This window comes from Balaenoptera musculus, chromosome 19 (assembly GCF_009873245.2).
Source record: "Balaenoptera musculus isolate JJ_BM4_2016_0621 chromosome 19, mBalMus1.pri.v3, whole genome shotgun sequence".
Taxonomy (NCBI): Eukaryota; Metazoa; Chordata; class Mammalia; order Artiodactyla; family Balaenopteridae; genus Balaenoptera; species Balaenoptera musculus.
The window spans coordinates 47796280-47920963 of record NC_045803.1 but is presented as its reverse complement, the minus strand read 5'-3'; the positions used below and the strand labels follow the sequence as shown (position 1 = coordinate 47920963).

Here is a 124684-nt window from a genome sequence, read left to right as displayed (position 1 = left end):
GTGGGCTCAGTAGTTGTGGTTCACGGGCTCTAGAGCACAGGCTCAGTAGTTGTGGTGCACGGGATTAGTTGCTCCGCAGCATGTGGGATCTTCCTGGACCAGGGCCCGAACCTGCGTCCCCTGCATTGGCAGGCAGATTCTTAACTGCTGCGCCACTGGGGAAGTCTGCATCGCTGTGTTTTAAACTACAGGTCAGGACCCATTAATAGATTGTGAAATCAATGTAGTGGATAAAAACCAGAGTTTTAAAAAATGAAACAGAGTAGAAGAGACATATCAGAACTTACCAGACATAGGGTAAACATTGTTTTCTGTAACTTGTTTACCAGTGTATATGCACACACCTGCACATGTGTATAACAGATCACTATGTAAATTCCTTCCTTCCTGAGGGTTGTGGTCAAAACGTTTTCAAAGCACTGTTTTGGATGATGCTTATATGAACATCATCCCTGTGTTACTGGGCACAAAACACCATGACATAAGAAAGGCCTGGATCCTGTGCAGTGAGAGCAGAGGTTTAACCTTGGCCTATGATCCGAGGTAAGATGCCAGCGTCTTTGCAGAGTGGGCTGAATAACTAGGTGTAGTAGGTACGTGGGAGGTGGATAAAGGAGGCGGCCAAAGAAATCCGAATTTGTTCACTCTCTCTTGTTCACTTGTTTATATCGACACTGCTGTAATGGCACCACGGGATAAGTCGACAAGTTTTTACAGTAAGTCCCCTATGTACGAACAGGTTCCATTCTGAGAGCGCATTTGTAAGTCCAATTTGTAAGTCCGACAAAGTTAGCCTAGGTACCCAACTAACACAATCGGCTATATAGTACTGTACTGTAATAGGTTTATAATACTTTTCACACAAATAATACATAAAAAACAAACAAAAAATAAAGACAACATTTTACAGTTAATTTAGTTACAATTTACAGTTACAGTAACATTTACAGTTACAATTAATCTTACAGTACAGTACCTTGAAAAGTACAGTAGTGCAGTACAACAGCTGGCATACAGGGGCTGGCATCAAGGGAACAGGCAAGAAGAGTTACTGACTGGAGGAGGGAGAGGAGGTGGGAGATGGTAGAGCTGAAGGATCGTCAGCAATAGGAGACAGAGGGCAAGCTGCAATTTCACTCACACCTGACGTTGATGGCAAAGGTTCTGGTTCCTTGCTGGAATGAACTCTATCTACCCTCTTGAAAAAACGGGTAGTAGCTCTTTTTCCTCGTCACAGATGACACGGTAGCACTGGATTGCATTCTGAATGGCTGCTGCATCCTTCTTGTACCGTTCTATGTTCGGGTCCCGTGCCTCAAAAACTAACAGTGCCTCCTCAAATAAAGAAAATCCCGGGCTTCCCTGGTGGCGCAGTGGTTGAGAATCTGCCTGCTAATGCAGGGGACACGGGTTCGAGCCCTGGTCTGGGAAGATCCCACATGCCGCGGAGCAACTAGGCCCGTGAGCCACAACTACTGAGCCTGCGCGTCTGGAGCCTGTGCTCCGCAACAAGAGAGGCCGCGATAGTGAGAGGCCCGTGCACCGCGATGAAGAGTGGCCCCCGCTCGCCGCAACTAGAGGAAGCCCTCGCACAGAAACGAAGACCCAACACAGCCAAAAAATAAATAAATAAATAAATAATAATTAAAGGTGCTAATAATTAAAAAAAAAAAAAAAAAAATCCCCCTGCCATTTCCTCCGTTGTGAATCTCTTCGGATCTTCAGTTACTTCTTCCTCTTGTCTCTCTTCGTCCTTTCTCTGGGCTTCCAATTCCATCAGGTCTTCATTAGTAAGCTCCTCGTGTTGCCCAGCAACAGTACTGTACAATAAAGTACACAAAAGCACAATCACTTGTGGAGGATGCATGTACATGACAATGTATGCCAGACACGTGAACTAACTTACATGATTGGACAGGCACGTTCTCATCTTTGAAAGTTTGCACCTTGAAGGTTTGTATGTAGGGGACTTACTGTACTGAGGATCTGTCATGTTCCTCAATGAAGTCACACCATTTGCAGAGAACAATCTTTTCCTGTTCCCCCAGTGCTTGAGCTCATGTCAAAATCTAGTTTCTCGCTCCGATTTTAGTCCTTTGACTCTGTTCCCTTATGGCAGTTATCATTATTTTCCAGTAAGACTTGTGATTGAAAAGCAGTCAAAACTTTCAGGAATAGATAACGGATGTGAACTCGGCCATCACTTTGAAAATATACAACTAATCCTGGGAGACTGGTTATTACCTCCCGAACCAAGTAGCAGAAATCCCCAGCTTTGCCACCAAGGGGGATGCCTGTTAGGGTTTGGGAAGTCCTGTATGGGAAGGCCCATGGATAAATTCGTTTAGTTTGGACTAACAGAAAAAAAGGTAAGAAAAGCACAGACAGGAGTATCCGGCTTTTCCTTCTATCATAAAAATATTTCTCTTACAGTAACATAACTCTCATAACAATCTCTTAGTACTGTCTTTATTTGGCTACGTTCAGCCAAGATACAGTATAAAGGGTGCAAACGATTAGATAGAAATGACGTCCCTTTTCTCATTGAGCTCAGCTGTGCTGTCACGGCTCTGGATTGCCACGCAGGAAAGCACTCTCTCTCACTCTCTGTGCTTTCAGAAGATTGAAAGTTTGGCCTCCATAACCTGGCCCTCCATGCTAGATGCCTCTGTGTCCAAACTGGGAGTAACTCTGGTTTAAAGGCCTGGGGCCAGGCCAGACATTACTGTCTTCTGCCATAACTTGATTTAGAGAGAATCGATGAAGAGCACCTCCAAAACCGTCTGTGTTTTTTCTTCTTTTTCTAATGGAGATCAGAAATGGAAGGAAGGGAGAAAAGATCAACATTGGTATCCAAAATAGGTGGATTTTCTTTCCTATCAGGAAAATGTCCCACTTTTCCCAGCAAAACTTGCTGGCTTTAAGAGGCTTGGGCCAACCTGTTTCTTAATCAAACTTTTTTCCTTCGTAAACATTTTGGACACATCAGACGCAACAGAGGTAAAATAGTTGTGCAGTACAAATAGAAGATATACTGTTTCTTGTTTTACCCACAAAAACCTTTGATAGAGTTGGAAATCCTGAAATAGAAATGGTCGAAGGAACTCCAGGTGAAATTTTTTCAGAGCACAGAGCTTCCTGACTTTCTACCTTTTTAAACCTGAGAAACTGTTAACACTAGGTGGCAGCAGAGATCTAGACTTGGTGAATCTGATAGATTCCTAAGACTGAAGTGAGGTTGCCGATAAAGATTAAACCAGACTAGTCTATACCTGGTTCTCCAGTCGTGAAATGAAAGATCTGCTCAATTCATCTATATTCATCGATCCGGTGATTGAACAGATATATGCCATCGGAAAAGGAAAGCTAGTTGAAGTCCTGCCCATCACCTCCTCTAGTATGAAAACTTCTCACACATGGCTTTCCCTCTACCTACCTCATTGTGTCCTTTCATTCAAAGATCAACTTTGGGTCGGCAAACATTTAATACATCTCAATACATTAATACTTAAATAACGAATTTTTTTTTTAAAGGACAGATTCTACTTTTCCACCCATCCACTTAACAAGTATCCGTTCGGTTTCAGGCACTGTGCTACCCTTTGTAGAAACATGCTTGTTCATTAGACGTGATTCCTTCTGTTTCATGATCTTGCATTTTAGTGTGCACTATGCTTATAACGAGGGTCTTCTGGGTTAGAAGTTTGGAGTGGTGGGAATAGCGGCTGTGAATCTCAAGACCTGTGTTCCCACCCCAGCTTTGCTGTGTGACTGTAGTGCAGGCACAGAGCTTCTGTAAATCTCTAATTACTCACCTATGAGGAAAAGGGGCGGAACTATTTCAGGTGTTGCAAATTCCAAAGCTTATGGGGATCAGGCATGTACCAGAAATAAAGGAAGCAAGTGGATGTTATGATTTGTTTTATAAAGACACTTTAAGTGGAATTCTCTAGAAAGACATTTTGCATATGAAGCACATTGGACTGTTTTCTCTTACACAAAGAATTTGTCTTCTCTCCCATTTTTTTTCTTGAAACCCTCAGCCTTCTAGATCTTCCATTTGTCTTCCCATGTCGGTAGAGTCACAGTGTAAAGCGTTTTAGTTCAGCCACGGCCGACTCTACCACAGCTGGGAATAATCAGTGAAAGAGAAGTGGCTCACAGAATCTAGGAGGGCTGGAAATCAGGCTTGGGGGTCATGCAGCCAAGGGGAGTGTTAAAATACAGGATGCCCCGGTCAATTTGAATTTCACTTGGAACATATAAGTTGTTCATCTGAGGTTCAAATTAAGTGGAGATCTTGTATTTTTTGTTGTTGTTTGGCTGCGTTGGGTCTTCGTTGCTGCGCGTGGGCTTTCTCTAGTTGCAGCGAGCGGGGGCTACTCTTCGTTGCGGTGCGCGGGCTTCTCGTTGCAGTGGCTTCTCTTGTTGCGGAGCACAGGCTCTTGGGCACGCAGGCTTCAGTAGCTGTGGCTCACGGGCTCAGTGGTTGTGGCTCGCGGGCTCTAGAGCGCAGGCTCAGTATTGTGGCGCATGGGCTTAGTTGCTCCACGACATGTGGGATCTTCCCGGACCAGGGCTTGAACCCATGTTCCCTGCATTGGCAGGTGGATTCTTAACCACTGAGTCACCAGGGAAGTCCCAGATCTTGTATTTTTATTTGCTAAATCTGGCGATCCTCACCAAGGGTCGTGCTTAAATTATACCCTGAGATGATCCCAGCTGCTGGCTCCAGCAGGGCCCCCACTTTGGGCATGGGATGCCACCCCTCCAGGTCTCTGCCAGCTCTGACTCTGGGGTCTCACCCTGAATCTGTTCCTCATGGTTCCTTCTTTGTATCACCTGTCCAAAATGAGGTCTTGAAAAGAAGTCCAATAGACAATACACCAAAGGAAAGATGCCCCATCTCACTGGTAATCTGGGAAATGCAAGTTAAGACAAAAGATAGCATTGGTGAGGCAGTACACACAGTGGTAAGAGCCTGGACCCTGTGGCCAGAATGCATGGATTGCATCTCAGCTTGCCTGTATCCTTGGCACTGTGCCTCACTTTCCTCTTCTGTAAAGTATGAGTAACAGTACTTACCCCAGTGGGGTCATTTTGAACAATATATTTCTGAATTTCCAAGATTGCTTCCAAGTTCATTATGCTCTGGCATAGAGTTCTTTCTCCTCCCTTGGCAGGGTCTCCTAGAGAATGAGGGGTCTCCTAACTGCCTAATAATCAGCCTCGCCACCACAATTTACTTTGGAAACCCTCAGGACTCAACTCGTCATGTCCTGTAACCTTGCTTATGTCAACAGAGAAAGTTAATAAATGTATGTCACTCGACCAGATGATCAAGGTCAACAGTGACAGTGATTAGTCATGTTGACAGTGTGATACGATAATGTGACAAACAGGGCATTTTACCTCTATGGTCATCCTCTCCCAAATCCATAAGCCCAGTCTAATCATGAGAAAAACATCAGACAAATCCCAACTGAGGGACATTCTACAAAATACCTGGCCAGGACTCCTCAAAACTGTCAAGGTCATCAAACACAAGGAAACTGAAAAACTGAAAAACTGTCACAGCCCAGAGGAGCCAAAGGAGATGTGACAACTAAATGTAACGTGGCATTCTGGATGGGACCCTGGAACAGAAAAAGGATATTAGGGAAAAACTAAGGAGATCTGAGTAAAGTATGAACTTTAGTTAATAATAATGTACCAATCAGCATTGGTTTATTCATTGTGACAAATGTACCATATTAATATACGGAGTTAATAAATAGGGAAACTGGGTGTGGGGTGTCTGGGAACTGTCTGTAGTATCTTTGCAATTTTTCTGTAAGTCTAAATCTCTTCTAAAATAAAAAGGTACTTTAAATGAATTTCAGTAAGGAATTTTAAATTTCTCTTAGTGATAGTAATAACTTTCTTCCAAAGCTATTCATAAGAGGTAAGGCAAAGTTTGAAGATGTACTGTACTCCCTTTTCTCTTAGGCTATTCTTAGGACTGCCTGTTTCACATGCACATACAACATTCATTGTCCTCATTATCATGATTTCAAATGACATGTGCTGATATTTATAAATAACTGAATCAAAATTGTAATCATTCCTTATGTCATCTTGTTAGTTCCCTCAATTCTTAGCTTGACATTTTAAGATCAAAGAGTAATCAGAAGGGAATTCCCTGGCTGTCCAGTGGTTAGGACTCTGTGCTTTCACTGCTGAGGGCGTGAGTTCAGTCCCTGGTCGGGGAACTAAGGTCCTGCAAGCCATGTGGTGTGGCCAAAAAATAAAATAAAAAGTAGACAAATTTTGAAAAAAAGAGTAATCAGAAAGTGACTCCCAAGCACTGCTCAGTATATAATTAATCTTTCCAATTTAGGCTGCAAAGCCGATTAATCACTCTTAGACGTAAGGATAAACTTTTGAAAAACCAACCATCCCTGTTACTACCTTGATTTATTAAATTGAGTCACCATGTTCAGAAATGGCAGTAACCTTGCACTCATGGTGGACTGGCACACACACAAAAGCACACACAGGAAATGTCATTTTTCCACCTATCAGACTGGCGAAGATAAAAAAGTTGAAGAAGCACAAATGTTGGCTAGTGTGTGGGGAAGCATGCAGCATTATATACTGCAGGTGAGAGTGGTAATTGGTGCAGCCTTCTTAGAAAACAATTTGTCAATAGCTCTCAAACTGTTCACTACCCAACCCTTAGACTCAATTTCCTTTTTAGGAATTTATTCCACAGAGGCAGTTACACAAATGCAGGAAAACGCTTGTATGAGCATGTTTATTTTCACATTGTTTGTTATAGTGGAAAAAAATGAGACAACCTAAATGCTCGTCAATCGGGGACTGATTAAATAAATTGTGATGTGTTCATACAATGGAATATTATGCCACCATTGGAAAAACATGGATGCAGGGTGTTTGTGCTGCTGTATATATTGTTAAGTGAAAGAACATACAAACTGTATCCAGTATGGTCCTGTTTCTGTTTTTTTTTTTTTTTTCTGTTTTTTTTAAGTGATATATACATATACATTTATAAAGGCAGAGAAAATTTCTCAAAGGATACACTATTAAAAGGAATGTTCTCCGGAGAATAGGCCTGGAGGGGTTTGGGATGGAAAATAATTTTATTTTTTATTTTTAATATTTTTGTACTATTTGTTTTTTTAATATGTTACTTTGACTTTTTAATGTAACAAAAAACGAGTTAAGTATTGTAAGGTTTCCTTGTCAAAAACAAACGAGCAACTTTTTTAAATATAAAAAGAAGTTTTATAGGCAGCTCAGTGCTTGACTGAGAAGAATTTTGTGTATTCGAGACAGCTGGGAGCAAACCACTCCAGTTCCTCAATTCTGTTTTAAACAGGATAGCTGTATCTGGGGCAAAATGTTTACATGGGTCAGAAAGGCACACGCCCAAAGAATAGGTGCTTATATTGTGAGACTTCTGTTGAGCAGATTTATTACTAGGTAAATTTTATGGGTGTGTTTCACATTTCAGATGTGATACCAGTTTGGTCTGAGGTATTGGCCTGAAGTAATAAACTTGAAGGTTAATATTGATAGCTTAGTTAATTACCTAATGACAACTAAAATCAGATTTTAAAAGTCCTTCCCTGGGCTTCCCTGGTGGCGCAGTGGTTGAGAATCTGCCTGCCAATGCAGGGGACACGGGTTCGAGCCCTGGTCTGGGAAGATCCCACATGCCGCGGAGCAACTAGGCCCGTGAGCCACAATTACTGAGCCTGCGCATCTGGAGCCTGTGCTCCGCAACAGGAGAGGCCGCGATAGTGAGAGGCCCGCGCACCGCGATGAAGAGTGGCCCCCGCTCGCCGCAACGAAGACCCAACACAGCCAAAAATAAATAAATAAATTAATTAATTAATTAATTTAAAAAAAAAAAAAGTCCTTCCCTAAAGAGTTTTGGCATGATGTATATTACAATCCTTGGAATGATTATGCTGCCCAAGAAAACTTGGCTCTTCTTCCAAAATAGTCTCAAAAGACAATTATAAAGAGTAAAAGGAAAGAGGGATTCTATCTCAAACAGGCTAGCTGAAGTCTGTTCCAAGAAATTTGAATTCAGAAAGTTTAGAGTGGGGCTTCCCTGGTGACGCAGTGGTTAAGAATCTGCCTCCCAACACAGGGGACATGGGTTTGATCCCTGGTCCGGGAAGATCCCACATGCTGTGGAGCAACTAAGCCTGTGGGCCACAACTATTGAGCCGGCGAGGCACAACTACCGAAGCCTGCGCTCCTAGAGCCCGTGCTCCGCAACAAGAGAAGCCACCGCAATGAGAAGCCCGCACACCGAAACAAAGAGTAGCCCCCGCTCGCCACAACTAGAGAAAGCCTGCGTGCAGCAACAAAGATCCAACACAGCCAAAAAATAAATAAATAAAAATTTTTTAAAAATTAAAAAAAAAGTTTGGAGCAATGTGGAGCCAATAATGGTAATATATTAAGAGAAAAAGACATGATAAAGAACTTATATTTATGTTAGTATTCTAATTGTGTAAAACAAACCAAAAAATGCACGTATGCACATTTAAAATTGTGGAATAATAATCAAATTTCCATTTCCAGTCCTTCTGCCTCTGGGCTTCCCGGTGTAGTGAGGACTTGAGCGCCCCCAGCTGTGGGGAAAGTGCTTGGCAGCAAACTCGGAGCACCCTGCGGGTGGCCCTGGAGGCTCCCTGGACCCCGTGAGAGGAGGGAGGTCTACACTGGCCTCATAGAGAGGACCTGCGTCCCTGGGGCCCCCGGAAGCCAAGGAGTTGAACAGGTAAGCCGAGTGGGGGCAGTTACCTGAAAAAATGAGATTAGCAGTGGTTACCGAGAGCAATGGGAAATAGAGGTTGGAAAGGCGACCACTAAATCCACTCACTGTGGGAAGCAATCATTAAGGAGGGTTGACCTATGAGTACAAATTTGGGGGCAGGATCCATTGTTTTTAAAGGTTTTTTTTCTAGTTTTATTGAGATATGATTGACATATAGCACTGTATATGTTTAAGGTGTTCAGCATAAGGATTTGACTTACATACATCATGAAGTTATTATCACAGTAAGTTTAGTGAAGATCATCTCATTTGGATACAAAAATCAAAGATGGAAAAAATATTTTTTCTTGTGATGAGAACTCTTAGGATTTACTTTCTTAACTTTCATATATAACATACAGCAGTGTTAATTATATTTATCATTGTATATTACATTCCTGGTACTTATTTATCTTATAACTGGTTTTATTTTATTTTATTTTTTAATAATATTTTTTAAAATATTTATTTATTTAGGCTGTGCCAGGTCTTAGTTGTAGCACATGGGATCTTTAGTTATGGCATGTGGACTTCTTAGTTGTGGTATGCATGTGGATCTGGTTCCCTGACCAGGGATCGAGCCTGGGCCCCCTGCATTGGGAGCACGGAGTCGTACCCACTGGATCACCAGGGAAGTCCTTATAACTGGTTTAAAGTTTTAAAGCAAACCTCTGTCAACACCATCCAGCTGAAGATCATCAGAATCACACTTGTAGGTGAACAAGGTGAGATTTTGCCTGTTGCAGAGAGGGAGACCACTTGCCCTGGAACCTGGGGCATCTTGGTGAGAGGCTGCTCTAAGGACCTTCTTATAGGGTTTGCACTTGTGTTAGGTGATTTTGATGTGAGTTCATGGAAGTGGAGGTTTGCTCTGGGTTGGATGTTATGTTCCTGTCGGAAGCAAGGATAATTCTATGATTAGATACATTAATAAAACGTAATGAGAGAGAGGGGAGACCAGAGTGAGGCTACAGCTGTAGTTGGTAAAGAAGCAACCATCGGGCTTCCCTGCTGGCGCAGTGGTTGAGAATCTGCCTGCTAATGCAGGGGACACGGGTTCGAGCCCTGGTCTGGGAAGATCCCACATGCCGCGGAGCAGCTGGGCCCGTGAGCCACAACTACTGAGCCTGCGCGTCTGGAGCCTGTGCCCCGCAACGGGAGGGGCCGCGATAGTGAAAGGCCCGCGCACCGCGATGAAGAGCGGTCCCCGCACCGCGATGAAGAGTGGCCCCCACTTGCCGCAACTAGAGAAAGCCCTCGCACGAACCGAAGACCCAGCATAGCCAAAAATAAATAAATAAATAAAAATAAAAGTAGCTATAAAATTTAAAAAAAAAAAAAAAGAAGCAACCATCACTCATATTGGCTGGGAGAGGGGGATGGCTGGTATTTTAGGGCTTGGATAGTGTTCAGCTTTTATTTGTGTTTAGACACGATTCCCAGGTGGTCTTGTTCTCGTCTTGCTTCACATGGTCTCAGAGTGGCCCTGTCCAATGTTGATATGACATTGTTCACCAGGAGAACAGCAAGACCTCTCTCAGGGATTCAGACCAACCTTTGGCCGTAAGGAACAGCTTTCCTCTGGCGCACCCACAATTACAATAAATTTTGTCAGACTAATACCACTTTCAAAGTAACAAACCAAGTTTTATCTACTCAACCAAATCCTTAGCAACTTGGTAGCTTTTCTTATTCTCGAGTCTTTTTTTTTTTTTTTAACAAATGGTGTATAAAAGGGCCACAGGTCAAAGTGTTATCCATCAGTATCTTAATGATCCCTTAACCTTTAATCAAGGGTCTTTTATCAGTCAGATGACAGCAAGAAAGGAACTCAAGACAAACAAACAAAAACACACTATGAAGCTATGCATTTTCTATGGTACCTGTATATACCTATAAATGCATGGAGAACATTCTGGAAGAACACACATTAAACCAATAGCTATGGTTACCTGGGAGCAGCAGGGAGACCAAGATTGGCAGTGATGATCAAAGGGAACCTAACGTTTTTAAAAAAGAGACTGTTATTTTAGTTTTAGGTTCACAGCAAAGTTGAGTGGGAAGTACAGAAAGTTCCCATCTACCCCCTTCCCCACACATATGTAGTCTCCTATGTTACCAACATCCCCCCCCCCTGCAGAGTGACACATTTATTACAAATGATGAACCTACACTGACACATCATCATCACCCAAAGTCCATGGTTTACCTTAGGGTTCACTCTTGGTGCTGTACATTCTGTGGGTTTGGACAAATGTGTAATAACTGGTATCTGTCATTATGGTATCATACATAAGTTACGGTGTCATAACTTAAATATTGTGGGAAATGGTTTGTAAATATTTGCTAAATTGGTCTTTTTTTTTTAATGGTCTTTAACCAGGTACGATGTTGCACCAATAGTGCTCTTATTATTTTCAAGGTTTCTCACTAAGTTCTAATTTTATGTGGAGGCTTCTGACTTCAGTCGTATTTTCTAGCCATTGTGAAATGAAAGAATGTGGGACATACATTTTTCTGTTTCCATAATGCTTCTTCCACTTAGTTCCCCATCTTTATTTTTTTTCCAGTTCATATATTTTTTTGAATTTTATTTTATTTTTTTAAATAGCAGCTTCTTATTAGTTATCTATTTTATACATATTAGTGTATATATGTCAATCCCAATCTCCCAATTCATCCCACCACCCCCAACCCCATTTTTCCCCCTTGGTGTCCATACGTTTGTTCTCTACATCTGTGTCTCTATTTCTGCCTTGCAAGCCAGTTCATCTGTACCATTTTTCTAGATTCCGCATATATGCGTTAATATACGATATTTGTTTTTCTCTTTCTGACTTACTTCACTCTGTATGACAGTCTCTAGGTCCATCCACATCTCTACAAATGACCCAATTTCGTTCCTTTTTATGTAGTTCCCCATCTTTAAACTGGTCCTTTCTGTGTACATTTCAGTTCCATTCCTGGGAGCCCCCAAGGGGAAAAAAAATAGCATATTTATTTTTACTAAAACATAACTTAAATTTATCATTCCTTTCAATTATTATGAAGGCATGCAAATTTGTTTTGGGTCATAATTAATGTTCTATTTAAGTTACATGTTTACCCCTCAGTTTTTCTTAAACACCTCCCTTTAAAAAAAGTTTTTAGGGACTTCCCTGATGGTGCAGTGGTTGGGAGACCGCCTGCCAATGCAGGGGACACGGGTTCAAGCCCTGGTCCAGGAAGATCCCACATGCCGCAGAGCAACTAAGCCCATGTGCCACAACTACTGAGCCTGAGCTCTAGAGCCCACGAGGCATAACTACTGAAGCCCGCGTGCCTGGAGCCTGTGCTCCACAACAAAGAGAAGCCACCTCAGTGAGAAGCCCGTGCACCACAACTAGAGAAAGCCCATGCACAGCAATGAAGACACAATGCAGCCAAAAATAAATTAATTAATAAGTAAATTAATTTTTTAAAAAAACTTTAAAAAATTTTCAAATATTTACAAAGGTAAAATAGTATAATGAACTCTCACATACGTCTCACCAGCTTTCACAATTGTCAATACCTGCCTATCCCATTTTTATCTCTATTCCTGACACCCTACCCCTCCCAACTTGCCACGGGATTGTTTTGTAGCCAGTCTCAGACATCATATCATTTCATCAATAACACTTCAATATGTATCTTTAAAAGATAAAAATTCTCTTGTGAAATCCAACCATGCTACTTAAAACTTTTAACACTGATTCCTAAATATTCAGTTAGTTTTCATATTTCCTAAATTGTGTCACAAATGTTTATTCCAATCAGGATCCAAAGTCCACACTTTAAATTTATTGCCATGTCTATCAAGTCTCTTTTAATCCAAAGGATCTGTAGGTTTCCTCCCTTTTTCATCCTTGCAATTTTTCTGTCAAAGAATAAACTGTTTTTTTCTTCCAGTTAGCAAATAAACTATTGTTTCTTTGCAAATTATTTGTAGAAGGACATGTGTCCTGGAGAGTTTTCTACATTCTAGATTTTGTTGATTGTATTCATTCTATTTCCTGTGAACTGGTAGTTAGATTTAGAGTAGGGTTTCCAGATAAAATACAGGACACCCAATTAAATTTGAATTTTAACTAAACAATGAATATTTTTTAGTGTAAGAGTGCTCAGTAGTGCAATATTTGGTCATCTTGTATTTTTATTTGCTAAATTTGACAACCGTAATCTAGAGAGTTATCACATTCAGGCTTGGGTTTTGGGCAAGAATACATTCAATTTAGTGTCGTGTACTTCTATCAGGAGACACATATGGTCTGGTTGTTTCTCTTTTTGTGATGTGAAAAATGATGCAAGGGTTCACGTTTTGTCAGCTGGATGCATCCATTGTTAATACAACCCTTCAGCTTCTTACCTGATGACTTTGCCAGGTGATGATTATTGCCCAGAATCATTGCTTTATTAGGGCTTGCAGAATGATGCTATTCCAGGTCTATCATTCCTTCTGCGTTCATTAGCTAGTATTCTTCTATAAAGAACTTACTCTTCTGTACAGTTTATGTATTGATAGGAAAGTTAAGCTCTTTCCTTAAGTCAGAATTTTGCAAGCACCTAAGAGAGAGCCTTACAAATCTAACAGTGAAATCTTGCTAAGGATTTGGATAACTCTTACAAATCCAGCAAATCAAAATATACATTCAGTAAGGTTAAATTTCTAAAACATTTCTATATGTTAAAAATCAAACATATACATTTAGAAAATCAGAATTCTTCAGCATTGAAATGTTGACAGCACACTGAATTAGTTAAATCTTCCTAAGGATTACAATTAAAATTAGATGTTAAATTCTCTAGTATATCAGATTATCTGAAATGTTTCAAACCACTGAAAACTGAATAAAGCCTATAAAAAGAGGCACAATGATTATACAACTTTTCACACCTGGTTTTACACAGTATATATCAAAACTTTATTTCCTCACCATCTATATGTTTATTATTTATACCTTTTTAGGATTGCAAACTCATCCACTTAAGGGGAGCTGAGTAAGCATCGCTAGCGTCCTACCGCACCTGAGAGTGTTTCAAGGCAACACGCCAGAAAGGGCAGGCAGAACGTGGGAACTTGGATCCACCAAACCCCATATAGACAAGCCCAGGCCTTTCTGTATCTGGCTCTCGAGTCCACATCTTTGAACTGGAGTTAATTATACATTTCTCAATTCAGAGCATCATACATTCTGGTTGTCTTTCAAACTTCATCCTTACCTATCTTTACTTTCTGATGTAGGTAGATGAAATTCGGCACCTCTTCTCGTCCTCCCAGCATGAGTTGTAGCCAATCTTCCTGCTGCCTGTTAAGAGCTCACTGGATTCTGCACTCTCTCTGTTTTGCTTCTGTATCTACCCATCAGCCCCCATTGCACAGTTGTTTGTTGACAAATCAACCTTAGAACTCCAGATGAAATGTGGAACTGTCCCTGTCAAGTTTCTTATTCTTATTGATATTTTTCAGGTAAAGAAATAGCCACTGAGAAATTAAGCAGGTGTTCCTCATGACAAGTTTTCAGCTAAGAAGCCAGGACTATAATTCAGGACTACTTTCCCATCATTACTAGGTCAGAGGTAGGCACTATGTGACCTGGATGCTGTTGTTGGGTGTTCGTCTTAATTGTCTCAGGTAGATGTCCTATCTACCTCCCATCTGACCTTTTATTCTTCCATTTCTTCATATCTAAGGGTAAGAGATCAGTGAAAACAAATGAGCTCGTTTGCAAAGATACCATGGTGCAACAAATTGATTGTGACATCTGCATATCTTGAACACAAAAATCTCTTTTTAGTCATTATTCACTCAGTTATATAAAATGCTGATATCCACTGACTTGTTGGAGTGGGCTTTGAGGCTTTCAGGTAAAGATATTGTTTAAAGTAAACTGTATTATTCCTTTTACTATTAAGCAACAAATTTCCAATCTAAAGATGGAGATTACTACTGTCTCTCAGCTCACCTAGCCCATTTCTGTTGTTGATTTGTCCTTGTTTTACAGAGTCATTTGCAGTTTCTATTGCATTTGAAATAACAATCTACTCTGGAAACTCCTAAGTGTAAAAAAAATTTTTATGTACTTGCCTAATTCTATATTAGCTTAAAAAATTTGATATACTTCTTTAAAAGCAGAATGGAAGATAGAATCCACATTATGACATTCTAGCTTGGGGCATTTATTATTTTCATGGGGTGACTATAAAAAAGGGCTTTAAAATTTTTTTTTATTTATTTATTTTTGGCTACGTTGGGTCTTCATTGCTGAGCACGGGCTTTCTCTAGTTGCGGCAAGCAGGGGCTACTTTTCCCTGCGGTGTGTGGGCTTCTCTTGTTGCAGAGCATGGGCTCTAGGCGAACGGGCTTCAGTAGTTGTGGTATGCGGGCTCAGTAGTTGTGGCTCGCAGGCTCTAGAGCTCAGGCTCAGTAGTTGTGGTGCACGGGCTTAGTTCCTCCACGGCATGTGGGATCTTCCCGGACCAGGGCTTGTACCCATGTCCCCTGCATTGGCAGGTAGATTCTTAACCACTGAGCCACCAAGGAACTCCAGTGCTTTTGTTTATCTTGCTGATTGTAATAGCTTCCTTTTCCTCATGGACTCTGTTCTTTTTTTAAGACTTTGTCACTAGGAGCATTGTGTGATGTTGAGAGTATAGTTGGAAATATCCCAAAGGATTAAAGCAGCCATGTCTTGGCTAGCTCATAGAGTGGAGGGGTCATAAACACCCCATGTCTCTTAGCCTTATCAAGTGGTAGTTATGCATCTCAACACTGGAGGGATTTTGAAAACTCTCAGAGGTTCCCATGGCTGGTTAGCTCTGGCTACTTGAATGCCAAGTTGGGCAACAAGAGCAAACTAATAAAATCTAGACCAGAACTAAAATTCTGTTTTCTATTCGTTTGTAGAAGTATTATTGTAGGCAGCTTACAGTATAAAATCTCACTGTGTTAGGCTGAATTATGGCCCCCTCCCCAAAGATATACACATCCTAATCCCAGGAATTTGTGAATTTGTTATCTTACATGGTATCTTAGTCTGTTTGGGCCACTATAACAAAATTCCATAGACTTGAGTAGCCAATAAACAACAGACATTTATTTCTCACTGGCAGATTCAGTGTCTGGTGAGAACTCACTTCCTGATTCACAGGTAACAGTCTTCTTGCTGTGTCCTCACAGACGGGAAGGGGTTAGGGAGCTCTCTGGAGTCTCTTTTATAAGGGCACTAATCCCATTCATGGGGGCTCCACCTTTATCACCTAATCACCTTGCAAACTCCCACCTCCTAGTACCATCCCACTGGGGATTAGGTTTCAGCCTATGAATTTGGGGGGGACATGGACATTCAGTCTACAGTACATGGTAAAAGAAACTTTGCAGATGTTATTAAATCAAGGATCTTGAGATAGAGAGATTATCCTGGATTAACCAGTTGGGCCCAATGTAATCATAAGAGTCCTTAGGGAGGTCAGAACAGAGAAGAGATGTGAAGAGGGAATCAGATGCTGAAGTGATGTGCTTTGCAGATGGAGGAAGGGGCCACAAGCCGAGAAACGTGGGCAGAATCTAGAAGATGGAGAAGGCAAGGAAACAGATTCTCCCCTAGAGTCTGCAGAATAAATACGGCTCTGCCTCAACATTGATTTTTAGCCCCCAAGACCCATTCTTGGACTTCTGACCTCCAGAACTGTAAGATAATTAATTTGTATTACATTAAGGCAAATATATTTTTTAAAAAATAAGTAAAATTACAAGCATTGTTGCAAGTTTTTCCCCTGACCCAGAAAATACAGGGTGAGGTCACTGAAGCAGGGACAAAAGAGCAAAACAGCCCTGAACTCCACAGAAGGTGAATGACCTGTTTGACTGTAGCCTGACCAGCTCTTAGAAGGAGAAATTAATGACCGAGGACGTGTGAAACAAGGAAAAGCTTTCAAAAGCTAGAACTGTAGCCAAGATCGCTGGTTGTGCAGATAAGCAGTTGGTATTGATACGGTGAAAGTGACTCTTGCCACCTTCGGAAAATGATGACAGTTATTCAAGGTTTACTTTCTTGGGTAGAATAAGCCTTCATAATTCTTTCTCTAAGTCTTTATAACTCTTTTTAACTTTCCAGTACTTTTAAAGTCAATACTTTACCTAAATGCAAGAAGGTTTAAATAAATCTATTATGAGAAGCCATAAAATAAATGAAATGATAATCATTGAATGCAGTTAAGGACAAATCCTGAACTATTACTTCTCCACATGGAAGCAAAACACTCCTGTAAGGAGTAATATGGGTCAATCCTGTTAGATTCTGCTAGTTCTAGCTAGAAATCCTTCCAAAAAGAATAAATTTTTTTAAAAAAGAGTCTTTGCTGTGTAGGAAAATGCTTTCTTCTTTTAAACTACACAGCAGCTGTCCACTTGTGGGTGGTACCTACATATCTACAGAACTGTCTGTGAAGCCAGATCTGAGTCATTACTTCCTCTGTCAGTTGATGATAGGGAACTGCCCATGAAGCCATAAGCACAGCCTGGGAGAGACAAGACAGAGTAGCAGGGGTGGGGACCACAGGCATTTGGGCCACTGCATCATGTAACTTACCTGTGCCTTCAGGGCCTGCTTGGGCCAGATCATGTATATACCACTTCCATTTGATGATGCACACCCAACATTATGGCTTGGTGGGTCAGATGACACCCAGTTCATGATGGGCAGCTCAGGTCACGTGGTAGCTTGGTGGCCCACGGTCAAGTGTTCAGTCTCTACTAAGGCCCAGCAGCAGCTAAGAGCTGTTTTTCTAAAGGAGAGTAGTTATCTGTGGATGAAGGCAGAGTCTTGCTCTAAAGCCCTAAAGGCAGTGCTGTGATTCACCCTTTCTCTGCCTTTTTGTTCTCTTTGCTAGTCACACTGGTAAGGGTGATCTTTTGATTACCCTGATTAATCTTTTGATTGAGTAATGTGCTGTTTCAAATGCTAATCTCTTCCAGAAACACTCTTACAAGACACACCCAGAAATAATATTTTACCAGTTCTCTGGGCATCGCTTAGCCAAGTCAAGCTGACACATGGAATTAACCATCACACATGGTAACTATTAGCCACATGTGACTATTTCCATTTAAATTAATTAAAATTAAAAATTCAGTGTCTCAGTCACACTAGCCATAGTTCAAGTGATCACCAACTAGTGGCCACATATTGGACAGATATAGAACATTTCCGTCCTTACAGAAAGCTCTAGTGGACAGCACTGCTTTGGAGAATGAAACCAAGATGTGAAAAAATTCTCGGACTTGACAGAGATCAAAGATAAGTCTGTGGAACCATCAAGAGAAACAGTCTTCTCTTACACAATCCCAGAGTATTAGATAATGGCAGGATGATGGATGGAGGGTCAGGGAAGAGTGGTAATGTTTTTGAAACTTCAGCCAACCTCCTCGGACATCCATATTTGGGTATGTATATGCAATTCCAATTCCTCTGCCAACACAATGATTATTAAAATCTCCTTCTGCACAGCTTTCTTCTAGGGTGGAGGCCCCAACTTTGTTTCTGAAGTTGCTAAACCTTCTGAGAATCTGATGCAGATATTATTCCCTGTCTCCACCCAACCCAGCCCATTTTTCTGTATATTAAATGAGGGACTGGGGAAAAGATTGGAAGATATGTTTGTAATTTATGTTCCTGTTTTAGGCAGAGTCACTTATTTGCTTCCAAAGACAAAATGAAAACGAATCTATTTTCTGGGAAGATGTGAGTAGATAGAGTCCGTAGGTTGGAGTTTTGTATGAGTGAACGATGGGCTTTTTTCCAATTCTGGTAGAGCTCCTATGGCCCTTTATAGTAATAATCATTGCTAACATTTATTGAAGTGTTACTGTGTACCAGGCACTATGCTAATTGCTTTGCATACTTTATTTAATAGCAGACCTCTGAAGAGATTAGTAATATTAACTTTTCTTTGCAAGTGAGGAGGCAACAAGAGGTTAAACACCTTTTCAAGGTCATGCAGCTTACACCTAGCAGAACCAAGATTTAACCATCTGCCTGCAGAGTTTGTGCTCAGAGCCTGGCACTGTACTTTTTCTTGATCATGTCCCTGGTATTGTGTTTATTATTCTGTGTTGGGTTTCATCTATCTATTGTGTGTCTCTCCTTCAAGACTGAGAGCTTCTTTTTTTTTTTTTTAATTTATTAATTTATTTATTTTTGGCTGTGTTGGGTCTTCGTTGCTGCGCACGGGCTTTCTCTAGTTGCGGCGAGCGGGGTCTGCTCTTCATTGTGGTGCGCGGGCTTCTCATTGCGGTGGCTTCTCCTGTTGTGGAGCATGGGCTCTAGGCATGCGGGCTTCAGTAGTTGTGGCACACAGGTTCAGTAGTTGTGGCTCACGGGTTCAGTAGTTATGGCTCGCGGGCTCTAGAGCGCAGGCTCAGTAGTTGTGGCGCACGGGCTTTGTTGCTCCGCGGCATGTGGGATCTTCCCGGACCAGGGCTTGAACCCGTGTACCCTGCATTGGCAGGCGGATTCTTAACCACTGCGCCACCAGGGAAGCCCAAGACTGAGAGCTTCTTAAGGACAAAGTCAGTGCCTTACTTACTCAAGTGTGTAGTTGATTTTGGCGGCCACAGCCATTCCTATTTTTGAGCTCTCCCCACCCCCACCACTGGCTTTGTAGAGTTTACCTCCCCTGTGAAAGCATCAAAGGACAAGAAGTACTCTTTCCCTGTCGCAGGCCATTAGGGTATGGACACAGGACCTGGCTTGGCCGATCACTTCTCCCACCTGGGACACAGAATCTTGAACTAGCGACACAAAGAGGATGATACGGTTAGGCCTTGTTCACGGTGATGGTGGTAGCATCCCGACCAAATGGTTTCTGCTAAAAAATGGTGTCTGTCTTTCTGCTTGCTGACCCTCCACCGCTGCCTTGTGTCCTGTCCACTTTCCAAACCCAGTTCTCCTTCCTCCCATCTGTTTCTTCCGAATATTCTTTTGTGTGTGTAGAGTTGGCTTCTGCTGCTTGCAACCAAGAATCATGACTAACACGGTCAGCTTTGTATAACCAAAGGATGAGGGTAATGCTTTAGTAACTGTTTGTTGAGTGAATGAATGAAATCTCGTAAGCTGTCAACATGTCTTGTAGAAGGGTGGACTAAAAGGGGGAAGTAGGCTAAGAATGAGTATTATAAGAATATAAGTATGTTATAAGAAAGTGAGGTAGGGAGGAATAGTTTTCTGTTTAAATTCTTCTCCTTTTAACTTGCCAGATGTGCTTGCTGTAATGTGGAAGCTCTGACAAAGACAAGGCGTGGGACAGCTGTCATTCTTGAAAATTAAATTTTTTGAAAATTAAAAAAAAAATTGTCATTCCAAAAATTTTTTAAGAAAATTAAAATTTTTTAATTTAAAATTCTTTTAAAAATTCTTTAAAATACAGTTAGAAAAGAAAATCCCTCTGCTTAAATCTGAGGTGCGGGTCTTCAGCCTCCTCTGAAGCGTCCCATAAATTCCATTGTGAGTCTCTTCAACAACTGCTTTTCAAACACAGTAACCCTGAGCTCCTCCAGGTCTCCGGTTACTCAGCTCACATGGTGACATGCTTGCAGGGAATTGTCCTGTTCCTGTTTTCCTGCAACTTTGATGGAGAGCAAGGATTAGTGTGGCTTCACCTTTCACAAGTCGCACCAAGACATTAGGAAAGGACTTGAAAGGATTTGGTTCAGGCAGTCATCAAGAAGTACTTTATAAAATTAAGTCTCATTAATCAGCGCTATGATACTCCAGAAGGCATCCAAATAGACATTGACTTCACAGGAAATGCAACTGAATAAATGAGCTGCGTAAGCTAGAATGCAGGAAAATTGTTGAAACTTTGTATAGAAAAATGTTCACCTCTATAGGAGTACATCAAAACGGTTACTTATACATTACTCTTATGCATTCAGAGAAGTTGTTCTTTCCTTGAATAATTATCCGATGGCCTAAACCTAGCTGGACTTTCTTAGTTTGGTTTTACACACTGTTTACACTTGTGTCAGTCCAGGGTCCCCAAGAGACAGGAGGCACACTCAAGATTCTGCCTGCTATTCATTTTATCTATTAGAGAGAGACAGAGAGCGAGCCAAAGGGAGAGGCAGAGTCACCAAAGTCCACTGTACTTCTGCCCTTTGAACAGACTGCAAACTCCCTGCCATGGCTTCCAAGGCTTTGCATGACCATTAGGATCTCACCCACGTCTCCGATTTTACCTTTTCACACTACACAGCTCTCTTTCCCAAACTCCTGGTCTGCGAACTCTTCTTCAAACACACCTCTGTTACTGCCTTTTTTGTGTTAAATCCCCGGCGGTCCAGTGGTTAAGACTCTGCACTTCCACTGCAGACGGCGGAGGTTCCATCCCTGGTGGGGGAATTAAGATCCCGCGTGCCTCGCAGCATGGACAAAAAAAAAAACAGAACAACAGCTCATTAAAGTTTTCTATAGTGATGGCGTATTGTCTTGATAATATTTTGGGTATATTGGGTTAAATAAAATATATTATTGAAATTAATTTCACCTGGTTCTTCTTATCTTTTTAATGTGGCTACTAGGCAATTTCAGTTTCCATTGGTGGCTTCCACATAATTTCCCGTAAAACACACTTTATTAGGTTTACACTTAACCAACTTATTGAATATCTACCCTGAACCAGGCCATGCAGAGAGGAATGTGTCAAGTGCCACTGGAGTACGCAGGGAGGAGAGCTGTGCCCACGGCATTAGGGAGGCCTTCAAGGAGGAGGTGGCGTCTGCCCTGGTACTCACTCTCTTCAGAAATCAGCAAGAGTTTCAAGGGTGTGGTCTCGTTGTGGGCTTTGCCCCTTCGGCATTTTAAAAGCATGGAAGACAGCACCATACACCTCTACCCTATGAAAACCTGACAGCCACACGAGTCCTGGCTTTCCAGCAAAGGGTCGAATCAAGGTAAGGGATATTCTGATATCTGAACCTTAATCTCAGTATCTGGCCTCATGTGCTTAGTATTTATATCATGAAGTGAGCAGTAGACAAACATTGCTGGAAAAGTTGTTTGCCTTTCAAGGACATCTAAATAATGATTTCTAAAATATTGTGCCAAGTAAAGCATACTGGTTTTTTCTGTTTGTTTACAAATTTACTACTGATTTAATATTCAGTTGGGTTTGGAAAGTCATCCCCAGCTGCTACTGTGATAATCTTTGAGTTCTAGGGGACTTTGAAATGACTTTGCTAACCAGCCAATTTGCTCTTTGGATTAAGTGTAGCTTCAGCCTGATCCCAGGGGAGCTCTAGGATGTGACCTGTATCACTGAGGTTGTCCTTCCACACGCAGCCAGAGGCAAGGGAGCAGGGCTGTTGTACTCCCACGTAGATTAGTCATTGGCCGCAGGCTTCCCTCCAAGGATGGTGCAGAACCTTCCAGGCGTCTCCAGACAAAGCCGTGGTGGCCAGCCAAGGACAGGAGGAGGGTGTAGGGGTGAGCAGTTAGCAGCCAACACCCTGGAGCTGGAGGACAGGTGCATGCCCCAGTTAGGGCATCTGGACGGGACACCAACAGTTCTGTCACAGTCACACTTTGGGGAAAACCATGGCGAGCCTCAGCCCTGCCTATGGTGTCTCCTGCGGCTGCACGAGGATCAGGCTAGTCTTTGGAGCACCTGCTATTACTCGCCTGGCCATTCCTGTCCTGGACTGTCATCATCTCTAAGACAGAGATACCTTATCAGGTGAAGGGGAAGTTTCACCTTGCAGTTGCAAGACAGTCAGGACGAATGGCTCTCATCTGTGTGAGAATTTTTTAAAAAAGAAGAAAGAAACCAGTGTTCACTAGCGTAAGAAGCTGGCTAAAGTCATCAGGGTCAATGTTAGGACCTCCAGTAGATTCAGGACTTCTGACTCAAAAACCAGTGCTGGGCTTCCCTGGTGGTGCAGTGGTTGGGAGTCTGCCTGCCGGTGCTGGGGACACGGGTTCGAGCCCTGGTCCGGGAAGATCCCACATGCCGCGGAGCAAATGGGCCCATGAGCCACAATTACTGAGCCTGCGCGTCTGGAGCCTGTGCTCCGCAACAGGAGAGGCTGCAATAGTGAGAGGCCCACGCACTGCGATGAAGAGTGGCCCCCACTTGCCACAACTGGAGAAAGCCCTTGCACAGAAACGAAGATCCAACACAGCCATAAATAAATAAATAAATAAATAAATAAAATTAACAAAACAAAACAAAACAAAAAAACCAGTGCTTCACCACTGGTAACCACAAATATGATCTATTATCTATTTTCTTTGATTTTTGTTTTGTTTTGTTTTAGATTCCACATAAAAGTGAGATCATCAGACACCTCTTAAACTCACATAGAGCTGTATGTCAATTATATCTCAATAAAATGGAAAAAACAAACCCCCCAAACCCAATGCTTCAACAGACACTATGCAGTCTTTTAGCAAACCAACCAACCAGCTAACCAACCAGCCAATAAACAAAAAGCCCACCAAAAATAAATAAACAAAAACCCTAGGGTTTGTCCTGCAATGAATGAGGTACATAGTCAATAACATGTGGAAGAAAAAGATATTACCTTCAGATTTTCCTAGTATAAACAAAATGCTTAGTGTTCAAAAGAGTGCTTGAGGGACTTCCCTGGTGGCACAGTGATTTAAGAATCCGCCTGCCAATGCAGGGGACACGGGTTTGATCCCTGGTCCAGGAAGATCCCACATGCCGCAGAGCAACTAAGCCCGTGCACCACAACTACTGAGCCTGCGCTGTAGAGCCCACGAGCCACAACTACTGAAGCCCGCGCACCTAGAGCCTGTGCTCCGCAACAAGAGAAGCCACTGCAATGAGAAGCCCGCGCACCGCAACAAAGAGTAGCCCCCGCTCCACACAACTAGAGAAAGCCCGCATGCAGCAAGGAAGGCCCAGTGCAGCCAAAAATAAATAAAAATAAAATAAAAATTTTTTTTAAAGTACACCGTTCAGTGCCTGACAGTATATTCATAAAGTCATGCAACCATCACCACAATCAATTTTAGAACATTTTTATCATCCCCAAAATGGAACCCTGTACCCCATTGCCGGCACACCCCGAGTGGGTTGAATTGTGGCCCCCAAAGATATGTCCATTTGGAATCTCAAAATGTGACGTTATTTGGAACAAGGGTCTTTGCAGATGTAATCAAAGTAAGGATCATGAGATGAGATCATTCTGGATTAGGGTTTTTAAAACCAATGATGAGTGTCTTTATACGAGACAGAAAAAGGAGAACATGCAGAGACACAGAGGGAAGGCAGCATGAAGATGCAGGCAGAGGTTGGAGTTACCAAGCCCAAGCCGGGAGCCTCAGTGGGTCACCAGCAACCACCAGAAGCCAGGAGAGAGACACGGAAGGGATTCTCCCTCAGAGCCTCCAGAGGGAACCAACCCTTCCGACACCTTGGTTTTGGACTTCTGGCCTCCTGACCTGGGAGAGAATACATTTCTGTTGTTTTAAGCTGCCAGGTTTGTGGCAATAATTATGGCAGCCCTGGGAAACGAATAGACTTCAACCTCCCCCCCTTCCCCTGGCTTCTGGTAACCACCAGTTTATTTTCTGTCTTTAGAGATTAGCCTATTATGGACATTTCATGTACATGTCATGTAGTCTTTTGTGATTGGCTTCTTTCATTTAACATGGCGTTTTCAAGGTTTATCCATGTTGTAAGATGTATCGGAATCCCATTTCTTTTTATGGATGAATAATATTCCATGTTATGGATACACCACATTTTGTTCATCCATTCATCAGTTGATGGACATTTGGGTTGTTTCTGCTTTTTGTTTATTATGAATGCTGCTGCTGTGAACATTTATGTGGAAGTTTTTCTGTGGACCTATGTTTTCGTTTCTCCTGAGTATATGAGTCATATAGTGACTCTGTGTTTAACGTTGGGAGGACTGGACTGTCAGACTGTTTTCCAAAGCAAATACACAATTTTACTTTCCCACCAGCAATTCCAACTTCTCCACCTTCTCACCAACATTTGTTATTATCTGTATTTTTTTTTTAAAAGCAGGCATCTTTGTCTTTTTTTTTTTATAAATTTATTTTATTTATTTTATTTTTGGCTGCACTGGGTCTTCGTTGTTGCACACAGGCTTTCTTTAGTTGCAGCGAGGGGAGGCTACTCTTCATTGCGGTGCGCGGGCTTCTCATTGCGGTGGCTCCTCTTGTTGCGGAGCACGGGCTCTACGTGCGTGGGCTTCAGTAGTTGTGGCGCGCGGGCTTCAGTGGTTGTGGCTCGCGGGCTCTAGAGCGCAGGCTCAGTAGTTGTGGCACACAGGCTTCGTTGCTCCGTGGCAGGTGGGATCTTCCCGGACCAGGGATCGAACTCATGTCCCTTGCATTGGCAGGTGGATTCTTAACCACTGTGCCACCAGGGAAGCCCTATCTGTATTTTTTTCATTAGACCTGTATCCACACCACAAGTCCCCTTGGCCATACACAGCCTTCTATGTCGACACCACAAGCCCCCTCACGGCTTCGGCTTCCTCACCACGTGTCCCTTTGGGCACACATGGCCTTCCACGTCCATGTAAGTCCCCTGGGCTAACACAGTTTACTGTGTCCACAGCATGGAGACCACAGTCTCAGGTATCCAGAGCCTTCTACGTTGACCCCGCGGGTCACCGCAGGTACTAGCATCTCTACCTCCCTGCTACAACTCGCCTTCCGAACACAGAGCCTTCTTGTCCAACACAGAAGTTGCTTCAGGTACACACAGCTAGCTGTGTTGACGCAATTCTACTCAGGTACACAAGTCTTCTGTGTCTCCATCACACGTCCCCTGGGTTACACACAGCCTTCTTTGCCCAAACTGGAAGTCTCCTGGTTACAGACAGTTTTCTGTGACCACACCACAGGTCTCCTCAGGTACTCAGAGCCTCCTGTATCTACACCACAATTCCAACTGGGTACAACCACCTTCTGTGTCCCCCGGCGTACAAAGAGCCACCTATGTCCACATCACAAGTCCCCTCAGGTACACACAGTCTTTTTTCGTCTATACCACGATTTTCCTCAGGGACACACACCACAGGTCCCTGAGGTGCTCACAGCCTTCTATCCACACAGAAAGTCTCCTCGGGGACACACCGCCTTTTATGCCCACATCACACGGGGGCACGTGTCGACATGTCTACCTCCACGCCACCACATGTCATCTTGGGAACAAACAGCTTTCTTTTTTTTTTCTTTTGCTGTATCACACAGCATGTGGGATCTTAGTTCCCTAACCAGGGATCAAACGCGTGCCCCGTGCAGTGGAAGCACGGAGTCTTAACCACTGGACCGCCGGGGAAGTCCCCGAACAAACGCTTTCTGCTTCCACTCCGCATGTTGTCTTGAGCACACACACCCTCGTATGCACAGCATGCATCCTCTCGGGGATACACAGCCTTCTTTGTCCACATCACACGTTTCCTCTGACACCTACACAGACTCAGGGGTCCACAGCAGACGTCCCTTCGAGTTCACACAGCCTTTTTTTTTAACTACTGAGTCTCTGTGCCCTTGGGTTTACGCAGCCTTCTGTGTCCTCTATCCACACCACAAGTCCCCTCAGGGACACACCGTTTTCTGTGTCCACCCCACAAGTTGCATCACATATACACAGCCTTCCGCTCCCCCCCTCCACAGACTTCCCTCAGAGACACACAGACCTCCCTGTCCACACGCTAAGTCCTCTCAGAACACACACTGCTTTCTGTGCCCAGACCCAAGCCACATCTGGCGCACACAGCTATCTCTGTCTACAACACAGGGGCCCTGAGGTCCTTTCCCCATCAATGTCTACACCACTGTTCCCCTGGGTACACAAGCCTTCTGTGTCCACACTACCAGCTCTCTGGGTACACATCTATATCCACACCACACATCTCCTCGTGTCTATACAGCCTTCTGGAAACACACCACAGGTTTCCTCAGGAACACACAGCCTTCTGTGTCCATACTACTGATCCCCTTGGGCAGGTACACACGTCCATACCACAGGTCCCCTCAAGAACGCAAAGCCTTTCATGTCCATACAGTAAGCTCTCTCAAGTGTGTCCATCCACATCACAGCTCCCCTCCCCACCCACAGCCCTTTTCCCCCACACAGGCCTTCTCAGACACAGCCGTTTGCCTCCGCACCACAGGGCTGCTCACGCGCACCCAGCTTCCGCTCACACGCACATCTTGGATACACCAGTGTCCACACCATGAGTCCCCTTGGAAGCACACAGCCTTCCACGAACACGCCACAAATTTCCTCCCATGCTCCCAGCTTCTTGGTCTCAGGCTTTTGCAAGGACTGCCTTAGTCAATTAATCACATAATATCTACAAAACTCAGGATGAGTCAAGTTCATTGTGCTAGTACACCAGTCGCCACAGGCTGGTGTTCTGATCAAGTTTATTTTTATTTTATTTCTTTCTAGACCTACATCTAAACTACTGGCTTCTGTGGCTTTTTTTTTTTTTTTTATGTTATTTATTTATTTATTTATGGCTGTGTTGGGTCTTCGTTTCTGTGCGAGGGCTTTCTCTAGTTGCAGCGAGCGGGGGCCACTCTTCATCGCGGTGCGCGGGCCTCTCACTGTCGCGGCCTCTCTTGTTGCGGAGCACAGGCTCCAGACGCGCAGGCTCAGTAGCTGTGGCTCACGGGCCTAGTTGCTCCACGGCATGTGGGATCTTCCCAGACCAGGGCTCGAACCCGTGTCCCCTGCATTAGCCTGCAGATTCTCAACCACTGCGCCACCAGGGAAGCCCTTCTGTGGCTTTTTCATGTCTGGAGACAATTCAGCTATTGGTTAAGTTTAAACTGGCTTGTTCAAGCAGGTTTCATATGTGATATTATCATCTTAAGTGGAATTGTATAATCATATAACCGGGCATTTCAAACTCCTCTTTTCAGTGTGCCTTGGCTTTTTTTTTTTTTTTTTTAATTAATTAAATTTTTTTTTTTGGCCTCGCTGCCTGTGGGATCTTAGTTCCCTGATCAGGGACTGAACCCGCGCCTCCTGCATTGGGAACACGGAGTCCTAACCACTGGATCGCCAGGGAAGTCCCGAGTGTGCCTTGGCTTCTTATTTGCAGTTTGGAGGTTCAATGGTTAGAAGTTTTCAGGTGGCCTTAGAGGTTGGGTGGGAAAGCTAGCTGCCTCGCTCAGATGTTCTGGAAAGCCTTGAGCTCCCCAAAAGTAGGGCCTTGGGGTCACCACTCATCCAGTTGGACCCAACACTCTCCAGGCAGCACACTTCCTCCAGTCAGATGGAAGTGGCAGGAAAGGAGCGGACACCAAACCCCTAGAACGAGGATTATGAAGACTCTCACGGATCGGGCACTGGCTGCAGCACGTTTCAGCGTCGCCCTGAGGCAGGGATAGGGCAAGTCAACGAGAGGAGACTGGTTCCGTCTTGCCCCTGCCCTGCTCCTTTTCTCACACTCTCATCTTCCAGCTCTGCCAAGGTCATGTTGATATGTTTTCCCCATCACTGTGGACCTGCCAACCCACGTTGTTAATAGAGAATAATTTTCCTCACACCCTCTTGGAGAAAGAAAAGAGAAGATGGACTATGGCAAACTGATCTCCTAGACGGAATTTGACTTTGGAACATCTTCAGTTAGGAAAAAAGCCAGACGTTTTCTTTAGTCAAACAATATTCTTCCCAGTTGGCAGTGAAAGCGGGAAAGAGGTGGTCATCCCGCGTGGTCCTTGTTTAGAGCGAGCAACAGAGGAGCTGTGACTTGGGGTCAGCAGTCCAGCCAGAAGGGCAAGAGGGATGATGCTTCTGCACCCAGACCCTGGGGTTTGAGCTGGTTCTAGCCTTGTCATTTGTGTCCAAGCTTGGACTTGGGTGACTACTGGTCTGGGAACTTCCCCGCAGTTACACGGAGCAAATCCTCTCTGTAATCTCCAACCAAACTGAATCCATACCCCAAAGCCAGCCTCAGAATAGACTTAGTCTTAAAATATTCTCCATCAGTGATTCTTCCCGATATCCCTTTCCCACCCCCAACCTACTTATTCTGAACCTGACTGGCTTAGATGTGCTAAAGCAAGTACTAACAGGATTCAGCAGGTTTCTTTATGGGAAGATCTCTCAGAACCTTTAATATGCATTTTGGTCCTTTAGGAGGGGAACAGAATTTGCAGAGCTGCTCCCCCTTATTTGGCCATGAAACTTATTTCTTACAGATCTTTTTATAAGACTGGTGTGGGCAGGGCATTATTATTAGATGGGTTTTCCAGAAGCAGGATCTGAAAGGGTGGTTGTTGTGCAAGAGATTTACTGAGAGAAGGGGCTCCAAAGAAACGTGTAAGGTGGAGAGGGAAGCAGGATAGGGCAGGGGGTGAGCCAAGGAAAGACCTGGGTTTGGATTAAGTGTAGCTTCAGCCTGATCCCAGGGGAGCTCTAGGATGTGACCTGTATCACTGAGGTTGTCCTTCCACACGCAGCCAGAGGCAAGGGAGCAGGGCTGTTGTACTCCCACGTAGATTAGTCATTGGCCGCAGGCTTCCCTCCAAGGATGGTGCAGAACCTTCCAGGCGTCTCCAGACAAAGCCGTGGTGGCCAGCCAAGGACAGGAGGAGGGTGTAGGGGTGAGCAGTTAGCAGCCAACACCCTGGAGCTGGAGGACAGGTGCATGCCCCAGTTAGGGCATCTGGACGGGATACCAACAGATCTGTCACAGTCACACTTTGGGGAAAACCATGGCGAGCCTCAGCCCTGCCTATGGTGTCTCCTGCGGCTGCACGAGGATCAGGCTAGTCTTTGGAGCACCTGCTATTACTCGCCTGGCCATTCCTGTCCTGGACTGTCATCATCTCTAAGACAGAGATACCTTATCAGAGGAAGGGGAAGTTTCACCTTGCAGTTGCAAGACTATGCAGTCAGGACGAATGGCTCTCATCTGTGTGAGAATTTTTTAAAAAAGAAAAAAGAAACCAGTGTTCACTAGCATAAGAAGCTGGCTAAAGTCACCAGGGTCAATGTTAGGACCTCCAGTAGATTCAGGGCTTCAGACTCAAAAACCAGTGCTTCACCACTGGTAACCACAAATATGATCTATTATCTATTTTCTTTGATTTTTGTTTTGTTTTGTTTTAGATTCCACATAGAAGTGAGATCATCAGACGCCTCTTAAACTCACATAGAGCTGTATGTCAATTATATCTCAATAAAATGGAAAAAACAAACCCCCCAAACCCAATGCTTCAACAGACACTATGCTGCCTTTTAGCAAACCAACCAACCAGCTAGCCAACCAGCCAATAAACAAAAAGCCCACCAAAAATAAATAAACAAAAACCCTAGGGTTTGTCCTGCAATGAATGAGGTACGTAGTCAATAACATGTGGAAGAAAAAGATATTACCTTCAGATTTTCCTAGTATAAACAAAATGCTTAGTGTTCAAAAGAGTGCTTGAGGGACTTCCCTGGTGGCACAGTGATTTAAGAATCCGCCTGCCAATGCAGGGGACACGGGTTCGATCCCTGGTCTGGGACGATCCCACATGCCGCGGAGCAGCTAAGCCCGTGTGCCACAACGATTGAGCCTGCGCTCTAGAGCCCACAAACCACAACTACCGAGGCCAAGTGCCACAACTACTGAAGCCTGCGTGCCTAGAGCCCGTGCTCCACAACAAGAGAAGCCACCGCACTGAGAAGCCCACGCACTGCAACGAAGACCCAGCGCAGCCCAAAATAAAATAAATAATTAATTAATTTAAAACAAAAGAGTGCTTGAAATGTGTGCATGTTTGCCTGTAACAAATTTGTGTTTATACTTACTGGCATAATTATAAGTAAATATTTATTGGTTTTCTACTGTGTGCTAAGTGCTGGAGATTCAAACTAACATGGGAATCATTCCCTGCCCTTGAGCACTTCCAGTCTAATTAGGGAGTGAAGGTAACAGTACAGGACATTGTATGGCAAGGGCAATATGAGTGGGACAGACAGTAAAGGAATCAGAGAAGATCCTTTGGAGAGGTGGTGCTTGAATCTAGGGGTCAGGCCTGCCAGGCAGAGAGATAGAGGATCTTTCCATTTGAAGGAGGGTGAGGTGAGCCTGAGGAAGTGATTAGGGCTCGCATCCCAGCTTGAATTTGGATCGCATCATTTTTGCAAGAGGGAACGTCCGACAGTTTCTGAGCAGGGTAATGACATGTACTTAGTTAATTTGCACTTCTTCAGTGGTGTTGAAGATGAATCGGAAGAAGCAGAACTTGAAGGAAAAGAGACTGTTAGGCTATTGCACTAGTCTAAGCATCAGGGGAGCATCTGAATTAGAGTGTGGAGTTCAATTTCAACACATATTTATTAAGCACCTACTACGTGTCTGAAGCTCTGTGAGGAGCAAAACAGCAATGATGGAGGCAAAATGGCCCCTGCCCTTGAGTTGCTCCCGTCTAGTGGCAATAGAAAAATTAACATTAAATTTGAAGTTAAACTTGGCTCCCAGCTGTATTCCTCACTAGTTCTGTGGTCTCAGGTCTAATCTTCCTCATCTATCAAATGATGAAATTGAACCATATTCCTTCTCTTGGGTCACTTTTAATTCTATCCTTTCTACGATGAAAAGAAAATACAAGTTACAGAAGATTAATTTTAAAGGAGAAGCCTGCGGTATAGGTCTTGGGTGATTCTAAGATTTTGCATGTCAGGGCTAGGTGAGCTGTAGTATCGTGGACAGAAATAAGGCAATCTAGAAGGGGCTACTGACTTAAAAAGCTTTTAAGACCTGAAACCATAAAATTCCTAGAAGAAAACATAGGCAGTACACTTTTTTTTTTTAATTGAACCATCTTTTTCTCTTTATTTATTTATTTATTTATTATGGCTGTGTTGGGTCTTCGTTTCTGTGCGAGGGCTTTCTCTAGTTGCGGCAAGCGGGGGCCACTCTTCATCGCGGTGCACGGGCCTCTCGTTGCGGAGAACAGGCTCCAGACGCGCAGGCTCAGTAGTTGTGGCACACCGGCTTAGTTGCTTCGTGGCATGTGGGATCCTCCCAGACCAGGGCTCGAACCCGTGTTCCCTGCACTGGCAGGCAGACTCCCAACCACTGCGCCACCAGGGAAGCCCGGCAGTACACTCTTTGACATGGGTCTTAGCAATAGTTTTTTTTGGATCTGTCTCCTCAGGCAAGGGAAACAAAAGCAAAAATAAGCAAACGGGACCACATCAAACTAAAAAGCCTTTGCATAGCAAAGAAAACTATCAACACGATGAAAAGGCCACCTACTGAATGGGAAAAGACATCTGCAAACAATGTATCTGGTAAGGATTTAAATAGCGAAAATATACAAAGAACTCATACAACTCAATATCAACTAAATAAACAATCTGATTTTAAAATGAGCATTTTTCCAAAGAAGATATACAGATGGCCAACAGGCACAGGAAAAGATGCTTAACATCACAAACCATCAGGGAGATGCAAATCAAAACCACAACGAGATACCCCCCTCACACCTGTTTGAAAGGCTATTATTAAAAAAGACAACAAATAACAAGTGTTGGTAAGGATGTGGAGAAAAGGGAACCTTTGTGCACTGTTGGTGGGAATGTAAATTGGTGCAGCCACTATGGAGAACAGTATGGGGTTCCTCAAAAAATTAAAAATAGAACAACCATGTGATGCACCAATTCCACTTCTGGGGATTTTTCCAAAGAAAACAAGAACACTAATTCAAAAAGATATATGCATCCTTATGTTCATTGCAGCATTGTTTATGTTATTTACAATAGCCAAGGTTTAGAAACAAACTAAGTGCCCATCAATAGATGAACAGATAAAGAAGATGTCGTATATATATACAATGGACTATTACTCAGTCATAAAAAGAATGAAATCTTGCCATTTGTGACAACACGGATGGACCTAGAAGGTATTATGCTAAATGAAATGTCAAACAGAAAAAGACAAACATCATATGAATTCACTTATATGTGGACTCTAAAAAACAAAACAAATGAACAAACACACACACAAAAAACAGAAACAGGCTTATAGATACAGAGAACAAACAGTTGGTTGCCAGAGGGAGGGAAGGGGGATGAGTGGAATAGGTGAGGGAGATTAAGAGGTACATATTTTCAGCTACAAAATAAATGAGTCACAGGGATGAAGTATACAGCATGGGGAATATAGTCAAGAATATTGGAATAACTTTGGTGACAGATGGTAAGTAGACTTGTGATCATCCTGTAATATATAGAAATATTGCATCACTATGTTGTACACTTGGAACTAACATATTGTTGTAGGTCAATTATACTAAAAAAAAAAAAAAAAAAAGACATGTACAAGAGTGTTCATAGCAACTTTATTCTTAATTGCCCCAAGCTGGAAGCAACTCAAATAGGTATCAATGATAGAATGAATAAATTAGTGTGGCTTTTTCATATAGTGAAATACTATACAGCCACAAGAATGTACAAATGATTACTACACCTCAAAACATGGGTGAATTTCAGGAACATAATTTGAGTGAAAGAAGGTAGCTACAAAAGAGCACACCCTATATGATTCCATTAATATAAAGATCAAAAGCAGACAAAACTGATGTACAGTTTTTGAAACCAATATGGTGATTTTCTTTGGGGAGGAAAGGAAGTAGTAATGTGAAAGGGGCATGAGGGAGATTTCTGTGGAACTGCTAGTGTTCTATCTTCTGGTAAGTGTGTGTTCATTTTGTGAAAATTCATTGAACTGTACCCCTATGATTTTATGTACTTTTCTCTATGGATGTCATACTTCAACGAAAAAAGCTTTTTTAAAAAAGAAGCTGTTGACAATAGCAAAAACAAAACAAAACCCTATAAGGTATACTTATAAATTAATTTAACATATATATGCAAGTCCTGTATGCAGAAAATTTTAAACTTCATGGAACAATATTACATATGACTGGATAAGTAGAGATATAGCTCAAGTTCATAAATAGGAAGACTCAGTATTGCAAACGTATTAATCCTTACCAAATTAATCTATAGATTCAATGCAATTCCTTTCATAATCCAAATAGGCTTTTTCATGGACATTAACAAAATGATTCTAAAGTTTATATGAAAAAGGAAAAATCCAAATATAAGCCAAGACACGCTAAAGGAGAACAGGGAGTGAGCAGTAGACTTACCAGATATCAAGATTTAATATAAAGCTGTTATAATAACAAAGACAATGTAGTATTGACAAAAGGAGAGACAAACCCGATCTTTATAACAGTATAGAAGATGCCCAAAACTCATAGAACTGTACAGTTGTCTCTCCATATCTATGAGTTCCACATCTGCGGATTCGACCAACTGCAGATCGAAAATATTTGGGGAAAAAAATTCCAGAAAGTTCCAAAAAGCAAAACTTGAATTTGCTATGCATCAGCAGCTATTTACATAGCATTTACATTGTACTAGTTATTATAAGTACTGTAGAGCTGAGTTAAAGTATACAGGAGGATGTACATAGGTTGTATGCAAATACTACACCATTTTATATAAAAGACTTGAGCATCCTTGGACTTTGGTGTCTGTGGGGAGAGGGTGGTGGCCCTGGACCAAATGCCCTGTGGATACCAAGGGACAACTATACATTAAAAAGGTCAAATTTTGTATCTCAGTAAAATAACAAAATGGACTTATATGTTTGGATCTATTTCTGGACTCTGTTTTGTTCCATCGATCTATTTGTCGGTTCTTATGAGAGCAGTACACTCTTTCAAATATGAAGTTTTAAGTCTTGAAGTTAGGAAGTGTAAGTCTGCAACTTTGTTCTTTCTCAATATTGCTTTGGATATTCTAGGTCCTTTACATTTCCATGTAAATTTTGAAGCAGTTTGTCAATTTTTTTCTTTTCTTTCTTTTTTTTTCTTTCTCTTTTTTTGGTGAGAACATTTAAGTACTGCTCTCTTAGCAAATTTCAATTATATAATTGTTTATCAATTTCTTAATAAAAACCTAGTGGGAAAAAAACACACAAAAACCTAGTGGGATTATGATTGGGATTGGATTGAATCTTTAGATCAATTGGAGGATTTGAGATCTTAATATTGAGCCTTCCAATCCATGAACTTGGAACTTATTATATCCATGAACTCCATTTATTTAGATACTCTCTCATTTCTCTCAGCAGTGTTTTGTAGTTTTCAATTAGTTTCACATAATTCATGCTTTTTGACATTATTATAAATGGAATTTAACATTTTTATTTTTCAATTGTTTGCTGATAGTAGTTAACACATAATTGATTTTGTATTTTGACCTTGGATCCTGTGAACTTGCTAAATTCACTTATTAGTTCTGGTTGCTTTGCAACTTAGTTGATGTTTTCTATGTAAACAATCATGTTATCTGCAAATAGAGAGATTTTTAAGCCTTCATCTCTGCTCTTTATACCTTTCATTACTTTTTTAAAAAAATACAGTGGCACAGTGGTTAAGAATCCGCCTACCAATGCAGGGGACACGGGTTTGATCCCTGGTCCATAAGATCCCACATGCTGCGGAGCAACTAAGCCCGTGCACCACAACTACTGAGCCTGTGCTCTAGAGCCCGTGAGCCACAACTGCTGAGCCCAAGTGCCACAACTACTGAAGCCCACGCGCCTAGAGCCCGTGCTCTGCAATGAAGGGTAGCCCCCGCTCGCCACAACTAGAGAAAGCCCATGTGCAGCCACGAAGACCCAACGCAGCCATAATTAATTAATTAATTAATTTAAAAAAATACATTCTGAGTATTCTGAGTTTTATTATTTGAAATAGAACATTTTTATTGAAGTATAGTTGAAGTACCCATATGTACAAGAATGCTTGTAATAGAAAAAAAAAACCTCAAATTCATATCTGCAAGTAAAGGAAAATGGGTAAATAAATTTGTATTGTGGAATATGACACTGCAGTGAAAATTGATGACCTACGGTGACCCTCAAGAACATGGATGAATGCTAAGGCAATATTGAGTAAAACATGAAAGGCTACATAAATCAAAATACAGTGTCATGTGGTTTTCATAAAATTCAGAAACAAGGTAATCTAAACAATATATGGTATAAGCATACATATAGATGTGATAAAAATATAAAAAAATTTTTTCATGGACATTAACAAAAGTCAGGACAGTGATTACCTCTTGGGAGGAGGCAGAGAGATGGGAGTTTTGGAGTGTAGGAGTAGGTACAATTTTTGTAATGTCCTAGCTCTTGGGTTGGGAGGGAAATTCATTGAATTAATTATACTATTTTTGCTTTAGAACATATACATACTCTTTTGTTTGCATTTAAAATATTTTAAAAATTAAAGAACTTAAAATAGCAAAATAATTATTAGCATACCATACACACTGTTCTTATTTTCCACTTACAATATCATAGAGATTGTTCCCTATCGGTACACATAGACCTACCTCATTCTTTCTAACGGTTACATAGTATTCCACTGAATACACCATCATTTATTTAATCAGTCCTCCTTAATGATGAATATTTGGGTTGTTTATAGTCTATAAGCAATGTAGTAATTAATTAATTAATTAATTAATTATTTTTTTGGCCACACCACGTGGCACGTGGGATCTTAGTTCCCTAACCAGAGATCGAACCTGCGCCCCCTGCAGAAGGGCAGAGTCTTAACCACTGGACTGCCAGGGGTGTCCCCGCAATTAATATTATTATGCATACATCTGTTCGGGTTCAGGGCAGGCCAATCCAAAATATGCCACCTTGGCATATTGATTATTTTGAATTAAATTTACTTAAGAAACAGCTGGTACAAGAAGGACACTCTGACCCTCCTTTGTCCCCCTAAAAGCAGGAAATAAGTCTTCCATGTGAAAGTTACCCTCCATGTACCAGAAGGGTAGAGGGCATTCTTATCACTAGAGATAGGGAGTTCAGAGCTGAGATGTCTGTATAAAAAAAAATCTTGTTACTTCTTTACTGATATACTACTCCAAGCCCAAACTCCTTTGTCTTGTCAATTCTTCACAGATTTATCGTTTCTTTGTCCAAAAGGTGTAAAAGCTGCCTGCTCTGGTCACTTCTTTGGGTCTTATACCTTTGGGGTCCCCTTATGTATGAAATTAAGTTTGTTGTTCTATTAATCTTTTATTTCAGGGAGTGTCTCAGCCGAGAACCTAGAAGGGTAGAAGGAAAATTATTTTTCCTCCCTACACATCTTTATACAGTAATCTGAAAGGTCAAATTTCTAGAAGTGGAATTACTATGGTAAGAAATGTTACAATTCTGAATAGATGACTAAATTGCTTGTTTAACTTCAGACAATATGAGTTTAAGGCAACGGTGAAAAATCCAAATGCGGGTGGCCTACAGATATTGTCATCAGGAAGTACCTGAGGACGCCCAGGAGTGTTTGAATGCTTTTGCACATGCAATGTATTTGGAACAGAGTAGGTGTGGAAGTGGAGTGAGAGTGACTATGTATTCACTGCTTGAGAAAAGCAAAATTAGTGACCTAAGGCCTCCCTCCAGGCCTGTTGGACAGCAGTTCCACAGCCGACCCATATACTCAGCCAAATTCTTGCCTACTCCCTGAGGGTGAGCCAGGAAAGTCTTGGGAAGGAGAGAAGGAAGGAACAACTCTCCTGACCTTGGATGTGTCTATAGTTGGGGTGGCCCCTAGGGCATCTGAGCTAGGGTTTCCCCCACAGCACTGGCCCAGCATAGAGGCCCAACCCCAGAAGAGCATAAACAGGGGTGACCCTGAAAATACCTTTTGCTGAGAGAGACCAAGACCAGTTGAATGGGGCAACCTCAGTACCAGGATTCTTTTATTACAAATCATGAGTTCAAGTGAGATCCCCAATTGCTGGGCAGTTAAAGTTGTGTGCAGTTCACCCCTGTTATAAACAAAACTGGATTGAGCACACTTGCTCTTCCCTTCCATCCAGCATGACTACCAGGCTTTACTTCTTTAGGTCCCTATTTCCCCTCCTATAATGGCAGCAGGATTCTCTCTTCGTCCCTCAGGATCCTCCCCAGAAGGTGAGACTAGAGTGAGGCAACTGAGGCAGTCATTCTGCAGGCAAAAGTTAAGGGTGTGCCAAAAAACTCAGTAATCAAGATAAAGAATACTTTAGGGAATCCCCTGGTGGTCCAGTGGTTAGGACTCCGAGCTTCCACTGCAGGGGGCAGGGGTTCGATTCCTCCTCCGGGAACTCAGATTCTGCATGCCGCGTGGCGCAGCCAAAAACAAAAACAAACAAACAAAAAAGTGTATTTTAATAATTCAAAACTAATGCAAACAAAAAAATCCATGATGAACAAAATACCAGAACTTACAGTGTTAAAGACGAGATCCAACCCTTCACTTTCACCAACCTGCCTCACTCCTCTCACTAGTCCTGGTTCCACTAAAACTTTATATACAAAATCAGGTGGCCAGCCCACTGGCTGTGGTTTGCCAATATTCCTATTTTTAAAAATTCTTTGTTATATATATTTTTTATTGTGGTAAAATATACATAATATAAAATGTACCATTTTAACCATTTTAAACTTTACAGTTCAGTGGCATTAAGCACATTCACATTGTTCTGTACACATGATTTTTTTAAAATATTACATTAAAATATTGTATATCGTGATTACTGAGTTTGGGGGCGCCAGAGGCCAGTGTCTCCCTTGCCTTACTCTAGTTCTCACGCTGCCTCCCCCACTCTTCACCCACTCCTGCAGCCTGAGGAAGGAAAACTGCAAGTTTCTCCCATAAGGCAGCAGCAGAAGAGTTATTCCGGTGGCGATCAGGCTATCGAGGACGTCCGTCCACACAGCCGCCGGCAACAGGAAGACTTGTTCCACCTGCGTCCTCCCGCCGCCTTTGCTCTCTTGCAATGAGACACACTTGGCGGGCGCTCCCTCTACCTGCCCAGGACCACCTGACGGAGGGCGGGCATCCCCTGGCCCGCCCCGCTCGGGTCGGCTGGGCGTCCTGCCGGCCAATGGGGAAGGGGCCCCTCCGGACACGGGCAGCGTCCTTAGGAGCGGCCAATGGGAGCGCGGCATGCAAATGAGCAGGTGCGGCGACGGCTGACCAGTCAAGGCGGCAGCGGCTCAGGGGATGTTAGAGGCGCGCTGGGCGGCCGCGGAGCATACGCGCAGGCTTCGAGCTGCGAGCTCCGGTCTCCCGCCATGGCCCCCGCTCCGCCCCCCGCCGCCTCCTTCTCCCCCGCCGAGGTCCAGCGGCGCCTGGCGGCCGGCGCCTGCTGGGTCCGCTGCGGGGCCCGCCTCTACGACCTCACCGGCTTCGTGCGGCACCACCCAGGGGGCGAGCAGCTGCTGCGGGCACGGGCTGGTCAGGATGTTAGCGCCGACCTGGACGGGCCACCGCACCGGCACTCGGACAACGCGCGCCGCTGGCTCGAGCAGTACTACGTGGGGGACCTGCAAGGAGACCCTCAGGTACAGCCGGGCCCTGGGGTCACACACCCTCTATTCCCCCCCACCCTCCCCGCCCCAACTCGCCACTCCCCGGCAGGCCGCGTTCACCTGCCCTCTAGGAGGACCCAAGGTGACAGCCTCCGCCCTCACCTCTCTTCTCTCCAGGTAACAGGTCCCTGCCTACCACCACCACCCCCAACCAGGAGTTTGCCCTTCCTCTCCAGCATTTCCCCTGACCCTCCTCTATCTGCTACTTCTCCCACCTCCCAAGGTACCTCCTCCTTCCTACTTGTTCCTGCTGCAGCCTCTGCCATCTGACAACTTGGATCACCTTTTCCCTCCCAGCCCCTCACACACTCAATCTTTCCTTCCTGTCCCCTTATCGGCCTCTCCCTCTTCGCAACTGCGCTTCATTTGTTTGAATAATAGCTTCCAAGCGCACCTGTCCTCTCCTCCCCATCTCACCCTACCCCTGCATCCAAAAGGCACAGACCAGTCACCCTTCTCAGCTAGTTTGGATTTCCTGGTGCCACCCTAGTCTTGCGCAAGGGCTTCTCTGGTCGCGTGGAGAGGTTGGCGCAGTGTCTTGGGTGGCCTATGTCCTCCCACCCCTCAGACCTTCCTGTATTCCTTGTCTTGCATGCTGGCTTGGGTGTCCAGCAGAGTGACATGACAGGGTGAGCCAGTTTTGCTGGGGAGAAGGCAGTAGCACTCTGAGCTGCATGCTGCTGTGCACCACAGGCTCGTGATCGTATTTAAGCCTCTGACTGATCCTGGGGTGGGTTTTGTTATCCCCATTTTGGGATGTGGAAACTGAGGATCAAGGAGGCACTGTAATTTGAGGTCAATTTGGAATTTGAGGTCAATTTGGAATTTGAGGTAATTTGAGCTAGTTAGTGGAAAAATCAAGTGTGTCTGATTCCAAAATCAATTGTCTCTCCATCCCAAGGATCCTTGGGCCTGGGAGATGATCCTATCCATTGGATTCCAGGTAGGCTTGTGCCAGAGGCAAACCGACTCTTCAGGACTTCCCCAGGCCCAGCTGTAGGACTGGTGACAGTGAGGCCATCATGCTTGGACATAAACCAACAGTTGTTCCCTGCTTCTAGCTCTTGCATTCAAGATGGCCCCAGCAAGTGCTTTTAGATCTTTGGATGAAAGGACTTGCCTCTCACTGTTCCAGGTGGCTTTTCACTGGACCATCTTGCCTAATTCTTTAATCATTTATTCACTCACTCACTTGGTCCCTTAGTGATTGGCAGCACTGAGCTAGGCACTGAGGAGGTATCAATGGACAAAAGCAGTACGGTCTTCATGGACCTAACAGGCTAATGAGGTAACATACTAATCCCACAGTAATTCTTCAATTACCTGGTGCTATCAGAGTATGAATCAGGGAGAGCTTTCTGGAGAAAGTGGTACTTACCCTGGGAGCTAATCAGTGGATAGGGCTTAAGCCAGGTGAAGTGTGGTGAGAAGAACCTTCCAGACAGAGGGAAAAGAATGTGTGAAGGCTCTGAAGGGTAAGGGCTTGGCAGAGTCAAGGGACAGAAATAAAACCAATGTGACCAGAGGCTGTTGGGCAAGGAGAGGGAGTGGAAGGAGGCCGGAGATCAGCCAGGGCCGCTGTGGTCAGGATCTGGGACTTGATTCTAAGAACAATGGGAAGCCAGGTAGTGGATTCAAGCAGGGGTGTGGTGTGGTCAGATTTGCATCTTCGGAAGAGCATCCTGGCTGCGATGCCAAGAAGGGGTGGAAGGAACCCAAGTGGGTGTGAGGAGACCAGGCGGGAGGCTACCCCATAGCCCAAGTGAGAGGTAACGGTGACTATGACCAAGGGAAGGGGAAGGTTGAATTTGGGAGACTTCATACGTAAAATGGCAGGACTCAGCATTCTGCAGCAGGGGCCCAGTTTAATCTTGGAAGCTGATGTTAGGTGTCAGGTCATGCTGAAGGCGCAGAAGGTTTAGCCATAGATGTAACTGAAGCTGAGTGCAGGAAATGAGAGGTGGGGGCTGGAATACTAGAGACTTCCAGGCTTGTGATGGCTCATGGAAGCCATCCTACATTGTAACTGTGTCCTATAAACAGGAGCCTTAGGGTGTGGCCTCTCCTCCCAGCACCATCTAGAGCATCTCTCCTGGCTAGCTGCCCTAGATGGCTTTACCTCCCAGCTCTGCTAGCTACCCAGCACTATGGTTTGATTTGGCTTTGTTTTGCTTTGCTTTACCTGACCTTCAGAGAATACTGAGTCTAAATTTGTTTCTTACCCCTGCACTCACCTGTTACCCCAAGAGTCCCAGTGTGGCCATGTTTCAGGCATCCTTATATCTGGGCCCCCACCTGAGGATGTGGGAAAAAAACTAAAAATTAACACCACATTTACAAATCCATGGCCCAAACTTGACCAATGGCCGTAGTCACCCAATACTCCAGTTGCTCGTCAGCTTCTATCTGCTATTCTGGAAACTAGTGTAGGGTTGTCTTTATATTGGGGAAGAGAGGTATTCAGAGGAGAAATCTGGAGAAGATATCTTTTCAGAGAGAAGCCATCTTCGTAAGGGCTGAATGGAGAGAAGACATATCTGTTCTTCTCTCTGGTTAAGCCCTTCTGGCAACCCCCATGCTGCCTTCTCTACCTCTCCCGTCTCCTCCTGCTGGACCAGGGATGCTGACACCTGTTGAGGCTAGAACCCGGCTCCTGTAGCGTGAGGACCAGAAGGGGCGTTGACGGGGAAGGGGAGTGTCATGAACCAGCTCTGTTGTTTGGAGCTCATTTCTGAATGGTGCCCCTCCTTGGAGTCCTTCTTCCCAAGTGTACTCCTCAGCGGGGAGCCTGCTGGAGCTCTGCCATGAAATTCCAGGGACAAGGCTCAACCCCACTGGTTTCCCCTTTCCCCCACTTTGCCACACCCCTTCTGTATACACACTTACCCACACATTCACACTCACAGGGAAGCACACACACATGAAACAAGTCGAACTTGTTTGAGCTAACATACCGTGGGGATGAGACAAGATCTGTTGTAGCCCTGGACTTGAGGACGTGAATCAGTGATGGCTGAGCAGGGAAGCCAGGCCCTCTTCTCGATTGGGCGCTCAGGGCTCCTCACTCCAAGCTTAGATAAGAGTGGCTCACGTTGTTAGTGGGGCATGAAATCCATTGATTGAGCTGCAACCAGCAATTTTTTTAAAGAAATAGGAAAGAAAAGAACTTCGGGTCCAAACCTCCCAAGGCCATAAATACTGTTTCGCAGACTTGTCATCCATGAATCACTGTCCCAGTTTTTTTCCAAATTGGCATACGACTTGAACTATTTAATATTTATCTTTAAGTAGACTCACTTTTTATTTTACCATTTACTCACCCTAGGCAATATTACCAGGGAAATCAGGGTGTACATGCACTTTAAAAATAGAGCTATTAAAGTAAATGCTCATCCTCCTATCCCCTAAAATCCTGAACACCGTCAGTGGAGTAAGTATCACACTTTGGAAGACACAAGGAGCAGAGCTTCTTAACCCTGGAGTTCTATGGATCATTTTCTGGGATTGATGGAAGAGATGAAATTGTGTGTAAAACATGCATGGTTGTGCGTTTTTCTGGTGAGAGAGCTGCAGCTTTCATCACAGTCCAACCAGAATCCTTCCGTCACTCCAGACCTGCCACCAAGAGGAAAATAACTGAAAGGCAGATCATACTGCCCCCGTCTTACACACCCAGACCTTGAGGGGGCCTCCTGTGGGCAGACATCTGACCATGCCCCTGGGGAAAAGCCCTCTGTTTGGGGAGACCCTAGAGGAGGGCAAGCCCTGACTCCCCAGTCCCTGCTGTTGGGTTAACCCTACTGTCTGAATGTGTGTCGCATCCTAATCCCGCAAGGTGTATCTGTCTCTGAGTGGCTGAGAAGTCCACAGATTCTGCCACATGTGGTTCTGCCAGGCTTTGGGCATCCAGCCATTCAGAACTTTGGAGATTGAGTCATTAAATGGGGATGGACAATAGGGAGGAGATCTAAGTGCAGGAAGACTCAGGGTCCCCACCCCACCCGGGGCTCCGGAACAGCTTGAGCACAGCCCAGCTTGGAATGCCGGTCTGAGCTGAGAATTCAGATAAAAGCTGATGATTGGGAAACTTGCTAAACTCCCCCTGCCTGCAGAGCGGAGTGGATGTGAGAAATCTGCTAACTGAAGGGGGTCGAGGTCTGCTTAGCCCACAGCAAGGCTTCCTAAGTGGGCCTGCCTGGCCAGTCAGCAGCCCCCGTCCTTTGCTACCTGCCAGGGACTTGTGAGCCCTGGCCTGCTGTGGTGCCAGGTGAGCCTTACCTGGAGGACGAAGCTAGGGCAAGCTGGGAGAGGGCCAGGGACCCAAGTCACTGTGGTTCCATGTGACCCAGGGTAAACACAGGCTCCAAGAGTGCCCCCTGGTGTCACCTCAGAATTCAGTGATTGAAGGGGCTTCGAGACCCAATTTAGGGCAAAGTTTGGAAATTAGGACTCTATGGGGGAAATAAAAAGAAATAGACAGGAATCTCAGAAACACCTGAGGGTAATCATTTCTGGAAACATTCCCAGCAAAGAACCCAAACTGATGCCTGAACAGCATCTATCATCTTCCCTTTCCTTATTTATTTATTTATCTTAAGACACACACTCACTGTTGGTCCATATGTCGTCTTCATTCATTTAGACAGACAGGAAATAAGCGTCCTGTTCTCTCTGAAACCCACCACGGCACTGAAAGTACCCTTGCCAGGGCCATCGGGACCTTCACCTGGCTAAACCTGGTGGTCAGTTCTCACCTGGCCTGGCAGCAACTCTCGACATGGCGATCGCCCCCCCACCACCCCGCTTCTTGACACACTGTCCTCAGCCACTGTCCTCAGCTGGTTTCTGGATACCTCGCCCCTTTGGTTTTCTATTGCTGCTGTAACAAATTACCACAAACTCAGTGACTTAAAGCAACACACATCTATTCTCTTATGTTTCTGGAGGGTCAGAAGTCAGAAATGAATTGGCAGGGCAGCCTTCCTTCTGGAGGCTCTAGGGGAGAACGTTTCCTCACTTTTTGCAGCTTTTAGAAGCTGCCTGTGTTCCCTGGCTCCTGGCCCCCAGCCAGCAGTCACATTGCTCTGACCTCTGCTCTCCTGTCCCTTCTCGTTCTCGGACTCTGATTCTCCTGCCTCCATCCTTCACTTATAAGGAACCCTGTGATTACACTGTGCCCCTGTCCCCCCCGCCCCCCCCCCCCGACACCAGATATCCAGGATCATCTCCTCATCACAAAGTCTTTAATTTAATCACACCTGCCAAGTCCTCTGTGCCATGTAAAGTAACACAGTCACGGGTTCCAGGTATTGGGCCGTAGATTTTGAAGGGGGGGTGCGTTATCCCGCCTACTTCACCCCTTATACCCCTGGTCGTTACGGCTCAGTCTCCACTGCTAGTTTCTTTTGCTCCTCATTTCCCAGAAAAGTCACACAGTGTGTGCTCTGCTGTACAGCTTCTTTCACCCACTACTACGTCTGGGAGATCGTATTTGTGTTTTTCAACTGTTTTTCAACTGGGTTTCCAGTTCTGTTTACTCTTTCCTGTATGTGTGTTTTCCAACTGTCTCCATTCCTTGCTCTGTCCTAGAGAATCCAGAGGCTGCAGAGGGGAAAATGGGGGATAACTGGAAAAAAGCAGAGCCAGTGGCTGGGACAGACCCCATGCCCATCCTCATGAGCCTCCTAGTCTTCCTTCCAGGACGCCTACCCGCTACTACCCTACCTTGGCCAGAGCTGCGTTATGCTCATTATTGCAGCAGTCTCCTGGGCAGGTCTCTCCCTGCCAACGCTTCCTTCAGCCCATGGCCTTGTGAAGCTTTCCAAATATGTTACAGCGGGATTCCTAAATCTTCAGTGGCTCCTGATTGCCACATCCTTTAAGTCCATCTCAAACTCTATTTCTTCCACAGAGATTCTCCTTACCTCCCCATCTAGAACTGGGTTTTTCCTTCTCCCAAACTCTCATAGCACTTGGCCTCTCCCTACATTACAGCATTCAAAATGTTCTTCCTTATTCACTGTGTTTTCACTACGTGTCTTATCTTCTCTACTAAACTGTAAACTCTCTGAAGACTGGAATTGCCTGATTCATCTGGGTTTCCCTAGGAGACAGTAGCCCACTGGTGCCTACCAACAGGAAGTAACAAATGTCTGAATAAATGAATGAATGAGCTGCTTGGAAAACTGATATGTGTACCAGATTGAAAAGGAAAGTGGTGATATTAGCGCACACAAGATACTTCAAGTAGTAAGATGTTAAAAAAAAAAAGAAAACAGAAACAAACCTCTTTCCAGTTTCTTCTTTGTTAGCTAAAAGGGTTGGGAGTTGATGGAAAGGATGGAGGACTATCAAGTGAGTCACTCATTTCTGCCTTTGCCCTCAGTTTTTCGCAGCCAGAAAGAGTTGGCAAAACGTCTTCCATGCCAGGCTACTGAAGTTCATCCCTGCCCGTGAGTCCCCTGCAAGGTTAGAAGTGAAATTAACCATAGAAAATGCCAATTGAGAGCCCTCCTCGCTCTCAGGGCTGTGACCCGTCCCCATGTGTCTGTAAGTGTCTGGAAGATGTGCATAGGCAGGACCCAGGTTCCTGGGTTTCCAGTTCTGTTTACTCTTTCCTGTGTCTTTTCATGCAAAATTCTCTAAAGCGTGTCATCTCCGAATGGTGATTCTCAATCTTCTCTAATTGCTGCTCAACTAAGATGGGCAGAAGATTCTAACGACCGTTTCCCCACCTGCTCTTGCCCTCTGATGGAAAACAAACTCAGTCATAGTAACAAGACTGGGGAACAACAAAATTGATGCTAGCAACAGCCATAAAGTTATCATTGAGAAATAGAAACCTCATACTCAGGATCTGTTGTTGTGAAGCATTGCCCTAAAACATAATTATTCAAATGCTTTGTTTTCTGACTTCGATAGTATTTATATTGCAAGGTGTTAAAATAGCAGTACCAGATAAGCAAATTTGGGGGGATGTGTTTTGAACTACGATGCATACAGAATGTCTTAAGGTCCTGTTAGAGGAAAGCTAGTAGCCAAAAATTCCTTTGATGGAAGTACCTGTGACTACACACTTAGAGTGAACCATGTAATCTACAACAAATGTGGTTGATAATTACCTAAGTGAATTAGTCATAGTTTCTCCTTTAAAACAAATTGAATTTAAAGGGAGTAGAGTTCTAGTTCTGTACATTCTTCTATGCCCAGCAGAACCTTTTTAACATTGCTTAGCATTGCATGATGCTTACCTTTCCCACTGGAAAATGGAATTGGAGATTTTAGGGATCTCTAGTAATGGCTAGCTTTGTTTTATAAATCCCAAATGTGAATAGTCCATAATAACCCACTTAGTTGCTAATAAATAGCACCTAGTCTTATGTAATAATGAATGTCTATGAAACAAGCATCATTTACCCACAAAGATCAAAGAAAGACCTCACATTTTTAAATCAAGTTAAGGCCCACACTTCGAGACTGGCTGCCATGGAGGAATAAGGAGAAGTTACATTTAGCTGAATAAATACAGCTTCCATGATCCCAAGTTAGGCATCAGGACAGACCAACCCGATTTAGTTGTTGCTTCCCCATGTCCTGGGCAAGACCCTTTGGAGTGCCAGGTGTAAAAGATTATGCAGGTTGGAGACAGGGTGCCATAAAAAAATTCAGTTGTTCTTAAACCTGAGTAGGAAAGTCCTTGACTCCTAGGATTAAAGGTCACTTAAAGTGAATCTACTTTAAATGAAGACCAAAATTTCATAGAAAATGGACCAAGTGGTTGATAGAAGGAAATTGATTCTCTTTAAAAATGAAACTGAAAAGTTTTTTTTGTTGTTTGCTTTAGTTTATTTTAATCTGACAGCAAGGGAATTCCCTGGCGGTCCAGTGGTTAGGACTCTGTGCTTGCACTGCAAGGGACACGGGTTTGATCCCTGGTCGGGCAGCTAAGATCCTGCAAGCCCCGTGGCACAGCCAAAAAAAAAAATCTGACAGCAAAATTAAGATTGCACTTGGGTGCTGATTCTTAAATTGAGCAAATAATGAATCAAGTAGTGTTGTTTTGCGCATGTGTGGTTTTTCTGACAAAAACGTATGAAAGCACATTGTGACATTCTAAACATTGCATTGGCTGTTCACAGTGTGATCATAAAGGTCATTTTAGAGACTTCCCTGGTGCTGCAGTGGTTAAGAATCCACCTGCCAGGGCTTCCCTGGTGGCTTAGTGGTTGAGAAGCCGCCTGCCAATGCAGGGGACACGGGTTCGAGCCCTGGTCTAGGAGGATCCCACATGCCGCAGAGCAACTAAGCCCCTGCACCACAACTACTGAGCCTGCGCTCTAGAGCCCGCGAGCCACAACTACTGAGCCCGCGTGCCACAACTACTGAAGCCCACGCGCCTAGAGCCAGTGCTCCGCAACAAGAGAGGCCACCGCAATGAGAAGCTCATGCACCACAACGAAGAGTGGCCCTGCTCGCTGCAAGTAGAGAAAGCCATGCGCAGCAACGAAGACCCAATGCAGCCAAAAAATAATAAATCAATAAATTAAAAAAAAAAAAAAGAATCCACCTGCCAATGCAGGGGACACAGGATTGATCCCTGCTCTGGGAAGATCCCACATGCAGCGGAGCAACTAAGCCCGTGCGCCACAACTACTGAGCCCGTGAGCCACAACTACTGCAGCCCATGCGCCTAGAGCCCATGATCTGCAACAAGAGAAGCCACCGCAATGAGAAGCCCGTGCACCGCAACAAAGAGTAGCCCTTGCTCACCACAACTAGAGAAAGTCCGCGTGCAGCAATGAAGACCCAATGCAGCCAAAATTTTAAAATTTTTTAAAAAAGGTCATTTTAGCAAGAGTATTTAAGGGCTAAGGATCTCTTTTGATCCTTTAATAAACAAGTCCTCCTCTTTTGAAGGGCCTCATCCTTTGTTGATTGCCTGTGTTTCAGTGTTAAACAGCCTGGCTTTGCCAGATCCGTATTTGGCAGTGGAACTGTAACTAAAACAGTTTTCTCTCACTTTCATTGGCTTCATGAAGTTTTCTAAGTTTTTGCATTGATTTTGAATTTTCACTTTGCAGTCAGTTTGCATTTTGTTATATTGTATACTGTCAGGTGGTAGTAACCCCAGCCATCACTTTGTCCCTCCTTTTCTCTATTGTGATAATTACCCATGAACATAGTTCATACAAAAATTTATATCATTAAAAGTAATGTGCAGGGCTTCCCTGGTGGCACAGTGGTTGAGAATCTGCCTGCCAATGCAGGGGACACGGGTTCGAGCCCTGGTCTGGGAAGATCCCACATGCCGCGGAGCAACTGGGCCCGTGAGCGACAATGACTGAGCCTGCGCGTCTGGAGCCTGTGCTCCGCAACAAGAGAGGTCGCAATAGTGAGAGACCCGTGCACCGCGATGAAGAGCGGCCCCCGCTTGCCGCAACTAGAGAAAGCCCTCGCACAGAAACGAAGACACAACACAGCCAAAAATAAATAAATTAATTAAAAAAAAAAAAAAGCAATGTGCAAAAAAAAATATTGAGTGCCCCTCCCAACCTAGTCCCTGTGTAAACACTACCAACAATTTCTTATGTGGCCTCAGAGAAACACATATATTATTCTATTTCCCACATAAAGGAGTTGTATGGTACCGGCTGCTTGGCAACTTGCGGCTTTTTTCACCTAATGACATGTTTTGTACTTCCTTCCACATCAGCAATAAAAGTTTTCCTCATTCTTTCTTCCAGTCCAAGAGCATGGGATATCTTTCCATTTCTTTGAATCCTCTTTGATTTCCTTTATTTTATTTATTTATTTATGTTTCAGTTGGGTCTTCATTGCTGTGCACAGGCTTTCTCTAGTTGCGTCGAGCGGGGGCTACTTTTCGTTGAGGTGCGCGGGCTTCTCATTGCAGTGGCTTCTCTTGTGGCTGAGCACAGGCTCTAGGAGCGCGGGCTTCAGTAGTTGTGGCACATGGGCTCAGTAGTTGTGGCTCGCTGGCTCTAGAGCACAGGCTCAGTAATTGTGGCGCACGGGCTTAGTTGCTCCGTGGCATGTGAGATCTTCCTGGACCAGGATTGAACCCATATCCCCAGCACTGGCAGGCAGATTCTTAACCACTGCACCACCAGGGAAGTCCCTTGATTTCCTTTATTAATGTTTTAGTTCTCAGCATATAAGTCTTTCACCTCCTTGGTCAGGTTTTTTCCTAGGTATGTTTTTGGTGTGGGGTGATTTTAAAAGTTATTGTTTTTTTACATTCCCTTTCTGATATTTCATTGTTAATGTAGAAAAATGCAACTGATTTCTGAATATTAATCTTGTTTCCTGCTACTTTTCTGAGTTCATTTATTAGATCTAGTAGTCTTTGTGTGGAGTGCTTAGGGTTTTCTATATATAGTATCATGTCATCTGCATATAATGACAGTTTTACCTCTTCCCTTCCAATTTGGATACCTTTCATTTCTTTTTCTTCTCTGATTGCTGTGGTTGGGACTTCCAATACTATGTTAAATAGAAGTGGTGAGAGTGGGCATCCTTGTCTTGTTCCAGATTTTAGTGGGAAGGTTTTCAGCTTTTCACTGTTGAGTATTATATTGGCTGTGGGTTTGTCATAAATGGCTTTTATTATGTTGAGCTATGTTCCCTCTATACCCACTTTGGTGAGAGTTTTTATCATGAATGGATGTTGAATTTTGTCAAATGCTTTCTCTGCATCTATTGAGATGGTCGTGGTTTTTTTTTTTTTTTTTTGTCATGTGGTTTTTGACTTTTCTTTTGTTTATGTGGTGTATTACATTGATTGATTTGCATATGTTGAACCATCCTTGTGAACTTGGGATGAATCCCACTTGGTCGTGGTGTACGATCTTTTTTATGTGTTGTTGGATTCGGTTTGCTAATATTTTGTTGAGAATTTTTGCATCTGTATTCATCAAAGATATTGGTCTGTAATTTTCTTTTTTGGTGGTATCTTTTCTGGTTTTGGTGTCAGTGTGATGGTGGCTTAAGAGACTGTCTTTGGGAGTGTTTCCTCCTCTTCAATCTTTTGGAAGAGTTTGAGAAGAATCAGTATAAGTTCTTCTTTGTTTGTTTGGTAGAATTCTCCTGTGAAGCTATCTGGTCCTGGACTTTTTTTGTAGGGAGTTTTTTTTATTACAGATTCTATTTCACGTCTAGTGATTGGTCTCTTCAAATTATCTATTTCCTCTTGATTCAGTTTTGGTGGGCTGTATGTTTCTAGAAGGTTGTCCATTTCTTCTAGGTTGTCAACAATCTTTCTGATAGCTGTCCCTATTGATGTTTTTCCCTATTATATCAATGCTACAAGAAGCATCCTTACATAATCATTTTGCACACATATGCAAATAAATTTGTAATATAGAGTCCTAGACGTGAAATTTCTAGATCAAAATGATATCCATTTTGTATGTTGATGGACATTGCCAAATTGCCCTCTAAAAAGGTTGTACCAATTAAAACTCCCTCCAAAAGCATACAAGAATGCCTGTTCCTTCACACCCTCACCAATGCTGTGTACTACCAATATTTTTAATCTTTGCCAATGGGTGAAAAAAATTGCTCCCTGTTCAAATTTTCATTTATATGAATTATGAGAGAGTGAGTGTCTTTTTATACATTTCTAAATTATTTGCACCTTTTTGGTAAACTGCATGTTCAGGTCCTTTGTCCATCTGTACTGGATAGTTGATCTTTTTCTTATTGATTTATATCACTCTTTATATATAAAGAATATTAGCCTATTTTCCATCATACATAATACTACTTGTCTTCCAGCTCTCATTTGTCTTTTGGCTTGTTTAATTTTTTTTTTTCTCCATTTAAACCTTTCAGTTTTCCATGTAGTAAAAGCTGTCATCTTATCATTCTTAGAAAGACCACCTCTACTTTATGATTTTATATATAAAAGCAAGCAAAAAATATTTTGTATCCTGCTCATAGTTTTTATCCTTAATGATTCTGTTGTTGTTTGTTTGTTTTTGCTTAAATGTTTTATCTACTTGGATTTTTTTTTTTTTTTTTGGTGTAAAAAACAAAATAGGGATTATTTTAGGTTTATATTTTTCCAAATGACCAACTGGTTATCCCAGTAGATTTATGGAATAATCTATCTTTTCTCACTGATTTAAAACAAAAACAAAAACAAAAACCTTTATCACACATCAAACATTCACAGATATATTTTGGTCTATTCTTGGACTCTATGCTCTACTAATGAAATCACTCATTTTCTTATTAGGTTTTAGCCATTCGGGTTTTTTTCCCCTTTCCTCCTTCTGTTCCATTCCATCCTGCTCCCACCTGCTCCACTAGAGAAAGCAAAGGGCAGGACAAGAGTTGAGCATCAATTCTGGACCATGTTGCCAGACTTGGGGAAATACAGTCAAGTCTGACTTTCAGGAGCTGCGCTGCCCAGCACGCCCTGACCCTGATGTCATGTGGCTGGAGCAGGGAGGAAGTGGCTCAGGGAAGCTCACACAGGCTGCAGCTGCAGTCCAAAAGCCCATGGGAAGGGGGGGTGCACGGTGGGTGTGCAGTGGTTGTGGAATGGTAGTGATTTCAGCAGGGAATGCAAGGATGAGGAGGGGTGTGGAGGGAACGTCTGGAGGCAACCTTGCCGCTTGAACTCAGCATGGGGGCGGGTCCTGTGTACCTTTCCTGCTTTGTGTCCACAGCTTGTAGTTGGAGGAGGGGCCTACAGGTCAAGTTCTATGTGTGTATAAACAGGGGAGGCTAGGAGAGCCGGGAAGGAGCCCTATCAGGGAACCTGACACCTCTCTTGTAAAGCCCTGTAAATCTAAAACTTCTTGTCCCTCTGGTCAAGGGAACTGAATACTTATCCCACTCTACCTTCCTTTCATCAAAATCAAATGAGGCCTTACTAAAAATAGATTCCTGGGACTTTCTGGGACGGTGGAAATGTCCTACATCTTGATGTGGGCATTGGCTGCAAGGAGGCATATAATTGTCAAAACATATCAAACAATATACTTAAGATTGGTAATTTTTTACTATATGAAGTTTATACCCAATTTTTTTAAAGGAGGCAAATAAATTTAACACATATTTGGTAATTGCTTCTAAAGATATGACCTCATGATTGCAAGCGTTAGATGTTGGTATACACCAGCCTTTAAAAATTGCTTTTTATTTTTTTTAATCATTTTACCATTGAGTAGTATTGTCTGAAGGTCTATCAACTAGAGATTAGAAATCTTAGCTCAATTAAAAGCATGAAAACTCTGACAGGTTAAAAGAGTTGTCTCTGGTCATTCAGATCTTAATGTCAATCACGTAAATCAGGTTTTTTTCCTGCTAGAACTGGGCAGAATTGGAGCACACTGAGGGAATGCTGGTTTGGATTTTGTGGTGAGGAGACGGCTTTGGAGAAAGGCTCTGGGAAGCAGGGAGGTCCCAGTGGGGTGTCGTTTGGGTAATAGAAGCATACTGTGACGTAGGGACTGGGTTTCCAAGAGCCTTGGGGGGAGGGCAGTGAGACTACCTGGTAGGGAGGTGCAAGGATCAACATTTTACTAAGGACTGTCCACATACTGTGAGGCACTTCTTTGTCCTCTGATCTTCCTCTTCCAGACATATACAGAATACTACAGAAGTGGAATCACACAGTATATACAGGCAGACCTTGTTTTATTGCACTTCACTTTGTTGTACTTCGCAGATACTGCATTTTTTTGTTTTTTAATTGAAGGTTTGTGGAAACCCTGCGTCAAGCAAGTCTATCGGTGCCATTTTTCCAACAGAATTTGCTCACTTTGTGTCTCCGTGTCACATTTTGGTAATTCTAACAATATTTCAAACCCTCTTACAGCAAAAAGGTAATAACTCCCTGAGGGCTCAGGTGATGGTTAGCATTTTTTAGCAATAAAGTATTTTTTAATTAAGGTATGTACCAAAAATGCTTTTAAAAAGAAAAAGTAGAATGTGAATGGTAGGATCTAGGTAGTAGGGATACAGGTATTCACAGTGAGATTCTTTCACCTTGGCTGCATGTTTAAATGATTTCATAATAAAAAGTTGGAAAAATACTGGGTAGTTACGTCATGGACATCATTCCCAAATATGTTCTTAAAGGATGAGTGGGAAAATAAAACAAGGTAACAGCACATGAATGGTTACGTGTAACAAGGCATCACATTTCTAGTGATATTGTATTAGTTTCCTAGAGCAGCTGTAACAAAATACCACAAAGTGGGTACTTAAAATAACAGGAATTTATTCTCACCATTCTAGATGCTAGAAGTCTGAAATCAAGGAGTTGGCAAGCTTGGTTCCTTCTGGAGGCTCTAAGGGAAAATCTGTTCCTTGCCTCTTTCCTAGCTTCTGGTGGGGCCGGCAATGCTTGGTGTTCCTTGGCTTGTGGATACATCACTCCAGTCTCTGCAACCATCTGCACAAAAGCATTCTTCCCTGTGTCTCTGCATCTGTATCTGCAAATTTCCCCTCTTCTTACTAGGACACCAGTCATATTGGACTCAGAGCCCACCCTAACTCAGTATGACCTCATGAGAACATGATCAGTGCAAAGACACTGTGTCCAAATAAAGTCACAGTGTCCAAATAAAGTCACATTCACAAGGTTCTGGGTGGACGTGAATTTGGCAGGGGTGGGGTGCAGAGAGATACTATTCCTCCCAAAACAGATATCGTTAAACAACTTCTGCCGCTCAAATAACCTAGAAGGAAGTGAATGTGATAGGCACTGGAGAACTGCGTTATATTTCAGAAAAATGGCTCTAGTAGCAACAGAGATTCTAATATTTTAAGACTTGTGTGAAAAGTTTGATGTTTCACTGAGGGTGAAAAAATAGACATAAAACTAAATTAGAGAATTAATTGCCATAAGGAGATATATATATATACACACACACATATAGATATATATATGTGTGTGTGTGTGTATGTATATGTGTATATATATATATATATATATTTCATATTCTTGGACCATTCCCCAAATCTACAAAATCAGAATCTCTGAAGGCAAGACCCCAGAAATCTGTACTTTTAACAAGCTCTCTGTGTGCCTTAGAAGCAACATAAAGTTTGCAACCTACTGTCCTAGAAGGCTAAGGGCAGAGGGAAAATGGAGATGGAAAAGCTGGAGTCACTGAAAGTGGCTCAGTAGGTAGATCTCTTGGAATTACTGAAGAATCAGTGTCCCCAAGCTCCCAGAGTGGAGCTTAGTGCAGAACAGTTGTGTGGTGGGTGCTGAATTGGCAGCCCATCCTATTCCCCTCCAGGAGAGAGGAGCCGGAGATCTGCAGCTCTGGGTCTAGCTCTGGGTCTTATCAGCTACGTGACATCGCATGAGTCACTAAACCTCTCTTGGCCTTGATTTCCTTATTTCTTGCATCACTACAGGATTTTCTGCAGCTTCAATGACATCATGTGAGCTCTGTAAGACAGAACATGTAGATTAAACTGAGATAGATGATTACGAGCCCCTTTAGCCCCAACTTCTGCTAAGAAAAGGCAGATTCCTGTTAGGCGGTGAGGGATGGATGCTTTTAGGATCTGAGTTGCTATGTGCTCAGACTCTCTTGGGTGAGGCCACTTACCCCCTGGAGGAGCTGGAGAGTGGTGACATTCAGTCTCTCAGAGTTACCCCTCCCCCCAGCTAGGGCATGTGGGGTCTGCACCAACCTGCTGTCCTCATTCTGTCTTCACCTGGACAAGTACAATGTTGGACTGGGGACACACGCCCTGGTCAGGGACAGTTGGTCTCTGAAACAGAGGCTGGCGACCGCCCCAGTGGTCCCAGGGGCTTGCAGGGCTGCCTCTTTCTCCCCACCGTTCCTTCCTCTATTCACCTGCAAACATAGTGGATATAGTCTCATCATGCCCAGACCAAGCTCGATACTGGGGATAAAAAGACAACTGGTCGCTGCCCTCATGGGGAGTACCTACCAGTAGACGGAGGGAGATAGATAGGACAATTACAGGTGGTGACAAGAGCTGTAACAGAATATATTTTAGATAGATAGATAGACAGACAGACAGAAAATATATTTTAGATCAGGGGGCTGTGACAGAGTCACAGCTGCAGCTTCTGATGGGGATGGTCAGGGAAGGCTTCTCTGGGGAACTGATATATGATGGATGAAAAGGAGCTGTCATAAGAACTGGGTGAAAAAACATTCTAGGCAGAGGAACAGCAAGTACAAAGGTCCTGGGGTCTGGCAGGATTGGTGACATCAGGCATCCAAAAGGCGGCTCTGCTGTTGCTGGAGTGTTGTGGGCGACGGGGAGTGTGGCGTGGGCTGAAGTGGGGAGTAAGCAGGAGCCCTACCTCAGCGGGGCTCACAGGTCATTGTAGGGGCCTTAGATTTTACTCTGAGAACAAGGGGCTGGAGGACTTGAAGCGGAACACTGACAAAGTTGGTCTGTAGTTTATTAGATCATTCTGGCTGCCATGTGGATGGTAGCCTGAAGGGAGTCAAGAGTGTAAACAGGGAGCTTCCCTGGTGGCACAGTGATTAAGAATCCGCCTGCCAATGCAGGGGACACGGGTTCAAGCCCTGGTCCAGGAAGATCTCACATGCCGCGGAGCAACTAAGCCCGTGCACCAAAACTAATGAGCCTGCGTGCCACAACTACTGAGGCCTGCACACCTAGAGCCTGTGCTCCACAACAACAGAGGCCACCGCGATAAGAGACCGACGCACCACAATGGAGAGTAGCCCCCGCTCGCCGCACCTAGGGAGAGCCCACGTGCAGCAGCAAAGACCCAACACAGCCAAAAATAAATAAATAAATAAATTAATTAATTAATTAATTTAAAAAGAGTGGAAACAGAAAGAGAGCTAAGAGGCCATCACTGTTGTCCAGATGACAAAAAGAGGTGGCCTGGACTGGGAGGCCATTGGGACAGAAAGAAGTAGATAGAAATTGGAAATGTCTTGCTGAGGGATTAAACACTGGGAGTGAGGGAAAGAGAGGAGTTGAGGGTGACATCAAGGTTTTGACCTGAGCAATTAGATGGTTTGATTTGTGGAATGATGAATACTGGGATGGGGGTCCCTGGTTTGGGATGGGGCAATTAAAGTTCACTAGGACCCTATTAAGTTTGAGATGCCCAGGAAACACCCAGGTAGAGATTTCAAATAGTAGTTGAATATATGAGTCCAGAACTCTGGTGTCCAATATGGTAGCCACTAGGCACATGTGGCAATTTAATTTTAAATTAAATAAATAAAAATGCAGTTCCTCAGTCACACTAGCTACATTTCAATTGCTCAGTAGACATCTGTGGCTAGTGACTACTGTATTGGACACGACAGATCTAGAACATTTCCATCATTGCAGAAAGTTCTCTTGGGCAAAAAAGCGTTGGTCTGAGCTGTGGCCCAGAGTCACAAAGGCATTTCTCTCTAGGATAGTGGCATCCTAATCTGGTGATTCGGGGCCAGAAAGCTGGTGTCCCTGCATCCTTCTCAAATGGCTCCTTCGTGCTCTCTCTCTACATGATCACACCAGATCGTGTATTCAGTGATGTCCCTGACATGTGGCCGTGTCAGAGAGGCGCTGGCCACCCAGAAGGACAAGTTGCCGTGAGGCTGATCAAGGGCATCATCCCCTGGGGCTGAGCATCATTAGAGTGATGAGTATAAACAGATGAGCATAAAACGTGGAGTGTAGGCTGTTACTCATGAGGCAGTACCAGTTCTAGGGCTCACTGTGCAGACTTGGCTAGTTTGAGAAATGTGCAGTGGATTTGGAAGTTGTCAGAATAAATGAGGGTGGAAGACAGGTTTAGAGTTCAGCAGTCTTGTGTTCTTGAACTAACTGTGTCCCTGGAGGTTAAGCCAGTCAACCTCTTGAGCATCAACATCCTCAGCTACACATGGGAGAAGATTCCATGCCTGAGCAGGGAGAGGGGGAAATTGCTTGAATAAGTAAAAAGAAGTAGTGGGTATAAGACAGGTTGTTTTTTGTTGTTGTTTTTATTGTTTTGTTTACAAAACAGTTCAGTGACTTTTATTGTTCCTGGCAATATAATCATTTGCCATTTTTTGTAAACAAAGGAGAACAACAGTATTTTTCTTTCTTAAATTATTAGATTATAAAAGCCACATTTAGGAATCTTGTCTCCAGAATAGTGATATATGAGGTTATTTGTTAATCAATGGTCTTGTTTCTCCTTTAATAAAACAGCAAAATAGTGTTTTGAGATTAATCCTTACAGACGGAGTGTTACATCTGAAATTGTTTTTTTTATAGAAGTTGGGTCAGTCAGGAGATAATATATTTTAGATGGCTTAAGTGTGTCTTCCCTGTGGATAGCACATTCTGTAAGCCCACCTGAGGTGCCTTGAGGTCTGAGACTTGAGAGACCACAGTCTAGAAATGTCCCGTGGAATCTGCAAAAGGCTAAACCTTGAGGAGCTCATTTCCTGCAGTTGCTGACGCAGCTCATCAGAGTTGAAGCTCTGGTCCCACCCATCCTACCACTGCAGGCGAGGCAGGGTTTTGTAAGGCAGGACCAAGGAGGTGAGCCTCAGAGAGCTTCCCTGGTCCCCCCCCGACCATGCCCAGGTCAACCTCCCCAGCCCAGGCTCCCAGATGGAATTTTCCCCTCGGGCTGTTCCAAATCCCTGAGTTAGGCTTTCATTGGGAAAAAATTGTGTCCGCTTGACTCTTGGTGACTTCCTGGAAATGGTGCCCTCATCTAAGGTTAGAGGCTAGAGCAGAAGGGATCTTCCTGGATACAGATGGTCCATGGCAGGATTTGGTAGAGAATCAAGTTAGTAGCCTGAAAACTTGTGGGGTGCTTTGGCGAGTTTTGAGTGGTAATTTACTATTTTCAATCCACTGGCCCCCTTTTCTGATGTCTTGGAATGCCCACCTATGCTGGCTCCTGCTTCTGGTGACAAGGTTGCTGGTCATGTCATCCAAGGGGGCTCATTTCATGAGTAAGAGCAATGCTGGGTCCACAGCAAACTGACGTCAAGGACCCAGGAGGCTCGGAATGTCTTGTCCACATCCCCACGTCTTCCGAGAGAGAGGCGTGGGGCACACCTCAGGTGCAAGTTTCCTATTCCTACTCATTTCCTCTTTTCCTTTCATCTGCCTACCATGAATACAGGGAGAGTGGCTGGCAGAGCTAGCTGCCTTGCAGTGACTGGGCGAGTGGGACGTGCGTGTGCTTTGGGAGTTCTGTGGCTTGTCATTTGCCAGGCATGGATTTTGTTTTGGTTTGGGTTTTGTGCACGTCAGCGGTTTATTTTAAATGTTTTAAGGCTTGGATAGGCCACAGGACCTGGCTGGGCCTGGCTTCTGATTTGGACCTCATCGCACAGCAGCTTATTGGAGACGGAAGCAAGCAGGTCCTGCCGCCTTCATTTTCGCCCCATGTTTCTGGCTGCAGAAGACAACCAGCTCCAGAGAGGCTGCTCCCCGGGGGGCCCGGGGGTGGGCTTGTTAACACTGGCTTCTCCCCAAGGAAGCCTCTTGCCGTGGTTACTGTCCTCCTCCTTCCAGGGCCTGCCTGGGCCACGTGCGACCCAGGTATCCTGAGACACATGGGCCTCTGGGCCTCCGTGGGGTGCGGGGGGGGCAGCTGGACACGGCCTGGGGCACCCCCTCATTTCAGAAGAAGGGTTTTCAGGCCGAACCCAGGCCATGGGATAAAAGGCCATCTGTCTGTCCCTCGGTGCCCAGCCCCGGCTTTCCCAAACAACATTCCTTTATGCCGGCTCCCCCGCCTCCTGCAGCCCCCGCCCCGCTGCACACAGCCTCCTTTCACTGCCTCTGCAGTCGGCTTGTTTGTTTGCCATGCAGAGGGCAGGCTTTTTGTTGTTCTTCTCTTTTCTCTCCCCCTCATGCACCATCCAAGCAAACCCTCTCTGGGGATGGTCTGGGGCACTAGAGAGGGGCTTGGGGGCTCAGGGCAGGGGCTTGGAGCATCCCGGTGAGTCCTCCCAGAGGGGATAGAAGAGGACGTGGGAAGGACCTCGGCAGGGACAGCCCTGGAAGTGGATTCCTGGCTGGCTCTCCCAGCAACTGTTTGCGAGTCCTTGAATCAGTGACTTGGTCTGTCTGTGCCTCCATTTCCCTCATCCAGGGAACACGTCCTCAGGGAGAATTGTGTTGATCCCGATGAGATGTTGGCCACACGTGCAACGTGGTGGTAATGGCACTCACCGTGGAGGTGGCGCAGCTGTCCCGGAAGCCTCGTGGCTGGGTAGGGGGTGGGGATCGCCAAGTAGGCCAAGGTTTGTGCTAAAGGGGGTCACGGTACACCGGACCCCCCCGCCCCGTTCAGCCTGCCTCCCCAACACAGTGCTTCCAGGTGCTGGGGAGTGACTTCCCAGGCCCTGAAGAAGGGGAGCAAGGCCACCCCTGGCTGCTAGACAGGGAACGGTGGGCTGGGGAGGGAGGTATAGTAAGTCCCCTACATACGAACGAGTTCCGTTCCAAGCGCACGTTCATAAGTCCAATTTGTTCATGAGTCCAACAAAGTTAGGTAGGTACCCAGCTAACACAATTAGCTATATAGTATTTACTATAATAGGTTTATAATACTTTTCACACAGATAATACATAAAAAATAAACACAAAAAATAAAGAACTTTTTTTTTTTAACTTTGGGTTTATTTATTTATTTATTTATTTATTTATTTATTTATTTATGGCTGTGTTGGGTCTTCGTTTCTGTGTGAGGGCTTTCTCTAGTTGTGGCAAGTGGGGGCCACTCTTCATTGTGGTGTGCGGGCCTCTCATTATCGCGGCCTCTCTTGTTGCGGAGCACAGGCTCCAGACGCGCAGGCTCAGTAATTGTGGCTCACGGGCCTAGTTGCTCCGCGGCATGTGGGATCTTTCCAAACCAGGGCTCGAACCCGTGTCCCCTGCATTGGCAGGCAGATTCTCAACCACTGCGCCACCAGGGAAGCCCCACGACAACATTTTTAATCTTACAGTACAGTACCTTGAAAAGTACAGTAGTACAGTACAACAGCTGGCATACAGGGGCTGGCATCGAGGGAACAGGCAAGAAGAGTTACTGACTGGAGGAGGGAGAGGAGGTGGGAGATGGTAGAGCTGAAGGATCGCCAGCAACAGGAGACGGAGGGCAAGCTGCAATTTCACTCACGCCTGACATTGACAGAACACACGTTCGCATCTTTGAAAGTTCGCAACTTGAAGTTTCATACATAGGGGACTTGCTGTACTCGAATGCCTACCCCTCCCAGTGCCGTCTGTGTGGGCTGCCACCAAGGGCCTGGCAGGAAGGCTGTGCTGATTGCAAGACCCTGGTTCCTGCCGCTTCCTCAGATCTTGTCTCCACATCTCCTTGGACGCCTCCATCATTTGTTCTCGTTCCTGGTTGGATTCCTTCTCCTTCTGTGGCCCTGAGGCAAACCCAGGGGAAACTGGTTCAGCTTGGATTCGTTTGCTAGTGCTGCCATAACGAAGTCCCACAACCTGGGTGGCTTAGGCAACAGAAATTTACGTGTCACAGTTATGAAGGCTAGCAGTCTGAGACCAAGGTGTGGCAGGCTTGGTTCCTAGCGAGGGCTGTGGGAGAGACTCTGTCCCAGGCCTCTCCCTAGCTCCTGGTACTTTGTTGGCAATCTTTGGCGGTTTGGCACTTGCAGCTGCTTCACCCTGATCTCCGCCTCCCTCTTCACATGGTGTTCTCAGTGTGTGTGTCTGTTTCCAAATTTCACCTCTTTATAGGGGCACCAGCCACATTGGATTAGGGCCCACCCTAATCACTTCACCTTAACTAATCACACCTGCAGTGACCCTAGTTCCAAATAAGGTCACGTTCTGATGGACTCGGGGTTAGGACATCAACATAGGAATTTATTAGAGGTGGGGTAGGCATGGGGAGGATCAAGTCAACCCTCCCCGGAGGGAACGTCCTTGGTGCAGAGCTGCGTCTCCGCTGCGATCCCCTCACCCTCACGGATTTGTCTCCTTGCCAGACACCATGAAGGGGAAGAGCGCCAGTAAAAATCCGCATCCACCACCCACTTCTGCTTCCTGACACCCTGCCTCCTCTCGGCTAGCCTGGAGGGAGAAAGAGGCCCGAGTTGCCCTTCGTTGAGCCTTGCTGGGGCTCTGGTCCTCGAGTGCTGCCCGCCTGTCACCAGCCCACTCAGGGCGTTGGTACAGCTGGGTGGGTGCACGTGGGCTCCCCGTGGATTCCCTGTTGTGGGAACAGGAGGGCAAAACCCTTGCTCTTGCCCGTCCGTGCCCATCCTTCTCTGAGGCTGTCCCGGGGGCAGGAGGGCTGCAGCTCACCCGGGCTTTTCAAGCTGGCGGACCAAGGGCTGTGTTTGTATTCAGGCAGGTTGGTTTGGCCCACATCGTGTGTTTGTTTTAAACAGGAGTCAAATTTTGAAATCTGGAGATTTCACAGAGAAATCTAGTTTTGCAGTTTTTCTTAGAAGTCGGAAGGTCTGACAACCCTGGGCCCCATCCTCACCTGACCTGAACCTCAGTCGGGGCTGCCCCCTTTCCACGGGGTGTGACCCCCTCCAGTTTGCTGCAGTCCCCTCCATCCCCCACAGCCTCCCCCATGCCAAGACCCCACGACAATGACCATAGATTACTGCACGTGTTGCATTTCTTTTTTTCTCTGTACTGCTGTCTCTAGCAAAAGGGCTCCTCATGTTTTTGCTTGTCTTTTGTTTCTTGGTGCCTCGTGTTTTAAGAAAAAGGAGAGTGAGCATCTTTCCTCATAGAAGTAAAGAATATTCCTATGTATTTAGCCAAAAATAAATAAATAAAAATAAAATTGAAAAAAAAAAGTTCGCGGGGACTTCCCCGGTGGCACAGTGGTTAAGAATCCACCTGCCAATGCAGGGGACACGGGTTCGATCCTTGGTCTGGGAAGATCCCACATGCCTCAGAGCAACTAAGCCCGTGAGCCACAACTACTGAGCCTGCGAGCCACAACTCCTGAAGCCTGTGGACCTAGAGCCTGTGTTCCACAACAAGAGAAGCCACTGCAATGAGAAGACCGCGCACCACAACAAAGAGTAGCCCTTGCTCGCCACAACTAGAGAAAGCCCACGTGCAGCAACGAAGACCCAACACAGCCAAAAATAAATAAATAAAATTAAAATTAAAAAAAAAGTTCTCATCACAAGAAAAAAATTAAAAAAAAAAAAAAAAGAATATTCCTACGTGTTTAGTCCGCAAATAAAATGAGTCTGTATTATGAACCACACTCTGCCTGCTTCATTCATCGAAGGCACCTGCCCACCTTCTGAGGCCAGAGCAGGAACTTGGGGTGCCTTTGCCAGAGAGAAGCGCTTCTTGTTCCAAGAGGAAGATCCTCAGGTCACAAAGCAAGTCGATGAGGGAGGCTGGTCTAGAACTTTGTCTCTTTATTAAAGCTGAATCTGCAGGGTCTGGAATAGATGGTTGGACCCGGATTCTTCCCCCGAGGGCTGCCTCCCTGAGAGACAGGCATGTTGGGGGAACTGGCTGGAACCTCAGCGAGCTGGCAGGGGACAACTCCTGGGTCCTCTGTGAGCTCGGGTCCGAGGGCATTGAACTCAGTGTGAGAGAGGAGGTGGCGGCCGAGGGAGCCCAGGAGAGGGGCCGGTGGTGTCAGCAGGACCATCTCCCTGAGACAAGAGCAGTGGCTTGGGCTGACCTGAGAGGACATCTTGATTCATTAGCAGCCGGGAACTGGCACTGTACTGGGAGAAAATAGGGCTGGTGCTGCTGTTTCATTGGCTTCTTTCCCTGCAGCCTTGGACTGTGGCTGGGAGCATCTAAGGAGATCAAAATGCCCTCCTCACCTCCTCCCCCATATTGCCCAGCATGTCCAGTGGTTCCCAGCTCAGGGTGGGCAGTGCCCGCCTACCTAGTCTCCTTAGCAGGGCACATTGACCTTCTCCCCTCAAGTAGGCATCCTGCCTGCCTGGGCCCCCAGACCCTAAACAGGCCACCATCTACTCAAATATACCATTCAGCACGTATTCAGGTGCTGACCCCGTGCCAGCTGCCAGGGACAGAGCAGTGAGCAAGGCAGCAGGGTCTCTACCCTCATGGAGCTTGCATTCTGGCTTGGGAGGCAGTCACAGGGAAATGCATAGGAAAGCAAGATGCTTTCAGCCCCTGAACTATCGATACTTTGCTAGGCTCAAACAGCCTTGGGCCTGACCGTAAAATGCGCTTCTAGCCAGGTCTCCTGCCTGCCTTCCCAGGATGGAAAGGTCAGCAGGGCTCAAGAGGAGGGGTGGGTCTTCAGCTCCATTCTTGCTACCCTGGGACAATCTTGTGTCCCTCGGGTAGACCCTCTAGGAAAGCTGTCATCTGACGCAGGTGGGTTGGACGCCGCATGTCAAGCCACATCCATCAACACTTGGGCTGATTATTCTTGTGAAAGCCATTGTGAGTCTGACTACAGAATTACTCACTTCCCTTCCCCAAAGTCTGCAGCTAATGCAATCTGAAGGCAGGACCCAGAACAATTTCCAAAACCTGGAAAAGAGTACATGTATCCTTCACTTGCCGCTGCTTTTTGGTTTTTAAAGGTTTTTGGTTTTCAGGCTTGCTTCCAGGATCAGGAGAGTCTTTTAAATAATGCATTGTGGAAGTTTCCAAGAAACTTTTTTTAAAAAGTCTTTTAGAGTCTGAGTTGTACCCTAGTCCCTAGGAATGACCTTTACACACTTCTGATTCATAGATGGTGTTTGCCCATGGAATTCAAGGGTGAGCCCAGCTCAACCATAAAATAAACACGGGGCAGGGAAGTCTGGAAACCATGGCCCAGATCAGCGTGTGTGGTGTGGCGGCTCCCAGCAGGACTCGGGTCCTGGAACCCCCGCCTCCCCGCCCCGGTTCGGATGGGAGCAGCCCCCTAGTGGGAATGGGAGACCTTTTGAAAACTCACAACTAGACTCTAGAAAAAGAGTCAGTAAAAGACGCACTAGAGGACACTTCCTTGTACCTGAGGGCATTTCTGCTCCTGGCAGCGCCCATGTGCTGCTTGCTGTGGTTCTCCTTGAAATCTCCTCCCGTATTGGAGCTGTGTACAATCTTGTGGTTAATAAACCTGGGCTCCTGCCATGGAGGGCTGTGGTCCCGAAGAGGCCACCCAGAAAGCACCTTGGTTCTGTTGTCAGTCTGCGATCTATTGGCCAAAAGCCTATCACCCACGACATGACTGCCTGGTGGTTCCAGGACCCTCAAGTTGTGATTAGCTGGGGTGGCAGGAGGAAACAGCCTTCTCCCGTCCCTTCTTCCTCTCCTTTCCCCACCCTCCATGGCAGCGCACGGCCCGTGCCAGCCCTCAGACAGGCGCTGGTGCAGGATTCAAGGGCAGCGTCCTGGGAGAGTCCCTGACTGCTCAGGGCTGGGGAAGCAAGCTGGTGAGCCCGGTGCTGGGCAGGAGCCGCTCCCCTTCCTCCTGGCTCTCAGGAAAGAGGCAGAGAGCCACGGGGATCCACCCTCCATTTCCCTCATTCCACCCGGAGTATTTCCAGCTGAACGACAACAGCAACAAAAAAAAAAAACCCTTGAAAGTTCTGTTTTCATTTTCAGCCAACATCTCTCTGTGAAACTGGATTTTTAGTAATTTGTTAAGAAAACCTTGGAACTGGAACAAAGAGAGCATTTGATCTACTTCCGGTTACACAGAGACTAGAGACCCACACCGACCACCATGAACCAAGAAAACAATGACATACAATTAATGCTCACAAAACAAAATTTTAGGTTGTAATTTCTTCTGCATTAATAAATATTTTTAAATGGAACCTTTTTTCTTTTTAATCCCCCTGTAAATTTGCCAAATGCCCTTCCTTGGGAAGAACTGCCTTTTATTCTGCAAGCATGTGTTTCCTACCTACTTCTTTCATTTATGAAATGCTGCTGCTGATAATTTTTTAAATATTTTTTTAATATATGTTTTTTTCATTTATTTATTTTATTTACTCTTTTTTTTTGGCTGCGCTGGGTCTTCGTTGCTGCGCGCGGGCTTTCTCTAGTTGAGGCGAGCGGGGGCTACCCTTCATTGCAGTGCGTGGGCTTCTCATTGCGGCGGCTTCTCTTACTGCAGTTGCAAAGCACGGGCTACAGGCTTCAGTAGTTGTGGCGCATGGGCTCAGTAGTTGTGGCTCACGGGCTCTAGAGCACAGGCTCGGTAGTTGTGGCGCACGGGCTTAGTTGCTCCGCGGCATGTGGGATCTCCCCAGACCAGGGCTTGAACCTGTGTCCCCTGCATTGACAGGTGGATTCCCGACCACTGCACCACCAAGGAAGCCCCTTTTTTAATATTTTTATTTGGCAAAATAAGATGCTGGTAATTTCATGTCAGACTAATGTACTTTCAGTTCTGCTCATGCCTATCCTATGGACTTGGCCAAAGGGCACTGAGAATATATGGCCCAGATTATTGGAATTTGACCCTTGTGTCTGGGCACCACCCCACCCAGCCCGGGGTGGCATTCTAAGATGGTGTGTTCAGTGTCCTGGGCGACCTCTCTCTTCCAAGCAGATGTGCTCACCCCCCATTCTTTATATATTTCCAAGGAGCATGAGCCTGGCAGAGTTTCAGGGCTCCACCCCAAGCAGCACAGCCAGGATCTCCTGAGGTTCCTGCCACATCTCAGGGGTCTGGAGTGTCAGGGGATCGTGGCTGTTCTGCAAAGAGCCAACACTGAAACATGATCCACTCAAGAAGTATGAGTGGAGATGTAATATTTTCAAGAGCCCACCCTAGGTAACTTGAGGAGAGGAAACAGTAGTTTCCTGGCCTGTTAGAATCTATTGTTTGTCCACCATTGGACAAACAAGATCATGGCCCAAACATGCAAAAACAATAAGAGGCAGGAAATTGTAAATACCAACTGAGGCAGTGGGACACATGGAAAGTGTGACTTTTTTTAAAGTTGGAAAATGAAGAGCTCATTTCTGGCTAGAATGGTTAGGGAAGAAGTACATGGTGGTCAAGAGAATATTCTGGAGCCCAACTGCGGCTCTACCCCTCATTAGCTGTGGGGCTCCTTCATGCCTTGGCCCTCTCATCTGTCAAGTGGGAATAATAATCATGCCTCCTTCATATGGTTGTTATGAAGATGAAAGGGCTGGGCACATGGTAAGCCTTCGTGAATATTAACCGTTGTCATCAGGCTAGATAGGATGACATTTGAGAAGAAAAACGCGAGGCATGTTTAGAAAATGGCAAGTCGTCCCTACCGGTGAGAGGGAAAAATTAGGGTTAATTCAAAGGCGTGACAGGAGAAGAGCTTGGAAATACAGGGGAAAGACGTTAAATACAAGGAAGTCAAGGATAAGCCAACCTACAGAGGAAGATAGTGTGTTCACTCTTAGGAATGTGGTCAGAGGGTCAGACTATAATGTCAGCTGTTGGAAACGTACTCCTGGAGCAAGGAGCAGGACCAGTGTTAGAGAGACGTTGCAGAGTCTTCTGAGCTGATGTGTGATTGGCACGTTGCAGATGTTCAAACACGTATGTCTGTGGATGAGTGGGTGACAGCAGTGGGTGTGGATCAGATCCTTGTAGGAGGGAAGAATTAAGGGAAGAGGCAGGGGACCATAGTGATACTTCACTGAGACCACTAGCCCCTGAAGAGGAGGCGGATGTGGAACCAGGGCTTCCGTCCCTGCAAACTCCCCCCGATGATCCCATTTCTTTTTTTTTTTTTGACCATCCCATTTCTTAGGGTTTCTCTGGTTTCCACCGCCTTCTACCCTTCTGTTCATCACTACTCCGGGCATCCCAGTGTTCATCACAGTGGGTCTGCAGGTCCAGCTTGCCTCCTGGGCCACACAAGCTCTCCACACCACACCAGCAGCAGCAGTCCATGAAAAAAGCTTCAGGTGGCCATAAGCTAAGTGAATGAGCCGCAAAAGATGGAGGTCAAAGTGCCAATGGGAGCTCAGTTCCCATGGGCTGAAATAGGATGTTCCATGTGGGGGAGGCATGAGCCCTGCTGGGTTCTGGCCTGGTCCCATCACACCCACCTTGGAAGAGGAGCAGGAACCAATCATTATGCTTAGAGACCCTGTTATGTCCTAAGGAGGTCTTGTGGAAAAGCAGATGGCAGTGGTCCTCATGTATGTATAAGCTGACAGGTGAAAAAGAGCCTGTACAGTCCTAGAGGGGAAGAGCCAGGAGTGGTCCCTGGAAACTGAGGCAGCCAGCTGAGCAGAAGGGAGACTTTCCCAAGGACTCGAACTCTCGGAAAGCAGCCCAGCCTTAGGTGACCAGAAGCACGGGCTGGATACACGAGTGCTCTGTGCCCAGTGCTGGAAAGTAATGACCATTTCTTCTGCTTCCAGTGGTTGTTTAGATGCATGTGCCCCAAACAGGTCTGTGTCTGCCACTCAGGGATGTCTGAAAAGTGTAGCGCAGACAAAAACATCAAATGCTAATTCGAGTGATAACCCCTTCCCTGCTTGGGATGGGTGGACCCCAAGACAAGCCTTTTGTGGAGAGAGATGGATGGAGTTGTAGTGAATGAGAGGGGTTGGAGGTGCAGAGAAGGATTAGATCACCCTACTTAAGAAAGGACTTGGGGTGACCAGGAGAAAAGAACTATCCAGGAGGGAGGGAGAACCAATAGGTCCATGATTGGAGGCGTTCGGAGGTATTTCAAGGGTAGAACAGAATTAGAAGGGACAAGATTCTTATATGACATTTATATTTGATACTTAGGGAGTTTCCTTGTATGAAATACTATAAAATCCACTCCATCATCAAGAGATCATCAGAGTTGCTTTTTAGATAAATTCAGGTATTAGCATGGTGACAAAGACTAAAAATACTGAGATACCCAGACCAAGACAGGACCATGAAAGCCCGCTTTTACTTGGGTTACATATGTGTTTTCCCAGAAAATGACAGCATCACTGTCACCATCAAGTTCTCTTGGTTCATTTGGAAGCAAAAAATGTAAGAATCATAGCAACAGAAACCCCAACTTGCTGCTCAAACACTCTTCTTGGGTTCTTGCCAATATCCAGGTTCCAAGGGCCCCTTCTCCATGGCCACCACAGCTTCCTTTAGTCACAGGGACTCAGAGGACACCCCCCCCCCATTGGTAAGTGCTCTCCCCACCCTTTCTGGAGGGAAGCCTGCATTTTACCTACGTGCCGGCCTGCGCTCTCCGGCCTCACCTCACATGACGTCAGGGCCAGCTGGAGCCATGTGATTTTCCCAGTACATTCCATTTCCTTCTGCCTTTGCCTCTTTGCTCCTTCCATTTGACCTTGAGCCCATCTGGGCTCTCCTCTGCCAGTCCCGCCCCGCGTGTGGCCGCTGACCCACACCTGGGAGTTCCTGGAGGGACGGCTCCCTCACGCTCTGCTGCCTCTCTTTCTTGTGGGCACGTGGACCTAGCTGCCCAGCCTGTGGCCCACGAGCTCTGTAGAATTACCAGGGAGAGAGGCAGGTGGCGTAGTCATTGGGCGTGGCCCAGTGAGCCTGCCAGGTCCCCTGGTGCCACCCTGTGACTCTTTACCTGACACCTGCCAGGAGCCTGGGAAAAGGCTGGCAGAGATCTTCTGGGCCAGGGCATTCCCACCCACTGCTCTCATTTCCCTCCAGGCTCTCTGCCAGCTTCTCTCCTCCCCCAGATCTTTTGCCTCTTGTTTTTATGGGTATTATTTCCTTTTTCAGGGAGAAGAGAAGTGCAGAGGTTAAGACCACCCACATCAGTGTCTACCCTTTTTCAAGTGCACTCGGTGCCCTTGATTTCCGCCCACCCTGCCCTGCCATGGTGCTCCCACCACTCCTGACTGCCTCATCGTGGGGCAGTTGGGGGTTCTCTTCCCTCGCCCACTGTGGATAATCCCCTTGTGTCTTCTCTCCCCAGGGTTCCGTGGAGAATGGGGCTGTGACCTCTGCAAGCACTCAGAAGACAGACCCTGCGATGGAGCCAAAGCTCAAAGCAGTGGACTGGGACAAGGTAGCGGGCACAAGACAGGGTGGGGTGATGGTCGGGGCTCCCAGGGCCGAGGAGAGGGTGCGTGGAGCCACAGGCTATGGTTATTCATGATGTTTGCCCAGCGAAGATGAGGACCGAGGAGCAGGTGCCCACAGCTCACAAGCACGACCTGGGGCAGCAAACCCGGGCCGAGGTTATGGTGGGTCTGGGGAAACGGTACACGAGATCTGTGCAGAGCCAGGCTCCAAAAACCCCAGAGGGAGGTCTCCCACAGGGACCCCTGAAGCTGAGAAGGGCACGATGACAGGGTCAGGAGGCCCAGACACACCCAGCTTGGCCAGTGCACAAGGCAGAGCTGCCCCAGGTGCCGGCGACCACTCGCAGGAGTGACCGGCATGGGAGCCAGTCACTGAGGCCAGCAGGGAAAGGGCTGGAGCCTTCTGTAGCATGTGGCTGCAGAGCCCGATGACAAACCTCTCTTGGCGCTCAGAGACCAGCATCTTGCTGTGATTAGGCACACCCATTTGCTGGTTAGGGAAGTCCTAGAGGAGCTGGGTAGTTACAGGTGGCAGTGGAGCCAAGAGGAGGAAGGGGTAGCGTTGCCTGGGGGCTCTGGAGAGAACCAGACCTGGGTGTCATTTCCCTCCAACCTGGATCATGGGCCTTTCTTAATGTCATGGCGTCATTTCCTCCTGTAATAGACATAAGTGTATATGTCCATAAATGTCCCCAACCTGTGCTGGACACTGGGAACAAGAGACCAACAGGACAGGCCGTTGCTTTCAGGGAGCTCACAATCTGGTGTGGAGGGCAAATCTCCCCCCAGACATGTTATTACAATATGGAGAGATGCAAGAAGCACACCCAAGGGACACAGGTGACCAGAGGAGGCCCCCACTGATTGTTTGCTGGGCCCCTTTTGCCAGGACTCCTGAGGCCCTGACCCCAGGAACTTAGAGATGGCATCTGTCACGTGGGAATCGCCTCTGCCTCTGGGGAAGCCCATCAGCCCAGGGCAAAGACGCCTTGGGGTGCTTCACTGAAGAGGCTGGGACAAGCTGTCCTGTGCCCTATCCCCTTCAAGCAGGCCTGTGACTGAAAGAGAAATTGAAGGGCATCAAGGGGAAAGGCTTGCATAGGCCACGCACTATGTCCCCAGAGGGCTCGCTGGACCTGGTCTCCTGACCTTGACGCCGGACTCAGCCATGATTGCTCATTGCCCAGGCCACGGGCACAGGTTGAAGGTCTCAGTACAAACGGCTGACTTCTCTGGAAACTTTGGGGACCTGGGCTTGTTCTGCACGAGGGCAGGATGGAGGGGGAGACAGCCAGCTTGAATGGGACAGGGACCTTGGAAGCTGGTGGAGTCAGGACCTCGACTTGAAAAAGGAGGAGCTGTGGTGGGAGATGAGGAGGGTGTGGGGATGAGGGTGGGACCAGAGAGTGAGCTGCAGCATGTCGGGCTCTGGGCTCAGCAGCCAGTGGACGGTGCTGGAAGGACCGCAGGAAGAGGGGTCCTTGGGGCCAGCATCTGTGGGCTTGGTTTAGGGGTTGAAGGTTGGAAAGAAAATACTCTACAGAGAGCTGAGCAGGCCTGGGGTGGGGAGGCAAGAAAGAATCATCCTAGAAGGGAGGGGACTGTCACATGAGCCTGGCTGGGGACGGGCAGATCACCAGCCCTGCTCAGGGGAGGGGTCCTCCCAGTTTCCCTGGGCTGCCCTCGGCACAAGGCAGAGGGATCAAGTCCCCCAGGCCTGTTCCGCCGTCCACCCCGCCCCCACCCAAGGGGAAGAGAAGCCTCCCCTCCCCCTCCTCCCCCGGGCCCTGCCCAGGCTCCTCTCCAGCACATCCAGGTCATACCTGACTCACCTTCCCCGCCTCTGTCATTCTCTCTCTCTCACACGCACTTTCTCTCTTCCTCCTCTCACTCTTCCTTTGTCCCTGGGCTGAGAGAGAGGGGCAAGGGCTGGCCCAAGAGACGGTGTGGAGACCCACTGGGAGCAATGGGGGGACCAGCTTCGTGCCTCCCCCAGGCCCTGAGAGGACCCAGCACAAGGAGCTCACTTCCCAGGGAGAGCGAACAGTGCTTTCCTTGCTTTTTTTCCTTTTTTATTCATCTACCACGTAGTCAATCCCAGCCCCTTTGCGGGGAGACAAGAGGCTGGGAGACCCCCATCTGTTTCTGACCCAGGCCAGGATCTGGACCTTGAGGAGCTCTAGAGAAAGGCCAAGAGGGCAGCAGCTTTGTCTCAGCCGGAGGTCCCGGGCCTGGGGTGCACTTGACAAAGTTAACCCTTCATGTTGTGCATTCACGGGAAGCCCCTCTAGGTGCTGCTAAGGAAGGGAGTGTTGGTTACCATGGCCCAGCCTCCCTGGTCCTAGAAGCTGGGGGACAGATTCAGCCATGCTGGAAAGAGTGAGGGGAAACTGGGATGGGGGTGCTGGGGCAGAGAGTGGAGGGCGGAGAGTTCTGAAAAGACAGGAGAAAAGGCCAGGAAGCAAGCCCGGGGGGCCCTGCCTGCTTAGAGGTGCAGGATCGTCTGACTTTCCAGCTCTGCATGGGATTTTATTGGAACAATTTTTGAATCATACCTTCCATCACCTCTTGGGCAGGACCCAAGTTTCCTTGTGGGACAAGAAACCAGGTTGTAGCTCCTTACCCCACACTACACCCTACATGTCTCTCCCTGCTTCCTGGAACCCAGCCGGCTCAGAGCCTACCCCAGTAGAGGTAGACGGAGCGCCCACTGCTCCTGGCTTCTGGGCACACCTGTTCCATTTGTCCCACGGCCTCTTTTGCTCCTTCACTGTGTCCTTGGCAGGGTTTCCCATTGGGGGGCCAGCGTCCTGGGAACCAGACTGAACTAGTGTGATTTGAGGGGTTTGCAGAAGCCCCTGCCCAGATCCCCCTGGATAGCGGAGTTAACACTGAATTAACTCTTCTTTCATTGAACTCTTCGGCACAGGGTAAGAGCTTTAGGCTAAGCACTTTAATGAAATTATCTTTTGTCAACAACACAAGGTGATAATGATCCCGATTTAACTAATGAGGAAGATCTTCTGCCCAAGGTCAAAGTCACTCTGCTGGTTAGCGTAGGGGGTCACAGCTGAGCCCCCTGCCCTGCCCCCCACCCCCCACCCCCGTGTGTCCTGGAGCCCTTCCACCCTGGTGGCTGGCCAAGAATAAGACCCTGAGGCCGGTGACTGGGAGAGGGGGTGGCAGAAGGCAGGGAGGAGGCTGAGCAGGTACTCAGGGAGGTGTCTTCAAAGCTTGGCCGCCTCCTCTCCGCATCCTGCTTCCCTCAGGCTCCTGGAGGCCACCAGCAGGTGTCAGAGCAAACTGCAGCTCCCCAACCTCCCTGCCCCTAAACACACACACACACACACACACACACACACACACACACACACACACACAAACACACACACACACACACACACACCCCTTGGCATCAGGGGCTGCCTAGCAAAGATGTTGATTTTGCCCAATGAGTTTTACCCTTTCACGACCCTCACATAAGTCACTGAGAACTTGGGCAAGTAGCACCTGGATCGGAACCAGCGCCCCTCGGGCAGCCGCCCCTGGGACAGGGCCGACCTCGACACCATGGGTGCTGGGTTCCTTCCCAGGACTCTGCCCCCCAGTCGCCTGGGGCCCCCTTGAGCCTCCCTTCTCCCTTTGGCCTGCCCCAGAGTAGGGGTGTGGAGGGTCTGGCTGCAGAGGGATCCACAGGAGGTCCCCAGGATTGTCGTCCTGGCCCAGAGCCTCTCAAGTTTCCTCCCTGCCCGTCCCCTTGCCCGGAGGTCTGGGCCCCTCTTCTAAAGAGCTCAGCTGTGCTCAAAAAATGCCCCCCGGGGAGACACCAGGCAGGCAGGCTGGGCACTGCCCTCTTTGTCCCTGCAGGGGCAGCGGACAAGGCAGGCTAGGGAGCAGGAGGTGCCACTGGGTGACCACAGGCAGTTCCGGCCTGTTTCTCCATCAAGAAGGAGGAAATTATTCCTGCCCTGTATTGTGTGGGGTATCAGAAAGTGAGTTGCCAGTGAAAGACCACCCCGCCCGGCCTTGGGCTGGGCACCCAGGGCGGGACTGCAGTGGTACTGGCTTTCTGCACAGCACGCCATCCTTCCTCTCTCCCTGGGCCTCGGCCCCTTTGCCCCCTGCTCCCTGTCACTCTCATCTGCTGCGCCTTCGCAGCGGGGAGCATGAGGCCACCTCCTCTGGGCACGGGGAGGTTATAGGGCACGGGCGGGGGAGGCAGAACCCGCCCCTGTGGACTTGAGCTTGTCCAGCTGGGAGCCCCCAGTTAGACCTCAGGGGACAGGCCTGCACTCACCCCTGCAAGGCCACCAAGAGCCGCTGCACTGGACACCCCTGCTGGATCCCTCACAGCCTCTGTGCCAGAGAACCCACTGCCGTGCGGGTCCTGAGCCGGCTGAGAGCGGGCCTCCTGGCCCTGTGGTTAGGACCTCGGGCTCCGGAGCTGGGCAGCTGAGGTGTAGCAGACGTAGCTGAGCATCTAGCCTAAGTCTCCTCATCTGTCAGATGAGCTCATCAGAGGCCCCATCTCTCAAAATCCTGGCTTCCGAGAACAATGGACCTGAAGTCTGAGCCCAGGGGCCTGTTACAAGGATGCAGAAACAGCGGCTGGAATTCTCGTCCTTCACGGGCACCGCCCCCCTTCCCGCCCCCCTTCCCGCCCCCGCTCCTGCTGGTTGGAAGTCGCTCCCCCACCTCCCTGGCCCAGAAAGCTGCCCTGGAGCTGTGAGCTCTGGGGTTTGGGTACACATTTCTTTTCAACAATCGCCTCAGCTCACAGCTGCGGTGGTGGGAGGAGCTGCTGACAGCAGCTGCCCCCTCTCCCCACATTTGCCCCTCGCCCTGTCTGGGGATGAGCAGATTCCCACTCCTGAGCTGGGGCTGCCCCTGGAAAGAGTTATGTGCCACCTGGCCCCGTGCTGCCCAGGAGGAGGGGCCTCTGGGGAATGGGTGGGGTGAGAAAAGAGGCCCCCTCCCCACCCTGGCAGCGCCCTTCCACCCACCCTCTGGGCAGCAGGCTGCCCTTTTCCCCCGCTGGCCCTGCTGCAGCTGCATTCCTGGCATAGCCTGGGGAGACTCCCTCCCCCTCCCTCCCATTAGGGCAGGGACAGAGCTGCATGGGGGAGGGGAATGGGATGCCAGGTGCTTGGGCCAAACTCACCCCGACTTACACGTGTGCTCCCTGGGACTTGGCCTGTTGCTCTGGGTCTTTGAGTTCACTCAAGCCCGCCCCCCACCACCACCCTCAACAAGTGCACTCAAGAGCAGTTTCTGGACGTATCCTCACCCTCATCCATGCAGTCTGGCTTTAGCTGGGTGACCCTGAGTGAATCACTTGCCCTCTCTGAGCATCAGGTTCCACAACTGTAAAAGGAGGATTTGCTATCGTGAGGGTAGCAACAGAAACCCCCAGATGCCTGGGAACTGGAGGCGTGATCAGTGGCCTGTTCCCCCCTCCTTCCCCAACCCAGCCTCCTTCCGAGGCCTGCAGACCTTTGCTGACGCCTTCCCTGTCTCCCCTGAGCCTTAGGAAGTAGGGGTGGGAGAGGGCCAGGAGCAGGCACCAGCTCTGGAGGAAGAGAGCCGTTTATGTGGGAGGGTTAAGGGGCCAAGGGGTCCCGGCCAGGTAGAGTAGGAAGTGAAATTTATCCTGAGTCCCTTCCCACCTCATGGATCCGAGCCATCATCTCTTGTCATCCTCCTGTCTCAACCAGCTGCTGTGTTGGAAATGACCAGCGAGCGAGAGGTGTTGAATTAGCACCCACCTGAGACTTGCTCTTCAGTGAGCAGGACTGGAAGAGAATTGAGAAGAGACACCCTGTGTGTGCTGTACTGTCTAAACCAGGGTGGAGCCCACGGTGAATGTCCCAGCTCCTGGGAGATTGTGTGGAGGGTGCCACGAGCTCGGGGGAGGCGGGAAGGGAGCTCCTACTACAGGACCAACCAACCCTATCTGAAGAGTCACCTAACCCCGCTGGGCCTCAGTGTCGTCCTTCTCAAAGTGGGGAGGAAGTCAACCAAGCTGGATTTCTACACTTAATGTGGAAGGGTAGCTTTACTGCCCCTGGAGTAGCAGGACTGCCAGCGGGGAGAGTGCAGGTGTCAGCCTTTGAGGACTGAGGGGGATGTTTGCAGAGAGGAAAGTGAGCCTTCTTGGGATTCCTCCACCGTGGTCCTTCATCCCCCAGGGTGAAGTGGCCCTTCCTGGGCACCAATGAGGGCTACCTTGCAGAAATGCACGGGGAGCTAGACACAGAGCCCAGGTTCCAGGCCCTCCAAGGCCAGCCAGCAGGTCAGAGGACCCTTGGGACCAATTCAAGACAGCAAGTCTGCCCTTTGTACAGTGGCCAGTGCCCAGTGGTCTAGCCAGGGAGGAGCCCAAGTCATGTCCAAAGATCCAGTGGGCAACAGACCATCAAATGAGAGACCCTTGTGTCTGGGAGGAGAGGCTGGCTCTGTTTCCATCATGCCTGTAAACAAGCAGCTCTCTGGCCATCTGAGTCCAGCTTCTCCATACATTCTCTGTCCTTCTGTTCTGTTCCCTTCGCAACAGGGTGTTAGATTCAGGCTGGAATCCCTGCTTGGTGCTAGACCTAGACGTTTCTTCCTGGGGCTCAACTGAATCAAGCTTATGAATCCCATACTGTTTTCTATTCACTTTACAAAATAAGGGCAAAACGGATCAACAGAAAAAATTTTCCCAAGCCACTGCTTGTCTGAGAGAGAGGCCTGCCTGTTCACATCCCTGTGCCACAGCTGGAAACGTTCCTTGTCTAAAGTAGCTAAGTCTGAATTAAGTGTCGTGTGTAACATGCAAAAGTGGAACACGTAAAAACCAGGGCTTTCACTTGAGATAGATGGTGATAAGCTATGGATGAGTATTATCATCCTTTGAACAGCAACTAAGAAATATACAAAAAGGCACAGCTAAAATGCCAACAGAGCAGATAATATAGAATATTTTTAATTCTTGATCAACACAAACAAGTCAAGAAGGGAAGAACAGAGGAGACAAACAGAGAGCAAATAGCAAGACAACATTAAATGTAAATGGACTGAATACTCCAATTAAAAGGCAGAGAGTGTCTGACTAGATCGAAAAGCAAGACCCAACTATCACTGTCTGCAAGAGATGTACTTTAAATTTAAAGGCACGTGCAAGGTGAAAGTAAAAGGGTGGGGAAAGAAAGACCATGCAAACACCAAGTATAAGGAAGCCTTGCTAAAATCAGACAAAGTGGACTTCAGGACAAGGAGTATTACCAGGGAGTATTTCCCAATAATAGAGGGGCCAATTCATCAAAAATGTCTTAACTGGGCAGCCTTGGGCAAGTTACTCAGCTTCAATTTCCCCATCTGCAAACAACAACAATAAAAGTACCCACCTAGTTATGGGTACAGTGAGGATCACAGGATTTAACTCACCATGCTTAGCACATAACCAGTGCTCTGCGACTCTTAGCCCTCAGTGTTGTTGCATCTGGGACAAAGCCTCAGGCTCTCACCACGATCCTGGCTGAGCTTCTTCTGAGGTGAGGCTCTGCAGGCTGTTGCAAGATAAGATGTGAACACAGGCCACTACCTGGTTCCTCCAGTTCCCTTTCCGTGTGTGTGTGTGTGTGTGTGTGTGTGTGTGTGTGTGTGTATAGAGACCTGAGGCAGAGGAATGGGACGAATGAGTCAGCCTGCATCCACTGATCCGTTTGCTGCTAGACCCAAAGGATGAAGTCAAGGAGACACTGGGACCGGGCCAGGAGGAGTGCAACGACCAGGTGGGGTTTGGATGATTGCCTGGTTTAACTGGTGCTGGATGGGATGGCTCCAGGCTGACCTGGGTCATCTTCCAGCCTGAGAAGCATGAAGGCAGTCAGCAACTGGGACCTGCCAAGTTCACATGGCAGGAACCACAATTATCTTTGGGCCTTTCCCTCTGGTCGCCGGCACAGAGAGAGTGCTTGGTGACCTTCCCCACTTGCCCCGAGACCCCCAGCCCCCTGCTCCAAGGCTGTAATGGCAGGGCTAGCTTCACCTCTGGCAGGGCTGGGAGCCCTGCTGGGGCTGAGCCAGCTTTGGCATGGAGGCCAGTGCAAGGGTGAGGTTCCAGCTGGGGCTGCAGGCAGGTGGGTTTCTGAATCACAATTGATTCTTTCTCCCAGGCTTCAGTGCTCTTCCTCCACATCCATCCCTTGCTCTTCTCCATTCCTTTCCTGACACCACGTCCCTGTCACCCGCAGTAGCTGCCGAATGCCCTGCATTGGACGTTCATTGACACCCACTGAACACCAGACACTGGGCACATGGTGCCCTCTCTCCTATCGTGGGTGGTGGGTCCAGGCACACCCGGCTTTACAGACGAGAGAGCCGAGAGGCTCTGAGAGGTAAAGGCACTTGCCCAGGATCCCACAGCTGATAAAAGGCAGAGTCAGGCTTTGAAGGTGGTCACCTGACTCCAAGGTCATTTTTCTTTACTGATTTTGGTCTAGATTAATCTTCAATACACCGACTCATCAGAAATCTTCAAGGGCTTCCCATTGTCTTCAAGGGCTTCTGCAGCCTCCAAACTGTTTTGACCTTGCATCCCTATTAAGTAAAACGTTTTGAGCACATTCTCCATTATATGTCCATTTAAATTATCTACAAATTATTTGTGCGAGCTAATGTACTCTTGTATTACGTACATTAGAAAACATTCAAATATGGTTTATATATGAAAGAAATATATCAAAAATAGTCTCTAATATTTTCTCCTCACCTCTGGGGATCAGCCTGTGAGTACCCCTGGGGTACACATACATCCCTACCTTGGAGACAGCCAGCCTGGAGGATGAAGTGACAACTCCTGAGCCTGATACTGGGTGTTCTGTCATCTAAAGCTCTCAGCAGATCTCTTTCTACTGCCCCACAGACCAATGTCAAGGAATCAAATGGGCCACAATCATTCTCAACTCCACATCTATGCCCATACTCCCTCCCCACCTCCTTTCCCTTCTCCCCCTTCCCAAGTATTCCATATTGTATGAGCTCCAACCCAAACCCTAGGTTCTGTGCAAAGCCCTCCTCTCCTACCCTAGACCTGGGCATTTGTACCAATCATTCTGCCTCCCAACCTCAGCCTGCCTGCATCACCATTAAATTATCTTGCCTGGCATGTCTCACCTTGCTGAGTACTTTATGTGGGTACCATTATTATTACTTCCATTTCATAGCTAGGTAAACGGGCTCAGAGAGGTCAAGTAATTTCCCCAAGGTCACACAGTAAGTGATAGAGCCTGTCTCTAGAGTCTGAACTCTGCTTCAGCACTAAGCTATGTGAAGCAAATATGGTCTCTTACATTGTTATTTATTCTTCCCAGCAACTAACATAGAAATATAGATATATGTCAAGCAAAGTACTGAACGAATGATTGTTTGAATGGATGAATGAATGAATTACACAGGCCACGACGAATAAGAAAGCCCTTGGACTTCCCTGGTGGTGCAGTGGTTAAGAATCCACCTGCCAGTGCAGGAGACACGGATTCGAGCCCTGGTCTGGGAAGATCTCACATGCCGTGGAGCAACTGAGCCTGTGTGCCACAACTACTGAGCCTGCACTCTAGAGCCCGCATGCCACAACTGCTGAGCCCGTGTGCCACAACTGCTGAAGCCCACGTGCCTAGAGCCCATGCTCCGCAACAAGAGAAGCCACCGCAATGAGAAGCCCATGCACCACAACGAAGAGTAGCCCCTCCTCGCAGCAACTAGAGAAAGCCCACGCACAGCAAAGAAGACCCAACGCAGCCAAAAATAAATAAATAAAAATACATATATAAATTAAAGAAAAAAAAAAAAGAATCTGCCTGCCAATGCAGGGAACATGGGTTCGATCCCTGGTCTGAGAAGATCCCACATGCCTCGAGGCAACTAAGCCCATGCGCTACCAACTACTGAGTGCACACTCTAGAGCCTGTGAGCGGCAACCACTGAGCCTGCACACCATAACTACTGAAGCCCTCGTGCTCTGGGGCCTGCGTGCTGCAACTACTGAAGCCCACGCCCCTAGAGCCTGTGCTCCACAACAAGAGAAGCCACCGCGATGAGAAACCCACGCACTGCGATGAAGAATAGCCCCCACTCGCCGCAACTAGAGAAAAGCCTGTGCACAGCAATGAAGACCCAGTGCAGCCACAAAAAAAAAGAAGAAAGCCCTTGTTGGAGGAGAAAGGGCCTACTTGATTCCTAGTACAGAATGTATTGTCTCCTATACCTAAAGAATCCTGGTTAAGACTTCAAGCTTCATGCATGGCTGAATCTGGGCACTCAGATGTCATCACCAGGATTCAGTGTCTCCAGCTCCTGGCTTGGCCATCCTCTGTGTTGACTTCATCCTCAAGCAGCCTTCACTGGCAACTCCAGGGTCATGCCCTGCCAACCTAGCAACTCCAGCAAGAGGAGAGGGTTGTCCGATGGCTCATTGCACCAGCTTAGGCCATGGGCCTATCCTGGATCCCATTTCTGTGGCCCTTGGGTTGGGATGAACAGTTAGTCCCCAAGCACTGGAGCAGGAGGGTTGGTAGCTCCATACAGACCACATAAGCTGAGGTGGGGCTGGGGAGTAGGATGCTGTAACCAGGAGATGGGAGAACGAATGTGCACAGGTGTGAATTTCAAGTGTCCACTTGACTTTATCTCTTGCAGGACCTGGTAGACTGGCGGAAGCCCCTACTGTGGCAGGTAGGCCACTTGGGAGAGAAGTACGATGAGTGGGTCCACCAGCCGGTGACCAGGCCCATCCGCCTCTTCCACTCAGATCTCATCGAGGCCCTCAGCAAGACTGTCTGGTGAGCCCTGTTCTCGGACCATTGTGGGCTATCCCTCTCTCCTGATGGTGCCAGTCAGATGCAAAGGGGAAGGGGCAAATGGATCCCTCCCTGGAGCCCAGAGAGCTGTACTGTAAGCTCTTGGCGATAGTGGAACATGCCATAGGCATAATCCATTCGTATGCATGATTTTGTCCACTGAGTGACAATCCAACATGTAGCCAGAAACCACTTTGAATGTCACTCCTGTTCTATTCCAGACTCCTGTGAGGGGTTTCTAGCCTTCCCTGCCCATGGTGGATTATTTTGCCTGCAATTAGCCCCTCTGCCACAAGAGGTCAGCACCTATCTAGCTGGACTGTCAGCCAGAGGGACTCTTTTTTTTTCCTGCCAGTAATTCATCTCAGAGACTGAGACAGACTCACAGCTCCTCTCTTCTTTTCTCCTCCTCCCCTCCCCACCCCCCACATCAGTGTCCCCTGGACCGCAGGTCTCCATATGCTTTGTGGACATGCTTTGGTATCATTTCATCCCCCTCTAGTTGAGAGGTGTGTCTCTAGGGAAGTTGGACCCTCTCGAGCTTCTGTGCATGTATATCTCTCACCCTGACGACCTTCCTGCAGGTACAGCGTCCCCATCATCTGGGTTCCCCTGATGCTGTATCTCAGTTGGTCCTACTACCGAACCCTCGCCCAGGGCAACGTCCGACTCTTCATGTCCTTCACCACAGGTAATGTCGGGTCCTTCCTCAATTGCTCCCGTGGCTCCTGAAGGCCAGAGACCTTGGTGCTCTCCCTGGTCCTGAGTTTCTGAGAACATAGAACCCTAAACCATATCACAAAGATTTTTAAATGAGGTCTATCTGTAGAAATATTCTTCCAAAAGAAATGTCAGACCTCCCCACCCTCCACAAAATGAGTTTTAAAAAACAACCAGCCACACATTAGCAGACACTAAATGAAATCATTTCATCAAGTGGTGTAACAATAAAGATGGGGGTTTCTCACTGAGTCTAAGAATAGAAAAAGTGTGACCTGGGATTGTTCGTCAGGAAACTAAATGAAGTCATTTCACCAGGTGGCACAGCAGAGAGCTGAACTTGGAATGGTTCACGAACAGAACACAGATTAGAGCCTGGGAGAGAAGGATCCCAGAGTGTCCTAGAATGTCCCCCAGGGCAAAGGCCCAGCGGCAGAAGCCCTGACTCAGAGTAGCAACCCACTAACCTCTACTGAGCACTTATCACATGCCTGGTGGTTTCCAGGGACCATCTCATTTAACCCTCCCAACAGCCCCACAACAAAGGTACACCCCTTTAGAGATAAGGAAATGGAACCTCAGGAAGTCAAGCGAGCAATTCAGGGTCACGTGGCTAGGATGTAGATGCTAGGTGCCACCCAGGTGGGCAGGGGACAGAGAGAAGGGCTGACATGGGGTGACTTCCAAAGAGCCTGTGAGGCTGAGTCTCTCAGGGCAGCCACAGGTTTGGGCCTCTTCTGCCAGCCTGCCTCCCAAGTTCATCACCTACCTTTGGTCTTCAGGTGCGTGCCACCTGCCCAGGTAATCTGTCCGTCCTGGCAGAACCTGCCTTGGGGAAGTGCTTGCCCATGGCAAATGGCTCAGACAGAGGCTGGGTAGGGGGACAGGTGGGAGAGGGGTGCTGGGAATAGCTCAGGTGGGCTTTCCTCTCCTGATCACATGTCATGTTCCCAACTGTGAGCCTCTGAACCCCTGTCTCTGCCAGAGACATCTCATCCCCCTCTAGTTGAGAGGTGTGTCTCTAGGGAAGTTGGACCCTCTCGAGCTTCTGTGCATGTATATCTCTCACCCTGACGACCTTCCTTCTCTCCACACTCCGAGGCTCTCTCCTGCCCGCCTCCCGAAGGAGGAGAAGTTGAGGGCTGAATGGTTTAGATGAGAGGGGCCACGGCCACAGCACCGGGAGCCCCAGTTTTCCCATCTGGTCCAGGATGCGGAGGGGCTGAGCTAGCTGCAGGAAGTCCCCCAGAGCCCAGGCTGCTCCCGGTCCCCAAGGGTTAATGTGTGCGCCCCTCGAGCCAAGGTTACCCTTTTCTGCCCACGCTGAATAGCTCAGGCACAGCACAGGGCTTGTTGCTGAGACGGCCTGCTCACTGAATCACCCACTGTCTGCCGGGCGCTCCCCTAACAATCACCAACAGTGGCAGGGCCGCCAGGGCTGGGGCCGGAGGGGGAACGGGATGCCAGAGCTTTGGCCCAGGTCCCTTTGCAGGATTCCTCCAGAGATGCCACTCGGTACCAGCTCCGGCCTGATGGGCTGACGGGGGTGATGCTGGGGTGAGGGGGCGGGCAGAGACTTGACCTATAGGAGGGGACTCTTCTGCGAGGCAGGGAAGGTGATTCGACGGCTTCATCAGAACCACCGGCCTCTGCAGAGAGCTGAAATGTGCTGTCTAATAAAGGTCTAGTGTAGGGGGTTAGTGGGGCTGTGACCATGATGCCAGCGATGGTGGCATGAGAGCCGCACACGCCTCCCTCACCTGCAGCTCATCAGGCAAGGCACAGGCCACAGGCAGAAAAAAATAGAGCCACAAAGCAAGGCGAGTGGAAACTCAGCAGGGTCCCAGCACAGCTGCTGGACGAAGGGTGCACTGGAGTAAATGCAGGAGACTCAGGGTGCCAAGGAACAGCGGAAGCTGCACGGAGACACCAGTGCAAGGCTGAAATTCCTAGGTGCGTGTGTGAAAGTGCTTTGGAAAGCAGAGAGCTTCTGCACATCCAAGCTGGCCCCCAGCACAGTTCCTGGAGGCGCATTAGAGTGAGTGCAGAGCAGCGTCCTAGGCAAGGATTCAGGCCTCCATGCGATTGTGGTGGGAGCCCCAGCAAAGGTCAAGACCAAAGTCTGTGGCCAGGGAATGCTTCTGTATGTCCAGTCCTTTCCCTGCTGACAAGAGAGCTACACAGCGAGGAAGGGCTCCTGCACTCTGGGGCGGGGGGGCGGGGGAGCTGGGAAACTCCTTCTCCCCCAACCAGGGACCCTCCAGAGCCCTGCAAGGAGAACTGAGAAAACACAGCACAAGGAGAACTGTGGGTGGAACTTAGATGTACTTTGACTCATTATATTTAAAAATTATAGTAGCTGCTTGTTATATATGAGGCATATTATATTATTATGATAAGTATTAATATACAATATATTATTCTTATATATAAGATATATATTTATCACATAATCAGGTGTTATATTCCCTCTGTCTTAGCAACAGCCCTTCACAAGTGGTAGGATATTTTACTGTTGAGAAAACACGTAGATGGTTCAGAGCCGGGATCTGAACCCAGGTCTGCAAATCCAAAGCCCAGGCTTCCTGCACGTCACCAGAGTGTCCCGAAAGACCCCAGAGGTGTCCAGCCTTCCCTCAAAGTGGGACCTGGCCAACCAGAGCAGCCCAGGCAGGGCTGGATGGCCAGTGACAGGCAATGCTGTCAGGCAAGTGTCTCGTGCCAGATGTGGACACAGCAGGCCCCACTGATGAGAAATGTCAGACCAGCTCAACACGTGATTTGAGAGAGATTGGATGGGTCCTCTGGGGATTGAATCTTAGCTGCATTGTGTGCTCCTTTCCAGGCGAGGTGTGAAAAATCCTTCCTTAGCTTAGAGACTCATTTGGAACCGTCCATCAGAATGGCCCTGGGCCTGGAATCTGGTCCAAAGAGCAGGAAAGTCACCTCTCCTCCTCACCTTCCTGGGCTCTCTCCTTCCTCACTACTTCCCTGTGGCCATTCACACTGGGCACAGTCCTTCAGAAGTGCTTCCTTAAACAGAACCAGAGGCTGCCCCTGTGCTGCCCTTAGAACAGCGCGGGTCAAATCTCATCTTTGTCCAGCCCTCCAGAGAGACTTGGGCTGGCCCATGAATCTCCCACGAGTGTCTGAGCACCTGCTATGTTAAGCACAGGAGATACAGAACAGAATACCCACTCTGCCCATAAAATGCTCACAACCTGGTGGGGACGAATGAGTAAAACAGCAGCCATAGCTCAACATGACAAAGGATGATGTGGCAGGCCTCGAACCCGGCCCAGGTCGGGGCAAAGGGCGTCTGCGGAGGCTTCGCACAGGAGGAGACACGTGGGGTAAGGAAGGGAGAGAGGGAATTCCAGCGAAGGAAAAGATATGTGTGGGTGGGGAACGTGGGGCATCTCAGGAGCCACAAGTGGTTCGGTTTGGCCCCCGTACAGGGTGACGGGACAATGAGGCTGGCAGAGCTGGGTCTCAAGGGAGCTCGAGTGCCAGGCTAGGGGTTTGGACTTTACCTAAAGAGAATGAGGCACCACAGGAGAGTTTTAACAGCATGTAGGGGCAGAGAGTTGGAGTAGGAAGCTGACGCAGCCACCAGGTGGTGAGGTAGTGGGGGAGTCAGAGCAGTGAAGTGACCCAAGAGATTTTTTTTTTAAATTGAGGTGAGATACATATAACATAAAATGAACCATTCTGAAGAGAACAATTCAGTGGCATTTAGTACGTTCACAGTGTTGTGCCACCACCACTTCTGTCTAGTTCCAGAATGTTTTCATCACCCCAAAAGGAAACCCCATCCCCAATGAGCAGCTGCTCCCCATTCCCCCCTCCTCCAGCCCCTGGCAGCCACCAGTCTACTTCTGTCTCTCTACATTTGCCTGTTCTGGACATGCCATATAAATAGACTCCTACAATATGTGGTCTTTTGTGTCTGGTTTTTTTTTTTACTTTGCCAGAAGATATTAAGGAGAGGGAGCTGACAGAGCTTGGTGACAGGTTGGACACGGGAGAGGGGAATAAGTTGAGCCTTAGGTAATGTGTGGAAGTCATTAACCCCCCCACTGAGGTACAGCCTGGGGTGATAGGGTGGGCAGGAAGGAAGAAGAAGATGATTGGCTTCATTTGGAAGCTGCTGACCTTGGAGGCGGGGCTGTGGACAGCTGCATGGAGATGCCCAGTAGCAAGTGGCCGTCCAGGGCTGAGCTGGAGGCATAGATCTGGGGCTTGTCAGCAGGCAGGTGCGGCTGACATCCTAGATCAAACAGAGAGCATATAAGAGGGGAGGGTCAAGATTTTGACCCTGGGGACAGAGGCAGTTTCCACGATGGAGCCTGACAAAGGGCATCTAGAGAAAAGGAGAAAAGCCAAGTATCCCAGCAGGCAGGGAGTGGAGCTGTGTGTTCAAACCTTGTTGGTTCCAGTTCCTTTGAGAATCTGAAAATTTGTGGACTCAACCCCCAGAAAGATGCACACAGACGCATCGTTTGGGATACCATGTCAGCAGGTTCACTCTGAAATCCAACCGAGGACTCTGGGTATTCATAAACCTCAGGATGGGAACTTACGGGGTTACAGATTCAAAAATAGAATGGTCACCAATGTCATATGCCACAGCCAAGTTAGAGACAAATTGAAAAAAATTACTTCGATCTGGCAAGAAATACATCACAAATGGCCTTTGCAGTTCTTTGTAGAAGACAGACTTTAGGGACTTGAGCGAATGGGAAGAGGTGAAGTAGATTTGAGTCTAGCCAACCTTTTCAGTAGGTTTGGCTATGAAGATACTGCATCTATGATGGGAAAGTCTTAAAGATGAGCAGAAGAGCCAGTGGAGGAGAAGTTGAAGATTCCCAGAGTGGTTGGTTGGGATGGGGGGGCCGGAGGGGAGGCAGACTGAGGGCTGTGCACTACCTAGTGGGGTGAGCTGGACAAGTAATGTAAGTTGTCTGTAATTCCACATCCTCACTCACATGGGCAATGCCAATGCTTCCCTCGAGAGGCTGGAGTGAGATGAAATGTGAAGTAACCCATGTAAAGCACTTGAGTGGCACCTGGCATGAAGGGTGCCTCAATACACATCCGCTGCTGCTGTTATTATTATTATTATTATTATTATTATTATTGCCACCATCCAGTGCCCAGGTACCTGGGTACACACTTCTTCTCTGAGGAGCAAGAAGGAAGTTTCAGGGTTGGGGCACAATCAGGTGTGGTTGAAGGTGGACAGATGTGAAGGAGCTGTTCTCCCCCCGCCCCTCTTTTCTTCCACCCCAAGTCGTTTTTTCTCTGTGAAGTAGGAGTCTGGGTGGAAGGAACGGGGGATGTTTGAGGGCAGTGGGGAGGGAGCTGAACCTGGAGACATAAAAGGATCACCAGGCAGTGTTTGAGGTCTAGCTGAGGTTGAAGGCGCCAGACCCATGGCGACACACGTCTCCTCTGTGTTCCGCAGCTTGGGTGTGGAGTGGAGAAATAGGTCTTGTGCTGATCCTGGCTTGGGAAGTCATGGGGGCAGCTAAGGTCAAAAGAGAATGGCTAGCTTTAGAAAACAGTTTGGTAGTTTCCCCAAAAGTTAAACACAGTTGCAATAGGTGCCAGCAATTCCACTCCTAGGCATATACCCAAGACAACTGAAAACATACGTCCACACAAAAAATCGCACATGAATGTTCATAGCAGCATTATTCATAATAGCCAAAAAGTAGAAACAACCCAGCTGTCCATCAGCTGATGAGTGGATAAACAAATGTGGTGCATCCATATTAATAAGGAATATTATTCAGCCTTAAAAAGGAATGAAGTTCTGATACATGCTACAACGTGGATGAACCTTGAAAATATTGTAAGTAAAAGAAGCCAGTCACAAAAGACCACATACTGTATGAGTCCATTGATACAAAATATCCAGAATAGGCAAATGCAATAGACAGAAAGTAGATTAGGGGATTCCTGGCTCTGGGAAATGGCAGGGGTTGGAGGAAATGGGCAGTGCCTGTTAATGGGTAAAGGGTTTCTTTCTGGGGTGATAAAAATGTTCTAAAATTGTGGTGATGGTTGTACAACTCTGAGTATACTAAAAACGATTGAACTGTACACTTTAAATGGGTGAATTGTAAGATATGTGAGTTATATTTCAATAAAGCTGCTCCTTTTTAAAAGAGAGAGCAAGTATAGCCAAAGCAATAGCTTGTGGAGAAAAGAAGTAGAACTAAGAGGGTGAGGATAGACATGAAGAAAACTGTGACAAGAGCTGAAGTGTCGGTGAAGTCAAAGAATGGATGAAGCAGAGAAAAGAAACGAGAGCCGGAAGGACTGCAGGCTGTCCTCCGAGGGCTGGGCATGGGGAACCTCACACTTGATGATAATTACACCTCTCCAGTCTTCTGGTCTCCGGGCTGATCATCTTCAGGTTTTTCACATCTTCCTCATATGCTATGATTTTAAGTATTGTTCATGAACCTGTCTCTCTCTGGGTGTTCCTGACCCTCCTGGCCCCCCAGTCCCTGGTGGTTAACACCTTCCACCAATAGCCCCCCAGCTCTGCTGGCTTCGTCAGGATCGCCCCTCCCTCTCCTCCACGCTGCTGGGGCAAGGTCACTTTTTCCCGGTGTCTTAGTCCGTTCAGGCTGCTATAACAAAACATCACAGACTGGGTAGCTTGTAAACAACAGCCATTAATTGCTCACGATTCTGGAGGCTGGAAGTCCGAGATCAGGGTGTCAGCATGGTCAGGTGAGGGCCCTCTTCTAGGTCAAAGACTCATTGTATCCTCACATGGCAGAAAGGGGAAGAGTTCTCTCGAGCCTCTTTTATAAGGGAATTAGTCCTATTCACCCCATGACCTAATCACCTCCCATCACCTTGGGGGTTAGGTTTCAACATATGAATTTGAGGGAACACGTTCAAACCATAGCACCAGGTAAAGGTCCAGTGCTGGCCATAGCTGTTCCTCTTACAGTCCCTTTAAGGAAGATCTCAGATCTCTAGCCAAATCTTACTCTTGATACCAAAGCCAGACAAAGACACCACAAGAAAGAAAACTACGAACTAATATCACTGACGAATACAGATGCAACAATCCTCAACAAAACACTAGAAAACTGAATCCTAGAACATATTAAAGGATTATACACCACCACCAAATGGGATTTATTCCAGAATGCAAGGGTGGTTCAACATCTGAAATCAATCTAATACCCCACATCAATAGTCCTCTGAGAGGACTCCTCCTAAGCCCAACATAGATCATCACAGCCTCCTTCCCATTTTGATTCAAAGGCCCTGATAGTGGGGCTGGGCCCCATAGCTGCTGGGCAGAGGGCAGCAGCTCCCAAGGTGACAGTGCCGTGAGACAGGACCTCTGGAGCTACCAGGCACTGCTGTGCCCCGGGGCTGTCTGCCCTGACCTTGCCTCTCTCCTGCCCCTCTGCAGAGTACTCAGTAGCCATGCCTGAGTCCATGTTCCCGGGCCTCTTCATGCTGGGGCTGCTCCTCTGGAGCCTAGTAGAGTACCTCATCCACCGCTTCCTGTTCCACATGAAGCCCCCCAATGACAGCTATTACCTCATCATGCTGCACTTCGTCATGCACGGCCAGCACCACAAGGTGAGCAGGGCAGGCTCTCACCCGGGTCCCTGCCACTGTGACCCACCCGTGGGAGCTGCCCATCTTGGTGGGAGTCAGGTTGAGAGCGAGGGGAAATCAAGGGCGTGTGACTGGGTCCTAACCTGCACCGGGCGTGGACAGAGTGAGCATGTGTGTCCAACTTTAATCCTCACAACAACTTCATTCCTTCATTTATTCATTCATTCAGTAAATGCTCACTTAAGTGCTCACTATGTGCCGGGCACTGTTCTAGACACCATTGAACGAAACAGTCAAGAATCACTGCCCTTGTGGAGCTTCATTCTGAAGATGGTGCTGCAGTTCTCCCCATTCCACAGACTGGCAGACTGAGGCTTGGGGAAATAAAGGAACTAAGGAATTCACCCAAGGTCACACCTGGATGTTGTCCCCTGTGGAATCCAGAGTCTGTGCTCTCAGCCATCCACCCCCCTGGGGCTCCTCAAGGGCAACATGATGGTCCCAGCAGCTGGGATTGGAAGCCAGGTCTGCCCAGAGGAAGTTGTGTCCCCCTGCTGCTTCTCTGTCCCTGTACCGTGCTGTTCTCAGCCTGTCCCAGGGTCTCCATCCTCCCCCCTCCCTTCCTTCCTTCTTTGTCCTGGAGCCGGTGTTCTGGCACATGGCCAGCAAGTGCTGTTGCTCCTGGTCAGAGGGGAGGGAGGCCCACATCAGTATATTGCTCTTTCTCTGTCTCCTGATTTTTCTCTCTCTCCTCTTTCAGCCCAGAGAGGGTCTCTCCTCAGAATACTCACACAGTCTCTAAAATCTTACCTGTCTGCCAGGCCCTTGACTTGTGAAGCTCCAGAGCCAAAGACTAGGTTCCTTTGCTGTCTGGTTCACTGTGACAACACCCCCTTGGAACAAAGAAGGCCACCTGGGGTGGGGGACCTGCCTGTTAACACTTCCAGGATCGTCCACCACGTGCGCCTTCATCACCCTCAGGCCTTGTCTAGGTGCCCCGCCTGGTACTTGGGGTGGGGGGTTGGGCCTCCTCTCTAGCACCGAACAAATTCCAGAGACAAAGGGGCCTCTTGAGCATAAAGCGGGGCTCTGCTCTGCGAGCATCCTGCCCACATCACAACCACCCCTGTTTTCTTGGCCGGTTTTCCAGGTCCCATCCTGGCTTGGAAATTGGGGGTGGGACAGACTCTCCAGGGCTTTTAGGCTTGGTGGCCCACCCTCCCCAAAGCCACCGAGAGTGCCAAGCCTATGCTCTCCCTGGACTGTGTGGGCTGCTCCGCCCCATCCCCCATGGGAGCACCTCTGGGCCGGCATGCTGTGTGTGACCACAGTCAGGCCCTGGGGCCCCGGGCTGCGTCCTGACTCATGAGCCCCTCCATCCACAGGCACCCTTCGACGAGTCCCGCCTGGTCTTCCCCCCGGTGCCAGCCTCTCTGGTGATAGCTTTCTTCTACGTGTTCTTACGGCTCATCCTGCCTGAGGCGGTGGGGGGCACCGTGTTTGCAGGGGGCCTCCTGGGCTACGTCATCTATGACATGATCCACTACTATCTGCACTTCGGCTCCCCGCACAAGGGCTCCTATCTGTACCACCTGAAGGCCCACCACGTCAAGCACCACTTTGCACATCAGCAGTCAGGTAAGGACCTGCCGGTGCCTCCCCGCTTCCTCGTTTGTTCATTTCTTATTTGACAGCTACCCCTGAGCTTCCAGCCAGGGCCAGGCACGGTTCTGGGGATACACAGTCAGCAAGGCAAGCCTGGGGCTCCCATCCTAGTCCCTGGTGCAGGGAGCTGTGCAGAGACAGACAAACAAGGAAACCAGTAAATAGCAAAGACCATTTCAGACAGTGATAAGTGCCACAAAGAAAATAAAGCAAAGTGATGTTAGAGAAACCATGTCAGCGGGGCAGGGGCCCCACACTGTTTAATAATATAGAATGTGAGTCACAGATGGGATTTTACATTTTCTAGTAGCCACATTAACAAGTAAAATTAAACCAATGAAGTTAATTTTAATAATATAGTTTATTAAGCCAAATACAACCAAAATATTATCATTTCAACATGTGATCAATATAAAAATTGTTGGGAATTCCCTGGAGGCCCAGTGGTTAGGACTCAGCGCTTTCACTGCCGTGGGCCCAGGTTTGATCTCTGGTTGGGGAACTGGGATCCCGCAAGCCGTGCGGCATGGCCCCAAAAAAAAAAAATTGTTAATGAGAAATTTTACATTCTTTCCTTCTATTAAGTCTTCGATATCCGGTGTGTATCTTGCACTTATAAGCCCGTCGCCATTCAAGGGCTAAATGTTCATTGGAAATACTTGATCCATATTTAGAGTTTATAAAATTTACAGTCAAAAAAGTAGATTCACATACATGAGTTGCTCCAAATGTGCCTAAAAGTTTTCCAGTAACTGAATCGAGTATAGGTTTTTACATTGAAATGTAAGTTAATTAAAATTAAATGAAGTTGGGAATTTAGTCCCTCCATAGCTCGGGCCACATTTCCAGTGCTCAGGAGTCACATGGACTAGTGGCTACCCTGCTGGACAGCAGAATGCTAGCTAAAGTGGTCCAGGAAGGTGTCACTGCAGAGACGTCATTAGCGCTGAGACCTGAATTAGGAGAAGCCAGCATCCAGTGTCTGGAGGAAGAGCATCCCAGGAGCAACAGGTGCGAAGCCTTGAAGCAGGAATGAACTTGGCATCTTCAAAGAGAAGGAGGCGGCTGGAGTGTGAGGGAGAGAGAGGCAGAGGCAGACAGCAGCCAGGCTCTCCCAGGACGCCAGGCCAGATAAGAAATTGGGGGTTATTCCAACAGTATCCTTGGGAGTCTAGAAACACTGGTACCCTGCTCTTGACTTCTGCCAGAATGGCCCTGAGAGTTGGGAAGGCCATCAGGGACCGATGTTGAAATCTTCCCCACATGCTAGCCCCAGCTAGGCTCCCTTCCGAGCAAACTGACTCCTTCAAGAATGCCTCATCTTCTCCCCATTTGTCTCCCTCTCTAGGATTTGGCATCAGCACTAAATTTTGGGATCACTTTTTCCACACCCTTATTCCGGAAGAACCCCACCCGAAGATACAGTGACAACTCCCAGCCCTGTTGTCCTGCCCTCAGCCCCGCCGTGGCCCCGCCCCCAGTCCACCCCCATCCAGACCCTGCAAAGAAGGTTTGCTTGACCAGGCGGTACGGGCTTGGTGGAGGGTGCTGGGGAAACCCTGAAGCCCGAGGCTAACCCTGAGACTGCCCTCCTGACCCAGCACAGGAGGGTCACGTCCACTTGGTGGCCCAGTGGCCCTCAGGGACTAGCTCTTCCCTGGAGCATCCCAGCCTCTTCACTCACACCCCCGCCCAGTGCCTTAGCCCACAGGACTGCTTCAGGACCCGGCCAGTGGGGACTTTCCTAAGGGGAGTGAAGGCAACTGACCCCTGGGACCAGCTGGTGTCCCACCTGTATCTTAGCACCCTGGGCTCCCTAGGAGCTGCCCCCCCCCCGAAACCCTGGAACTGCCAGTGTTAACAGTGAAGAACGGGGTCTGCAGGGCCATGGCCCTCGTCTTCCCCACCTTCTCCTCCTGGGGAGGGTGTGGTGGCTCTGGCTGTTGTCCTGAGGACTGGAGAGCACAGAGGTGGATGAAGCACTCTCAGAAGAGGAGAAAGCATGAAGCCTCCTCCAGGCCACCCCCAATCCTGGGGCGGCACCTTTGTCCCCTGCCAATGACAAATGCCAGCTGCATCACCACATGCCTCGGGCTGTGACACATCCAGCACCCACACGCCTGGCCCTCACCTGTCTGTGCAGGTGGGCCGACAGTAGCTGTTGCGGGTCTCAAGGCTGGAGGGAGCCCACGCCCCTTTCTTTAGGAAGCACCAGCTGCTCTAGCCATCTCTTCGCCTCCAGAATCACAAAGCTTTTCCCCAAGGGAGGCTAAAGAGACCTCTCCGTGGGTGGGAGCCCCATCCTGTCCCCAGCCATTCTCGACCTCCACCTGGCATAAGTGGGCCCCTGCCCGCCTCACTCAGGACCCTTCCAGCCAGTGCCTCCTTAAGCCGACAAGAAGCCTTGATGCGGTGCCTTATCTCCCAGCCCCTCCCACCCCAGCAGACGAGGTTCCCACCCTTTCTTCCTCATAACCAAAACCCTCACTGCTCACAAGAGGGTCTTATTTATAAACTATATAAATACCCTTAGTCGGGCCCCAGACCAAGTAGCTGCTCAGATTGCCCTTTCTAATCCTACATGTCGAGCTTATGTAAAAACGTTTTTGTCTTATTTTTGTTCCCTTCTTACCCACAAACCGTTACTACTTGAAACTTTTTAAAAACTCGATGTGTGTAAAGGCTAAAGGGAAGCAGTTTGACCGATCCTGTGATTTGTACTGTTTACTGCGGGGTTATTTAAAGATTTGGGAATAAATATACAAACTACCGTTGTGAAATAAAGGTGTAAATAAATTGTATATTTTGAAAAATGAAAACATTGGAAAAGAAACCAAAAAAGAGGTGTTACTTGCTGATGGCCACTCACCAGACTTCGTCGAGGCCGGGGAGGCGCAGGAGGGTTGGGGGGCTGTGGCTTGTTGAGCAGGAGGGAGTATTTATTCGATTGCTGACCAGGTTGTGTAGACTTGCTGGGGTAGAGTGATGATAAAAAGCAGACGAAACCCTATCCTTTTATTCGATTTTATTACTGTTTTTTTTTTTTTGGTCACTGCCTCGGGGCTTGCGGGATCTTAGTTCCCCGACCAGGGATCAAACCCACGCCGCCCTTCGCAGTGAAATCGCGGGGCCCTAACCACTGGACCACCAGGGAATTCCCTCGTTACTGTTTTTAAATTCTCTGCGGACAGCATCTCCCCCTCACTGCTTATACCTGGAGGTGGGCATAAGGGGGCGTCACTCCCACCAACTGCCTTGGTACACAACAGAGGAGGTGTTTCTTCTGGAATTTACCAGACCACAGCTAAGACTCTAGTTGACTTTTCTAAGGCTCCAGCAACAAATGCCCAATGTAGGAACTAGAACTTCAGGCCAGCTCAGTCTGGGTGAAACAGTTTCCCAGGATATCTTCCCAGCCACCACATCAGAACCACCTATGGAACCTATCAAACCACAGATCCCAGTCCTCAACGCTCAGATTCTCATTCAGTAGGTGCGGCAGAGGTGGGCTCTGCATTCGCCTGCACAAGGATGCAGAGGCAAAAATGAAAGCGGAGGCAAGCTGATGTTGGCGAGACCGTGGCCACATGGAGGGGCCCCCCGCTCCTGCTGCCTCTCCCTGCTCGAGAGGGCAGCTCCCAGCCTGAAGGTTAGGGCGACCTGTCTGAGCCAATCCTCCCTCAAGCTCCTGCAATCAGGCCATCCAAGCAGCAGAAATCCAACCTCCGTTCCCTAGATGCTGTTGGGAGTCCAACCACGGAGCATCACTCCCCAGGGGAAGGAAGAAACAAAAAGCAGGAGCAAAGGAAGAGATCAACTAGTTGTAAATACACGAGTCCATCGGAGACAGGTCTAAGATGAGCAAGTTTGAGCAAAAAATTAATTGGAAAAAAAAATTCTTTAAAAAGATTAAAACAGAGCTAGTAAGAAGTGCTAAAATCTATGTGAGTTTGTAGCATGGTAATGAGAAGACTTAGGGGGGAAAAAAAAAAGCCAATCTATTAATGAAAATGTCCACTCAGTGAATATTGGACAGACTCCCCCAGAGCTTCCTGCTGTGCTGGCTAGAATTTTCCAGGGGGTTAGGAATTTCCACAAGGCCTTGGAAGGGAGAGAATGAGCCCCATCCTACAGAAGAGAATAATATAGAAAGTGCCCTTAACCTCAAGCCAGTTGGCACTCAAAGTGCAGTCCCTACTCAGTGATCATCTGCTGGAGTCAGAGAATTTTATCTTCAAGTGCAAGACCCAAGGAGGAGTCAAAGATTAGATGCTAAAGCCAGCAGGGGACATTATCAAGATGCCAGCGCATCTAGCATGATGGGAAAGCCTGAAACTCGGAGCACGTGATTATTTCTGTAGTGGGAGAAGACAGAAAAATCATCAAGAAAGTTTAATGTTTACGTGGACGAAGGGCCATTTAAATTCTGATCAGTGTAAAGTAAATATGCAGGTTGACTGACTCTCAATGATCCTAGCAACTTACCTGATTCTCTAGCAACAACCCAGCTTCCCTGGCAGAGGACAGGGCCATAGCTGTTATCTTTATTTCTGGCATCGCTCTACCTCCAGACATGCTGTCTTCGGGCGTTTCTCGGCTGACCTAAAGAACCGCCCTCTTAACTTGACTCCGTTCCACTCCTGCATTGGCTCTAGCCTCCCATCTCTGCCTTTGAACTTTGTACTGTTTCTAATTGTGCTCAGCGCAAAGCCCAACTTGTAACAGGCCCCAATAAATGTTAGTCTTGTCTCTGTCAGATCTCTGGCAGGTTACATTGTTTGGGCTTTGGTTTTCCACCGGTTCCCTGGCCTCTGCTGCCCTCTGGTGACGGCATGCGGCTCTGCCCCCTTATGACTGGAAATCAGATGCCTGTGATTGTAAAATTCCATCACTTTTCCACCTTACCTGTTCTCTTACCTTACTGTTTTGTCTCATCTACTGTTTTTGAGAGGAAGCTGGAACTATACATATGAACTTTCCAGTTCTAACTTTCTATAAAGATATGATGGTTGGGAAAAAAGATGGAGATTTCTTTACAATGAGGTAATAACGGCACAATGAAGAACTGTTATCTATTAAGGATGCTACAGGGTGAATGTGAAATTTGGAAAATGCCAAGAGTCTCATCTGCACTCCATCCCAGACACCTTATTAGCTTATAGTGGGGGAGGGGGAAGAAGGAGTGATAAGAAAAAGAAGAAAAAATATTATTTTGGCAAAAGCATAAAGGTAGGGGGCTGTCTTCATTCAGGTTCCCTAAAAAGCAAACCTTAAAACAAGAACATGGATGCATGTAGTTTATTTGGGAGGCAATTGCAGAAATAAAGAGTGAGAAATTGGGAAAGATTAGACAGTGGGGGAGCCAAATAAGAATGAGTATGTGAGGTTCTCATACAGATTCCGCAGGGGCATCTTGAGAAGCAGACAGAATACCTGCCAGAATTGTCCACCTAAAGGACAAGAGGCTGGAACATTTACCCACAGCTTCCTCTCCTATTGGTTGAGCATTGGTGTCAACACCCTTCTCACTGATGTGCTGTCCCAGCATGCAACGCAACCAGATTCCTTGGCTCTGACAAAGGTCCTGGAACAAAAGCAGAAAGACAGATGTGTGCAATTGAAGTGGGATGCAGTCAGTACAAGCTGAGTGTGAGCTTGCCAGGAACTATCCACCAGAACTGTGGCTGAGTTCCCGCAGAACTTTGGGGTCTGTAGCAGACATGTCTGCTACAGACCCCAAAAGGCTAGATCCGCAGTGGAAGAGTGAACCGGAAGTAAAACCACCTTCCCAGGGCACTGCAAGTAAAATTACCTGCATGGAGTGGAGAAAAAGCTCTTTTGAGAATATAGAACCACAAGCATAGCCCTCATGGTGGTCTGAAGCCTGTATTCACATAAACTGTGTGGTTTGAAACACCTCAAGTCAAAATTTTAGTGCAAAATATCCCTGACTGGTGGAGCCACAAGGCTCTCAGGAGAAGCACATAAATTTTGGTGGAAAAAAATGTAGCTTCAATCCAGGCCTCAAAAAATTCCCACAGATAAAATTCCAAGGACTATAAGCTCACAATAAAAACAAAACAAAACACACAGGGAAAGAAGGCACCATGAGTAAACGCTGGTAGAAACAACATGCAACAAATACACCAACAAAGACATCAGACATAGGAATTATGAGATGGGCTAGATACTTGCCATTTACTCTCCAGATTCACTCTCCCCTTCTTTCCCATCCCTCTCAGTACCCTGTGAGGCTGATCTGTGTGAACTGCCTCAGTGTGTTCTTTTGCATATTGACTGCCAGTTCTGCAAATACAGGCACTGGCAAGAGATTGGCGGTCCAGGTGTTTATATCTGGAACTCTTTAATTTACTTCAGCAATGGTTTGTAGTTTTCAGTGTACAAGTCTTTTCACCTACTTGATTATATTTATTCCCAAATATTTTATTCTTTTGGCTGCTATTGTAATTGGAATTGTTTTCTTAATTTCCTTTTTTTGTATTTTTCATTGCTGGTGTATAGACACACAACTGATTTTTGTGTTAATCTTATATCCTGCAACTCTGCTGAATTCCTTCATTAGCTCTAGTAAAATTTTTATTGGATACTTGGTTTTCTACATACAAGATTATGTCATCAGTGAACAGAGACATTTTTACTTCTCCTTATCCAATCTGAATGCCTTAAGTTTTTTTTCTTGACTAATTGTTCTGTCTAGAACTTCCAGTACAATGTTGAACAGCACTGATGAACATGGGCATCCTTCTCTTATTCCTGATCTTAGGGAGAAAGCGTTCAGTCTTTCACCATTAGATATGATGTTAGCTCTGGGTTTTTCATAAATGTCCTTTATCAAGGGGAAGTTCCCTTCTCTTCCTGGTTTGCTGAGTGTTTTCATCATGAAATGGTGTTGAATTTTGTCAAAATTTGTTCCTGCATCAATTGAGATGATGTGAGGTTTTTTCCTTTGTTCTATTACTATGGTGTATTATATTGATTTCATATGTTGAACCACACTTGCATTCCTAGAATAAATCTCATTTGGTCATATAAAGGCGTACAATCCATTACTGTGTTTTAGGATTCAGTTTTCTAGTATTTTGTTGTGGATTTTTGCATCTATATTCACCAATGGTATTGGTTTGTAGTTTTCTTTCTTGTGGTATCAGGGTAATGCTGGCCTCATAAAATGGGTTAGGAAGTGTTCTCTCCATTTATCTTTTTGAAACAGTTTGAGAAGGATTAGTGTTAATTCATTTTCAAATATTTTGTAGAATTCACCAGTGAAATCATCTGGCCCGAACTTTTATTTTGGCGGGAAGGTTTTGATTACTGATTCAGTCTCTTTACTTGTTATAAGTCTGTTCAAATTTTTCTGTTTCTTCTTGAATCACTTAGGTTATTTGTGTGCGTCTCATCTAGGTTATCTAATTGGTTGATGTACAATTGTTCATATATTCTCTTACAGTCGTTTTATTTCTTTTTTATTATTATGGAAAGAACACTTAACATGAGATCTACACTCCTGACAATTTTTAAAGTGTACAATATATTATTGTTGACTGTAGGTACAATGTTGTACAGCAGTTCTCTGGAGCTTATTCATCTTTCTTGACTGAAACTTGATGCTCAATGACTAGTAACTCCCCATTTCCCCCTCCCCCAGCCTCTGGGAACCACCATTCCTCTTTCTGATTCTATGAATTTGACTGTTTTAGATACCTCTTATAAGCTGAGTCATGCTGTATTTGTCTTTCTGTGATCAGCTTGTTTCACTTAGTATAATGTCCTCGAGGTTCATCCATGTTGTTACATATTGCAGAATTTCCTTCTTTTTTAAGGCTGAATTCTATTCCATTGTAGGTATATACCACATTTACTTTATCCATTCATCTGTTAATGGACATTTAGGTTGTTTTCACTTCTTGGCTATTGTGAATAGTATTGCAATGAACATAGATGTGCTATTTCTTTGAAATCCTGATTTCAACTATTTTGGTTAAATACCCAAAAGTGGGATTGCTGGATCATATGGTAGTTCTACTTTTAACTTTCTGAGAAACCTCGATACTGATTTCCATAATGACTGCACCATTTTCCCTCCAACAGTGTGCAAGGGTTTCAGTTTCTCTACATCCTCACCAACACTTGTTGTCTTCTTCTTTTTTATAATAGCCATCTTGACAGGTGTGAGATGATATTTCATTGTGGTTTTGATTTGCCTTTCCCTAATGATTAGTAACGTTGAGCATTTTTTCACATACAAGTGGGCCATTTGTAAGTCTTCTTTGGAGAAATGTCTGTTCAAGTCCTTAGCCCATTTTTTTTCATCAGGTTATTCATTTTTTTACTATTGAGTTGTAGGAGTTCTTTATATATTTTGGAGATTAACCCCTTATCAAATATATGGTTTGAAAATATTTTCTACCATTCCATAGGTTGCTTTTCCACTCTTGTTTCTTCTGCTATGCAGAAGCTTTTTAGTTTAATATAATTTTACTTATTTTTGTTACCTGTGCTCTTGGTGTTGTATCCATGAAATCATTGCCAGGGTCAATGTCACAAAGCTTTTCCCTTATGTCTTCTTCTAGAAGTTTTACAGTTTCAGGTGTCATGTGTAAGTCTTTAATCCATTTTGAGTTGGTTTTTGTGAGTGATATAAAATAAGGGTTCAATTTAATTTTTTGGCATGTGGATATGGTTTTCCCAACACTATTTGTTGAACAGACTATCCTTGTCCCATTGTGTATTCTTGGCACCCTTGTCAAAGATCAGTTGATCATATATATGTGGATTTATTTCTGGGTTCTCTATTCTGTTCCATTGGTCTATATGTCAGCCATTATGCCAGTACCATAATGTTTTGATTACTGTAGGTTTGTAATATATTTTGAAATAAGTGTGATTCTTCCAGTTTCGTTCTTCTTTCTCAAGAATGATTTGGGGACTTCCCTGGTGGCACAGTGGTTAAGAATCTGCCTGCCAATGCAGGGGACACCACAGGTTCATGCCCAGGAAGATCCCACTTGCCACGGAGCAACTAAGCCCGTGCACCACAACTGCTGAGCCTGCGCTCTAGAGCCCACGAGCCACAACTACTGAATCCCATGCGCCTAGAGCCCATGCTCTGCAAAAAGAGAAGCCACCGCAACAAGAAGCCAGTGCACCACAATGAAGAGTAGCCCCCACTCGCCACAACTAGAGAAAGCCCGCATGCAGCAATGAAGACCCAATGCAGCCAAAAATAAATAAATAAATAAATAAATTTTAAAAAGAATGATTTGGCTATTTATGGTCTTTTGTGTTTCCATATTAATTTAATTTAATTTAATTTAATTTAATTTAATTTAATTTAATTTAATGCAGCATGCGGGATCTTAGTTCCCCAACCAGGGATTGAACCTGCGCCCCTTGCAGTGGAAGCATGGAGTCTTAACCACTGGACCACCAAGGAAGTCCCTCCATATTAATTTTAGAATTGTCTTTCTATTTCTTTATAAAATGACATTGGGAGTTTGATAGGGATTGCATTGAATCTGTAGACTGCATTGGGTAGATGCTCATTTTAACAATATTAAGTCTTCCAATCCATGAACACTGGTCTTTCCATTTATTTGTATATTGTTTAATTTCCTTCATCAGTGTTTTGTAGTTTTCAGTGTACAAGTCTTTTATCTCCCTAGTTGATTTATTATTCCTAAGTATTTTATTCTTTTTGGTGCTATTGAAAATGGCATTGTTTTCCTAATTTCCTTTTCAGATAATTTGTTGTTAGTGTATAGAAACACAACTCATTTTTTACGTTGGTTTTGTATCCTGCAACTTCACTGAATTCATTTATTAGTTCTAACAGTTTTGTGGGCTTTTTTTTTTTCTTTTGGTGGGCTTTTTAAATGGCATCTTTAGAGTTTTCTATAGATAAGACCATGTAATCTGCAAACAGGGACAACTTTACTTCTTTCTTTCCTATTTTGATGTCTTTTCTTTCTTTTTCTTGCCTAATTGCTCTGGCTAGGACTTCTTTTATTATATCGAATAGAACCGGTGAGAGTCGACATCCTTGCCTTGTTCCTGATCTTGGAGGAAAAGCATTCAGTTTTTCACCATTGAGAATGATGTTAGCTGTGAGCTTGTAATATATGGCCTTAGTGATGTTGAGATAATTTTCTCCTATTCCTAATTTGTTGAGAGTCTTTAATCATTAAAGAGTGTTGAATTTTCTGAAACGCTTTTTCTGCACCTATTGAGATGATCATATGTTTTTATCCTTTATTCTGTTATGGTGGTGTATCACATTAATTGATTTTCATATGTTGAACCATTCTTGCATCCTAGGAATAAATCCCACTTGGTCATGGTGTATGATCCTTTTAATGTGTTGTTGGATTTGGTTTGCTAGTATTTTGTTGAGGATTGTTGTATCTATATTCAGCAGGAGTATTGGCCTGTATTTTTCTTGTATCTTTGTCTGGCTTTGGTATCAGCATAATGCTGAGCTTATAAAATGAGCTTCAAAGTGTTCTCTCCTCTTCAATGTTTTGCAAGAGTTTAAGAAGGATTGGTACTAATTCATTTTTAAATATTTCGTAGAATTCACTAGTGAAGCCAACTGGCCCTGGGCTTTTCTTTGCTGGGAGGTTTTTGATTACTGATTCAGTCTCCATTACTAATTATAGGTCTGCTCAGACTTTCTATTTCTTCATGATTTAATCCTGGTAGGCTGTATGTCTCTAGGGATTTATCTGTTTTTTCTAGGTTACCCAGTTTGTTGGCATATAATTGTTCATCACAATCTCTCTCTCTTTTTTTTTTTTGCTCATGCTGCAGGGCTTTGTGGGATATTAGTTCCCAAACCAAGGATCAAACCCGGGCCCCTGGCACTGAAGGCCTGGAATCCCAACCCCTGGACCTCCAGGGAATTCCCCATTACAGTCTCTTTTGATCCTTTTTATTTCTGTGACATCAGTTGTAATGTCTTTTATTTGTGATTCTTTTTATTTGAATTTTCTCTCTTTTTTTCTTAGTGTAGCTAAGGGTTTGTAGAGCTTATCTTTAAAAACATAAACTCTGTTTCACTGATTTTTTCTATTATTTTTCTGTTTTCTATTTCATTTATTTCTGCTCTAATATTTATTTCCTTCCTTCTGCTAACGTTGGGCTTAGTTTGTTCTTCTTTTTCTAGTTCCTTGAAGTGTAAAGTTTGGTTGTTTATTTGAGATCTTTCTTCTTTTTTATGTAGGTATTTATTGCTGTGAACGTCCCTCTTAGTACTGCTTTTGCATCCCCTAAGTTTTTTTGGTTTTTTGTTTTTTTAATTTTATTTATTTATTTATTTATTTATGGCTGTGTTGGGTCTTCGTTTCTGTGCGAGGGCTTTCTCTAGTTGTGGCGAGCGGGGGCCACTCTTCATCGCGGTGCGCAGGACTCTCACTATCGCGGCCTCTCTTGTTGCAGAGCACAGGCTCCAGATGCGCAGGCTCAGTAATTGTGGCTCACGGGCCCAGTTGCTCCGCGGCATGTGGGATCTTCCCAGACCGGGGCTCGAACCCGTGTCCCCTGCATTGGCAGGCAGATTCTCAACCACTGCACCACCAGGGAAGCCCATCCCCTAAGTTTTGGTATGTTATGTTTCATTTGTTTCAAGGTACTTTCCAATTTTCTTTTGATTTCTTTTTTGACAGGATAGTTGCTCAAGAGTTGTTTAATTTCCACATATTTATGAATTTTCCAGTTTCCTTCTGCTGTTGATCTCTAGTTTCATTCCACTGTGGTCAGAAAAAATACTTGGTATGATTTCAATGTTCTTCAATTTGTTAAGACTTTTTGTGACCTAACTTCTGATCTATCCAGAGCAGAAGCTGCCTCTTGCTCCAGAGCTTCTTGCTCCAGACCTCCCCATGGAATCTGGCTGAAGCTAGTCTGCACTGAGACCGCATCCTTGCTTAGCTATTTTCTCCCCCTGCCCTATCCTACCCTCTATCCTGAGAGCCTTCCTTCAGTAAATCACAATGTACCTGATTCTCTTTTTTGGACTCTGCTACTAGGGAACCTGACCTAAGAAGAAAACTGATGATGCAGTAGGTGGAGAACAATAGCAGGAGAATATAAATGAATAAACACCCCAGACATCCTCTACCCAGGTCTTCCCTATCCAAAAAGTCTTCTCATACAATCCAATTCTGTCCTTTTAGAGGAAACAGCCTGATGAGTTAATGAATGTCATTCCTCAGACTTTCTAGCTGGGGACACAGCTAACTGTAATAAAACATGACTCACACCAAAACAGAAAGCTCTGCAATGACCTTAGAGGAGGAAGTTGATTTCCGCCGAACCCTCCCCCCCACCCCAGCTTAAGTGTGTCTCTTCCTTCACTCCCTTCCCCCAACCCCAATATTTTCAAGCACCGAGAAGCAGACACAAGAACCTTCTCTCTAGCTCTGTTTTTTGCTCATCTAATCTTTCTCATACTGTGTCCTGGTTATAATAGTTTCCTGGGACCTTATTCTTTTCTGAATCTCCGGCCCCAAGCAGAGGGCCTGGCCCCAGGAGTACTCTGTAAATAATTACTGAGAAATTTGGGGAAGGTGGGGGAGTGTGGAAAGGGCAAGGGGAGAATACCAGGCGGAAGGAAGGATCCTTCGCTCTGAACCAGATGGAAAGAGGTTCTAGGGAACCAATGCACCCCGAGCCTGGGGTTTGGCTACAAGAGCCCTGTGAAAGCTCCGAGAAGGCGGGTCAGACTTCCCTGTCCGACTCCCAGTCCTTTAGCTGGCTCAGGGCAAAAACAGCCGGCGATAAAGCTGATTGGGGGACACGTGGAGGGGCCGAATGTCGCTTGACTTCGAAGGGACACATCCACCCGGTGGCCGCGCGTCACGGGCACCGAGGGCAGGAGGCGCGGGCGGGGACTCGGCACTTCCCGCGGGGTCTCGCGTTCGCAGACTTCTCGCCCGGGAGGAAGGCAGTCGTCCGAGAAGCCGGGGTGTCTTCCTGGAACTGCGCACAGGACCGACTGGACGCCCTCAGGAGGGGCGAGGGTGAGTCTGGCAGTCGTCCCGGGGCGCGCGCGGTCCCCGGAGGCGGCGGGGCTGAAGGGCGCAGCCAGATTCCTGGGCAGTGAGGGGAGAGCCGCGGTGGGAGGTGGGGGTGACCCACGGTCCCATTTCCTGGAACTCAGGACCGAGTTGGTTTTCTTTCCTCTGCTCTGAGGGTGGAGCCGCCCGCTCATGTCTCCGACTGCTTCCAGCTAAAGAAGGCGCGGCAAAGGGGTGGGCTCCGGGTGGAGGTCGTTGTGGAAGGGCCTCGGGAACCCAGCTCAGAAGAATTGGCCAAGCAGCCCCAGACAGACAACTCCAGACAGTGGGTCATTGCCAAGGGAGATGATTCCAGATCTTGATGATTAATGCCCTCTTCCTTTTCTGGAGCCCATTTTAGACACAAGGAGAGTAACCTTATGTAAAATGTCTCATCAGGAAAGGTTGCTTGATGGCATTTTTCGGAGGGGAGGAGGAAATGGCATTAGAGTTCTCGGTGGATTTATATTGTTACCACTGTTTTAAGATTTTTCACTTTTAAAATTAGTGACTTTTACCCCTCATTGTTTTTCTGCAAGTAACATATCCTTATCAAGGTTGTTAGCAGTTTTACATATTACAAATAGCACCTCAGTGCACATCCTTAGTATCCATCTATCTGTACACATATGAGCTTTTCCACAGCACAAGTCCCTAGAAATTCACATTGTTGAGTCAAAGTATATATGCATTTATATTCCCTTTCATCCTTTTGGTATCTTTATCCTATACTTAATAAGCCCTAAACAATTTTAGTAATTATAATTTTAATATCTTACAGGTAAGTCCCTTTTTATTACAAAAATCCTTGTTATCCCTACTAATTTCCTCTTTCAAATGAACTTGAGGATCATTTAGTTTCAGTACCAAAACGTCCCATTGAGAGTTTTATTGGAGCTGCGTTAAATTGGATTTACCTTTGGAAAGGATTGCCAGGTTTGTCATTTTTAATCTTCCCAGCCAGAAAAATAACAGTTCTTTCCATTTCGTTTTTTGATTTTTATTGTGGCCGCGCCTCGAGGCATGCGAGATCTTAGTCCCCCAACCAGGGATGGAACCCGTGCTCCCTGCAGTGGAAGCACGGAGTCTTAACCACTTCTCCGCCAGGGAAGTCCCTCTCCATTTCTTGAAGCTTTGTTTTCTGTGGTTTTCCTCATACCACGTTATCACTTTTCCTGCGAAATGTATTGTTTTAAATTGTTGCTTTGATGAGTGGGATATTTTTTCCAATTATCTTTTGATTAGTTGTTTCTGAGATATGGCTTTTTTGATGAGGCTGGCAATAAGATAACTGAAGCTTGGAGCTATGAAGCTGAAATCCTCAAGGTTCCTTGAGCAACATTTTCACATCTGCCTTTGTCTCTGGTGGACCAGAGAAAGGTGTATAGTTCACTGCCCTCAGGAGTCCCAAGAAATGGCCTTGAAGCTATCTGCTTAGCAACTGCGAATAGCTGGGCAGCCTGAGACCCACTGAGTCTTTTTAGGCATGCCCTAATACCTGTTACTTCTCTTGTTAGACCAGTATAACTCTAAGGCAACAACAAAAATGTATCAATTAGTTGCTTATTTGGTTTGGCTTCTGCTAGTTTCTTACTCTTGCTTTTAAACCAGATTTGGGCTCCAGACCAGTTACCTTCTTGGAATAGAACTGTTGAGATTAACTTTGTTTAAAAGTACTTTAGAGGGACTTCCCTGGCGGTCCATTGGGTAAGACTCCGCACTCCCACTGCGGGGGAACTAAGATCTTGCCTGCCAAAATAAAAGTCCTTTGGCAACCGTTTCCGTGGCCTTGTACTTATTTAAATACAACCTTTCCCTACCTCAGGATCTTCACCTATACAATGCAGATAACCACAGTGAGCTTGTAGTTCCAAAGCACTTAGCCTGTAGTAATCGTCGCTATTAGCATCATTCATTACTGAACCCAGTTGCCTTTGGTTGCAAGTACAGCAAACACGATTCAAATGAGCTTAAACAATAAGGAAGATTATTGGTTCATGAAACCTGTAATTGAGGAAATGGGTAGGCTTCAGGGTCAGTTCAAACCACCAGTGGCTCAGTGTTGTCACTGAGGACTCATGCTTTTCTTTCCGTTCTGCCATCTGTAGGTTAGCCTCATTCCACAGCTTTAGAGTCAGGGCTCCATGCTTTCTCACTCATATTCAGAGAGAGGTTGAGAGTTAGAAGCTGACTTCCTGGGCTGTCTTAGGGGAGCCAGGAAGCTCCCCAGCCAAATGTACCCCTCAAAGTAGCCCAGGTGCCCAGTTTTGAACCAATGACTGTGGTAAGCTACTAGGAATTGTCTGATGGCTTAGATCAACGTTTCTCAACCCCTGCACTATTGACATTTTGGGCTGGATCATTCTTTGTTGGCGGGGCGGGGTGGGAGGCATCCTATGCATCGTAGCACCTTGACCTCTACCTGCTAGATGTCAATAACACCCATCCCCTAGTCGTGGCAACCAAAAATGTCTCCAGACGTTGCCAAAAGTCCCAGCAAGGAGTGGGGGGGGGGGGGCGTGTGCAAAGTCACCTTCAGTTTAGAACCACTGTCTTAGATACAAGTCTCACCCTTAGAACCAGGGGTGGGGCCAGCTCCCCACAAACTGATTGCTGAATGGAGGAGGAGCAGATAGTCACAGAAAATTTGGGCAGCAGTAGGAAGTAGAGAAATGGATGCTGTGTAGGCAACACAGATGTCTACCTCAACTCCTCTGGGCCTGAAAAATCTTAGTCTTTAGTGCAAATGCCTCTGAGGGGTCAGCACTTACAACATGAAGGCTTATTGATGAATCGGCCAATGGGGAGGCTGGAACAAATTTACAGAGTGCTAAAAACACAGTAGAGAGGGATGGAGGTGAGAACCAGGGAGGCAGGGCTGCTCAAGCACTGGGAAAAGAGACAGAAAAGAAGATTTGAGATTGCAGAAGCCAACTTCTATTACAGTCCTGAATATCCTCAGCCGGCTGTGGCCAAGGTTGTAAACTGAGGCTTCATGGGCAATATCCAGTTGACAAACATATTTTATTTGGCCAACACAGTGTTGGACTGCACAGTTTTTACAACATTTTTTGACTTGGTTGCAATATTTTAAATTGAGAGATTTAACATAAAAATCCAAATTTCTGATTGCTCTTTAAAAACTAGAAGATCTTCCACCACTGAGCCCTTTATCCTTGAAGAGTTGGTGACTTACTAGGTAATCCTTGCCTTCTTTAGAAAGGGCCTGAGCTTTTCAACCTACTATCCTATAGTCACCCCTATACTTTGGCAGGATATATTTGTTAGAATAGGCTAAACTTATTTAATAAATAGACCCCAAAATATAATGGTTCAAATGCAATAGAAATTTAGTCCATGGCAGATATTCCAGGTTTATGAGCAGCTCTCCTCCAAGTGATGATTCCGGGATCCAGGATTCTCCCTTCTTGGGCTCTACCACACCTAGGGCTACATCATCCTGTGCAACCAGCTGACAGTGTGTGAAGGAGACAAACCTGATTCAGCCCAAAGTAACACTTATATTACTCACACCCCATTGGTGAGAACTAGTCACATGGCCACATCAAGCTGCAAGGAAGGCTGGGAGATGTAGTCCTAGCTGGGCCAACACTTCCCAGCTAAAACTGGAAGATTTTGGTGGACAGCAAGCCATCTCTACCTTACATGAAATTGATGGAGAGACCTCTACAGCCATTTAAATCACAGACACCCTTAGCCCAGTAGTAAATACGCAGGAGATTCCTGGGACTTAAACAAATTCCATCTGTTTCTTCCAGATATGGATCAATTGAGGCAGATCATCTCCTTAGGCCAGCTTATCTACAGCCAGTGTGAAGAGATGAAATACTGCCAGAAACAGTGCTGGCGTCTAAGGAACCATGTCCATGGCCTGCTGCAGCCTCTGCAAATGCTCCAGCCCCAAGGAGAGAGGAACCTGCCCACCGAGAAAACCAATGCCCTGAAACGTTTCCAGGCTGCCCTAGAGGAAGCTAAGGAGCAGATAGATTAGGTCAGCAATAAATCCAATATCCAGAAGTTTCTAACAGCAGGGCATGACAGAATACTCTTAAGTGGAGTGAACAAGAGGCTGAGAGATGTCTGGGAGGAGTTCTCACTGCTGCTTCAGGTGGATCAACGGATGCATATTTCAAGCATCAGCCCAGGAGCATTCTGGCAACAGGAAGATCAATAGGATGCAGAGGAAGACAGGAAGGTTATCCAAGGACTGAGAAGTGGTAAGGAGTTTTTTTAGATGGGGGGACTCCAAATGGGGGTATATTAGTCTCATTTTGGTTTACCAAAAAATCAGGAAGGCTGAAGAGGTTTTAGCAGGTGTCTATTCGTGTAACTCAGAACTCCGGACATCCCTGGGTACAGACATGGTGGGGGCTGGTGAGATTTGAGTGTGCCACCAGTGGCGGGGTGGGAGTGATACTGATGAGTCGTGTTTCCCTTTCCATTCTCTTTGATGTCATTCCTCCCAGCCTTAGTTTTTCCAGGCCCTTCCGTTAATATGTAAATTATCCAGGAAGAAAAATTCACTAATTATCTAAACAAACAGGAATTGAGTACCATGTGACGGGCACTGTTCTACGTGCTGGAGATTCAACACAGAGCAAAATACACAAGATCTTTGCCTTCATGGAACATAAAGTCTGCAGATAGAGGGCTAAGTAAATCATTTTATCTAAAGGCAATGAAAATCGTACACATGGTAATGAGATGGAAAGTGACAGTGGGTGCAGCGAGAGCGGTCAGGGTGACCTTTGAATGGATACCTTGAATAATGAAAAGGAGCGAGTCATGTGAAGTGAAGGAGGGAGAGGCGCATCCCAGGCCGGGAAGACAGTGAATGCAAAAGCCCTGAGGTGGGAATAAATATGGCATGTGCAAGGAACAGCCAGAAGCCAGGGTGGCTTTAGTGTGGTAGGTGAAGGAGAGATACCAGATTAAAGTGGGGAAGTAGGCCAGAAGATACAGGAGCAAGGTCATGCTGGTCCTGGTAGGCCTGATAAGAATTTTAGATTTTATTCTGAGTCATTAGAAGTCAGTGAAAGGAGATCCTTAAATGTGGGCCTGTCATGATTTGATTTGTATGAAAAGAAAATCACCCAGGCTGCTATGTGGCAAATGGATATGTATTAGTCAATTACTGCTGCACTAATGCTGCATAACAAACCATACCAGAACTCAGAGGCTTAAAACAATAGTCATTAGTTCTCTTGCTCACAGATCTGTGGATCTGCTGGGGTTCTCCTGATCTCATGTAGGCTTGGCTGGGCTGGCCTTTAGGCACCAGGTCCAATTTGGGTCTGTTCCACGTGTCTCATTCTGGAGCCAAGGCTGAAGCAGCAGTGAGTACCTGGAGAATGTTCTTTCCGAGGTAGAATGACAAGAAGGGAAGCTCAACTGTGCCAGCACATTTCAAGACTCTATTTGTATCACATCCGTTAGCATCCAAATCAAGTCATATGGGCAAGCCCAGCATGAAGGGACAGGGAGGGTGGGGTGCCCACTATGAGGCTGTGGCCGGAGTGTGGATGTATAATACTACTACATGGGGGTGAAGAATTGGGAATAATAATTCAGAAAACCCCAGGGGGCAAGAGTAGAAGTACGGCGACTTCCCTGGTGGTGCAGTGGTTAAGAATCCGCCTGCCAATGCAGGGGACATGGGTTTGATCCCTGGTCTGGGAAGATGCCACATGCCGTGGAGCAACTAAGCCCATGCACCACAACTACTGAGCCTGCGCTCTAGAGCCCACGAGCCACAACTGCTGAGCCTGTGTGCCACAACTACTGAAGCCTGCACGCCTAGGGCCTGTGCTCCGCAACAAGAGATGCCACCACAATGAGAAGCCCGCGCACCGCAACGAAGAGTAGCCTCCGCTCGCCGCAACTAGAGAAAGCCTGCGTGCAGCAACGAAGACCCAGCGCAGCCAAAAATAAATAAATTAATTAATTTTTTTTAAAATCAAAAAAAAAAAGAGTGGAAGTATAAGCCCAGTTAGGAGACCACTTTAGAGGCTAGGTAAGAGATGACAGTGGCTTGAATTAGAGTGGCTTGAGTTGGACTTGGCAGAGGGCAAGGCTCTAAAGGGATTAAACACGGGCTAGGTTGGACTGGGGGATGACAGTAGAGCCAGGGACCACCAGAAGAGGGAAGAGAGGGAAGGATGGACCCGTGACCTCTTTACACTTTTGCAGATCCTGGTGATATGAATTCCAAATCCTTCCCTCTTGTTAGGATTGTGGGTGGAGGGAGAGGAATTAAGGGGACAGTGAAAGACATTTGGATGAACCTTCAGGTAACGGAACTCAGAGGGATAACTGTTCTGCCACCTTGATGTGGAGGGTGGTCCATCCCCAATCAGGTCAGCAGGAGACACTCAAACAGGACAAACCAGATATGGAAGAGACCTGTGGGCAAAATGTGTTCTTTTCTGGATGAGGAAAAGTGAGGCATTTTTGATCCCCCAACCAAGTACCTGCTACCAAGGAAAAAGAGAGTCAGGAATTGGGTTGGAGTGAGGTTGGGGGCGGTGCAGAGGCTGATCCAGCCAAAGGGCAGGACTGGTCCCTGGCCTTCCTAATCTTCAGAGTTTTCATTGGTCCACTTTCTGGTGGAAGTGGCCCGTTGGTGTCATCAACTTGGAGGAAAGGATTTACTTCCTGCAATTTTGTAAAAACATTTTTATTGGGTAATACATTCATATAGTACAAAATTCAAAAGATACAAAACGGACCCAGCATGAGACATAAATCTGCCACTCTCATCCTTGACAGCAAGGTTCCATTCCAAGACACACGCTCTCTTACCAGTTTCTTGAATAGCCTTCTGGAGATTTAAGTTTATATTTTGTTGTTTGTTGTTATTGTTGTTGTTGTTGTTATTGTCTAATCAGTTGCATGCTAAACACACTGTTCTCCTTCTTGCTTTTCTCTTTAAATAACCTTGAATATTCTTCTGTATATATGCCCATAGAGTTGTCTCATATTCCTTGGTAAACATGGACCAGATATATTTAAGCATCTCCTTGTTGATGGGCATTTAAGTTGTGTCCAGTTTTTCACTATTGTAAATAGTCCTGCAGTGAGCATCTTTGTATATATTTCAGGATATCTTTAGGGAAAATTCCTAGAAGTAGAGTTACTGGGTCTAATTGCTGGGTCAAAGAGTATGGACATTTTAAATTTTGATACAGGTTGGCAGATTACCCTCCACACAGGTTGTAGAAATATCACTCCTACTAACCGTGTCTGAGATTGTTGCGATTTTCCTGGTTTGAGCACTGAAGGTCCCATATCCTCAGAACTCCTCAGTCCTGAGAAAACTGGGATGGTTGGCCACCCTATGTAGTGTATGATCAATTTTTTAACATATTTCTGAATATATAAATCAGGATAGGTTAGATTATACTATGGTTCAAAAAAAGAAAAAAAAACAACTCAATGTCTTAAAGAAAGAAATGTCTATTTCTCATTCAGGGAGAGTCCAGGAGACTCTCCAAGGTAGCTGTTCTCCTTCCAGGATGTTTCAATATTATGGCACTTTGATGTTGACACAGACTTCCCTGAAATCTCTTTCACTTCACTTCTTGGCCAAAGCAAGGCACACAGCCATGCCTCGGGGCACTTCCTGTGTGCTTAGAAGTGGAGAGCTGAATATTCGTGAGCAGTAATCATTCCTACTGCAATGAATATGATAGATGAAAAAGGATATCTCGGTGTGCTTTTAATGAGCATTTCTATTTTTGAGTATCTGCTGCTCTTTTTCTTGCAGAAAATGAAACCATAGAAACTTTATTGAGGCACTTGGAAAACAACACAAAGAAAACCATCGAAACCGTGAGGAGCTGTGAGTTATCATGTGCCCTGCTGCTTCTGACTGCCCCAAACTAGAAGTCATTAGTTTGCTAGGAACTCCAGCCCACCCCGCCCCCACCCTTGTCCATTTTCTGGGCTGGATGGCTGGAAGCAGCCCACAGGTTTGGGGATGTGCTCATGGCTGGCCCAGGCTTCTGCCCCTGGAGTAGCGTTTGAAGGGAACTTCTTGACCAGCCAGATATCTTCTAGCACCTGTCCAAGTGCTGACAACTTCCTTTAGATAGCTTCAAAGCTTCAAGTCATTTGCTGAATTTCCAAGAAGAAATTCAAATCAAATTTAAAATGCTTATCCATTCTACACATCTGTGAGTCTCTGCTTTATGCTGGAGCCAGTGCATAGAGGAAACTAAGATGCAGAGAAAGACCCTGCCTTCCGGGAGCTCCCAGCCGTGGCCTAGAGGAAGGGAGAGAAAAGAGAGACATGTGAGCACATAACAGCAGTGGGGTTACTGAGCTTGAACTATGCATGTACCTATTAGAACTGAAATCACTCGACAAGATGCCAGATGCTCAGGTGCCAAGCTGTGTGGCAGTAGGAGTAGATGAGAGAGATGGGTTGAGACGGGGGTGTAGGCTGGAGACAGGGAGGATCTGAAGAGGAGGGAAAGGAAGTACATGAGACATTTCTATTAACCATCCAGATGTGTCTGTACCAGTCACTCAGAAGCACTGGGACCTCGCTTCTGGGATGAGTCAATCAGAAGCTCCAGGCAGGGTCAGCTTTGGTTCACGGTGTAGGGCTTCCCATTCACATGTTGCAAGATGCCTCTTCCCTTATGGCACACGCCCTCCTCAGCTTATTGACTCTTTATTACGTTCTCTCCTAGGGATGAGGTCAGTCCCACAGAAACGCAAGAAGGGGCTCCCAGAAGATCAAGTCAAGGAGATTAAGAAGGAGGAGCTTCCAGAAGCCGATTGGATCCTGCTAAAGGAAAATTAATTCAGCACACTTTATGAAGGAAAACAGCGCAAATCTCCAGTGGCCATAAAAGTATTCAGCAAACCCCAGGCCAGAGACATTGGGTAAGTTGTTGTGCAGAGTTCTCTCTGTAACCCCCCAAGTTACTTCCTCTCTATAACAACACAAGGAGAGAGGCATATTGTCTCCATATTTAGATATAGGGGAACCCAGACCCCAAAGGGTTAAATGACTTGCTCTCCGCTATTAAGGAGCAGAGTCTAGACTTAAAGACATGTCTTCCAACATCAATTCTGGAAACTTCTCTTATTTTTTCATGTATTTAGATATTTTTAAAGATGTATTCCTGGGAATTCCCTGGCAGTCCAGTGGTTAGGACTTGGCGCTTTCACTGCCGTGGGCCCAGGTTCAATCCCTGGTCAAGGAACTAATAAGATCCCAAAGGCTGCAAGGTGCGGCCGGGAAGAAAAAAAAAAAGATGTATTTCCTTTTTTTTTTTTTTTTTAAAGCACTTTTCTTTTTTATAGCTACTTTATTTATTTATTTTATTTTATTTTTGGCTGTGTTGGGTCTTCGGTTCATGCGAGGGCTTTCTCTAGTTGAGGCAAGTGGGGGCCACTCTTCATCGCGGTGCGGGGACCGCTCTTCATCGCGGTGCGGGGACCGCTCTTCATCGCGGTGCGCGGGCCTTTCACTATCGCGGCCCCTCCCGTTGCGGGGCACAGGCTCCAGACGCGCAGGCTCAGTAGTTGTGGCTCACGGGCCCAGCCGCTCCGTGGCATGTGGGATCTTCCCAGACCAGGGCTCGAACCCGTGTCCCCTGCATTAGCAGGCAGATTCTCAACCACTGCGCCACCAGGGGAGCCCGATGTATTTCCTTTTATTCCTGCTTCTTAATTTCCCATCCCTTCCACAGACAATAAAGTTTGTTTGTATGTGTTCTGGCAAAATGTATGTTGTCATGATATGTGTGTACATTTTATTTATTTATTTTTTAAAATTTTATTTATTTATTTATTTATTTGTGGCTGTGTTGGGTCTTCGTTTCTGTGCGAGGGCTTTCTCTAGTTGCGGCGAGCGGGGGCCACTCTTCATCGCGGTGCGCGGGCCTCTCACTATCGCGGCCTCTCTTGTTGCGGAGCACAGGCTCCAGACGCGCAGGCTCAGTAGTTGTGGCTCACGGGCCTAGTCGCTCCGCGGCATGTGGGATCTTCCCAGACGAGGGCTCAAACCCATGTCCCCTGCATTGGCAGGCAGATTCTCAACCACTGCGCCACCAGGGAAGCCCTGTGTGTGCATTTTAAATTTTCACAAACGGTAGTGTTATATGTCTGCTGCCTACTTTTCTTACCATTCTCACTCAGCATCATGTACTGTACTTGTAGTCCTTTCCTCCTGACTGCTGTCCATGGTGGAGATCCACATTTTGCCTTTTTTTCCAGTGATGGAAAACAACCTGTTTCTAACTTTTCCTGCATCAAAAATAATGCTGCCTTAAGTATCCCCTTATGGCCCTGTATGGGAATTTCTTTGGGCTGTATTGCCAGGAGAGGAATTGATTGATCATAGGGTATGCGTATATTAAATTGACTAAGAATTACCAGATGACTCTTCAGAACAGGTTGTATACACCTGTACTCACCCCTGGGAGATGCTGACGATCCCTCACAGCCCACACATACACAGATGGTCACTACACTGAGTGTTCTCTGAAGGACCTCCCAATCCTGAAATACTAATTTCCCCTTTTATTCTCATAGAATAATGAGGCATAGTTTCAATAATGAAATCAGAACCATGAAGAAATTTGATTCCCCCAACATCCTGCGTATGTTTGGGATTTGCACTGATGAAACAGGTAAGGCTGCTTCTAGGACTGGGTATGCTTTTGGTGGTCTGTCATATGTCTTCTGTGTTTTACTGCATTGCATTTTTAAAGAACAGCTCAAAGGGTGGCATCTACACAGTGCTTTTTTATCAACGTTAATTTTTTCACATCCCAGGATGCAGGTTCCCATCTCCTTTCAGGAGAAGAGGGCTTGAAGTTGGCTTCAGCCCCAGGGCTGGTTTGCACTAATGTGACCATATCTCCTCCTGCTGGTTCACTGGGAACCAAGGAAATGCTTGTTCAGATGCTGACCTGGATGATGCATGTGTTTTGTTGCAAGAAAACGTTATAAAGCTGACTGACCCAAACAAGGAATCTAACGTTGATCATTAGTGCAGAGTGAATCTAAAAGCTAGATTAACCTACGCCTTTACCTAGAACCTCACTCCTCAGGTTCATTTTAACTTTAATTTTTTCAATGTGGCTGCATTTTCCCTCACAGCATGGCCTCTCCTGCTGGTTATGTTTTGCTGCTCTTGCCTACAGAGAGGACAGAGCAACTCCCATCTTATCCTCTCTGGAAGTTTCTCCACAGCTTCAGGCGACCTGACTTTGGAACATAGAATCCCAGTCTAAAGGAGAACTTCCAGTGATGTTTACCCTCCTGGGTGACGGCCAAGGTGACTGACTCACTCTGTGTGTGTCAGTTCTTGCATCTCAGGCCCGTGCCCTTGACTTCCTGTCTGAGCTCCCCTCACCAGCCCCTGCAGTCTGTGCCTCATTTCTTCCTTCCATACATATTTACTCAGCTCCCCGTGAGCACTGTATGCCCTCCTGGGATATATGGTTGAGTCTGGGAGACATTACTCAAATAACTAAGGGAAATGTAGAATTCCGACATGCCAGACGCCACAAAGAATACCCACAAAGACTCGGTGGGTATTGGACCCATTCAGGGAGTCAAACTGTGTGAGATGGAGATGGAGAAACATAGCAGAGGTGAGTCTGTCCCTGTAGAGAGACGGTGGAGTGGGCTGCAGAGAGCAGGCCCTCTGAGTGGGGCTGGGTCTTCATAGTGTTTGGCTCCTTTCCATCAGTGACCCCACCTCAGTTATCCATCGTCATGGAGTACTGTGAGCTCGGGACCCTGAGGGAACTGCTGGATCAGGAAAAGGACCTCACCCTTGCCAAGTGCATCATCCTGGTCCTGGGGGCAGCCAGAGGCTTATACAGGTACCAGATGGGGGAGAGGGCACCGAGAAGAACGGAATGAGTCTCTCTTCTTTACTGATAGTCCCAGAGATAAGGAGAGAAGAGGCCAGAAGCCCCAGGTAGCCTTCCCTTCCATAAGTTGTTTTACTACTTAACTCTGATTGTAACACCTGAGACAGAAGGGGGACATGTGGCTTAATCCAGTGAGCACCAGCTCGCAGAACTGAGGGTTGAATTTAACGTCCAGGCTGCTGTTGTGGAATTGGACAGGCCTTAGTCTTAAGGTTACCAGATTTAGCAAATAAAAATACAAGATGTCCAGTTAAATTTGAATTTCAGATAAGCAGTGAACAATTTTTTAGTATAAGTATATCCCAAATATTACATGAGACATACTTTTACTAAAATTTCAGATATACAGAATTTCATATAAACCATAATACTTTTTTAGTACTTTTTTTAAAAAAAAAATGTATTGATTTTCCAAAATTAAAAATGAGCTGGGTGTCCTGTGTTTTATCTGGAAGCTCACACATAGTCTATGGTTCCTTTAGCCCAAGGGCCCCCAAAGGTCAGTCACTCACAGACCACTTACATGGTTATTACCGTATTCACAATAATGCCAGTATTATTTACTTAATATTTTCCTTTTAATCAGCTCAGTTTTTAAAAACCTAAATACGTTTTTTTAAAAAAAAGGACACTTTCTATTACTACCATAAATTGAAGACGAGAATCACTTATCACAAGTAGGTGACCACAAATAAAGCCAAAACAATGTTATTAAATTCTGGCTGCATGATGCCTCCTGCCCAAAGGTCTGCAATTCAGACCCGGCATTCTCTTTGTGCAGAGGAGATGTCAGCAGATTTAGGGAGGTATTAAAGACATCCAACACCAAACTGAGACTTTCTTCTTGACGTAATCGGAAAGACTGGAATTAAAAGAAGAAGAATTTTCTCACTATGTCATCTTGCATACCACTTATCCATACTTTTGGAAACACTGCCTTAGCTCTTTCTTGGAAATCATGAAGTTTATTCCTTCTCAACTCCCTACACTAGTGGGTTTTATGAGAAGTAATTTTGGACTGCAGGAGACACTGTTAGTGCCTATCCAGGTGGCCTCTGATCCTTTTTACCTGCTCTGCACACTCATCCCCACCTCAGCATACTTTGCTGCTGAGAGCTCATGGCCGCCATCTGCAGAGGAATATCCATGGGCGCCGGAGCCCCTTGGCCCTGAGAGCTGAAGGTGCCCGGGAGCTTTATAGCCACCTGTCCCTCTCCCCCCACCCCACCCAGTCCACAGTCATTGAACAACAGGCGTGAGTACAAAAGTCCAGCTCCTTTGCTTCGTGCAGAACAAACCCTGAGGGGTAGTTATCCTCTAGAGGTCCCCGTGGGGTCAGTCTGAGCCTGGAACTTCACCTGAAGTCATACCCTTGCTTGATTTCTTCTCCTTCTCTGTCCTGCTTCCTCTACTCCCTCACCTGGTTTCTCCTGGGAATACCTTCTCTTAATCAATCACTTGTACCCAAATCCGTGGCTCATGATCTGCTTCTGGGAGAACCCAACCTAAGGCCAACTCTGTGATAACACCCCAAACTGGGAGGCAGGGGCTCCATTAATCCAAAACACTTAGCACTTACTAAGTTGGTGGGAACCCCAGCTTCACATTCTGTTTCAACCAGAAGGGTCCTAGGTATGGTCCAACCATCCAGCCATGCCTCTGAGCCCTTTGCTTTGCTCAGTGCTTCCCAGGCAGAGCACCACAGAGGCGTACAGCTCACAATTGTCAAATCTCACCTCTGCATCCTGGTTTTCCCACCTACCTGTGGATAGCAAAGTCTGTGCAAAGGTCACTAATGTTCCCTGCGTTTGGTCGTGTCAGGCTGCACCATTCGGAAACACCTGCAGAACTCCACAGAAACATCAGCAGCACGAGCTTCCTGGTAACTAAAGACTGCAATGTGAAGGTGAGTATGGCCTTCCAGGGGCCCTTTGAGTTCGACCTGTGTGACTGTTTGGTGCTGGGAGAGTGACGCACGTTTCCTGGAGGCCTGTGCCTGCTCGTTTCTCTGCCTTCACCTTAGAACTGAGTTCAACCCCTGCCTGGACAGCTTCCCGTGTGCCCACCACAGGACAGACTCAGTCCTGCCTGCTCTTCTGATGCCCGTCGTCCACCACTGCCCAGGCACTCAGCAGGGATGGGCTAAGAGCCATTTCCCCTTAGATGCCTGGACACCACTTCTGTGTCCCTGCAACACCCATGAGGGGATCTTCTTAAGCCCAGGTAGGCATTCAGACTCACAGGCCAGCCATAGCCCACACTTGGCACCTGGAGGCAATTAGAAGGGTATCACACAACACAGCTTGCCAGCAGGGCAGCGTCAAATCCTTCTCTCCAGCCGGAGACGCCACACCTGTCCCCACAATCCTCCAGGAGATATTCTCCTCATCCTCATCCCAGGTGCGACAGAAAGAGGCTCCCCTCGGGTGGGTGCGGGGCCATCCAGGTTTAGAAGCCTCACAACTCACAGGAGTCAATATTCTTTCTTTTTTTTAGATTTATTTATTATTTACTTATTTATTTTCTTTACTTTTTTGGGTGCGTCGGGTCTTAGTTGCGGCACACGGGATCTTCGTTGAGGCATGCGGGATCTTTCACTGTGGCACGCGGGCTCTTCCTTGTGGCGCATAGGCTTCTCTCTAGTTGCGGTGTGTGGGCTCTCTAGTTGTGGCACATGGGCTCTCTAGTTGAGGTGCAAAGGCTCAGTAGTTGTGGTGTGCCAGCTTAGTTACCCCACGGCATGTGGGATCTTAGTTCCCCGACCAGGGATTGAACCCGCGTCCCCTGCATTGGAAGGCGGATTCTTTACCACTGGACCACCAGGGAAGTCCCCCTATAGCTCTTTATAGCCCGCATCCCCCCGACCTCTTGTCCATAAACGACTTACTAATCACCCATCATTTTTTAATCAGCAGCAATATTACTTAGGAGCATAGGTAACAGTCAGCTTTTGTCAGTTTCCCGGGGGAGTAGAGCTAAAAAGTTCACTGAAATTCAGATTCTCCTATGGAAGAGAAAAGGGTTCTGTTAACTCGATGTCCACAGTTCCCAAATGCTAAAAGAATATCTTCTCTGTCATCCACAGATAGCTTTCTCTGAATAACAGATGACGGGTCTTTTCTGCCTTTCAGATGTCTTTCCCCGTAGCTGGTGTAATATAAGTGTTCGCAAAGCATGGTCCTTCTCACACCTGACTGTAACATGTGCTGTTCGGCCTTTCGCCCCTGGTGGCTAGCGTGGAGCCAGATGTCAGAGGATGTCAGTGCTCACTGAACATGTCAATGAAAGGGGGAGGAGCCACCTAAGTGTCTAATCCTTTTCCTGACCTTGCCCCTACTTTTGGATCCCTGGCTGCGTTTGGGGCTGGCAGCCCTCCGCACGTGGATGGTGCTGACGACAGATGGGCGTGGACCAAGGAGAACGCACACTCCCATGACTTGTGCTGTGGCTTCTTTAAGAGCATGACATTGACCGTGCAGGGTCAGTGGGGTAACAGGCTGCCTATAGGTTCAGACACAACAGAGAGGATACCCCTGTGTTGGTTTTTTGTGTGTGTTTTTTTTTTGTCTGCTTCCGAGAGAAAACGAGCCATCGGTGACTCCAGGCACCCCTGTCCACCCTCACTCAGTGGAGCTGAGTCGTCAACTGAGAAAGCCCTGTATCTAACACAGTAACACTAGAACAACAACATACCAAGTCTTACAGGTGCTTTATAACCATCACCTCAAGTAATCCTCTTGCCCCATTTTATAGAGAAGAAACCTCTTTGTGTTCCTCTTGGTCATTACACCATAATAAATTGAACCCAGGATGCCAGCCAGGAGAGTAGCCACAGAGCCAGAAGACACCACTGGAAATACATCCCAAAGGAAAAAGACCATCCCCTGAAAATCAGGTGTAGCACCAACCCATTCCCTCTATCCCCCACCCGAGATGGTGCTGTTTCTTTCTGTCTCTGAGTCATTCTCTATCTAGCTTGCAGGATTTGAGTTGAGCAAAACACAGACTTCCGTCAGCTGACCAACTAAAGGAAAAGAAGCAGAGAGAGTCAATTCTGCCACATACATCTCACCTCAGAGACTGGAAAATGTGTATAATAAATATGACATAAAAGCTGAAATATACAGGTATGTTTATGTTCTCGTGCAGATTCTAACTCAGATGAACGGGACAAGAGAGTCCAAGTCAAATGCCATTAGGGAGGAGCATCTTAACTCTGTTGAATGGAATTGGGTGGTAATCAGAAAATTCACTGTGAGGAGTTCCCTGGTGGTCCAGTGGTTAGGACTCTGCGCTTTCACTGCCGTGGCCTGGGTTCAATCCCTGATTGGGGAACTGAGATCCCACAAGCTGCTCAGCACGGCCAAAAAGAAAAAAAGAAAATCCACTATGTTTTCTGGAAATGGCTAGAGGGGCATGGGAAAAGGGAAACTTGTTACAGTTGTTCAGTTTCTTGGTTCTCTTTTAGCTTTGGAATCGTCCTCTGGGAAATCGCCACTGGGAAAAGCCCATTTGAAGGTAACCAGTGTGAAAGTTGGCTCAGATGGTGCTGGGATTGGGTCGCCTTCCAAGAGACTACAGATTCCCATCAGTGCTGTCCTGGGCGCTTTGTTCTTCAATGTGGTCATTGCCTACGCTTGTCATTGGGGTCATTGGAAGCTCCTGTTCCTTCAGTTCTCAAAGTCCCTGGTTCCATTGCCAGCCATCAGCATCCAGAGAGATGTGTGTGTGCCAGAGCAATTTTTAAGCCTCCCATCCTATCATTTCCATGCCAGGCTGTGATTCCAAGAAGATCTACCAGCTGGTGGCTGTGGACCGGCAACAGGAGCCAGTGGATAAAGATTGCCCTTCACAGTTGCAGGAGATCATTGATGATTGCTGTGCATATGAGCCCTCCAGGAGGCCCTGTGTTAAAGGTAGGGCTTTTTCTGGTCTAAAGAGCATAGGCCACATGTGTTACTTAACATTTGTGAAAGATTTTCCTTATGTATCACAACCAGGGGTTGTATTGCCCTTCGGGGGACATTTGACAATGTCTAAAGACATTTTTGGCTGTCACAACTCAGGGGAGGTGGGGTGGGGTGGACATGCCACTGGCATCTAGTGGATAGAAGCTTCTCAACATCCTACAAGGCACAGGACAGCCCCCTACAACAAAGATTATCCAGCCCAGATATCAATAGCACAGGAGTTCAGAAACCCAGCCCTAAGGGCATTGTTTAGTCTAAAGTGGCTTGCGAAGGCAGATTACTCCAGCCTATATTCTTTCTCTCCCTTCCTTCTCTTTTATCAACATCCTGGGGATAATTTCCTCTACTCAGACTTTTATTTCACCATGTTATCAGCTGCTCCTCCATTTCTTTACACCATCTCCCTCCCTGGGAATGTCTCCCTCTCCCACTCTAGATCCAAATTTCTCAGACTTTCCACAAAGCTCCAGACACAAGAGAACATGATTCACAGGCAGTATCCCCGGATTGGGGAAGTGTTTCCACTGAAGTTGCTACAGAGGTCAAAGATACAAAATAATATTTTTCTTATCTTTATTGTGATACGTATCACAGTACAGCAGTGTATGAAATATATATGTGCAATTTTTTTTAAGTCAGAGGAAAAGAACATCACATATCCACCCCTGGTTAAAGACTAGAACATTGCCACCAACTCAGAAACCACCTGTGAGTCCCTTGCTTTCACATTCCTGTCCCTTCCTCCTGGAGTAGCCACTGTCCTAACATTTTGGTAAAAATTTGTCTATAGTTTTACAACCTAGGTACACTATATTATTTGGCTTCTCATGGTATGAGGACTTTTTGTGAATGATGTCATGCTGTATTCTACCATAACTTGCTTCATTTGGTCAATTAGTATGAGCAAATGATTTGAAATTCATCCATGCTAATGTGATGGTTTCAACTCATTCGTTTTCACTGCTGTACAGTAGGCCACTAGATCACCATGCACCTTACTTACCCCTTCCACTATCGATGGATATTTTAGTTGTCCTTAGGAACCACTCCCTTAAACATTCTTGCACACGTTTCCTGAGAAACACATGTGAGAGTTATCTTGAGTTAGAGACCTGGGGGTGGAGTGCATTGTTAATTGAAGATGCAATGCCTTGAGAGAGGAACTAAAGAGACAGATGTCCAGGCTTTGGAGGTAGTCCCCCAAGGACAGAGCCACTAATTACAGAAGTGTCTGGCATGAGGACTGTCCTTCAAGGCCTTCTCATTTGTGGTCCATCGGGAATCATGCTAACAGTCATGTTAGCAGGTATCTCATCCCTCCCCCTCCTTCACCCCCATCCCTACCTTTTGGGGTGAAAAATCAAAACCCTGGCCTAGCTTCTATCTGAAACTTTCTCTCTGCCACCACAGCGTAGAAGAGCAGATTCAATGGTGCCTCCTGAAGAATTAGCCTTCAGGGTGGATGAGACGCTGACAGTATTTTCTATAGTACCCTCCTCTCCTTCAAATTCTCCTTTGTCTTCTTCCTCCTCTTTCCAGGGTCCTTAAACCCAGGGTCCTCCAGGTATTAGAGAATCTAATACCTGAGACTAATTCACACTAAGATGTGAGCTTACCCCTTCCACGAGCTAGTTGTATTTTGAAAGTTGACAGAGTAAGAGGGATCATCATATCACAAAGGCATGAATGCCGGTGGTGGCTTAGTTTCCAGCCAGACCAAGGGGAATGCAGTTTCTACGGTATTGTGAACTTTGGAAATGTCTGTGTTTCTAATGTGGCTCTCAGTTCCTGCCCTTGTCTAATTTTCTGTTCATTCATTCACAGAAATCTTAGAGAGACTGTCTACTTTTTGTTAAGCCAAGTATTGAAACTGAAACTGAGTCCCTGAACAAGGAGCTGGAAGAGCACAAGCTGGGCATCTTTCTCCCTCATATCCTTCAGCATGGAGTTATTTGTGGGTGCAGGAAGGCAGCACTTGTCTGTTACAAATAGAAAACAACTCCAGTAATACAGAGCCCATCCCACTCCAAATGATATTGTCAAAAATACACCTCTGATGGTAACTCTGATAGATGTTTTACAAAAATATATCTCTCTCTGGATCCACACCTCTTGGCAATTCTTGATTTTTTTTAACCTAGAATATTTTTTAAGTAAAAAAAAAAAAAAGGTAACGAATAAACATGAACAAGTTGAACATTGAAAATGAGTCTTTTCTAGAGCTTATCATCAGATACTACTATTTTCATCTTTAAAATCTTTTGTTCTCTTTGCTGTAGGAGCTACAGTGAACATGCTCCCTTATAGATTAATTATACACGCTCTAGCAGACCCACAAGCAGAGGTAGATTTACTGTGAAACTAATAAAGCTTAATCTTCAGGGCCCCTCACTCACACAAGACATCTTCCAAAGTCTGGTACCTAATTTTTTCCTCAACATTTATAAATATAAATATTTTCAAATACACCGAAAAGTCAGTAGAATTATACTCTGAACATCTGTATAGTCACCACCTAGATTCTATACCTAACAATTCACTATATTTTATCACATGCGTATCAGTCCTCCCCTTCCTCTTCCCATCCATTGATCCATCCTTATTTTTTATGCATTTAGAAGAAAATTTCAGACATCAGCACACTTCATTCCTAAACACTTCAGCATTTATATCATTAACTGCAGTTCAATATTTGTTTACAGGGGTTTTTTTTGGCGGGGGGGAGGTAAACTTCCCATGTTGTGAGATGCACAAATCCTAAATATACCATTTGATGAGTCTGACAAATTCATACACATGATTAATCCAAACCCCATCAAGATGATGAACAGTACCATCATGCCAAAAAGTTCTGTTATGCCCACACAATCAGTCCTTCTCCTCACTCTTGCCCCACAATTCTGATTCCAACAGCACTTTTGAGGTATAATTGTCACACAGTAAACTACACATATTTAACATGTGCAATTTGATGTTTTGACATGTATGCACCACTACAATCAAGATAATGAATATGTCCATCAACTCCCAAAGCTTCTTCATGCTCCTTTATAATCACTCCCTTCCATGCCACCCCCTCCCCATTTCCCTAGGCAACCACTGATCTGCTTTCTGTCACTATAGATTAGTTTGCATTTTAAAGTTTTATATAAATGAAATCATATGGTATATAATAAGTTTGCCTTCTTTCACTCAGTATAATTATTTTGAGATTCACCCATGTAATTGCATGTATCGATATTTTATTCCTGTTTTACTGTTGAAAACTATTGCAAGGTATGTGTGTAACCGTTTATTTATCCATTGGCCTGTTGATGAACATTTGAGTTGTTTGTAATTTTTGGCTATTACAAATAAGGCTGCTATGGATTTTCATGTACAAGTCTGTTTGAATATATGATTTTATTTCTCTTGGGTAAATACCTAGAAGTGAACAGCTAGATCATATGGTAGATGTACGTTTAACTTTTTAAAATCTTTTGCCCATAGTTGTGTTGTTGTTTTGTTTTACTAATTATTGAGTTTTGAGGGTTCTCTATATACTGTATTCTGGATACAAGCCTTTTATCAGATAAATGATTTGCAAATATTTTCTTCTTTTTTTTGGCGGGGGGGTGGGGCACACCGCAAGGCATGCGGGATCTTAGCTCCCCAACCAGGGGTCGAACCCGTGACCCCTGCAGTGGAAGCACGGAGTCTTAACCACTGGACCGCCAGGGAAGTCCTGCAAATATTTTCTACCAGGATTCAGTTCACCTTAACAGCGTCTTTTGAAGAGCATACATTTTTAATTTTGAAGTCCAACTTGTCAGTTTTTGTTTTTATGAATCATGCTTTTGGGGGTTATTTAATAAATCTTTGCCTAACCCAAGGTCATGAAGATTTTCTCCTGCTTTCTTCTACACATTTATAGTTTTAGAATTTACGCTTAAGTCTGTGACCTCTTTTGAGTTAATAAGGTGTGGATTATTATGTCTTCAAATATTTTTTCTTCCCTATTCTCTCTCCTTTCCTTCTTTGATTCCAATTACATAAATGTTAGACTTTTAGATGTTGTCACACAGATCCCTGAAGGTCTGTTCTTTCTTTTTCTTTTTTCTTCTCTGTTCTTCAGACTGAGTAATTTCTGTTGCTGTATCTTCAGTTTAATCGACTCTTCTTTCTCTCCAACTTTGCATTAAGCTCATCCAGTGAATTTTTAAATTGAGATATTGTATTTTTAAGTTCTGGAATTTCCATTTGCTCCTATTTTTTATGATTTCTATTTCTCTGCTGAGATTTCTTTCGTGTTCCTTCATTATAAGCATGTTTTCTTTTACATCCTTGACAGTGGTTACAATAGCTGCTTTAAAACCCCTGTCTGCTAAATCCAACATTTAGGTCATTTTGGGGTTAGTCCCCACTGATTGACTTTTCTCTTGATTATAGATTATCCTCATGTTTTTTCATACCTCCAGTAATTTGGGATATTTCTTGGACATTTTTATTGATAGTTGTAGAGAGTATAGATTCTGTCATAGTTCTTCAGAGAGTATTTTTTTTAACAGGCGATTAATTTGGCTGGACTTAAATTCCAAACTATGTCTCCCCTTTACTTGGTTATATCTGAAATCTCTGTTC

General features: G+C 46.2%; 2 protein-coding genes across 3 annotated transcripts; both read left to right on the top strand.

Annotated features, from left to right (window-relative positions):
• The first annotated feature begins 38800 nt into the window (after nt 1-38800).
• Nucleotides 38801-92924, top strand: FA2H (fatty acid 2-hydroxylase). Of its 2 annotated transcripts, XM_036834807.1 has the most exons (7): nt 38808-39299; nt 69170-69262; nt 79956-80098; nt 80701-80807; nt 88284-88456; nt 89821-90073; nt 91449-92924. In XM_036834807.1, the coding sequence occupies exons 1-7, from the start codon at nt 38889-38891 to the stop codon at nt 91526-91528; spliced, it is 1260 nt and encodes a 419-aa protein (XP_036690702.1). In that variant the 5' UTR covers nt 38808-38888; the 3' UTR covers nt 91529-92924. The 2 variants fall into 2 exon arrangements, with proteins under 2 accessions (XP_036690703.1, XP_036690702.1); XM_036834808.1 differs by lacking the exon at nt 69170-69262 and having other exon boundaries at nt 38801-39299.
• Nucleotides 92925-102742: 9818 nt separating this feature from the next.
• On the top strand, nt 102743-123527 carry MLKL (mixed lineage kinase domain like pseudokinase). Its single transcript, XM_036834851.1, is given in 10 exon segments — nt 102743-103137; nt 110960-111034; nt 111891-112086; nt 113743-113840; nt 114908-115043; nt 116916-117000; nt 119070-119221; nt 119563-119612; nt 119870-120010; nt 121889-123527. Coding segments are annotated over 10 exon segments (1350 nt in total). The 5' UTR covers nt 102743-102752; the 3' UTR covers nt 121921-123527.
• The last annotated feature ends 1157 nt before the right edge of the window (nt 123528-124684 follow it).

Bases quoted from the DNA above. Each gene is read 5' to 3' on its own strand.
- FA2H (XM_036834807.1), top strand. From the start codon at position 38,889: ATGGGAGCGCGGCATGCAAATGAGCAGGTGCGGCGACGGCTGACCAGT. The intron at 39,300-69,169 runs GTACAGCCGGGC...TTCTCTCCCCAG, and splicing joins ACCTGCAAGGAGACCCTCAG to GGTTCCGTGGAGAATGGGGC. The intron at 90,074-91,448 runs GTAAGGACCTGC...CTCCCTCTCTAG, and splicing joins CTTTGCACATCAGCAGTCAG to GATTTGGCATCAGCACTAAA.